Below are 144,179 nucleotides of genomic sequence, written 5' to 3'. Positions count from 1 at the left end.
TGGATTCCAGGCCTCGCTGGCACAACAGTCTGCTGCTCAAAATAGATGGCACTACTCCGTGTCACCCCTAGTGACTCACTAGCAAAGCTCTTGCTTCCTGGTTGTGTCCCTCTGCATATTTTGCCTAGAGGTTTTGGTTCTAGAGGGAGAAATGTTTTCACCCGGAACACAGCAATGGCAGTGACTCCCTTGAACTAGAAATTAAGACTAGCACTTTTTACATATATATTTAAACCATCCTACCTCACTGGTCCTTGGCAATCTCCCGCTTTTTTAATTTTATTTTTTGTTGTTTTTTGTTTTTTTTTCAAGTTAAAAAAATTTTTTAATGTTAGTATTTTTTGTTTTTGTTTTTTGTTTCTTGGTTGGTTTTCTGAGGTAGGGTTTCCTCTAGCTGTCCTGGACTCACTTCGTAGACCAGTCTGGCCTCGAACTCACAGAACATCTACCTGCCTCTGCCTCCTGAGTGCTGAGATTATAGGCATGTGTGGCCCGACTTCTCCTTCCTCCTCCTCCTCCTCCTCCTCCTCCTCTTCTTCTTCTTCTTCTTTTTCTTCTTCAAAGATTATCTATTTATTTATTTTTGAGTTTAATGTACATTGGTATTCTGTCTGCTTATATGTGTGAGGGTGTCAGATCCCCTGGAATTAAAGGTACAGACAGTTGTAAATTGTCATGTGGATGCTGGGAATTGAACCCAGGTCCTTTGGAAAAAACAACCAGTACTCTTAATTACTAAGCCATCTCTCCGGCTCCCCAGACTGCTAGTTTTCTAAGAGGCCCACTTTGGCTTCCTCATGCCTCTGAATGAACAGGCAAAGATGGGACTTTCGATGCTAGCCGGGGGAGTTGATCTGGGCACAAGGGAGAAAAATGGACCACAGCTCCAATCAAACTGACAATCAAATTAACCATCCTTGATATATTAAGAAGTCTTTCTAGTCTCTTGTTTTTCTCTTTTTTAAATTAACTTTCTCCCCCTGAGGCTGAGTCCATGTTCTTTGACTATCCTGCCAGAGATATTTTATGTCTGCTTAGCCAAACTGTAGCCTTGCCTTTTGCACGTAATATCTTTAAGATCATTCAGCATCAGGTTATGACAAATGGCTGTCCTCTTTTTAATGGCTTAATAGTACTGATTAGCCAGGATTGACAGTACCGGCATTTAGTAGACTACCTATATGTAGGCCGAGTTTGGATCTAAAGCAGCATCACACGATCAAATGATGTGGCCACGGACATCTTTGCGTATCTGGGTCTCCGGGAGTGGGGATCAAATCTGTAAGCTTCGTTCGTTGTCAGTTGTTGCTCACGGAGGCTGACCTAATTTTCCTTCTTACCGACAGGGTAGAGAGGAGTGTGGCTGTCCACAATCTCAGTAGACAGACAGCCTGTGAGTCGGCCAAAGCCATGGCCTGGCCCAGCAAATCCTCATCTCTGCTAATGAATCAGAGCTCTTATTTTACTTCCTAACTGGCCTCTCTTCCAGCCACCAAGGCAGAACTTGCCTCTTGCCAAGACCATTTTCTGACTTTTTTTTTTTTTGCTGCTTTTGCTGAGTCAGCTCATTAGCCTTAATTGTCTTTAAAATGATCCTCAGCTGTTTTCATTCTTTCTGGACCTGCAGTTATGGGAAACGTTGTCAAAGCCCAGCCCGTGTCTATAGCGATAGAATGAAGCTGGCAACTGGAGAATCAATTAAGATTTTTTTTTTTGTCTGAACTGAAAATAGGTCAAATATGTCATGACGGGAGGAGCCGGAAAACAACGTGCCAGGGCCACACCAGAGCCCAGACTCCCATCCTTTCCAACAGCCACAGCTACTTGTGAAGGCACAGGACATCTGGTGGAGCAGTTGGTCCGAGTGTCTGCCGCCTTGCCACCCTTCTCTCCCATCTCCAGAGATTATGTGCACGTGAGCGGGGAGGCGAGACTCTCCTCACACCTCCTCTGTCCACTGATGTTCTGAGGGTGGAAGGTTTTTTTAGGCATTTTGTGAGCTATGTGTGGTGTGTGCAAATGTAGATTTATAATCAAATAGTTTGGCAACAACTAAGGTAAAAAGGCTTGGGGGCAAAGTGCTGATTGTACAAGCATAAGAAGCTGCGTTTGGATCATTAACATCCACCTAAAAGGCTGAGTGTGGTAGCAAACGCCAGAGCTATGGAGGCGGAGACAGGAGAATCCTGGGGCTTGCCAGCCAATCTAGCTGTATCAGTGAATTCGGGTTCTTTGTTCTCTTTTTAAAAATTATATATATATATATATATATATATATATATATATATATATATATATTACACATGCATACATACATGAGATTATAATATAATTATATCATTTTCCCTCTCCTTTTCCTCCCTCCTACCCATCCTACATATACCCTTCCACTTTGCTGTCTTCAAATTCGTGGGCTCTTTTTTTGGCAGTGGTGGTGATTATTGTTGGTGTGTGTGTGTGTGTGTGTGTGTGTGTGTGTGTGTGTGTGTGTGTGTATTCCTAAATATATAAATACAACCCACTCAGTCTATGCACCACTACTTGTATATATTTTCAGGACTGATCATTTGATATTTCCAATGACTCATTGGAGAAAGACTATTTCTCCAACTCCAGGCACTCTTTAGTTGCCTGTAGGTCTTTGTCTAGGGTTGAGGCCTCTTGTGCTTTCCCCTTTCAACACTGGCATGCCTATTGGGGTCATTCTTGTTCAGTTTATGTTTAGGCAGCCATGCTGGTGAGATTTCATATGTGTGGCTTCGCTGTCACTTTTAGGAGACACAGTCTCACAGCGGGCTTCCTGTTCCTCTGGTTCTTACAGTCTCTCCTCCCCGTCTTCCACAGTGCTCCCCAAGCCTTAGGTGCAGGAGTTGTGTTGTAGATGAGTCAGTTGGCACTGGCCTCCATAAGTCTGCCTTTTGATCAGTCGCAATTTTCTGTAATGGCCTTTGCCTGTTGCAAAGAGAAGTTTCCTTGATAAGGGGTGAAGGATGTGGGTATGAGGACAAAGATTTGGAGTGTAGTCAGAGATTAGGATGGTTTAGTAAAATGATGGTTGAAGGTTCTTCTCCGAGATCCATGGCTTCATTAACACTGCGTAGTTGGCTAGGTCTCCAGTACTAGGCGTAGTTTCCCTCTTACGAGAAGGCCTTAAGTCTAATTAGAGAGCATCTGGTTACTGCCAAGGCATGTATGCCATTATTGGATCCTTAGATTATTCTGTCATGCTGATTATTGGTTGTGGTTCATAGGCATTATAGCATTATGTTTCATATACACCTTATACATGTAGTCTGAAGATAATTGTGCACAATGCCTGCTTAAAGCACTGAACACCTGTATTCTAACTGACCCTTCTATGCTGGTTAGATTTTTTTTTTTTAACCCACTGGACACCAGTTGGAGTCATTTGGGAAGAGGTAACCTCAGTTGAAGAATAGCTTCTATCAGATTGGCTTGTGGGAAATTTTGTGTGGCATTTCCTTAGATGTGGGAGGGTACAGCCTACCGTGGGTGGTCCCACTTCTGGGCAGGTGGTCCTGGATTGTATAAGAACGCAAGCTGAGCAAACTACCAGGGGAAGCCAGGGGACAGCATTCCTCTATTGTCTCTGTTCCGGTTCTGGCCTGCAGGTTCCTGCTTGTGTTCCTGTCCTGACTTCCTACAGTGATGGCTTCTAACCTATAGGATATAACCCTTCCCTCCCCAAGTGGCTTTGGTCATGGTGCTTATCACAGAACAGAGAGCAAACTAGGACACCTCACATGGGTCAGGTGTAACATTTCCTAGTCGCATCATGCCAGTGACAAAAGTTTTGACCTTGGGGACTTTTAGATTAGAAATGCCCAACCTGTAAACGTATTCACCCTCACAGTGTGGCGTCTGATTATTAAACATGTGCCAGCACCGTTACTGTCTCCAGCTTCAAGATCCTCTAAGTGTTGTGCAGCTATTTCCTTCAAATTGAAATTCCTTCCCGGAGGGAGGAGGGAGGTTTCGTAAGACAAAAAAGCCAAGGAAACGTACAAGGCTCTGGAACCTCGGAATGTTACCGAGATTCACTAAGCACCACTCCTCCAAGGTTATAGACTGGGTGAACGGAGGTTGGGGAGAAGCTAAGTTGGTAAAGAGCAAGCTGAGGGCTAGATCGTCAGGCCTCCCTTGAACAGTTCGGACATGGTGGTGTGAGCTTGTAATCCTGGTGCTGGGGAAGTGGAAGAAGTCAGATCCTCAGGGCGCACTTGGTGTGGTCTAAGTCAGTGAAAGAGCCTGTCTCAAAATAGAACACACAACCACCACCACCACCACCATCAGCAAACCCCAAGGTAGATGGCTTCTGAGAAACAGTAGTCTTGCATTCAACATGCACACACAGGTAACAAATAATTGCCAAGGCTAGGAAACGCCATTTGATGGAGTAGCCTGCAAGTTGCACAGGGTGCTCCAGGAGCACGGTTTTTATGCTACCCTTGCTGGGGTAGGCTATTCTGAGGGGCACCTCCCTCTGCACCATCCATATTCCTGTAAGTAGCCTCAGTAAACTCACTGGTTCATCAAACGAGACTTGGGTGGACTTGTTCCTTTGGTCTGTGATGGTGCCTAACCTGGTATGAATAGATAACTGTGACTTTTCAATTAGTCATTGATTTTATGACTCAAAAGAAAGCCTGCCACTTTCCTCAAGCCACACTCTGTGCAGTAGGGTTGAGAGGTGGCACAGATGCCATCTGTCCCCTATCTCAGGGAGGCTGACGCGGGGTAGGAGGTCACTGTTCACCTGAACCCTGGTGTGTCACCAGGGCTAGGATGGGGACCTGCATGACTTGCAGCCAGGGCTGCTTGCTGACCTTTTTGTCCAATGGCCAGAACATTTCAGCATCTTCCTAAGCCTGGTTGGTACCCTTCTGAATCAGCAAGCCAAGTCCTCATCAATCCATGGCAAGATGGTGTGTGCTAGAACACCTTCTGAAATCTGTCTACAAACATCCAGAGACACCATACATGGGAGTTATGTTATTAAAGTGAGAGGCATCAAAACCCTAATTCAAAAGTTTGTAATTTCCTCCCGTGTGGATGGATGTCCATCTTGCCCCATGTGACTTGAGCGGTTAGATTTCGTTCCTTTGCTTTAAGTTGATGCCTCAGTTAAAGATTTGGGCTGCTAATCAAAAGGCCAGAGGCATCCTGGAGCTGCAGGGACTGATCCAGATCCAGGGTGCTGCTTTGCCTGTGTGAGTCATTAGAACTCTTACATAAATGGTAAGGAAATTCATTTTCTTTCTAAAAATTTGTTATATATATATGAATATATATATATAAAATCTGTGATCATATTTCCCCCTGCCATTACCACCTCTTAACCCTACTTCCTGCTGAGTCATTTCTTATTCTGCAAAAGTCTACCTTCCTCTTTCAAGTTTCTTTGTGTGCACATGTGTACACGTGTGTGCAAGTGTCCCACTTGCATTTAATTAGAATTGCTTGGGTGAGCCGCCTGGCACACACGGAGTGGGGTGACATGGCGCCGGCTCCTCCGGTAGGGGATTATTTAATTGAATAAGGACAACTTACCAGTGGCTACACCACAGCAACCATCAACTGCCTACAGCTGCTCAGGGAGGGCGGGGCCCTAAGGAGTCCTCCCTATCAATGAAGCGGTATCGATGGGCCCACTGCTAGTCCTGAGTGCCGAGGGGTCGCAGCTATGTCATATGCAGGAGACAGTGCTTGCGACTTTCCATCCATCCTCCAGCTTTTACATCATTTCTGTCCCCTATTCCATGGTAGACTCTGAGACTTGGAGCGGCTGTAAGCGGACTTCACTTTCTTGATGCAGGATTAGGCAGTAAGTAAAAAAAAAAAAAAAAGAATCTTTAAGAAGGTATCATCTTAGACTACTAAGACAAAACAAAACAAAACAAACACACAAACAAAAAACACAAAAGCAACACAGATCCAACTGACTTGAATAGCAGACATTTCTTTCTCAGTTTTAGAGGCTGAGAAATTTAAGACTAAAGTGCGGGCAGGCCTGGCTCTTGGTGAAGGTTCTCTACCTGAGTGGATAGCTGCCTTCTCCCTGCTCCCTGGGAGTGTACCTGGAGTCTGCAAATATTTACTTTGATCCAGCTTTGGAAATTAGGCATGAACAAGAGATCCGTTAGGACCTTAACTCAAACCACATTCCAGAAAGAGCCCAGTGAGGAGTTCGCCATTGCTTCTGATGTCACCGAACACTAGGCCCCTCTGTTGGTACCACCTCTGCTTCTGGATCAGGTCATTGGGCATCCCAGACCTTAGAATCTAAGGATGTTGCCATGGCCACTGCTAGGGGATGCTCTTCCTTTTTTGTGTCATTCTTAAGGCCTGATTAAAGGTCTGCATCTATGGATCTCAGCTGTTTGTCTGGGTCTAGCTGCAAAGGATGCTCAAGAATGATAATTTGACCTTTGGAACCTTGTATCTATGCTTAGCAACACCAGGAAGTGTGCTGTGAACAAAGGAGGCAAGCTTTAATGGCTGGATAGCCGAAGAAGAAAACGCAGATGTCTGAAATGCTAGGGCACATGCTCTGTAGACTTAAGTGCTCTCCTGCGTGACAGGTCGCTGTTATATGGGGACCCTGTGGTCATCCTGGGTTCCAAAAGCTGCTTCTTATACTGCTCCTGACCTCCATGCAGGGTACGGTTAGAACGCCTTTTCTTTTCTGAGGATGAGCCTGAGAGAGGCTCTAGTTTGCCTTTCACATGTCACTTGCCCCTTTTCTCGGGTCAGCACCCCGGGTTCCTCAAAGGGTCTGCATCACAGAATTCTCTTGCTACCTCACTCGGACCTGCATCTGCTCAGCGGACTGTGGGAACATGCTCTCACCAATCACAGATGTCAAGGCTGGAAGGAGCTTCTTCCTGTGTCCTGTGGGGTCTGCTGCCACAACAGGCATCCTCTCAGGACAGCCTTGTGCGTCGTATGGGGGCCACCTCCTGTCTTGGTGGTTCGTGATGGAAAAGGTCTAGCTAGTCACTTTTGGTTAGCTAACTATGGAAACAGCATATGCTACACTTGCTTGAAGTCCCAGAGTTTCCAAACATTTCCTCAGTGACACATTCACCTCTTGAGGGCCCTCTGACGTAGCCAAGGTAGCCATTCCCACCAAGGTCCAAAGGCTGCTAGGGGACAAAGCTGCTCAGACCTACGTGTTCCTTCCATCTCACCTAGTTCACCACAGATGACACAACCAGAGGCTGCTTGTCACCCGCCCAAGAACCAGTGCCCCGTGTGGCAGAGTCTTTGGAGTTTGCAGTGTTCGCTTGTCTAGATCTCTGTCCCAGTTGAGGGCTCTTTCAGGTAGAAGAGAGCTCTCGGTGAAAAGAGCTCCTGGTCTGAAGCTCTCCCACCCATGACTCCCTTGTTCGTCTCCATCTCCGCCGCTCAAGGAATCTCTTGGTAAGCGGTGTGATGAAAATGCAGCTGACAACATGGTCCTAGCCCTGCCAGAAGAGGCCGGCAACAAGCCCAGGCCTGAGGTTTGGAGGAAAAACAACTTGTATTTCGGACCAATGGGAGTGTCAGGTTCCTCCAGCCTGATGGGATTACAGCCAGGGTATCACGAGGAATCAGCTCCCCCCAAAGGGGAAAGAAACACCTGCACCTGCTCTCACAGCTTTGGCAAGAGGTGACATCAGGCCACAGGTAAAAGGTTCTGATGAAAGCAGGCTCAGGGCAAGAGGAACCTGGGTCAAACAATAGCCAGGAGCCCAGGAAGGTTTGCAGACAGACCCATTAGTTGCAGGCAACTGTCCTCTACACAGACACACAGACATAACAGCAGAGAGAAAAGCCTAGAAGGGAATGTCAGAGCTGTCAGATGGTTAGCCATTAAGGAACCGGGACACGAATCTCAGACCCCAAACATGGTGGGGAGCCCTAAATCTCAGAACCCAAGAGAAAGAATATTTTAAGATAGTGTCTGTGAAACTCAGAATGAATTCACTTGTTTCGTGATGAACAAGGTGGCTGTGTTTCAGGGCCAGGCAGGATCAGCGACTATCGAGCCCCATGGAATCAGAGGCAAAAGGAAATCGATATAGCATTGACCCAGGTCTTTGTTTAAAATATTGGCATTTTTGTCCATGGAATTTTGTGGATGTGCTCACTTTGATTTTTAGAAGTATTCCCTCAGATTGTCATTCATCACGATGGCCAAGTTTTTATGAGGCAGGTCTCATTCCTGCACACAGCCACCCTACCCCCCCCCCCCCCCCGTTGTCCCCCGGGCCCACTCTGGCCACTGTGCAGAGTGGAACTAAAGGACTTTGTCGTGGTTTGAATAGGAGACATCTGCCTTGCCTCATCTCAGTCCCCAGATGGGACACAGATTGGGAGGGCAGTGGGACCTTCAGATGGGGCCTTGCTCATGAGTAGATCCTGGGGGTGGGTGTAGATGTTTTATAGCCTGGCCTGCTTCCTCTTTGCCTTCTTTTTCTAGCCTCCAGAAGCAATGCAGAGTGACCAGTCTCCTTGTACGCCTCCTGCCATAAAAGTCTGTATCAGCTCAAGCAGGAAGCTGAGCTTAACCTTTCCTCGGATTGCTTTTAATCAAGGATTTGGCTATAGCACCAAGAAAAGACTCTCTGGCTGGCTGGCACTCTGGTGTTTCACCTTATTTGGTTATGTTCTAGTGACAGAGCATCCCCTGTGGACAGCACAGTACCACCGCAGATCTGGGAAGGAGTTACAAGACCTGGGTTTGGGCTGAGGAGGAAGATAGCATCTTTCCATGGGAGAAAGCCACGTGTTCTGACCTGGGTCTGCATCCGCTGGACTCTTGACCCTGAATCCCGTGAGCAGCACCTAGTCCTCCGTGTTCCTTTTCCGCTTCATGTCAAGTGAGCTTCTTCCCCACAAAGCAAACCAACAAGACTTTTCTTACTTTCTCCTTTCTTTGCTTTTGTTTTGTTTTCATCATCAGTAAAAGGGAAAGGGGTCTTGGCCATGGAATAGACCACAGCCTACATTCTAACATAACAACTTTAACATTATGAGCTCATGAGAAAAAAAAAAGCTGTTCTTTTCCGTTTGTTGCTACTGATTCCCTCTGAGTGCTAAAGTTGCCTCTGAGGTCTGACGTGTGGCTCTTCAGATGGCCCATAGTATCCCTAGGTTTTGATTTCCCAGCTCTCCGTTGGAAAGTATGTCACAATCAGCAAAACTCTGTGTTCTTGTTCTGACACATCTACTAGGTCACAGGAACTTCCTGTTTACTTCCACTCACGGGGACTTCCTGCTTGCTTTCATCTCACCCACAGGAACTTCCTGTTGTCTTCTTAGTTGGTTCAATCTAGGGAGGGAACATAAAATGGCATTGCACTGTTGAATGAAAATAGACTAGTCACTGTGGGGGTTTGTACCTCAGTCTCTTTGATGGCTTAGCACTGACATCAGATGTCACAGGGTCTTTTTTTTTTTTCCGTTGAGAAGAGTGCTTTTAATATGGGGAAAAGAGGTGCTAGTTAAATGTAGGAGCGTGGCTGGAGGTAGCTGTTAATTTTATGGAGAATTGTGCGTTTCCTGTGATGTGCCTTAAACTATTGTAGGTAGAAGGGTTGGAAGTAGAAGGATCTTTAAAACTCCAGGTGCGGTTAAAGCCATACGTGGAGGAACTTGATGAATGTCTTTGCTTACCTCAGTTCCTGGTACAGCTCAACAGATGGCATGCACCAGCTCTGTCCTTTCATGCCTTCCTTCTACATCATCATCATCATCATCATCAATCATCCGGCACTGTGCTAGTTTGATGATACAAAGATGAAGAAGCTGTAGGCCAAATTAGATGAGCCAGCAGCAGTTAATGTTCATGAGAGAAAAGCTACCGTAGCCATCGGCAAATAACCTACAAGATGGGGATGTATGGGGGTGGTGCTGTTTACAACCCACAGATCACAAAGACTCATGGCAGGCACAGGACACATTCAGATGTAGAAGGCACAGAAGCAAAGTCCGTGCTCACCCTCAGGTGTTTGATCGCTGAAGCCAGGCACTTCTGTTCCATGGACGCGGGTGATGTTTGTCAGATAACTATTCCTAGGTGGGGCGCAGGGGGACTTTGGAACAGCAGCATGGGAGGCACGGAAACAAATCCAAAAATCTGAACTGAATTCTCTTGCAATCTGTGCATATGAGGCGGGGAGTTGGGGGGAGGAAAGAAAACAACAGAAGCTGTCTTCCCTGAATCACTTCAGGAGAGAAAGACAGGTGCAAAGATCCCAGACTTGGCAGAGCATTCAGCCGCCACACGATGATTTCAGGATTGACAGTTGAAGGGTGCTTCCCTCTTTAGGGGGGTGGATTTGAGTCTATTGTCCATGCTTTTACTATGTATCTTAAAGGACAGCTGCTTCTCCTTTGTTTTTAGATCAGGGAGCACATTAGGGTGAGTGGCAGAAAAGGGGAGGCAAGCAGGCAGCTGGGAGGAGAGGGAAGGCTGGCACTAACCTCCTCTTCTTAGGAGTGTTTGATAAAAGCTTTGTACCTTAAGTCTGTCAGTTCCACCCCAGACATTATAAAACACCTTAGCAAATCTCGAAGTGACAGATTCTTTTCCCCAAAGGAAAATTGCTTTTCAAAAATTATAAAAGTTATAGGTGTTCATTGAGGAAAAAGGCCAACAGTAAAGCATGAAAGCAAGCAAGCCCTTTCCCTCACTCCATCAGTGTGATGCTGGTGTGAATTGTCATGCTGACTTTGCCTCATTCTATCAGTGTGATGCTGGTGTGAATTGTCATGCTGACCTTTCCCTCACTCCATCAATGTGATGCTGGTGTGAATTGTCACACTGACCTTTGCCTAATTCTGTCAGTGTGATGCTGGTGTGAATTGTCACACTGACCTTTGCCTCACTCCATCAGTGTGATGCTGGTGTGAATTGTCATGCTGACAGGCTCTAGAGTCACCTGGGAGACAGGCCTCTGGGTGCACCTGTGAGGATTATGAAAGTTGAGGTGGGAAGACCTGCCCACTGTGGGTTACATCATTCCTTAGGTGGGAACATATGGAAAACAGAGAATGCAGATGGATCAGCAGTGTGCATTTGTCTCTTTCTACTTGTGGATTGGATGTGGCCAGCTGCTTCATTCTCTTGCCACCTTGACTACCCACCATTATGGAGTGTACTCTTGAACTGTGAGCCAGGATAAATCCTTTTTTCCTTTATGTTGTTTTTGTCAAGGTTTTCCCTCCTTCCCTCCCTCCCTCCCACAGCGACAGAAGAGAAACTAACACAGTAAACATGCAACACTTATACACCCACATATATCATATACAAAAATGGGTCACACTGGCAGTAGATACTTCTTAGGGATATATGTACAATTGTTATTTTCGCTCTGGAGACAGCCTAATCATTCAATATCAAATCTTCACAAACAAATTTATGTTATCTGGAAAAGCCAAAGATGACTGGTTTTAGTATAAAAATTGTATACAATTTAGGCCAATTCTCTGCCATACATCAGAAATTGGATTTTTTTTGAATGGGGTCTGTTCTGGTAAGTTTTTTTTTTTTGTCAAGTTTGATACAAATTCGAGTATCTGGGAAGATGGAGCCTCAACCAAGAAGATGCTTCCATCAGGTTGGCCTGTAGGCAAGTCAGTGGAGGCATTCATGACTGATGTTGGAGAGCCCAGTCCACTAAGGGCAGTGCCATCCCAGAGCAGGTGGTCCTGGGTTCTGTAGGAAAGCAGGCTGAGCAAGCCTGTAAGCAGCATCCCTTCCTCTGATCAAAAAAATAAGTATATGGTTGGGGGTCACCACAACATGAGGAACTGCACTGAAGGGTCTCAGCATTAGGAAGGTTGGGAACCATTGATCTAAGATGGTCCCCTCAGCTAGGATGAGGGTATTGTCTGGCTTGCCACTACACCTGTTGCTACCACTACATGGTTACTTCTTTGGCTAAAGAGTAATAGAGATGTTTATGGCTACAATGATTATAGAAAAATGAAAAATTATTTATAAAAGGCATAAAGGGAAATGAAGGTGGATTAGAACCTTCCAGGAGAAAGTGTAAGAGTTACATTTGCTGAATACAGCATGGGAGACAGTTTATCTGAGGAGGCATCCTGATGCCTGCATTCCTCATCTTGGGGAAATTTTATTGGAAGGAAAGGGAACATGGTAATTAATCTCCAATGTGAACTTGGGCGCTTTAGAATTACCCAGGGCGTAGATGATGCAAACCTGTGGGTGTGTCTGTAGGGGCATGTCCAGATGGGCCTAACTGATGAGAGTCCTTGAATGTGGATTCTCCAATAGACCTGACTTCCCAAATTCTCACAAAAAGCTCCCTTTTACTCAAGTGTTTCTTGATGCCCAATTGTCAGATTTCTCACCGAAGGAGCAGACTGGAAAATAACTCACAAAATGAGATTTCTCTATATAGCGTTAGATATGAGCTCTTCGAGAGGCATTTTCATTTTAAAGGACTGCTGTTTAATATGCTGGTAGATTTTCTAGGACATGTGAATCAGGCAAAGGACGAGTGGTAGGATGTGAGTGCCTTAGGAAGCCCATGCGATTTCAGGAGGCCTTCGCGGAACACAGTCTCAACCCTAAAAGAAAAGTCGATCCCGAGCCTACCCATTCTGTAGGGACCAGACTACCTCTGGGGCTTTTTCAGTGTGGCTTTGGACTCTGCTTAAAGAGCTGCCTAGCCATAGCGGGATGCACTGGGATTGGTGATTAATGAGGGACAGGTCCGGGGCCGGGGGTCGGAGGGGGGGGCGGGCAGTGATACCTTCTAGTCTCATCTTTCGGGAACCACGAGACCAGTCCCATGCCACGCGTGAGGAGGCAGAACAAGGACCAACTGCGCAGGGAGGTCTATTCCTCACTCTGAAGCTGTGGAGTGCCCCAGGGGTGCAATGCTGTCTGCAGGCAGCTCTTGTGGGGATCCCAGCTCAGGTGTGTCACATGACCCCACTGTGCTTCCCTGCACTTCCAGCCTTTTCCTTTAGGCACAGGACCTGAAAGATCAGCCTGCAAATGGGACCGAGCCTTCGGGCGGGAAGGGTTTCTTCTTGAGGATTTATATTCTGCTCCCCAATCAGCTGCAAGACTGAGCGTTGACAGGGTTGGTCACCTTCAGATGAGTGGGAAGAAGTGACTTCCGGGGGGAGGGGGGAGGCAAAGCTGTAGTTCTTCAGTCGTTTGACAGCAGCTGGGGGAAGCAGACGTGTCACTTATTTACTGTGGTGGTGACGTTCAGCAGGTTAAGAGTGCATAGAGCTAGAAATCATTTTTATTGTATCACCGTGAACTAAATACCCAGCAAGATGAGGCTGCATAGTGCCACGTCTGGATATACTGTTCAGGTGATGGGGTACATTTGAGTTTCGGAGGGAGGGTGTCAAGTCAATTTTTACTCCTGACCCCAGACAATCCTCTTGCAAAGAACTCTGAGTGGAAAGATTTATAGCTGGCGTTCAGAGACTATGCAAGTCTATTGCAAGCTTGCTTTCACATTATAGAGGGGCTTTGTTGTTGTTGTCTTTTTTTTTTTCTGAGACAGCGTCTCTCAGTGTAGCCTTGGTTGTCCTGGACTCGCTTTGTTGTAGACCAGGCTGGCCTCCAACTCACAGAGGCTGGCCTCTGCCTCCTGGGTGCTGGGATCAAAGGTGTGCGCCACATGCCCAGCTATCATGGGGCTTTAAGGGTTAAATGTTCCTTTTCAGCTCCATCTGGGACAGGAGCCTACCATAGAGGTCCTCTGAAAGACTCTACCCAGCAGGGGATAGAAGCTGCATCTCACAGCCAAACTTTGGGCAGAGGGCAAGGCGTCTATGGAAGAGTTGGGGGGGGGCAGGGATAGAAGAGGGGACAAGAGCGCCACAAGAAGACCAACAGAGCCAACAAATCTGGGACCAGGAGGGCCAGTGGAGACTGATGCACCAAACAAGGACCATGCATCGAGAGGACATAGCCCCCCTGCTCAGATGTAGCTGATAGGCAGCTCAGTCTCCATAGGGGTTCCCTAGGAAGGGGAGCAGGGGCTGTCTCTGCCATGGACTCTTTTGCCTACTCTTTGACCACCTCCCCCTGGCCACAGAGGAAGAGGATGCAGGCGGTCCTGATGAGACTTGGTGGGTTGGAGTCAGTTGATAGGGGAGAAGGGCTCCCCTTCTCTAAGGACTAGAGGAGGGGCATGGAAGGGGAGGAGGGAGGGAGGGTGGGACCAGGAGGAGATGAGGGAGGGGGCTATGAATAATAAAAAATAAATTTACATTTAAAAAAGTTAAAATTTCTGAAAGGGACCTGGGACAGCCAGAAGAAAGACACCAAGCACCTGCCACAGATGCCGCTATGATGGAGGAATGTGTGATTGAGACGTGGGAAAGATGGCCTGTGTGGTAGAAAGATTAGAAGAGAAAGCACAGCTGACGGGTTCATGTACTGTGGAGAAATGTGGAATTAGAGACTCAACAGCAGTGAGAAACAGGCAGATATGAGGAGGCCTTGGTGAAGTTCAGGCCCAGAGCTACTACTAAGAGCCATGTTTGGGTTCATAGTCCTGCTATAGTTGGCGTCTGAATTGATGTCTGTGGCTTGAGTCACCACCAAAGGCCAAGCACATATATGTGGTCTGGGCTGTCACCAGAGGCCATGTGGGTATCTGAGAGCTATTCTGTCACCAGGGAACATGTTGATCTGAGTGGCCTGCACAGTCACCTGAGGCTATGGGGAAGTATGGGCCCAGGATACTGCTGGGGGCCATGCCTGGGTCTGCAGTACTATAGCAGCTAGGGTCTGTGTTGATTGATGTCCCAGCTCTGAGTTACCACCAAAGGCTGGTTTGGAATGTTACCTGAGGCATTGTGCTGAGCTGGCCCCACCTCTCACCTAGCAGCACAGTTGACCTGACCTTGATAGGGGTGGTAGTGTGGTGTTATCAAGGTGGTAGGGTGGCATGGGAAAGGGAGAGATGCCCTCCTTGACTCAACTGTCACCACCTGCAGCAGGCCGGAGAGCTGTCTTCAAGGACAGGAGATTAAGAGAGCTGGTCCTGCCCTTCACTGCCACTTGGGAGAGCCATGGGTTTGTACCTTGCCTGAGCAAGTACTGCTGTACTTGTAGTGCTGACCTTGGTGGTAGGAGGTGGAGGTGAGCCAGCCCTGAGGGTGTGAGCAGGGAGAGCTGTCCCTACTCCTCATCTGTCACAGGGTGGCATGAGGGACAGAGAGATGACCCCGCCCTCCATGAGCTGGTCCCTCCCCTCACTTGGGAGAGCAGGTCCTGTACCTCTCCTGGGAAGCACAGTTGAGCTGGTCTTGGTGGCAGAGGGGCCAGGTGAGCTGCCCTGAGAAGATGGAAGCAGGAGATCAGCCTCTTGCCTGCTGAGGCACTGGGTGAGCTAGCAGGGGCAGTGCTGGTGAGGGTGCAGGAGAAATGTCAGGCTGACCAACTCACCTATCTTCCAGGCCCAGATCCAGTGCTTTGTGTTGGCCCCACCCCAACATCCACCCCATCTAATGATCTAGAGTGTGCGACGGGCTGGTCCTACAGATCCAAGGCTGCAGGATCTCCATGACACAGGGCAACAGCAGGCTATCTGAGAGGAGTTCCCATGAGGAACCAGTATAGAAATGTGTGCATCTATACTGCATGAGTAACAGAAGCCAGAGGCCTAGAAACAGACTAATGACTCATTGTCAGGAACATTTCAAGTAAATGTGTGGGGACAAAAGGTATATATACTGTGGCACACTGTGACACACTATGGTTTCTACAAGATTTAAGAAAATATTCTGATTTTCTTTTCATGGGGAGGCTGTAAGGGCAGAGGGTGGATATGAAGGGATTGGGAGATGAGTGGGATTGGGAGGCATGGTGTGAAATTCACAAAGAATCAATAAAAAGTAAAAAAAAAATAAAATAAAAGGTTAAACTTTCTATGAACTAGCAATATAAGAATAAAGTCATATTTACTAAGTATATTCTACTTTGGATCAGCTCAGAAAAACTAGCATTGCTTTATGAAAACATCTTATAAGCTCTGGGGCTCAAAATCCAGGCCGAGGTAAACATGGACAATAGGAAAAGATAGTCTCTATCTTCAGTGCCCTTTGCTTTGTCCTAATGTGCAAAACTGGCATCTAACCACAAAAGCAAATCAGCTAGCATTTTCTGTAAGCTCCAGTCAGTAAATTTGCTAAGCCATTGGGTCTCTATTCTTTTAAAAATCCCCAGTGTTAGTGGAGAGCCAAAGCAGCCATGGGCACTGTGTTAATTAGCCCTCTTTCTTCCTTCTTTGTTACAACGATGGCCTACCCAAGGAAGACAGACAGCTTTATATATTTAAAACACTTATTTAGTCACAGTCCATGAAGCTGAAAGTCCAAGACGGAGTTTGGTCTCTTGGGAGGCCTAGGGATTGATGTCATCATGACAAGAGTATATGCAGGCACAAGTTCACTTCCAAAGACTGAAACCAGAGCACAAGACTGGGATCGATCAGTTTTCTTCTTGTAAGAAATCATTCCCTTGGGAACTGACAGGGTGGGTGTCCCCTGTCGTTAATCTTTCTGTGGGCAAAGTTCTCAAAGATCTAAAGACGTCATTTCTCACATCACCACCCTGGGGACCATGTTGCTAGCCCACAGAGAACAAACCGGAAGGCATTCAAACTCTGGCAAACGGTGTAAACGAAGGACATGCTCTGCTCTGATAAAGCTTACTTCCATGCGTAGATGTTGGACTGACTTAGCCAGAGCTTTTTTTTACTTCTGTTTCAGAGTTTTATCCATTTGCTGCCATCTGCTGAGGGCATAGAAAATATGGGTTAGCCTTTAGGTAATGGTTCTCTGGGTTTCTAACATTTATAAAGCTCTTAAATCCATTTCCTGATGTTATTAAAAAAATGTCTGAAGCTAGATGACTTATGAGGGATAGAGATTTACTTAGCTTATGTTTCTGGAGGTTGGTGGTAGAGTAAATGGGAAAGGGATCAAGGTGGGTGGTAGGTTAGACCACGTTTGAAGAACCCATGAGATTCAGCACAGAGTGATAACTGTGGCCGAGATCCATTGCCCTAGTGTAATACCAGGACACACCCAACCAAATGAAATGAGGCAGGCAGACCTGGAGGAACCCCTTGTAGAATCGGGTCTACCTTCAGGTTGTCTTATTCTCTCCCTCCTGTGAGAGGCCACAAAGTCCACTCTTTTCCCATTAATGGGAAGCTGGCCATATGTGTGTGAAAGTTCTGCTCCAGAGGTTCCATTATTCAGAGCCCATGGCTTTTGTTGGCGGCTGGTTTCATGGGTGCCCATTGTGTAGTTCCTGTCAAAATGATGCATACCCAGTGTGGTACCAAGCCACCCTGTTTACAGAGTTAGCACACGCTAGAGCCACTGATACCGCTTAGGGAACCTATTGGCTCCCATTAAAAAAAAATAAAAGTGGCCATTCTTGCATTAAAAATCTTGAACTGATGAGCACCTATTTTATCAAGAAACTTGAGGTCATTCTATTTCACTGGTAATGTTACCTATGCCACCCCAACATTTCTTCTCTGACTCAGGGAATGAAGTATCCCTTTTGCTGATGGAGGCCCTGGCTCCCATCTTCTGCATCCCCCCCCCTTTCCATCACCCCATCACTTAATCTCTTTTCTCTTGTTTTCAACCTGCCTTAGCACAAACACTGCCAGGGTCTTATCATTAAAGACCTCATTGCACAGAATGTTCCGGTGCTCTCTTGATATCCTTTCTCCTTCTAGTCTCAGTCAAACTTCTTGCAAGAATTATGTTTATTAGCCATCCCTTCCCTTCCAATTCAGTCTTTGTTCTATTGCTTTTGACTTCTAGTCACACAGAAGGTGAGATGCTTATAAACGCCGAATGGCCAAACCCAATGGATCCATTCTTTTCCTTCATTTCCTTGACCCCTCTGCTGAACTGAGCTCCACAAATCACTTCTGTCCTTCCCCTTGGCTTCCATGACACAGAAAGATAAATGGCCTGGTTCCTATCATCCCCTTGGCGGGCTCTGCTTTCTTCATTCTTCATCTTTTTGTTGGTGTTCCTCAAGACCGGTTGTATCCTTTTCTTTTATTTGTACATATTCGACTCTGAGCAATCTAACCCCTGTGTGGTTCCCATCACCTCTCCAGCTCTCCCTCCAGCATGGATGTTTCTCCCAAGTCCCTCATCCATGTATTCACTCACCCCCTTGGGAGCTTCAGAGGGGCCTCTCTGGTTTATCACATCTATGCCCGCCTATCGTTTTCTCCTCTTAGGATTCCCTAACTCAGGCGTTGTCATTCACTGGTATCTATGTGGTCATTGTCATCATTCTCTCTATGTAAGATAGAAGCCATCCAGTCATTTTAACTTCACATATGCTGTCTCTTTCCAATCTCCATGCACTATTTTACTCCAAAGCATTTCTCTAACTCCGTGGCCAGTGTTCTATTGGTGGTGTCCCCTGTGCATTCTGGGAAGGTTTCCAGAGCATCTTGACGGTTCTCCCTGCACCCATCTTACCTCCAACAAACCCATTAAACCAACAACACTTATGGAACATTTATATGTTCTAGGGGGTGGGGATATAGTGATAAAAAAGAAAGCCTCTACCAACTGTAAAAAAAACTTCAGTGTTTCAAAGACAAGATAATAGGCTGAAGATGAAGGTGACTGACTGGAGACCTGAACTTGAGAAAAACAAACAAACAAACAAACAAACAAACAAAAAAACCAGCAGGAACATGAGAAAAAGCCAGGCCCTGGAAGGCTTGAAGAGTGTCCTGGGTAGGGAGAAGAGCAGCAGAGTGGCTCTGGGATGTCTGTGTCCAGTGTGTTGGGAGAATGACCAAGAGGCTGATACAGCTGGGAGGTGTCAGGAGAAGGGGAGCGAGCCAGGCTTCCGGTTCTCCAGGGTCAGGTTGGACTATACAGGTCATGGAATGGGCCTGGGATTTTACAGTGGGACGAAGAGTGAATGGAGGACTTTTGTGAGGCTATTCCCCCCCACGTGTATCTATAAACGCTGGAGTTGTGTAGATCCCATGCTGTTCATAATTTTATCTCCAGATTTTGTATCTGAGAATTTGCTAGACATATAGAATGTCTTGGCAACCTGTCACCGATCACATAGTGATCTGTGATACAATCTTGAAGCAAGACTTGTAAGAGAGCCATTTGTTCCTTATAACCCCAAAGATGGCAACCAGTAGGCACTCACTGAACACTGAATCCTATAGAACCAATCCTTGCTCCTTTGTTCTGTCTCTGTTTCTGTCTCTGTCTCTCTCTACTTCTTCTTCTCCTCCTCTCCCTCACTACACACACACACACACACACACACACACACACACACACACACACACACACACAGAGTTTGTATATTTTCTCAAACAAATCCAAGTGACAAAATCACTTTCACAAGGCTGTTTTGAAGGCGTCTCCCACCACATAACTGTGAGCACCTAATTAAGCGACATAGGCCACATTTACTTCAAACGTGGGAACTGAGGACACCAGTGGCTTCAGAACAGAATAGATCAAATGTACTTTTTGTAAGAATTCTCTCTTCATTTCTTGTAAAGTCACACATGCAATGTAACACCTAACTTTTCTTTGAATAGGCAATACTTTGTTTAATTAAGTATTAAGAACAAACTAAGAATCAAAGGCAGGTTCTCTGTTCAATGTGAGCTATTAGCAAGCAATGCACTCAAGCCCATGAGCTCATTATTGCCCCTCTGTTAGTTTTTGAGGTGTTTTCAATTTTTCCAGCAAGGATCCATTAGCCCCCAATTCCCCAGCATTGCTGTATCTCTCTCATAAATATGAACAAGCCAAGCTGCCACATACCACAAGATGAGGCCGAGTCCTTTACTTTCCCAGTTCCTGAGAGCTGGGGCATGATGGAGGTTTGGGGATCTCAGGTGCAGATATTGGGATGCCTTCCTAGTTATCGTGATGAGTGAGTGGCCCTCAGACATGGGGTTCCACACTAGAGCCGGAGGACACCCATGCCTGGACGTGTCTCTGTCAGCCTCTGCCATGCTCAGGGTACCTAGGCTGCTCGAATTCAGAACCGTTTCTTTGATTTTGATCTTTCGAGAGTGCAGATGTGTAATATGGCCCATCCTCCAGAGACAATGCTTCTATTGCTAGGGGCGGAGGACTTTCTCCTGAGCCCAGCTGCCCTTTCTTCCCCAGAAACCTCAAGCGATGTAAGAAGTTGCTCTTTTCAGTGAAGTGTTTGGACCTCCGTCTTCTCACAGTGGAGATGGAACCTAGGGTTTACCCGTGCTAGGCAAAGGTGCCACCTCAGAGCTGTATCTCCAGCCTGGATCTGGAAAATTCTCGAGGGACCTGCTTTTCAGTTTGAGGACATTTCAGCAAAGTGCAGACATTCACATTAGTGTGTTTGCTTCTTTCTTTCTTTCTTCTACATCCTGATTGCAGCTCCCTCATCCCTCATCTCTACCCAGGCCCACTCTCTTCCCTTGGGGTGGGAGGGGGGGGGTCCCCTTTTTCTGAGATAAAGGCAGATGCTCAGTTGTTAGCATGAGTAAACTCATCCCTGGGATGACGGAGTAATAGAGTTGTTCCCTCCGGCTGTTGCAGTTCTTGTGGCATCTGGATGGAGCATTGCAGAACAGTGGCCTGAACACAGGCAACCGAATCTCTCCCCCTTCTGTATCGGGCAGGGGGTCTCCACTCTTGGTCAAATATTTTCTCCAGGTGACTTTCTAGTGTCTGTTCTCCACAGTTTCAGACTCCCTGTTTCTGCCTTTCTTACTCTTTTATTGGGGAGGATTACAATGCACATGAGAGTTGGGGGTGATGGCTCATGCATGTACTTTCAATTTGAATAGGTGGCATAGAATATCCCAACTGTGGTCTGGGAAGATAGCTCCATGGTGGAGAACTTGCTGAGTGTGCAGCAGCTCTATGTTCAATTCCCAGCATGAGGCTAAGTGAAATTTCCTATTACTCTATGGAAAAGACCCACCTCCTGCACCCCTCCCGATTTCAAGGAAGGAGGAAGTGTTGTACTGAGCAGGACGCCTCTCAGCAAGATAGAATACCTACCTCTAGATGGTGGGCAGGTTTTGGAGTTTTAAGGGGCTAGTATGCAAATGACAGGTCTTAATTCAAGCTGCTAGGGTACCCTGAACATGGCAGACGTGCATGGGGACATGGCCCCAGTCATCGTTCTGTTACCAGCTGACCTGGCTGATCCTGTCCTCAAGCTCTGATATGGATCTCCATTGGCTGAGGGAGGGGGTGCTTGGAATGCTCAGGTCAGAGGGTTAAATGAATTTGAGGTCAGCCTCGGCTATGCAGTGTGTTCTGCTTAGCCTGGGCTACAGTGTGACATCGGTCTCAAAAAACAAAACAAGCAAATTGGCTCAAGTTATCTATAATACTCCAAGTATTCAGTAACAAATGGGGGTATGCTAGTAAACACTTAACAACCAACGCTGATGAGTAGCATCTGCCAGTTTCCATGGTGTAACTGATTGCGCCACAGCTAATTTCAAGTTCTCAACAAGATAGGATTTTCTTCCCCAAATTCCTGGAAATCTAGCGGCCAGCTTCCGGGAGCTGGCGTGAGCTAGCTTCAGAGGGCTTTGGGAGCAGGCACCCCTGTATGCTCTTGAGAGAGGAGCAAGACCAGCACAGCAAGGGCATGGATGCTCACTTGCCATCTTGGCTCTGTGCCTGGCTGTTGGGATGTCACTGCAAATATCAGACAAGTATTACAAGGTTGGCATTGGGATGTGCAGCCCAGTACCGAAAACAAGGATGATCCCATTTATCAGGATGTCTGACAACTCTTCGGGGCCTTTTGCCAGCAAAGTCATCACTCGTTTATGCTTATAGAAGGGCACACAATGACACTCGGAAATTGGATTGCCAATAGGAACTGTCACAAGTGGAGAAACAGACTCTTTTCCCACACAATGGATGGAGAACCCTTCAGGAGTGAACTGGGGCTTGATAATAATGTTCAGTGTAGTCTTGTGTTCATTTGCTGGAGCCGAGTTTTGATTCTGGATGGGTGCCTCTTTTCTCTAGGCAGATAGTCATCTCCTGTTGTTATTTCTGGGGTTCATACTTTAATTTTTGTGCTTTTGTAAAAGACAGAAAATCTTTTAGTTCCCAAGGCATGTTCAGAGATGAACTCGTATTTCATTCGTATTTAACCATAATTGAAAGCATAATGGAAGGCTGTGGGTTCCATTCTGCAGCAGCAAATGGGCTTCCCTGAGAATAAACTCACCCGCTGGCCATGGGCTGAGTGCTCCTTAACAACCAGACTTTCTCAGGTAGAAAGGGAGCCTTCAGCAAATCCTGTCTTCTAATGGGCACATGCATCTCCGATGGGGTGGTTGAGGTACCCCTCAACTCAGCTGATGCTGTGACAACACAGAGCTTGTTGTACAGGTCACAGGACCTACTATGAGGGCTTGGTGATGGGCAGGAGATCTGGCCAAACTCATAATCCAGCTGTAGTGAATGTAAACATTTTTTTTTTGTCTTGATCCCAAGTGTGGGATGTAAAATAGACTTGTGTAAGGGTATGCAGTGTTTTTCTGCTGAAAACAAACTTGTGAGGGAACAGGTGATGTTTGTCCCCTGGAAAAGAAACAGCCTCTTGTGGGGGCATAATTTTGCCAACTGATAAACAGAGGAGATGAGAAGATGGATGTATATATACCCAAAACAAGAGGTTGGGTTTTTGGTTTGGGCTGTTCACTCCACTCTTAGAGAGAACTGCTCCAGCGAAAGCTTCGAGGTTCTGGGTTCTGGCTGCTGTGGTCACAGTCACTTTTGTTGAGTTGGTGGCTTGCTGTTTAACGGGTCTGCTGGAATCCTCCTGACTATGCCAGTGAAATTGCTCCAATGAACTGAGTCTAAAAACGTCTACTTTGCCTGTTTCCATTAACCTCTTTTCTTTACTATCTCGGATAGATGGGTTGAAAGGGAGGTATATACATTAAAACAAACAAACAAACAAATAAGGTAGGTTTTAAAAAGTTCAAAGCCTATACCCAGCAGTTCCAGGAGAGCTTTGGGTAGACATTAGGTTCATGTTCAAGGCTTCCTGGAAACCTAGTGGATGACTAACCAGCCACATCTAGGCTGATTGGAAGGAAAGGGTTAGGGACCAAGTGCAACTGAGGGCAAATCTGAATTAAAGCTCAAGCTTCCTTTTGCTGTGAGTCACTTGCTTCTGTCCACAGCTTTGGAGGTCACCTTACTCAGTACACTCTGTTTCACTATTGATAACACCTCTGGTGAGCCAGTCATGGGAGGAGCAGCTGCTGTGATGTTTGGCAGGAACTTGGAGGATGCTTTTGTTTATCTCAAAACCAGCTGAAAATACTGACCTTTCACTTGGACATTGCCAGGTGCCTCTTGGGTGACCATTTGACCACAGAGGGCTGGAAACTCTACCCTCAGATCACATGAATGCCATCACTATTCTGAGCGTTTCCCTATGAAGAGCCATGAAGTTTGATTTCTCATGTTGAGGCCGTCAACTCCTTGACTTACTCCTGCCTGCAGTCACCTTGCTTCAAACTACCTTTATGCTTTGTCCCATAAATACCTCTAAAACCTCACTAGGGAGGCAGGTTTGAGACCCGGGGCTCCCACCTCCTCATATCTGGCTGCTTCACAAATAAACTTTCCTTTATGAAAACTCATCCCCCTTAGTGGCTTGTGTACTGTGCGCTGGTGTGGACTTCCCTCGGTAAATAAGACTTAAAAGTAGGAAATTGAACATAGCCTCAAGCATCAGTCTCACAGATGAATGCTGTTGAGCTCAGGGGAATTTACCAAGACAAGATGAACAAGGCTGGAGTATTTCATTTTCTTAGTGGATAGACACACAAGCCCTCCAGAGATTTAGAACAAGTATGATATATCATCTCTATCATCTATCTAAGTATGTTTCTGTACCCCCATCAGGGGACACACACACACACACACACACACACACACACTTTATTACCAAAAATAGTTCATGCAAATATTGAGATGGAGAAGTTCCATGATTTATTGCCTGCTGGCTGGACACTTGTGGAAGCCAATGGATAATTTAATCTAAGTCTGAACGCCTTGGGACCAGGGGAGATGAGAGTATAAATTCAAGATTAAGGGATAGAGGAGATGGAGTGAGATGCCCAGCTCAAGCAGTGAGGCAGGGGGGTGGGCAGCAAGAGATAAACTCCCTCTTTGCCTTTTGGTTTCTTTGGGCCCTCGATGGGTTTAATGACACTTACCAACACGATGGAGGACCATCTGCCTCATGTAGATCATGCATTCAAATGCCAGTCTCCTCTAGAAACATCTTCACAGACATGGCCCCAAATAATATGTAACCTGAGCACTCCATGACCTGGTCGAGTTGACATACCACTTTCACCCTTGCAAGTGAAACATATTCATCCTATTTCTGAAGCATAAGGAGAAATTATAGGAATAATCTGGGAGGAACTCACATTGATGGGGACCTTCCCAAAAGACGAAGATGATGGCTTATCTGTAAAGAAATGTTTTAGCGAGAAAGAGAGATATAACCAAGTGGAACCCAAGTTAGGATGCAGTTTATTATCACTATGTATACATGTGGTTAAAATTTGGAAGAGGATCTAGAGAAAGTATAAATAAAAGTAACCTGGTAGGCCTGTGAGTAAGTGTTCTACCAGCCTTTCTTTCCTGATTTTGTAGTATTGTGAAAAGACATTCATGGCAGGTATCTTTTTTATATAAGCTGGAATTACCCTGGAGAAATTGAAATCTGATTAAAAAAAAATGTCCAATGTGGGCCGATCAGCTGCCAGGGGTGTCAGGAGAGCTGGGAAACCACTATCAATAGAAGTTGAGTGCTCATGCACCCCAGAGCCGTTTGCTGACAGAGGATCGATGTGTGAGGGATCTTTATGTTATTCCCATCTTATAGACGGTTTCCTAGTTCATGGTGCTAGTTGGGATTGAAAGATGCCTGGTGGATGGCCAACAGAAGCAGAAACACACAGATTCATGAAGTTGGCCAACTTTAGTGACTGCCTCAGGTCTCCTCGGGGCATGTTTCTCCATTCCTGAAGCTGACCCCATAGCCTGCCAGTGGCCACATGATGCCACAAGGTACAGCAACTAGATCCACCCACCCCTACCCAGAGCCTCCTCCGGGGAGATAACCTTGCTGATCAAGGTCTACCTCCTTAGTGTACGGAGCACATTCGGAACAGTTCTGAGAATGGAAGGGGTTGGTGAAGCATGGTGGCGGCATCTCCTAGCTTCACCACCCAGGCATTCTTCCAAGGCCAGTTCAGTGCTCTTCATCCTATGCCCTCCTTTCCCAGATGGAGACATTGCTGTTGCCTCTGTGACGTAGATTGCACTGTGGGGATGCCCGATTTGACACACTTCTCTGAGGTAGGACCTTTTTCTAGAGTTTGAGGGCCTGGTCTCTTCCCACATGGCTTATCTGTGTAGTGGTGAATTCATGTCACCTCTTAGGAAAATAGGCTTAGACTGAGTAGAGTTGCCCCACTCACCAGCTCTCTGAGTAAACAAACTACCAGTATCCAATCATAGTGTTAGGGAGAGGATGGCTGCTGAAAGGCTTCTGGTCTGCCGCCTCACTAAATCTTGGTTTCCTCCTGTACTTGAAGCCATTAGTGAGAAGATAACCATTTGGTGTCCCTGTATTGCTTCCCACCTCTAGCCTCCATTTATTCTCACTGCTCAGTAGGGCACAGAGCTGCCAAGATGGACATTGCTCACCCCTGCCTGGGGAGCTGAGAGTGAGGGCTGGAGGGTAGGAGAGAATGGAAGATTGCTGTTCCTAAAGCTGAAGTTCTGCCATATTATCTTATGGGACTTAGAGGGATGAGTGAGTTTCTCTGACAAACTTTCTCAGGGACAGCCCAAGAAAGGAAGGGGGTCTAGCCATCCCTAGAGTAAGGTAAGTATTCCAAAGAGTAAGTTTCATTTTCCTAGAGCAGTGGTTGAAAGACGTTATTGACACAAAATAAACTCCAGAGTAGTACTTGACTTGGCTGTTTCTTAGATATGTGATGTTGGATAAAGTAAGTCACTGTCTCATGCTAAGCCCAGTTCCATCTATGCACAAGAGACCATCAGCAGTGGTGCGCACATCAGTGAGTGATTAACAGTACTGTGCTTTACTTAATGTCATTTATTCCCAGCCATGATGAGCAATCTTAGCTGTCAACTTTATTGGGATTCAGAGTCACTTAGGGGACACACTTCTGGGCGTGTCTGTGAGGACATTTCCAGAGATGTTTAACCGAAGAAGGAAGAGCCACCCTGAATGTAGCTGCACAATTCTACTGACTGCAGTCTCAGTTTGAATAGGGAGAAAGGATAAAGCCAGCTGAGCACCAGCATCCACATCTCTTGGAATCCTTACTGTTGACTCAGTATGATCAGCGGCCATCTCACACTCCTGCTACCACATCTTCCCCATCACAATGGACCGTATCCCCCTCAAACTGTAAGCCAAAACAAACTCTTCATCCCTAAGTTACTTCTTGTCACATATTTGGTCACAAGTAATGAGCACATCATCAGAATATAGAGAACACACAGTTTATTGTTCATGTCAATAATTTTATCTATTTAGTATGCTGCTTCCTTCTCTCCACTAAATCATGTCCATTTTCTACTTTAATGCTCATATCTATCTTCTGGAAAGTAGAGCTCATCAATCTTTGTATAATGCATGGCCAGAGTCAGTATTGTCTGGATACATGTGTATGTGCATAGCAAATACAAGTTCATGACTACAGAAAGCAATAGTAACAATACACTCATAAACAACATCTACAGAGGATTCTAGGTCTGTGTGATATGGCTGGAATACAAACACACCTTTAATCCAAGAGACAGAGGCAAATGGATCTGAGTTCAAGGCCAGCCTGGTATAGAGCAAGTATCAGGTAAAGAAAGGTGTAGGTCCAGGCACGGTGGTACACACCTTTAATCCCAAACAAAAGTAAAGTTAGTTTGTAGAAAGAAGCATCCATGTTTGAAAATAATATCTAATTGAGTGGCAGAAAAGGTGATGAATCAGAGATTTGACAGAATAGGATATGCCCAAGTCTCATGAGAAGAGAAAGGAAAGGGAAGCTACTTAAGATTCAACTTTACAGAGAAAGAAATTAATAGAGAGATGGATTGCCAGAAAAAGACATCAGGTGAAGATGCAACAAGCCAGAAAATGAGAAGAAGCCAGGAGATTAGAGCAGATTGCTGAGTTAGTTTGAGGCCAAGCAGAGAAACTCTAGGCTGAGAGAGAGAGAGAAACCAGATTAAGTCAGCTGGGAGAAGATTTTGAGCTAGAACAGCTGAGTTGAACCAGCCAGCCCAGAGCTCAGAAAGAACAAGTAAAGGTGAACTTATTAAGCAGTGAGTCTCAGAGGCTGAAAATATTCTAGGCCTAGATTAGATTGTTTGAGGCTAGAAGCTTCTGGGACTAGGCGTAGGCCAGCAGAAGGAGGTAGTAAGCTTCCCAGACAACAATTGAGCCAGGAGAATAAAAGACACTTTTACACAGTGTTTTCTACATAGAGGCATGGGACACCTCTTCATTCCTAAGACTTGCTAACATGTAGGACATGGTCTAGGTGTATTCTATCATTGAAGAGTTTCCAAGACAAGGAGATGATGGAGAGTGAAGGCCCCAGGCTGTAGGTGGTGTGCTGGGGTGGTGTTATATAAAGCTGACTCACACCAACAATTAGTCCTTTCAAGTCATTTTCAATCCTTTTTGATTACATCAAAAAGCATATCAGATTGTGCTGGTCTTTATCTCTGGTCTAGCCTCCAAGCTTTGAGATACCAGTAGAATTCAGTGAAACTTGGTATCATTGCTTTATTCATTGATTTTACTCTGTTTATCCCAGGTGATAGCTTATCTTTCACAATGATTTTTATTAGCAATTTAAAGATAAAAAGTGACTCAGTTTCATGTGGATATTAGCTTTCAACTCTTTGATAATTGGGCTACAATCTGTACAACCACAGACGATAGGCATAAAGTAAGGGACTGAGGTCTGTTTCTATGCCAAGACCATGCAGTTTTTATTACTATTGCTCTGTAGTACAGCTTGAAAAAAAATCAGAGATGGTGATACCTCCAGAAGTTCTTTTATTGTTTTAGCTATTCTGATGCTTTTAATTTTCCCATATGAAGTTGAGAATTGTTCTTTCAAGGTCTGTAAACAATTGTGTTGGAATACTGATGGGAATTGCATTGAATCTGTAGATTGTTTTTGGTAAGATGGCCATTTTTACTATGTTAATTCCACTGATCCATGAGCATGGGAGCTCTTTTCATCTTCTGATATCTTCTTCAATTTCTTTCTTCAGAGACTTGAAGTTTTTTTCATACAAGTCTTTTACTTGCTTGGTTAGAGTCACAACAAGATATTTTATATTGTTTGTGGCTGTTGTGAAGGGCATAGTTTTCCCAATTTCTTTCTTAGTCCATTTATCACTTGTACACAGAAGGAGTACTGATTTGAGTTACTTTTGTATCCAGCCACTTTGCTGAAGATGTTTATCAGCTGTAGGAGTTCTCTGGTAAAATTTCAGGGGTCATTTATGTATTCTATCATATAATCTGCAAAAAGTGATATTTTGACTTCCTTCTTTCCAGTTTGTGTCCCTTTGATCTCCTTTAGTTGTCTTATTATTCTAGCTAAGACTTCAAGTGCTATATTGAACAGATACGGAGTGGCCAGACTTGTCTCTGATTTCACTGGAATTTCTTTACGTTTCTCTACATTTAATTTGATGTTGGCTATTGGCTTGTGGCATATTTCCTTTATTGTGTTTAGGTATATGCCTTGTGTCCCTGATCTCTCGAAGACTTTTATCATGAAGGGGTGCTGGATCATGTCAAAGGCTTTTTAAACATCTAATGAGATGATCATGTGTTTTTTTTCTTTCCGTTTGTTTATAAGGTGGATTACGTTGATGGACTTCCATATATTGAACCATCCTTGCATGCCTGGGATGAAGCCTACTTGGTCATGGTGGATGATGTTTTTGATGTGTTCTTGGATTTGGTTTGCAAGTATTTTATTGAGTATTTTTGTATCAATGTTCATAATGGAAATAGAACTGAAATTCTCCTTATTGGGCCTTTGTGTGGTTTAGGTATAAGAGTGACTATGCCTTCACAGAATGAGTTTGGCAATGTCCTTTTTGTTTCTATGTTGTGGAATAGTTTGAGAAGTAGTGGAATTAGCTTTTCTTTGAAAGTATGGTAGAATTCTGTGCTGAGACCATCTGGCCCTGGGCTTTATTTGGATGAGAGACTTTTAATGACTACTTATATTTCCTTAGTGGTTATAGGACTATTTAACTTGTTTACCAAATCTTGATTTAACTTTGGTAAGTGGAATTTGGTAAGTAGTAAATTGTCCATTCCATTTAGATTTTCCAATTTTGTATAAGACCTAATGGTTCTTTGGATTTTCTCAGTGTCTGTTGCTACGTATCCTTCTTCATCTCTGGTTTTGTTAATTTGGATATTGTCTCTCTGCCTTTTAGTTAGTGTGGCTAAGGGTTTGTCTTATCTTGTTGATTATCACAAAGAATCAACTCTTGGTTTCCTTGATTCTTTGTATTGTTCTCTTTGTTTCTAAGTTTCTTTTTTTTTTTTAGCCCTGAGTTTGACTATTCTTTGATTATCTCAAAGAATTAGCTCTTGATTTCCTTGATTCTTTGTATTATTCTCTTTGTTTCTGAGTTCTTTATTTCAGCCCTGAGTTTGACTAGTCCCTGCCTTCTACTCCTCTCAGGTGTGTTTGCTTCTTTTCGTTCTAGAGCTTTCAGATGTGCTGTTAAGTTGCTAGTATGAGAACTTTTCAATTTCTTTCTGAAGACAGTGCTATGAACTTCCCTCTTAGCATTGCTTTCATCGTGTCCCATAAGTCTGGGTAAGTTGTACCTTCATTTTCTAGGAAGTCTTTATTTCTTCTCTGACCCGGTAGTCATTGAGTAGAGAGTTGTTCGGTTTCCATGTGTTTGTAAGCTTTCTGCTGTTTCTGTTGTTGTTGAAGTCCAGCTTTAATCCATGGTGGTCTGATAAGATAGAATGTGTTATTTCAATTTTCTTATATTGGTTGAGGCTTGCTTTGTGACCAACTATGTGGTCAATTTTGTAGAAGATTCTGTGAGGTTCTGAAAAGGTATATTCCATGGTGTTTTGGTGAACAGTTCTGTAGATCAAATGTAGTCCATTTGATCCATGACATCTGTTAGTTTTATCATTTCTCTCTGAGTTGTTGGCCAAAGATGCCCAATGGAGCTCCCCCCAAAACTCAGGCTATTGCCAAGGCTACTGGTTGCTCTCTATAAACTGACAGTAGATCCCTATTGCTGAAGACAAAAACCTACATGATTTACTGAATAAGGAGAAGTTGAGCTGCCTACCTAGAACCTTTATGCCCACTGACGAGTGTTCATGGTGCTGCACATTACTAAAGGAGAAAAGCAAACACCAACCAGCTATAAACCCCTCAATCTACAGTAGTGACCTGCCTTCATTATATGCTGGTGCAATAGTGGCAGGAAAGTTGTGGGAGTAACCAACCACAGTCTGATTAGATTTAAGGCTTACTTTATGAGATAGAACCCATGCTTGACATTCCTCAGGTGGCTAAGAACTTGAGACTAGATAGACCAGGGATGGAGAGAAAAACCAAACGCTACTGTCCTTTTAAAGGAATATAGCAATAAAATGACTCCTAATGACACTCTGTTACACTCTTGATCAGCTATGATAGGAGAAGCTTCTTTCTATAGTAGATAGGAACAAATATAGCGACCTATAATTGGATCATGTGTAGAGTGTGAGAGACTTTGGAACACTTAGTCCTAAATGGGATGTTACTATCAAACCCCTCTCCTTAGAGCTAGAGAAGAGAAGGTTGAAAGATTGTAAGAGCCAGTGGGGATGGAAGATACCAAAGAAACAAGACTTTCTAGGCACAACAGGGCTGACATACATATTTACTCACAGAGGCTGTGGCACCATGCATGGGGACTGCAGGGGTCTAAGCTCGATAGGTTCCCAGTGCTGAGAGGGGAAGTGGATCCATCCTAATCCAGAAGCTATATCTTCAACTGATGACTGATCAAAAAGGAAAAATTAATTTTCTCTCTTACTGGGCATACAAACAACAAAAGCAAACTCAATGGTATTTTTGTTGTTGTTTTGTGTTGTTGGTCTCATAATGCTTTGACTAAGCATTTTAAAAATCTTACAGGTGTTTTGTTTGTATGTGTTCCAATTTTTCTGTTATTATGGAACTTCTGTCTGTGCAAGTGTGTATATGTCTGTACGTATCTCTTGTGCTTTTTCTTTGGCTCTTTCCCGCCCCCTCTGTTTTGTCTTAAGTCCTATTCTGGATTTCCTTTTTCTTTTTAGTTGCCTGCTTGTTTTCTAATGATAGAGAAAAAGGAAGCATGTGGAGTTTGGGTGGGTGGGGAAGTGGGGAGGAATTGGGAGGAGTTGAGGGAGGGAAATGTGATCAGAATATATTATATGAGAACATTTTCAGTTATGAAATCTAACACCATGATTTTTGACAAGTGCATATGATGTATAACTTAATGAGTGTAAATGCGATAATTCTTTTTTCCTCTATACATTTATAGAAAAATTCAAAGTATTTCCACATCTTAAAAATTATAATAGATGTGAAAGACAATATTAGATATAGAAATGAGTGAGACAACTTTAGGGAGATTATTTTTCTTGTAGTTTTAGGGGAAAATGTTGGCTTGGCAAAAACATAAAATTCAGACTATTTTAGTATGATGTTAGAGAAAGTGACCATCAGTCAATCTGCTATTAAAGAGTATGTGAGTGTCTAATTTGCTGCTCACTATAATTGTTATTATTTCATTATTATTATTGTTGTTGTTGTTATTTTTGTTGGTGCTGTTTTCTCTCATATCTGTGGCACTTCATGTCCAGATGCTAGTTCTCTTTAGCTTCACTACTTTTCTTCACTATTTCTCACCTTGGTCTTCCTTTATATTTCCTGGGTGACCTTTTTCAACTTTTAGCATTTGTATGTATCTCTTGTACTGTTTACTTTGGTTTCTGTAAGATTATTTTCTATAGAGCTCATTTTTTTTTTATTCTTGGTATGTTTATTTTTCTGTTTGTTTTGAGAAAATTCTTACTTCATAGATGCAATACTTTATTTTTCTTAGGGCATACTTTTCTATTTATTTACTTATTTATTTTGGTTTTATCAAACTTTCCCGTTTTTGGATGGTCTTTGTTTCCTATGCAGTTTTCATCCTTTATTCTGCTTGTGTTTTGTCTTTCATTAAAAATTTATTTCTTGAGTGTCCGTTGAGCCCTGCTTTTTACTAGGGGATTTGTAAGGAATTAAAGAGTGATTAGAATATCCAATGGATTGAAGAGGGATTCAGAACCCTCATGCTATGGTGGGTAATCAGCCCTGTCAGCCTCTGGGAGTGTCTGCAGGGGCATTTCCAGAAAGGATTAAGTAGGCGGAAGGTCTATGCTGGATGTGACTGGATCTGCCTCTAGGCCTGTGGGCCCATGGCTGAATAGAAGAAAAAGGAAAAAGCCCCATGAGTGCCAGTCTTCCCTTTTCTCTGCTTCCTGTGCCTCTGGGAAGTCAGGCACCTCAGACTACTGCTCCTGCTGCCATGGAGCCAGTTGCTGCAGTGCCTTCTCCGTCAGGTGGACTTTATCTCCTTCAATCATAAGTCACAATACGCCTTTCTCTCTGACATGCACTGAGAAAAATTCACAATGGCCAGAAGTGGAAATGAGTCTGTCAACTGATGACTAGATAATAAAAATACAGTATCTATGTAAAATCTTTTGAAGTCATAAAAGGAATGAATTCTGATAGATGCTACAAGATGGATAGAATAGAGACATACTAAGCAAAATAACCCAGGTACAAAAGACAGGTATTTCATGACCCCAATTACCTTGTGTAGGAAGCGTCATAGCAAAAGAAAGCAGAGTAGGGATTATTGGGGCTATTTGCAGAGTTAGAGTTTCGGTTGAGGGTGACAAAGATAGTGGAAACAGGGAGTGGTAATAATGGTTGCAGAAATTCGCAAATGTAGTTCATGCCAGTGAAGCATACGCTTAAAAATGATCCAGATAACATATTTTATGCTGTATATCCACATAGGTAAAAACAAACACAATAAAAGACCAGGGAAGCCCTGAGCTTGTGCACAGGTCTATCAACTGTCAATTCTGTTTAGACTGTTTGCTATAGGAGCCCAGGCTGCAGAGTTTTGTACTGAGAGCGCCCACCCAGTGCAGGCTCCTCTAGGCTTGCCTGAAGCCCACAAGCTTGGGTGTATTTCCGAGTTTCTATGGAACCTGTCAGTCTCAGTAAGGCTAACACTCCTTGCCTGGTAGTCCCAGCTCGAGAGACTTCTGCTACTCTCTCCAGATTCACCTCCAGGCTGCCTCCAGGGAGGAGGAGGCTCCTCCAGGCTTTAGCTTTCTAAACTGACCTCCATCAACTCTTCTTAGCTTTGGACCATTTTCCACTTTACTGATTCCTACAGTGTTCTGATCTCTTGGGAGACATGAAGTGAAAAAAAAATGGCTACAGCTCTGAAATCAGGTCTTACGGATCTGTATCTTTATGTTTTTTTGTTTAATGAAATACTTTCTTTAGCTCCTGACTTATTTATGAGCACATTAAGCTCGAAACAAATTCTAGTTATCTTTTTAGAAGTTTTCTTTGTTACTTGTGTCATAGCCAAATATATCATCTTGTTATATATACCTCTTGAATTTCATAATCTTCACCCGCGGTCAATGGCATGTTCAACTGTGTAGTTGAAAAAGGCATGGTGAAATTATTATTCCCCTATTACATAAGCAGGTTATCAAAGGCAAGAGAAAAAAATTTAAATTACATAAGGTATACACAAATTACATAAATATACATACACATATACTTTCTCTTGGTTAAATTTGCTCTTTGAGGTATAATACACACACACACACACACACACACACACACACACATACACACACACACACACACACACATTTCTGTTTAGTCTGACTACCCTTACTATCTCCTTCCCACCACTCCCCACTTCTACAGGTCTCCTTTCCACATTCATGTCTTTTTTGTTTTGTTGTGAGATCCACAGATTGTCAACAGGACCTATTGAATGGTAATGGATTTAGCATTTATCAGAATCTCGTGGGCTCACAATCTGATACACAACCGAAGATAATGACTCTTCCTTCCCCAGTCTGTCATGAGTTGATCAGGCAAAGACAGAATCCCATGAACACTTCCTTGTCTATGATTGGGCGTTGATAGTTCCAATTGTGTGCAGGCCTTCTACAAGGCACTGCAGGTGCTAAGACTATGTTAACAATGGCTGTATCATACCCTGCTTCATCTTCTGCACGGTTCTCTGAGCATTAAAGGGGGTTGTATAATGTCTTTAGAACTGCGCCCTCACCTGTCACTCTCAGCATCCTGAACAGGCGTGAGTTTCTGTATTCACCTCTATGCACTGAAAAGAGAGGCTTCTCTGAATAAGTCTGGGTCATATATGGGTATAGACATAATCAGAAAGCAGTTTGGTACCATATCAGTTTAGCTAATCAACAATGAGTTCCCTTCTATGGCCTGCAAATTCCTCAGCCATGGGTTTTGACCACACTCACAGTACCAAGTGTGAACTCCCTCTTGTGGAGTTGGCCTGAAGTCCAACTAGAGTGACTGGTTAACCTCATAACACATGTGCCACTACTGCACCATTGGGTACTTGCCTGTCATGATAAAGGTCCTAGGATCCCCAGTGTCAATGTTTTTGTTCTTTGCTTTCAACTGTCATAATCTCTGAAATTGTTGTCTCCTAGAAACTTATGTGACAAGAAAAAAAGTCACCCAACTACATCCCAGCTATTATCTCAGAGATGGACTATTAGGTCTGGGAAGTTGTGTCTTCCTTGGATTCTATGACGTAACCACCCACAAGTGACAGAGGATCAGAGTGGCCACAGTTTAGCAGCCATGACTCAGAGGCCAAAAACGGACTTTGGAGAGGACGCAGATGGTCATCAGCAGCTGTTAGAGATTACACATTTCCTTAAAGCTGAGCCTGTCTTCCATCCCTTTTTACATTCCCAAGTACATTCCTCTGCCTTCACTTTTGGGAAGGCAAAGTGAATTGCGTATTTTGGGTCAGGAAGTTGTTAAGGACAGAATATTGGGGGAAAAATGCCCACGCTTAGTTTGAGCCACCACAGACCTCAAAATACTCTTGTAAAAATGTGTCTCTGTACACCATCCCTGATTTGACCCACTCCTATGATTTGTGCCACTTTTCTCCCTTGCTTTAATCACTTATTCATTTCCCTCTCCACCCATAGTGTGTGTGTGTGTGTGTGTGTGTGTGTGTGTGTGTGTGTGTGTGTGTGTATGCAAGCATGCACCAGAGCAGAGGATAACAACGATTCAGCTCTCCCCTTCACATGGGCTCAGGGGATTAAACTCAGGGTCACCAGGTTGGTGGCATGTACCTTTAACTGCAAAGCTATCTTACTGGCCCGTATTGACTATGTTCTCTTCTGACAATACCTATTACATCTCTTGGCTTTAAACAGTTGCTTTATTGTGTATTTTTTAAATGTAAATGTGCATGTGTGAGAATGTGCTGAGGTCTGAGGATAACTTGTGGGTGTTGGTCTCTCCTCCCATCATTTGGGTCCTGGGGATTGAACTCAGGCCCTCAGCCTTGGTGTTATTTTGCCACTCACTGAGCCATCTTGCTAGCCTTTCAGCTTCAAGCTTAGACTTTCCTATGCTTTACCTCTTCTTCCCCATCTCCTCTATTCAGTAAACGGTCAGAGTTGTCTCTTCAGGGTTAAGGCCAAAGAAATACCCGAGTGCTGAAGAATGCCAGGGAAGGCGGGTTAGGGGAAAAAAAAAAGGTATTGGAAAGGAGCTGGAAGAATAGCCATCTTCTGGGACCATTGCCGGCTTCGGTACACCAGTCATTGTGGGTGCCATAATCATGAACTTACCTGATGAACTAAAATCTTCTGCCCTGTTAAGGTAGAAGCTATTTAAAAAGCAACCTGCACAGCTGTCATATTTGAAGACTTGTCCTGTTTGATTCCATTGGTTCTTTGAATCATCGGGCACCTCTGTGAATAGGACCACGCTTCCTTAGTTGGCCTTTGCAGCAGCATATCATGTCTAGGAGAGGCTGGCAGAGTTTTCATCACTGACAACCTCCTGGGGTAATGAGAGAAGCTGACCATCATTTATTTATGCCTTCAAAGGACTCTGGAAGCCCAGGTAACAATGGGCGGAAGAAGGAGCCTGTCATGTATTAATAAACAGGAAGGCTGATCATGGGAGGTGGGTTCTCTTCCCAGAGGGATCACCAAGGACTAATGGGCTCCCTGGAGCTTCAGGCCAGGCCTCTTCTAATGACTTATTAGTAAGGTTACGAAGGAAGAAAACTGTATTTTCCCCTCTTTTGCTACTTTTGTGTGGGGAAACTAAAGGCATTTCACTAGTAACTTGTTTCAGAGAAGGCAGAGATACTGCCTACCTGGGATGGACCCAGCACACACACTTGGGTACTGGGTTCTTAAAGTAACTAGTATTTATTGAGCACCTATGAAATGCCAGACACCATGCTAGGCAGGGAGGACACACACACAAAAATGAGGGCAGGAACGTAAGTGCCGGAACCTGGGTGGATTAATACATAGGAATTTGTCTCCTGGTGCCGGAGGCTGGGAGTCAGAAATCAGGATATAGGCAGGGCTGGGTCCCTCCGAGACTCCAGCCTAGAATCCTTCCCTGGCTCTTCACTTGTGGTGCTGCCAATCCTTGACTTTGACCGACAGCTGTGTCACCTCAGTGTCTGCCTCCATCTTTACTTGCCAATAGTCTGTCTCCATGCCTTCACATTGTTTTAGAGTAAGCACACCCCCCCCCCCGGCTGTTTACAAATAGGGTCACATTCTGAGGTCTTGGAAACAGGGACTTCAATTTCTTTTCTTGAGGACCCAATTGAACTGTAATGGCTGAGCTGGTAAAAGCAGGGTGCTCGTGAGTCTGAATGGAAGATTTCTTGGAGCAGGAAAGACTTCCCACTGGGAGTTTGGGATAGTACCATGTCCTACACCAGGAGCAGCAGCATAAATGGAGCATTCAGCTTGACAGTGGTGGCTTTTTGTGGAAAATGACCAAAAAGGAACTATGACAGTAGTCAAGATGAAATACAGGTTTTAAATTTAGGTGGTTACAACAATAGCCAACATAAATTAAGCTAATGAGTACTTTATTTGAAAGAGAAGTGTTTAGTGTAGGTGGCTGGGTGGTGACGATTTCCCAGACATATAAAGCAGTTGGAGGTAAGGCCCAGAACTTGGGTGAGATGTGATCTAGGGGACCATCCCTGGAAATGGTGGAAGTACCTTAGGAGTCAGTCAGATGGTATAAAATCCTTGTTTCTGGGACACTTTTAGAGCTCTTATTTAAGCCTAAAAGCAAAATGCTTTTAGATTTCTGAAAAGCTAGTAAACTGCCTTCTCAAAACTGATCATTATAAATGGCATTTTAATAATTTTCTATTTCATGCTCCAAATGTGATTATCAAGGTTCTCAGAACTTTCTTCTGGCTCAAGGATAGGTACTCTTAGCATTTTTGATCCCCTTAATTAATAAATACAGTTGTAGCTGAATATCTCTCGAGCTGCTGTATTATCCATGGAAATGAAGAAGATCTAATTATACTTTCTTAGACTCACTGAGCATCACTGTGGGAAGGGAGCAGGGCTGAGCAAAGAGAACCTTGTAGGTTTCATTGGATGGATGTTTATGGATACAAGAACTTGGTACTGGTGCCAGAATTTCCTCTGAGTCTGATAACAGGAAGTGGTGCGCTATAGTTGTGGGCTTAGTTTGAAGGCACATGGTCCAGAATCCTGTACGTGAAATCTGCTTCCACAATTAGCTCAGAGGCTTATTAAGAAAACATACGCCCTCCTTCATAAGCAGGCAATTTCAAAGAGAAAGAGTGGAGCCAAAGCATAAATGCAATTTTTAGAAAAAAAAATCCTAAGGGTTGAATTCACAGCATGACAACGCTCTAAACAGTATATTAGGAAGCACCAGGCAAACTTTAACCCTGATAGCTCTGGCAAGAGAAAACTAGTAGCTATGGTTAACTTCCTTTTGTTCAATATTAACTTAGCAGGCATATAAAGACATACTTTTAACTTACTAGTAAAAATAGTGAGCATCTTGAGAGAATATGCCCCAGGAAATGAAGTTGTTCTGGATGAGGATTAGATTAAAATAAAAACATTCCAGTTTAAGCAGCTAGACTTCCTTTTAACTTGGTACTTGATATTTTGTTTTCTTTGCACTGTTGGATATGGAGGAATTTAAATATTTAAAAGATAATGTACTTGCATCAGAAACAGTTGTCCTGGGGAGGAACTGTTTCTCTCTGCACTGCTGAAGCACGACACTGTCCTGGTGAGCTGTTCTGTCGCCTGTGGTGGCTGTCCACATTTCCATTGGGATTTTTATTGATTATTGTTACTATGAGAAGAATTACTTACATGGGACATTTAAAGTTCTAGAAGATGAAATGAACGGCAGGATTTATTCAAAGGTACAGTCACAAGAGGGACAAAAAGATGAAAAGCAATTCTCCATGCCCTCTGTGTTTTGGGGAAGAAATACTGAAAAACACTGCCTCCTTGGCATTTCCGTTTTGCTAAGCAAGCACGGTCCTGCTCCCAAATCTAGTGAAGTAATGATGTCCCTAAAGAATGCTGTTACGTTTCTGTCTGATCCCATTAGGATAGTCTCTAGAGCAGAACTCACCAACCCCCCCTTCCCCCCAGGCTGAAGTTGGCGAGTAGGTCACTCCCCTGGAGGGTCTACTTGTCACATATTCCACTTTCAGTATGATTCAGGTCTGAGTACTACTTTCAAGTTTACTGACCAGCAAGTCACAAGCCACTGCAGCACTGACTCGGTGGCTTGCTGTGCAGATGAACGCCGACTGTTATCAGATACCTGACAGAGGACATGCAGTACACAACACGCCTTGAGATTTGTCAGTTCAAGAACTTGGAAATTCTTTAAAAAGTTACCTAGTAGCATCCTCAAAATCAACATCCATTAGCTAGAAGCTGTCTATGTGTTATTTTCCTTTGAACACTGTCCTTGCTGTTGCAGCAGCTGAGCCTGTAGTTGTTAAGGTGGATGGATGGGTCCCTTATTCTGCTGTGTCCTTCCCAGTTGTGCTTTAACATTCCACAACAGCACAGAGTGACCAGTATTTGACCTGGTAGTCAGTGTTTCAATGAAACAGCGTGACTGTGTTACTCGTGTATGTTTCATCTCCCCCATGTAGGTTTGTACTAGTTTTGGGCTCCTTGGTCAAAGGCCAGGGACACTGGCTCTCAGGTAGTTTCATGATTCAAGCAGCATGCCTTTTCTTCAAAACTCTCACAAGTTGTGGTGTAATGGTTTGACAGCTTTAACTGAGGACACGGTCAGTGTCTGCCATGGTCAAGCACTGTTAAAGTGCAGGCAAACTTTCTTCTTTATTAGCAATTGTACTTTAATCAAGTAAAAAAAGAACATGAAAACGGCTGATGTGTGCTAATCCGGGGAAGATCACTAGGTGAGAGTGATACTATCAAGTCAAAAGGAAGAGGCCATTCTGCAGTGCAGATGAAGGAAGACATTGCATCCTGGAGCGCCTGTTACCAAGGGGCTGAGCCAGAGGAGGTGCACCCACTGCAGGACTCAGCCTTGCGCTCTGCTGCTGGGCTGGTCTGCGGCTAGAGCAATCTCTCCTGGACCTGAGGGTAGGAAGTATGACAATGGTTCATGATCTTTCCCAAGCATTCCTGCATATTACCCATTTTGGGATTTGTGAAATTAAAAAAGGAAGGGGAGGGGCTTGGGTAAGGCGTTGATCTCAGGAATTCAACTGTACAGAGTAAAACTCTTGGCTGATCAGCTATAGCAATACTGTCCAGAACAACTAGTATGCCATACATTATTAAAAAAATAATTAAAAAACATGAAGGCTCACTCCCAGCAGTACTGTATCCTTAGGTTCACAGTTAAGCCTTACAGCCAAAGCGTGATGCTCAAGCTCATCCTAAGATTTTCTTGGGTCCAGAAATCGATTTTACAATGAACATCTATTCTGTTACCTCTGGGGGAACCATGTCTGATGATTATTCTATTTAATGATTTCTCTCTTTATGGCTATTTTCAAGGTTCTTTCCCTTCAGTGTACATCAAAATCCCCCAGAGGTATAGCCCAAAAGTTGGTTCAAGAGGTCCCACACTTCAAAGACCACAGGTCTTGCAGACAGATGGCCAAGTCAGAGCACTGTGCTTTAGTGTACAGTGGGAAAATTCTATGTGGCTACTCTCTAAAGACAAAAGAGATTAGGTGTTAAGTTTACTCTTCTTTGCAGGCTTGCCTTCCACCCACATCTGTTAGTTTGCTCTTCAAGTGTTATATAGAGGGGCTTTTTCCCTTTATAGTATATTTAATCAGACAGAAGCCTCTTCTTAATAGACTTTGATTCTTTTTTAAATTTATTTTTATTTTATATGCATTGGTGTTTTGCCTTTATGTCTATGTGAGGGTGTTGGGTCCTCTGGAACTGGAGTTACAGACAGTTGTGAGCCACCCTGTGGGTGGTGGGAATTGAACCCAGGTCCTCTGGAAGAGAGCAGCCAGTGCTCTTAACCGCTGTGCCATTCCTCCAGCCTCCTAGGCTTTGATTCTTAAAATGAGAATTTTATCTGAAAAAATTTCTGTGAACATGCACCTTCACCTAAAGCCACAGCAGCTAGCTACCTGTTTATACTTTAGCCAACAACAGGGTTTGCTGTATCTTAGCACTGGCATTTCTTTTTTTCCTGATTTTAATTAATGGATCCCTTAAAAAAGTTTTCTGGTATTAACAAGGTTACAGCAGAGTCAAACCAATTTCATATGTCATCTGGTTCAGTTCTGAGATTAAAAGATCATTCATCCAGAAAAGTACTCTAAAATCTAGGTCTCCAAGACCCAGGCAGCGATCGGGCACAGACCGCCCATGGGCCTATTCTCTTCAATGCCACTCACAACTCTGATGCAGTTAGGACAGTTCCTGGACCCACACACAGCCAACAATGTATCAGAAGACTAGTACTGAAGTTTTTAAAAAGCCTCTCCATGAATAGCACAATCTTTTTCCATTCTGTTTCTTTCTCCACTTATTTCTTCTAGAAGTGGGATAAAATCAGATTAAAAGCTCAAGTCAGCCAAGGTTTTCATATAGTTGAATAGAGTCTGGAAAGGAAGGAGACAGTGACTAGGGGATAAACATGTTGCTGACATGTTATCTATAGCACAATTCAAGTTTATTCCATTTGTTCTTGCAACACGAAACTTAAACACAGTATTAGTTAGCATTCGGATGTACATGAATTAGGATACTTATGAGAAACCCAACTGTGTCAAAGGGAATGACATTGTGGAAACATGAACTCAAATATACCAAAAATGCACAAAGCACTAGTCTTCCTCCATACTGCTTAGAAAGATTGATTGTTTCTCCATTTACAAAATAGAATCAGGACAAATTAATTTTTAGATTTTTGCATGCAAACACTGCAATTGCTTATTTATGTAGGAGGGCACTCTTACCAGCTTCTTCTATACACAACCAAGTATACAATATTACATGAGGAAAACAGCAGCTCAGCTGAAGGTAAAAAAATTAAGTACACATAAATTGAAGCTCCTTTATCTGGGGAAAGAAATAAATGACTAGAAGGCTGTTTGTTTGAGCTTCCACATGCAGCAGGCACTGCCTTTCTTCTGTGCTCAGCTGGTTCTACAAAGGTGAGCTGTGCACAGAACTACACAGGATATGCAAGTGCTGTGTTAGAACTCAAATTTACATATGCCGGCATGAAGCTGTGGGGCGGGGCTGATAGTACACTAACCATCAACAGGCAAGATGCCTGTTTTTACTTGATAGAGTGCATATGAAATGATACATTTAATATAAAACTATAGAACATGCAGGGTTTTGCTTTCTGAGATGTTCAGTGGAGAACAAAACTTAACCTTTATTAATGCGTGTAGTACCAAAAGCAGACATTTTAGCTTCATTTAGTAAAAAATATTAACATTAAGTGTCATGAATTTCTCTGCCAAGTGGTTCAGAAATACATTATAAATAACCTAGGCTTTTTGCTTGTTTGTTTGTTTTTTGTTTTTGTTTTTTTTCAAAGAAACTGTAAACCATCCTGGTCAGTCTATCCTAGTCTATGTTTATATGCTATTTTCTTATAAGCAATCACTTCATAGCTATGGTTACAAAATGGCCAACAAAGGGGGTGGGGAGGCAAAATAGCCTCTACTGCATTACAGGGAACACCAGGGTAAACTGTACAAGAATCTATGGTTTCGGTACCATAATGACTATAGAAAGCAGACTCTAGTTTCGGAATGATAACACAATATACTCTCTGCAATAGCCAACTGTAACAGAACACTTTGAAAGAAAACTGAAAATTGTGTAAAGGGCAAAATCCAAGCCTTTAAAATAGCAGTATGCCAAGAGGTGAAAACAAAGGTCTCAAAACACCCTGCTGCATTCTATTTATAGTTACAGACTGATCGAGCACCCTCCGCTTCCGATCAGGATGTACAACGCTATATAGCCTTTCGGCCTTTTGGCTAAAATCAAGTGTAGGATATCCAACTCTAGTAGGCTGCACTAAGACAGCAGAGTTAGCCAAATATATCAAAGTATTTAAATTACTGTTTTGTGATTGTTTTCTTGGACATAGAAAAATCACAGAGTCAGGGTAGTTGTAAGTGAAAAAGCCACAGGATAAAAAAGAGTTCAGGGGAGAACACACACACACACACACACACACACACACACACACACGCACACATGCGCACACACATACACACACACCAACCAATTATCAACTGATCAATTGTTATTAGCCAGGCTGACTGTTCTTGGTAATAGTTTGACCCTAGTATAGCTTGCTACATTGCCTTAAAAAATTCATTGTTAGTTTTATTATCCATATGTGAATAATATGTCCCTATCCCACCCACCTTTAAAAATTTGAGGTACATTCAATTATTGCATGACTGCCTAAGAACGATTGTAATAGTTTTTGTAAGCCTGTGCAGATGGCAAGTCAAAAGTCAAATAAATCTTTTTTTTTTCTCAAAGAAATCTTAATACTTTAAATGTAGGCTATCGCATTTAAGGTGGTATGTTTTAATTCATTTTATTGTTCATGAAAAAAAAATTAGAGATAAGTTGAGATTTTCTGCAGGCCCTAAGAACACCCACCATTTTAGGGCACTGTATTCTCAGAACACAGAATGTATTTTGATTCGCACATGTATGCAATGCATGACTGTTAAGAGAAATAAAAACACTATGCAGGTGGGGTGATGTTGGCCCAGCAAGAATCTATCAACAGCTCAGGAGAACCTGGTAGCAAGAACGTTTTTTAAGGGATGAGGTTCCACCTGTCCAAACAGTACACCTCACCCCAGTGATAGCTTTGGTGCACTACAAAATCAGCATCCATGGTGGGTCTTAGAGAGGCATTCCAAAGAATAGTCTTCATTCTCCAAACACAACTAAGGCCGACTCACTCAAACAGCAAATGAAGAAAATCCATAGTACTAAGATAACTGTTCTCTCCTTATAAGATACTACCACGCTTATGGCTATGATTTTATTTTTAAATCTCCTTTACTACCAGAAGGAGTCTCGAAAGTGTTTCAATGTTATATAAATGTCTGAGTCTAAAGGAGAAAAAAAAGAAGTAAGCATACTGGAATGGCTCCTCCTTTAGGCTCCTACAATTTAACATTTTATAAATAAAACTAGTCAGTTTTATCTAAAGAGACATGAAATTGATGTGAAAGGGGAGAGAAAATCCTAAGTTTAGTCATCCAGCAATTTAGGGGTGTGCCACTGCTTACCCTATCTGAGCTTTCACATAAAGATTAAAGTCATTCAATATAGATTTTGGTCACTAACCACAGGCAGAGCTCTTAACTAGCCAGGGACCTCCGGGAGAGTGCACTCTTAAGGCAGAAGGCTGTAGCTAATTGCTTATCTCAGCACCCTAAGTTGACATTACAGCAGCCACTATTGCTCACAGCTAGGGCTACCAAATAGAGTCGGCCTTGTATAGTCAGACCTTCAACACACTCATTAATAAATTAGCTAGGGAGCTGAGAAGGTCCAATCATTCCAGTACACTGTATTTTTTGCTCTCCTTTGGGTATACACTGTCTATTTTACTGGAAATGGAAAAGAGGCTGGTTTGATCAGGAATCCCAGTACAAACCCGATCACATTCCCTGCTGTTCCTCCAAAACATGTTTCCCCCCCGGCAGTCTGATTTGTTATGAATTTCTCTCTCCCCTCACCCCTCTTAGAGTATTTAGCTGAAGAAGCTGGCAGATAGAAAGTGACAGACAGACAGGCAGCAGTGTGAGGCCACAGGAGAGTCATTCTTCCCAAGTTATCAGTCCATCCATCCGTCACTGGAGAAGAGCTTTGATTGCCTGGTTGTCAGTGGCTTCCAGGGCGGTCAGTCCATCTGGGCCTTTCACAGTCTTATCAGCACCCTGGAAAAGAGAAGAGAGCCTTCACTAATTGACCTCGCACCAGGGAACAACAAGTGCCCGAAGGGGCTGTGTAACATAGGCCTCTTACACTCTGATCCCTGGAAACCAGGTACAAGGACTGAAACAAGTCTGCAAAGTTGTGCTGCCCTTCACACTGTGCTATGATATGCACATGCGCACACTCACATATACATAATAATAAGATTAAAACATTTTAAATATGGTATTATTTTTCAGGTATTACAAATAATAAGAGACAAAACAACTGTCTTAGTTACTGTTCTATTACTGTGAAGAAACACCATGACAAGGCAACTTAATTGGGGGCTCGCTCGCAGCCTTGGTCAGTGGCCATCACGGTGAGGAGCAGCGACAGCAGCATGGTGCTAGAGCAGTAGCCGAGAGCTCACATTAGATCCGTAAGCCCCAAGTGTAGACACTGGAAATGGTGTGGGCTTTGGAAACTTCAAAGCCCAACTGTAGTGACACATGGCCTCTAACAAGGCCACACCTCCTAACCCTTCCCAAAACAGTTCTACCAACCAGGGACACCAAGTATCAAATATGAATCTCCAGTGACACATCTCAAGCCCACATTTCCTCATTCTTCTCAGAACAGTTCCACTAGGCAGGAACCAAACATCAAATATGAGCCTGTGGGGCGAGCGTTCTAATTTAAACTACCACCACTGCCACCACAAAAACACTGAAAATAGTGGATCAACTTTTGCTTATCATATCTGTCCAATTAACAAAGTTTCAAAACAGTAATATTCCTTGGCTTCTGGGAGAGGGAAAGACTGTTTTTTAGGGTATGGTTCCTGGCAGGTCAGCTACTTCCCAGTGGATGGCCTCACATCTAGGAATATATAGTCAGCACAGTTAGGTTCTCTGGGATGAATGGACATGGACACACACTCTCTCTCTCTCTCTCACACACACACACACACACACACACACACACACACACACACACACACGGACACCCCCCACCACCCCACGAGTGGGGAGGAGCTCTAGGGAAGAGTGGGGTCACCGCAGGGATTAAGCAGCTGAAGGGCCCTGCTCATCAGAGCCCCGGCTGTGCAGCTCCACTTTTCAGGGTCTCCACCATTCTCTCACCAGCCCAACATCTTTTCAAAAAGTTTCTTTTAGAGTGAATTTCTGTTATGCCAACATTTAGCTGATGAAATACTTATAATTCTATAGGCTAGATACAACTAATGTTAGTATTTTAAATGAAATAAAAGATAATCCTATATAACATAATAAATAATGAATCAATTTGTCAACATGGGTGAGACTATTAAGGAAAGTGGCTTTTGATACCTATGAAGTTCCTGGAGAATTTGGGTATATCTGGCCCCATCCCTTTCTTAAGGAAGCAGGTCATTTTTGTGCACTCAGTTTTAGTTATGTGATAATTTCCATAGCTTTAGGTAATATATTCCTGTTACTATTTGAGTTACTAGCTTTGATTTCCTGATACAGAGATGAATCTTAGCTTACCAACATCCTCTCCCTCAGACCCCCACTTTCTTATACTTAGGGCATCATTTAGTGCACCTAATGACTACTATCCTGAGCTATCGTATTATTCCAATACTGCAGCTCTGTGCAGCCCTTACAGAGGGAACTGAGGTAGTCAAGTACAGTGATATACCTATGCTCACAGCCTGGGCCTTCCCAGTCTTATTCATCCATCTGCAAGCAACAAACTTTTGAATCTATTTGTTACTGTTAGGGTAAACTGGAAAAATAAAATGGCAGATGGATTTGTCCTGAAGGTTACAGGGTCTTTGTTCTGTCCTCCTCCCATGAGTACTTTTGTGTTCCTTTGGTCGAAAGGTGGTATGTATCTGCCTCCAGCTTGCTAGATTAGGAGTGAAGGTGGCAGTGGCCGGGGTGGGGCTTGGAGCAGCAGCAGCTCCGCAGGCCTACTTCAGGCGATGGCTTGGAAACGGCACACACACTCTGCGCACATTTCATTTAGAATAAAGTTAATAGGACATACAGCCATAGTGCCTGAAAGAGAAATGAATTATAAGGACTAGTTGTGTGATCATGTATAGGACTAAACCCTTAGGTTTTCTCTCAGAAAAAGGAAGAAAAGTAGACATAGCACACAACTGGCAACTGACGTAAGCTGCTCTAAAAATACTTTGGGTGTTAATGTATTTAACAGTGAGGACAGTCAGATTCCTAACTCAATACACCCGTTCTCAGGACAGGGCCTCCACGTTCTCTGCTATTTGGTCTGCCCCTCCTTCCTCTTTTTCCAACACCTTCCACCCTCTCTGGCTGTCCTGTGTATATTCCCCATTCTTTACAGATTGCCGCAGCACTTGCTCACATGCTTTTCATCCTTTATTCCGACACAGAACAGTTTTATCCTAAAACTCGCTTGTCATCGTTTTTTTTACAAGTTTACGCCTTTTCAGTGTTTTCTTTTATGGTGACGAACATAGCAGGAAATGTGAGCACACTATGAAGCCTTTCTTGTTGGCCTTCCATGTAACCAGTTACTAAGTCTGTACTAACTTAACACTGCCCACCCACCCTTGCTCCTCCATTGCAATCATTATTTCCATGCAATTCAGACTACACACACATCTATCTTTCTCAGACACAATCCTGACAACCTTCTTCACCATCCTAAGAAGATTGAGTGGCATCCTCAATACATGAGAATGACGACAAACAACAAAAAGCCACACGCAGTCTTTTTACTGCCTGCTTAATTTTCATCAACTTGACACACCTAGAGTCACCTAGGAAGAGGTGCCTTCTTGGATTTGAGTGCCTGTGGCTATGTCTATGAGAGATTATCTTGTGGGTGGCGCCATCCCTAGGCAGCTGGGGCCCTGAGTTGATACTGAGCACGAGCCAGAGACAGACAGAAAGCAATGTTCCTCCACAGTTTCTGCTTCTCAGCTCCTCCCTTTGAACCTGCCCGGACATCTCTCGGTGATGGACAGTGACCTGGACGTGTAAGCTGAATAAACCTTTCCTCCCTTATGCTGTGTTTGGTCATAGTGTTTATCACAGTAACAAAAATCAAACGAGAATATTACTTATACCTTCTTTCATGCTAAAGACTTTCTATGTCACATTATAGCTTCTAGAAAACCCAATGTACCCCCTGGTGTCGTCATCTTGTACCTGCAACTTCTTTCATTGATGCTTCTGCCTCAATTTCCTTTTATACTGTTTTAAATTAATTAATTTTTAATTTTATGTGCATTGGTGCTTTGCCGGAATATCTATCTGTGTGAGGGTGTCAGACCATTGTGAGCTGCCATATGGGTGCTGGGAATGTGAACCTGGGTCCTCTGGAAGAGCAGCAGTCAGTGCTCTTAACTGCTCAGCCATCTCTCCAGCCCTCCCTTTTGTACTGTTAAGAAGACACTCTCTAAGCTTCTGAGCTCCTGCTGACTGATTGTAGAGCTACGTTCGTGTTACATGGCTTTTAATGCTACCCTTTACTGAGCACACCATTCCTTGGACTACAAGAGTACTTGACTTCTTTTCTCAGTTCCTTCCTTTACAAATCAACTCTTGCCTAAGCAATCAATCAAAAAAAAAAAATCACAACACCTGCTGTTATGTTTTCCTTTCTCCTTCCCTGAATGTCTACCTTAAATTTTAAACCTCACTTTCCCTCCCTATCTATCTGCTTTGAAATTTATCTATGAAGTCTCACAAATCTTTCAAATTCAACATCTAAATAAAACTGACATCCATCCTTACAAACTTGCTCCTTTGCCACAGTAAATATGTTAGCAGGAGCCAATCCTATTACTCTTGCATTCTCCAGGCCTTGCAGAAGGCCCCCAACAGGATGATGCTGATGAATCTTCAAATTAATATTTAATCATGCTATGCTTATTCTGCTTATTACCCTAATAATGAAACGTTTTAACATCACAAAACCGTTTTCTTTCTGAAATACTTGTTACTATCTGGAATTAAAATGTCTGCCTTTATAAAATGAGGTCTCTGAAGCCAGAGAATGTACTATATTCCTGGTGTTTAAATGAAAATAAGTATATTTTCTTTTATTTGATATTAACCAACTGAAAATGCAAAGGGACAAGAAATCACTTGTCCTCCCACTCAAGTAACTCGTGTTTAGTTCCTACACCCTGTGAAGTCTCCCTCAGTCACCCAGGCAGCTGGCCCCTGCTTGTTTACTGATAGCGCTGTTCAGTGTACTGAGCCAAACACTGCATTCTGGCTCCCTTGAAGGCCAGTGGAGCTTCTTTATGTACGCTTTCCTTTACACACAGAGGCTGAAAAGAAATGGGGTTCTCAGGCTCCCTTGAAGCTCAAGGTGGCCATCTGGTACAGCTTCAGCCTCCCATATGCATCGCTTCTTTCTTCAGTCAAAACCCAGAACAGCAGGCTCAACCCTTTTCTCCATTTTCCTTTCCAAACACAGATAGTCCTTGCAGGTGCACTGCTCATTCTGCACCCATAAAGACCACGGGGTTGGCAGGGTGCACATGGTGGGCTGATGATTACACACACACACACACACACACGTACACACACACATATTCTGTGCCATATTTAGTTGAAAATTATCCGTGGCTTCTGTTGGAAAAATGTAAGGATGAAACAGTTTCCCTTTGCAACTTATCTGTGTGTCTTACAAGAAAATTCATAAAGGCAGGGTCTATCATCCCATGTGTTGAAGCCTGAGAAAACACACACACACACACACACACACACACACACACACACACAGTGTGTATGCTATGCCACTCACTGAGCATACTCAATCGTACTCATCAATACTCAAGAAACATTTCCAAGGCAATTCATAAGTTAACTCAACAAATATTGAACGACCTTCAACTAAGTGCCAGATAGAGCTTTGCTAATTAAAACTTCCAGCCACTCACTCATTTATAAGTAGATGATGGCTGTTTTGATGCCATGGTGGCAGAGATGAGTAGTTTAAAGACTATACAGCTGAAGAAGTCTAAAGTATTTACTCTCTAGCCCTTTCATAGAAAATATTTGCTATGTTGTAGGGCACTGAGGAGAGAGAAATGATTTCTCCTAGGTCAAAATCCAACTGACAACGAAAAGGATCAAATGTACAAATATATCAGGGGAGCAAATACTGTTCTAAAAACAGAACGATCAGTACTTTCTCTGATCCTCAGAGTATTCCACATCATGTAGACTACTAACTGGGTGCATCTGTTCACTAATTTCCTGGTATAATGCTGTGGATCCAGGTCTTCAATGTATGTCTCTGAACTTCCCAGCTAAGAGTGAGTCTCCATCTGCACTACACTGCCTGTAACAGTATACCCACTGTGTAATGGAGAATGGCACACACTAACTACAGTGCTGGCTGAAAGCTTTAATTTACCTGGTGGGCTAAGTGTTGCTGCTACTGTCTGTCTCAGCTGTTCTTTTTCTTCCTACCCAATCAACTCTAACAAACTCTTACCCTTTTAAATTTGGTGTGTGTGTGTGTGTGTGTGTGTGTGTGTGTGTGTGTGTGTGTGTGAATACACATGTGTGCAGATGCCAGAGGTCATTGTTGTATGTCTTCCTTAACTGTGTCCTACTTGTCTTTTATTTTTTGAGACATGATCTCTCACTAAACCTGGAGCTCACCAAATGGCTGGTATGGCTGGCTAGTGAGCTCCACAGATCCTCTTATGTCCATCTCCCCAGTAGCTGAGATGACAGTTGAGCGCTGGTATGGTTTTCGTGTGGGTACTGGGAATCTGAACTCAGGTCTTTATGTTTTTACTGACGTCTCCCCCTCCAGCTCCAACTTTACTTAGCTTTTAAGAGTCAAGTACTTCAAAAGCATTCCAAGCAGCTACCACAACTTATGCCTCTAAGAGCCCCCACCCCGAGCAATACACATTAGAGCAATGTTGTACAACCTTCCATTTTATATTCTTTCTTACTGGGATACAGTGACCAGCTGTAGATATAATGTAGCTATAATGATGTACATTTGTGTTCTGTTACTTCTTGATAAATTAGATGTTAATGTCTCTAATGCAAACTTTTTGTTAGAAGAACAAAAATATTTGAAGGTTTTACATAATATTTTCATGAAAATAAGATGGGATAAATACAAATGCACTTTTAAATTGTCTTCTCCAAGGACATTCAGAATTGAGCTCTCCTAGTAGCTGAAACATTGTAAGTTTTAGATGAAGGTGTGTTGACCCTTGAAACAAAGTTCTTTGATGAAGTACATTTGAGGAACCCTTCATTCCTGCAGCAGCAAGTCTTCTCTACTCTGATATTCTATCCATCCTGACTAGTCTTAGTACTTACTGACAATTTATAGTGCTAGGCACTGCAGCAAATAGCTTACACACACAGCACACTTATATAATGTAGTGATTAGAGGGCCACTGGAGACGGTTTCAATGTCTACACCCCTGTTATGGTTTGAATGTGTGGCCCTGTGATGATTAATATTGTCAATTTGACAAAGGATGATGTAGCACAATGGCTCTGGAAAGTTACTAGCACTATATGCTTATACTTTCCAGCCTTTAAAGCCAAGAGTCAAGTAAATCCTTATTCATTATAAATTGGACAGGCAGGGGATCCAAGATGGCGGTGCCAAACACACACCACTTCTGATGAGCAGGACAACCAGGACTGCACAGCAACCTTAAAGACCAAACTGAGTTCTACAAAACACCAGCGCTGCTGATTCCCAGGTGAGTGGGATCCACACTGTGTGGAGCATGGGTGAGTCCGACCCGACTACCCAGCTAACCTACAGAAAAATCCCGGGGGATAACCCACATTAGCTGCCATCTTGAGAAAGACTGTAAGACATCCTTGCAGCTTTGGGCTCTCTTGCCCATCTGCTGCTTACCAGATCTGGGAGAAAGAGGAGACAGGCAGAGAGAGTGCTAGCACCAGCCACAGTCCACATTAGCTGCCATCTTGAGAAAGAATGTGGGGTACTCCAGCAGCTTTGGACTCTGGTCCTCCTCAGCCACTCAGCTGCTTATCAGCCTGGCCCATCTGGGGTACAGAACAGATAGACAGAGCTGAGTCTGGTGTGGGCCAAGACTGATATTTGCTGCCATCTCAAGAAGGTCTGGGAGGGGAACCCAAGCACTTCAGGCTTGGATCTCTTGCAGGCCCCAAGCTGTATCTTGGCCTAGCCCATCTGGAACACAGAGCAGATAGGCAGAGCCCTGTCATCTCGGAAAGGACTGTAGGGAACTTGAGTGGCTTTGGGCTTGGAAATCTATCAACCCACTCCTCTTCTGCTTGACCCAACTGGGATACAGACAGGGGACCCAGCTGAGCTGAGCTGGGTGCAGGCTCTAACACCCACTGTCCACCATCTTGAGGAGGTGAAAACCTAAATGAAATGGACAATTTTCTTGATAGCTACCAACTATCAAATTGAATCAAGATTAGGTAAACAAATTGAGGCAGTCGTCAAAAGGGTGGCAAAAGCAGCAGCAGCAGTTGCCGCCACCCAGGACCAGATGGATTTAGCACAGAATTCTACCAGACCTTCAGAGAAGAGCTAATACCAATTCTCTTCAAACTATCCCACAAAATATAATCAGAAGAAACATTACTAAACTCATTCTATGAGGCCACAGTCACCTTGATACCTAAACTACAGAAGACTCAACAAAGAAAAGAATTTCAGATAAATTTCTCTTATGAACATTGCTGCAAAAATATTCAATAAAATACTCGCAACCTGAATTCAAGAATACACCAATCACCATCATTCACCATGACCAAGTAGGCTTCATCCCAGGCATACAGGCATGGTTCAACATACAGAAATTCATCAATGTAATTCATCATATAAATAAACTGAAAGAAAAAACCCCAACATGATCATCTCCGTAGATGCCGAAAAAGGATTTGACAAACTCCAATACCCATTCATGTTAAAAGTCATGGAGAGAGCAGGGATACAAAGCACATACCTAAACATAATAAAGACGATATACAGCAAACCTATAGCAACATCATACTAAATGGAGAGAAACTTAAATCAATTCTACTGAAATCAGAGACAAGACAAGGCTGTCCATTCTCTCCCATATCTCTTCAATATAGTACTTGAAGTCGTAGCTAGAGCTATAAGACAACTAAAGGAGATCAAATTGGAAAGGAAGAACTCAAAGTATCACTATTCATAGATGATACGATAGTATATATAAGCGACCCCAAAAATTCTATCAAGGAACTCCTACAGCCAATAAACACCTTCAGCAAAGTGCCTAAATACAAAATCAACTAAAAAAAGTCAGTAGCCCTTCTGTACACAAATTGCAAACAAGCTGAGAAAGAAGTCAGGGAAACTACACCCTTCACAATAGTCTCAAATAATATAAAGTATCTTGGTGTATTCTCTAACCAAGAAAATGAAAGACCTGTGTGAAAAAAAACCTTGAAATCTCTGAAGAAAGAATTTGAAGATTTCAGAAGATGGAAAGATCTCCCATGCTCATGGGTCAGGAGAATCAATATAGCAAAAATGGCATTCTTACCAAAAGCAATCTACACATTCAATGAAATTCCCATCAAAATACCCAAACAATTCTTTACTGACTTTGAAAGAGCAATTCTCAAACTTCATATGGAGAAACAAAAAACCCAGGATAGCTAAAACAATCCTGTACAATAAAAGATCTTTTGGAGGAATCTCCATTTCGGATCTCAAGCTGTACTATAGAGCAATAGTAATTAAAACTGCTGACATAGAAATAGGCTGGTTGATCAATGGAATTGCATCAAAGACTCAGAAATAAAGCCACATACCTATAGACACCTGATTTTTGACAAAGAAGCCATGTCTATAGAATGGAAAAAAGATAGCATCTCCAACAAATGGTGCTGGTCTAACTGCATGGCTATATACGTAGACAAATGCCAACAGATCCATATTTGTCACTCTGCACAAAACTGTAGTCCAAATGGATTAAAGGACCTCAACATAAAACCAGAGACACTAAATCTGTTAGAAGAAAAGGTGGGGAAGAACCTTGAGCTCATTGGCACAGAAGACAACTTCCTGAACAGAACACCACTAGCTCAAGCCCTAAGATCAACCATTAATAAATGGGACCTTATGAAACTGGAAAGCTTCTGTAAGGCGAAGAACACTGTCAACAGAACAAAACCACAGCCTACAGATTGGAAAAGATCTTTGCCAACCCTACATGCCACAAATGGCTAATATCTAAAATATATAATGAACTCAAGAAATTAACCACTACCAAACCAAATAACCCAATTAGAAAATGGGGTACAAAGCTAAACAGACAATTCTCAACAGAGGAATATCGAATGGCTAAGAAACACTTAAGGAAATGCTCAATATCCTTAGTTATTGGGGAAATGCAAATCAAAATGACTCAGATTCCATCTTACACTTATCCGAATGGCTGAGATCAAAAACTCAGGTGACAGCACATGCTGGCGAGGATGTAGAGAAAGGGGAACATTCCTCCATTGCTGGTGGGAGTGCAAACTTGTAAAACCACTTTGGAAATCAATCTGGTGCTTTCTATGGAAAGTGGAAATAATTCTACTTCAAGACCCAGCCATACCACTCCTGGGCATATACCCAGAATGATGCTCGACCACAGAAAAAGGACGTTTGCTCAACTATGTTCACAGCAGCTTTATTTGTAATAGCCAGGATCTGGAAACAACCTAGATGTCCCTCAACTGAAGAATGGATAAAGAAACTGTGGTACATTTACACAATGGAATACTATTCAGCTATTAAAAACAAAGAAATCTTGAAATCTGCAGGCAAATGGATGGAACTAGAAAACATTATCCTGAGTGAGGTAACCCAGACCCAGAAAAACATGCATGGTATATACTTACTCATTAGCAGATATTAGTCACATAATACAGGATAACCACAACACAATACAGAGACTGATGCACCAACCATGGACCATATATGATGTGGACCTAGACCCTCTTCTCAGAACAGTCTCCTTGTGGGTCCCACAATATGGAGAGTAGGGACTACTTCGGACATTGACTCTGGCCACCAAACTTTGATCATTTCCCCCTGGCAGGGCCATAGAGGAAGAGGCCACAGGTAGTACAGATGAGATTTGATACACTGAGGTCCGAAGTTAGGGGAGGAAGGCTCCTATTTCTGAGGACTAGGAGAGGGAGGGAAAGGAGATGAAGGAGGGAGGCAGGGGGGATAGGGATATGAAGAATTTAAACTGCAGAACAAGTAGGTAATTTATATTGCTAATCCTACTATATGGGAATTGCTCTGAGACTGGCTGAGACACGAATGTCTAGGCATAGACAATGGTTCTTGCTGGCTACAGAATCCATATGAATTATTATTAGATCCTATTCTTTGTATGGCATGTATGAAGATTTACAGATATATTTTTTCTTCTCATACAAAGAGCAGAGAACCAGCCTCAATTGTTCTGTGCATCATGCACACATTATACATTTAAAAATTTAAGACTATATAATGCTTGTGAAAAATATGTTTTCAGAACAAAAGAACTGGACACTGACACTGGATCAGACCTGACAGGATGCATTCCTCTCAGCATGCTGACACTGACATCCTGCATCCTTCATGTTCCAGCACCAAGTACTTCAGTTGCTGTTCCTCATCAGAACAAGACAGCTCCCAGGACAGCTTTGAAGAAAGCTTCTGATTTCAATTGGTCCAGCATTTCAGACCGTCTCACACATTGCTCTAATAAAGCCTGGAATTTCTCAACATTTAGAAACTGGACCACAAATGCTATTCCTAGATTGTTTAACCATTTTCCCCAAATTTATTTGGACCCCTACAAAGGTATGATTCATCCCAAATCAGCCAGAAGAAACCTTAAAGGAACGATGCCCCATTTTCTTTAAGGGAAGTTGGGTAGGTTTTTGGTTGCTTTCTTGGGCTATAGAGGGTTATTTTCAATGGGAATTAGTTATAAGTTATCATTAGTCTTATTTAGAGAGAAAACAAGGTTGGACTCAGGGATGTCTCTCTTTTCCTTTTCCTTCCATTCTTAGGTTTGGAGATTGGGTTGAAAAGAAAGAACGGGGCAATACAGAAATATATAGTCAGGATAGTACAAAAAGTAGAGTAGTGAATCTACTCCTTAACTTAATGCCTCAATTGTTACTCACAAGGTTATTTTTAATTCACTGGTATAAAATTTTGTATATAGATGCAAAATAAGTTTAATTTTATATACAGTGGTATAGAATGCAAGTATAAGATTATTCTTCACATACATTATATCTATTTCTACTCTAATATGTGGTATTCTACCCATACAACTCAATTATAAGACAAGGTTTACTTCCCATACTTTGAAAATGCTATTGCAGGCTGTTTAGGATAAATACGTTATACAAGTTAATTGTTAGTTGATCAAGTCATGGTCATATCAATCACTAGTCTATTTTTATCACAAGAATATACATCCTAGGTGTAACAGATAGATATGATTCTATAGAAAGATAAGGTCTTCAAAAACCTCAGAGACATACAGAATATGACATTTAAAGATGTCTTTTATTATTTCAAAGATACGTTTACAATCAGACAGGTTAACTCCTGGCAACACCGAGCCTACCTCAAAGATGATGATGAGCATCAAAGAATCTTCTTATGGAGATGGCTTCAAATGTGGCAAACCAACTATTAGACAAAATGTCCCCATTTCTGCCACAGACAGAATACTGCCTAAAAATGGACAAGCTTGGATGCAGGCAGAGTTGATGGCCAAACCCTGCCAAGACAGGGTAAGCAAGTCCTCAGTAGTTCCTACCTCACAAAAATGTCTGGGCCAGAAGGCTGAAGATGATGTTCCAACATTATAGAGAGTTTTGGGTGATCCTCAGGTAGCAAACTATCTCCGTCATCTTCTCATTTGGGAAGCTGCTAACTTGTACCCCCTGTATACTCAGGTAATTAATTTTACTCCTTCTCAAGTCTCTGATGGGGTTGAAGACCAGATAGTTTAGTTTTATAATTAAGTTTAGTTGTTTAGGGGTTAAGATGTTTTTAGGTCTAGATAGATGTTTTAAGTCGATAAAGATGAGATATGATATTGATTTACATTCAGAATTTTAGATGCACCAAAATAGAAAAGATGTTCTCTTCAAGGCTGCCAAAACACTAAGAATGTAACATCTGTAATAATTCCTGATTGTTTCATGGTTCTTCTTGCTATAAGTAGTTTATTGTATGTATGTGTAATACACATGAATATGTAAAAGATAAAAAACCATTTAATAAAAAAATTAGTTAAGACAGGCTTTGCCATTTTGCTATAAAACCAGCAGAAAGTGAACTAAGATACCTTCTTACCAGCTGTGTGAACTTGGGCAAGTTTCCTTACTCTTTTATGTAGTTTTCCCAACAGTAAAATATGCCCTTTCCATCATTCCTAGTTAGTAGGGCTGTTGGGATACATTAAGTGACCTCATCTATTTTATTTTATTTTATGTTTTGAGGCAGGGTTTTCTGTGTAGGCTTGGCTGGCCTTGTATACCAGGCTGGCTTTGAACTCAGAGATCCACCTCCCTTTTCCTCCCCCAGTGCTGAGATCATAGGCTTGTGCAACTGTGCCTGGAGACCTAATCTATTTTAAACACTCAAAACAGTATTTGCACATTGAGAATGTTACTTAGCTGTGAGTTATTTATCCTCTTATGGATAAATTACTCTTTTGGATAAACATTTATAATGGTACATTTGTATATAACATTTACAAACCTATCAGAACAGCTCCTCTTATGGAATGTATGAGGTGAGCCCTGGACCCAAACAGATCACTGTGAGTTCAAGGCCAGCCTGGTCTATAAGCAAGTCTAGGACCACCAAGGCTACACAGGGAAACCTTGTCTCAAAAAACCAAAACCAAAACCAAAACCAAAACAAACAAAACAAAAAAACAAAAACAAAAAATGAGACGTTAAGGAACTTGTTCAAAACCAGGAAGTGAAACTGAGAATAGGTGTTACAGTTCACAGTACATGCATGTCACCAGCAGAAACCATCTATCATAATACTGTACTCTAGTTTGAAAGAAATAAATGGATGAAAATAGTACATTTATAATGGTATATTTGTATATAACATTTACAAACCTATCAGAACAGCTCTTCGGTCCTTACAGGGTAGATTGGTTAACTAAAGGATGTTGCTAGTCTCTTTATGGTGCAATCTCTTCTTAAAATGAGGCAATTGAGAAGGGCATGTTGAATTCTTTGAGTAAGTAGCCCTAAAATTATTTGACACCAAACTTATGTACTGGGCTAAAGTTAGTGAATAATTTGAGTAAAAATGACCCTCCCTTTGAGCTCACCTTATTTGCTTGTCTACAAGGGCAGAGTTTTAGCCCTATCTTATATCTTATATATCTAATTTTCATTCCAAGTTACAAAATATACCAGATACTTTCCTGGTGACTCAACTGTGCAGGAACTTGAAATTGACTTACGTTTCATGCCCAAGGGGCTGCTTGCTCAAAAGAGAGAAAAAGAAGAAGAAAAAAGTAGAAAGCATGTTTATTTAAAACATCAATGGTTAGAACTGAAAAATCCTACACTAAGGTGACCAAGATTCAGAAAGACAAACAGGAAACATTTATTCTCTCTCCAATACAGATCCTAACTCATAATTTTGTTATATTTATGTGAGAGTGAGGATGTACAGCGGCCCAGAAACTAGAAAGGGACACAAGACAGAAAAAAGAGGCTTTAAATCACAAGGGTTGAGGGGAGTATGATAGTTGTGATGTGATAGTGGAAGCAGAGAACACTAGGGGTTCCAGGGTTTAAGGGGGGACAAGGCACATGGTGAGGAGGGGGGGGGTAGGGGAGATGCTTTACTAAATGAGTACATATGAAAATACCATAAGGAAACCTACTACATCTGTAAGCTCATTTTGAAAAAATCCAACCCTGTTAACAGAGAAGATGGTTTTGTTTATTTTCTTAGCAGAACAATTTAAAAAAATCTTAACAGATGAAACAGCTTATAGAGTGATCCAAAATAGTGGTGAACCACTGAAATTACAGCTGCAGAGTAATGGGTTGTTACTTCTCTCCCTGCCCCCTCCTTCCACGCTTATAAGTAGACTTCTTAAGAAGTTAAGTTCTTTGCCATAGTATGAGAAAGGAAAACAAAGTTTCTTTGGACTTCCTCTTGGAAGATAAAGCCTTCAAATTCAAAAAATAATTAGTAACAAAATGATAGTTTATAAAAACAAATTAAATACGCCATCTGTTTTTACAATCTAAAATACAGTAAGAATATAGTACTTTGAAATTTTAATTGAGTTTTCATTTCATGGCACTTTATTTTTTTATGCTAGGATGTAACATGTCCATTTAAAAGAATTCCTAGTCCTACTGTATTTATTTGATTTTGGCTGTTTGAGACAAAGGTCTTAACCTATAGCCCAAGCTGGCCTCAGATACATCTTCCTGTCCTAGCATCCTGAGTATTGGGATTACAGGGACGAGTCACCATGCCTAGCTCCTATTAACTTTAATAGCAGTGCATATCACATAAGCAATGCAGTGTGCTGACAAAGTAACACTTAAAAGTGATTGGTAAAAGAAGTTAATATTGGCACATGCTGTTAATCCCAGCAGAGGCAGGTGATCACTGTGAGTTCAAGGCCAGCCTGGTCTACAAAGTGAGTCCAGGACAGCCAAGGCTACACAGAGAAACCTTGTCTTGAAAAACAAAACAAAACAAAAACAAAAGAAGTAAACATTTAGGGTATTTTTTCAAAATATCATATACTAACATGGATTTAGAAATATTTTTCTTAGGGTTAAAGGTCAAGGATACTGGACTACTTTTAAATCCTTTATTATCACTTATATAAACTCTAAGAAATTACATAAATTACAAGGGGTTTTTAAAAAGTAATAATGAAGAAAATTTATTATCTCATAAATAATGTAAGAAATGTTCAACATGACAGTGTAAAAGTGTTACAAGCAAACTACTAAGTATTTCTCTTGGGGAATTTTTTTTTTATTACCTTGAAAGTAAACTAAAATGTCATACTACATGTAACTTGAGAATAAATGACTTTGAGGCTTATAAAAGCCCATTTGCTAAAAATATTATGAGTTCAAAAAATATGGTTTTACTATCAACCCTCTTCAAATAATGTGCTCATGCTATTATTTTGGTATTTGAAATAGGAACCAGAAGAGTTTAGTAATGAACCATGATGATCCCAGATAAATGTTTTATGAACTCTTTTGGCTACATTCAATCCTTTCAACAGTAAGTGCTGTGTCCAAGATGACACACATTCAACTTTGGAAGAAACATCTCGCCACTCAAAGTTAAAACTCGAAAATGGTACTCATTATAAAATCTAATATACTTGTGAGACATAGTAGGGGCTGATCAGTAAACTACGGTCTAACTACTTGTTTTTACTCCCCACTCACTGATGGAATACATGGAGCTGCTATTGCAAAATTATGACTAAGATCACATGATTTGCAAAGGCAACCATCCCCCATCCCTCAGAACAAACCCTGGCACACACGGCATGTATGCTTGTTAGGGCTTGTTAGTAGCGTGGACTGCTCTTGAACGCTATGTAGCCTAACTCCACTTTCCAAGTACAGAGATTACAGGAGCCTGGCCTGTATTTTTGCAGCACGGCTCATATTTCACAGAATTTCCTGGTAAAGATTTTTTAGGGCAAAAAGGAGAACTTTATTCAACTGAGATAATTACAATTCTAAATGACACATGATTACACCACAGTCTATTTTTGCTTTGATAAAAACAGGCAGAAGCATAGTGAGCTTGGCCCTTATACTTGATGCTGTGTTATTAGTCACCATTCTTTTCTCATGGGTGTCAGTATCACACACTCACTTACCAGTGCTCTGGAGTTAGCTAACATTCACTTTGTATTTTCAGATCTGCTTAGATTTACTCACATCCCAGTTTTTCTTCCTGATTCTTTCTTGCATTGTGCTTCTTCTTTAAGCACATTCAACGTCCATGACACTTGCTGATCAGGACACCAAGTATGTCTGGGCTTGCATCAGCCTCTACCTTCTGTAAAAATCCTGTCTTCTATAGAGTTGAAAATGTTCTCTTTGACTCTAGCTTGTTCTCTGTGTTTTAAGGGTTCACTATCATTTCTTGTCAATGAATCCCCTTTGTAATGTCTACTACAGACATTAATTAATTCATTAATTTAAAAATTACCTTTTCAGTCAGTGGGTGGGAACGAACACACACACACACACACACACACACACACACACACACACACACACACACACACACACACACACACCAAAACCAAAATCAAGCCCGCCCGCCAAAAAACCCCAAACAAACCAGGACGTGATGTCATGTGGGTAGACTTCAGTTTTGAAATAGAGGTCTGATATTATGAGCTTAGCAATTAAACATTAGTCTGCATGTCTATCTACAGGTATGTTCCATGCCTCACAACTGCTCTGATGACTCCCAAAGGTATTTTTCAGTAGTAGAGAGAACACAGGCTGTTGAGTCATATCTTGGAACAGATTTTGGATCTGTTAAATTCTGTTACACCTTCAGGCAGACAGATGTCCTCCAGAGAGTCTCCTTATCCATAAAAAGAGGTAATGCTTGTGCTATCTGACTTGAGAGAAATGATTACTTAGCAAATATAGTTTTGATTCTAGCATTTTCTTTGTTTCTGTGACCTATTAGTTGTGATCACACTGAGTGTTTCTAAGTTGTTGCTTATTATTGTACCCTTTTCTTACACTAACAGTATACTAGCTGCATAAGAAACAAGGAATGTGACTGATTCTGGAATCTATAAAGATTCTAGTGTTGGTGAAAGGCAGACTTAGACTGAAATACTGACTGTATCTTTTAAATATATTGGGATAGCACTATTTTAGCGATTAACAGTTTCTAAAGGAGCACCACTGATAAAAAAGAAAAGCTCATGCAATGAAAAAAAATCAAAGTAATTAATTTTGAGAAAGGAGAACTAAAATTTTTCCTATTGCTTTATAAAATGTTTAAAAAGTTCGCAAGACACCAGTCTCTACACAACTGTAACTAATCTGCCACCAATCAGAATTCTCTAATGTCAATTTCTTGACAACAAAACAAGGCATAGACCCAAATGAATATAAAATAACAAACTAGTTAAGGCAACTCGGAAATTTGGCAACATGGCACATATTTAAAAAGCAAATATTAGGACACCATAGTATAGCCTAATACAGCATTTTAAGAATTCTTTATTGTAGAGTATTCTTTACTAATGGACACCTACATATCTAAAGGAGTTGAAGAAGCATATTTCAAACTAAAGAATCTAGAACAGTGACTGGCTCTTCTCTAGGATAAGTATGTCTTGTTTTGTTTTCCTATGAAGAAAAACAAGTATACCAGAAGAAAAAAAAGTTCTACTTATAGTTCAAGAAATGGCTAAGAGGAAAGAATATGCTGAATTTAGTAAATTATCCTATCTAAAAGGATCCCAGGGGTTTTTATTTTCAGAGAACAAAACACTTCACTGAGCAGAGAAGGTCAGTGAAAGAATGACTCCCCCACTGTCCCCAGCCCCCATTCTTTAACTATTACACTTAGATAGAAGACAGGAGGCGGCCATGGACATTCAGTCAATGCTGAGGAAGAAAACATGAAAAAAAATCATGCTATGTGGTGTATAAACTGTGCCTCAACTACACAGTTACATGAGCCAGGAAGACTTTACTGAAGTCTGTCTAAACTGGGTTTAAGTATCCTTAATATAGACGGCCTTAATTACTATTGGAATAAATCTTTCATGAAATTTCAATCAATATCTGTAGCTTCTAGTGATAAGTCTTTGAAACAGAAAGGAAGGAAGGAAGGAAGGAAAAAAAAAGATTAAGAAAGAAATTCCCAGGGATGAAACGTGACGATAGTGTATGGAAATTTTTGAGATCACTTTATCACTGATACTAGAGCCACTATAACGGCTGAGAATATCATTTTCATTTATTTTGGTTTTTGAAGGTCTGTGTTATTTATAGAAATATATGGTAGTTTAAAATGTTAACATACATACAGAATACAAAAGGATGGAAACTACATTTACGTATACCTAGTTTTTGTTCTCTATGAAACTAGAATTCAACACCAATGTTATAGGCCATGCTATAGAGCTCTAAGAGGGTAGTGAGTAAGTTAAGATAAAAATGCTTTATCTTTGCCAATTCTCTGTTATATTAAAACTCAATCAACAACAATGTAAAGCCCATCTTTGGCCGTAGTTATTAATAAAAACGACTCTTTACTGATTATATAAATATTATGTCAGGCACTTGACAAACCTTTATACACATTTACCAATTTAGTTTCTTCTTTTTCCTTGATGCTTGCTTTTAGCAGACCATAATCAAAGATCCCAAGTAGAAATGAGGCTATCATTCTCTATTGTGTGGTCATGAAATACAAGCTTGGTTTCTATGGAGATTTCTTCCCTTACAGCACATAACACAGCTAGAATGGTTGCTACTAACTGGTTATCCTAAGGGTAAATTCTGCATCACACCTTATATTAACAAAGATCACTCATCATATCTCAATCACATAAACAAACTAGAGAGCCTGTTTAGTAAAGCATCTCTGATATCTTTCTCAGTACAGACAACAGAAAAAAAAGTGTAAAATTTCAAACCCGTGTCAAGTGTGGGCTATGACCCTGTGGCAGTGTGCAAATTGTACTACGCATCCACAATGATGGCATCACTAATGCTTGCTCACATAGCTGACTTCTTTTGCTTAACAAGATTTTCTTGTAAAAGAAACTAGGCCAAGATCTTCAACTATCACAAACTGGAAGCAAACAGTCTGTAGGCCGTGTTATAACTAACACTTGTGTAGATCTCGACTGTGGATACTGCCTCTAGTCTTCTGTCCCTGCAGCCACACTTAGCTTAAATAGTTACAAAGTAATGAGGGTTTTAAAATAAGGGGTAAAAATGAACCTTGGCCTTACCTTTGACAGAAGCAATTTCACACAGGAAACATGACCCTCATAGACAGCAGACAGGAGAGGGGTAATATGATGTTTATCTGGAGCCTATAGAACAAAGAGTAATTTTACCTACCTAAAAAACAAACAAACAAAACACCACACCCTCTTTCTACATTTAATTCGGGAATTCTTATGACTATTTAAAATTAATACCCATTTTCTTTTCTGAATAAAAATACTTCCAGAGAGAAATTTTTGGTTCCTTAAAAATTATCAAGAAGCCCAAGTCCACAAGTAATGCTTTTTCTGGGTAGTCAGTGTGGACCAGAAATCTGACCTAATCTCAAATCTTTTAATTGCTACGGATGTGATAAGTAGTTTCTCTGAATCTATCTTTCTCACTACTGTAGAAATGCCAGAGTGGTTCAGGAAGGAAGAAGAGGGGTACAAACGCCAATGAGGAGGCAGAGAAGACTGCCAGATTGGGCCAGCTGGCATGGTGAAGAGTTAGCGCTTTCACTATCATGACCACCAAAACAAGTCCCTACAATCCTAGAATTACAGAGGGCTCAAGTCAGGAGATGACAGCTCCTGCCTGATGACTTCCTCACACTGTCCCTTAGTCCAGGCTAGTGTAGCCTATCACTTCAGGGTCCTATGACTTTTTACATGGCAGCACCTACTACCTACAGTGTTAACTCGCTGAACTTTAGAACTTGAAAAGCAACAGCTAAGGGAGAGACAGCTAACAGTTCATTAGCAAAAAAAAAAAAAAAAAAAAAAAAAAGATGGTCTGTATAGAACTATATTATTTAAAGTAATTATTTCATTTACCTACAGTAAACAATTCCCTAAGCCATATGACAAATTCCTAGAATGGCATACATACATTAATATCTGCTCCTTTCAGCAACAGAAACTCCAGGATTTCAAGCTGTCCACAATCTGCTGCATAGTGAAGAGGCTTCCTCCCGCCTTCTAGTGTCCGGTTGACATCTTCTCCCTTTTAAGAGCAGCCAAACAAAAATTACCTTTATGTGGATAAGAGACTGAAGAGGGAAACAACAAGGCATCTAATATATTGTTAAACTTCTTAAAAACTTTAAGAGTTTCAAGAAAATTTTATGTTTTGCAAAGCCAAATGAAAATGTAAAGGAGTCACATTCTGCACAATAACATATGACACTCAAGTCATGACTAGAAAAGCTGAAAAGAATACACAGTAATGCTAAATGCAATGAAATATATCATTGTGTTCCATTATTTCTAATGAGTTCAGTCAGCAAGCTGTCAATATGTAACTAAAGTCTGTAAGTACTGAGAGTTTGTATTTACTACGATATGTACTATCAGAAATAACACTTGTATAAAATCCACTTCTTCTTTCAGTATTTACTAAAGTGCTGTGGTAATGCAGGCACTGGGAAGACAATGGTAAACAAAACCAGGCATGGCTTCCCATGTGCGTATTTTACCCACTAGTGTGTGGAGATGGTCTAATGTGAAAACATTAGTGTTCTGTAAACAACAACGAAGAAGCTCATGGTCACATGGATAGCAGAAGACTATGGCTTCATCTTGATAATAGGGGATATAGTGTTAAGACATTATCTAGTGTTGTACCATGCTATATAAATGATTTCTAATCTTCAAACTATCCTAGGAAAAGGGACTTTTTATACATCAAATGTAAAGCTAAAAGAGAATAAATTAAAAAAAAATAATTTGGCCTGTTTTTATTTTTTAGATAAATAAATAAATAAGTAGGGAAAAACCTCCAACCTATCAATCAGGAAGCTTATGATTATATTCTTATGGCAACTAACCATAATCAACATACACAAAGTAAATTGAAGACATGAAAAGCTTAGTCCCACTTTTCTACCATTCTCCCAATGAAAATATTGAAATATAGAAGTACTAGGAATCTAGAATGAAGTATGTTGGAAAACATTTTAGGCTTGTACTTAATTGAGAAATTTAGAATGTAGTTTAATTAGTGACAATATATGGTTCAATTAGCGACACTGTATATAGATTGAATGTTATTCATTTTCTACAGTGGCATGATGTTTTTAATTCAAACTTCCTTTTAAAAGGAATTCCTACAGAGTAGGAAAATGCCTAAACATATTTATTTTCTCAATAACTACACTATTCACTTAGCTTAGCTTAATCAATCCATCAAAACAAACTCTGGATAAAGATGCCCAAGTCTTACCACTCCACAGCCATCATCATCAGCTCGGTCAAGGCCCTCGGTTCTCATTGTTGTCAGTCCTTTCCTTCCTTCTCAGATTCCCAAGGTCAAGATTTCTTTTATCTATATCATCTTTTACAGTTAGGTATAGAGTGCTTTTGCTACTTTTTACATGTATATACCTTCTTTCTCAATAGGATGCAAATTCTGGGAGCAGAGATAATATTTTTTTTCTTTATCTCTTCCTTATATACAGTTCATCACCACTAAACACTAGGCAAATTACTTATGTTCGGTGTGTATGCGCTTTCATAATTTAAGATGGAGATCAAATTACCTAGCTATCACAGCACTGTTGTAGGGATTAAACTGGATAAGCCAAGCACTCACCCCAAATATACAATTCAAATATATTGTCTCTTTAGAAGACCGAGTTTCACCAGAAATTAAATTCCTCTTCTGAGTTAATGAATAAAACAATCTTTTGTTAAGACTACAGCTGAAAACAGTGACTTATAACAGGTTGTTTAAGTCAATACAGCCAAACATAGTTTATGATGAGGACATTCCCTGAAAAATGTGAGATTCAAGTGTTTTGTAGCTGGCTGATTTTGTTGAGCAAACATCATAGAATGTACTTTAAAATATGTAAGGAATGTACTTAAAAACTATGACAGCTATCAACCTCACTGGTGTTTGGTTACAGAACCACCATGTACATATGATCTGTTCTCAAATGGAACATGTGGCACGTGGCACCTGATGGTGACATGTTACAGCAGGGACTTAAAGTATATGCATATAAAGATATGAACATAATATCTTAAGAAAATGGGTAGGAAAATTAGTGTCCCAACTAATCAGTGTTCCAGAGACTACTCACTTCCTAAATCTTAGATTCCTTAATAGTAAGATAGAGTAAGAAAGCTTGTACCCTCCACAATGTTTAAAGTTCAGTATCTGTCTGTTAGTCCATCTGTTCATCCATCCTATCCATTAGTTTATCAGACAGGGTCTCAGGTAGCTCAGACAGTCCTTGAACTCACCATGACGCTAAGGATGATGGGACCATAGGCACACACACCTAGTTTTATGTGGCACTGAGGACAGAACCCAGGATTTTGTTGTATGAAGCAAGCACTCTATGATCCAGTCTGGGATCATACGTGAACTAAGACAGTTCAAAGCTGGGTTAGAACAAGTTTCTGCAGAGTGGTTGAAAATAATAAATATACAGCTTAACCTAATATACAATGTTTAGAAACAAATTTAAATAATAAAGGTGATTTGCTGTACCTTACATTCAGGTCCACTCACAAATGCAGAAACCAAAATCAACAAGGGACACTAATGAGATCAACCACTGATAAAAGTTAGTTTGCTCTATTATCATTACTTCCTTCTCATGTCAGTATTATCTGTATGGACTCATATGAAATACAGTAATAAATGCCCTTAGTACCCAGTAAGATGCCTTTCTTAAAAGATATTCCTCTGAATCATAATGTTGTATTCTTAATACAGTACTGTGAAATACCTAAGACACAGAGCGGTGTTTAAACTTTCTCCTTCATACTTGTATTACAAATCTTATTTTAGCTGACAAGTAACAACACTGCAAAGACCATGTGAGTGACCCAAAGAAAGGATTCTCTAGGTGGGCCCTTTGCAAAGCAACCCTGAGAAGATACAGCATTAAATGTATTAGGAAAAGTGAAAGGCTTTATGGTAATGTCCTTTCTACATTCACCAAATAAATTTGGGAAAAAAGCAACTTAAAGCAAGCAGGACAAAAGAATAAAGGCCAGGGCAGAAATCAAATTAATTGAAATCAGGACACCACAGAGAGAAATCAAAAGGTGGTTGATTCAGGACGATCAATGCAACTGATCAACCATTATGAAACATGAACAGGAACAGAAGGGTAAAGGCACAGATGCCAGTACCAGACTCTACAGATGACCTCACAAGGAAACTTCCAGCCTCATGACAGACACACTGCTAAATGTTACCAAATACTTAAGGAAGTCTTCAAACCTCTTCTACACACTTCCAGAAAACAGAATGGATAGGAAGCTATATCAAGTAATTCTGATATCGTCACTAGTTTTCCTAAGCAAGACAAAGACATTATAAGAAAAGAGCCTGCTTTGAGACTCACACCCTCTGAGAATTTAGGACCCCCTCCCCCAAGTTACTGAAGTCTTACTTACATTTTCATTATATGCCTACTTCCTATTTTCTATGAAGAGAGAGGTACTAAGCAGTGGAGAAGAGCTCTGTGCAGAAGCTTCAGGCTTCTAGTCAGGGAAGTGCTGCTATCTACCATATGTGCACCAATAAGCTTTTGGGCCTTAGTCGGTGGCACTGCACTGACACTCGAGTCATCTACAGCTACCTTTTTGCTTTCAAGGGTATAGGTTCTTGGCAATTATGACAGTCTCAACTTCTCTGTTTTCTCACCTCCTAGATCAAGAACTAGTGGCTATGAAAACAGTTCTTGAAAAATAAAGCGCTACAAATGGCCTTGGCCATATACTTAACATCTGACATAAACTGTTTTTACAAAACAGATTTAACACACCAAATATAATAATAATAACAACAATAATAACAATAATAACAACAACAACAACAACAACAATAATAATAAAATGACTTTCAAAGTAAGAATGTTGTTTTTAAAATGTATTGTTACTCTGATTTTTACTTATAAAATTAGGGAAAGGTTAGAAAAGATGAGAGTTGGTATCAGAAAGACATACTACCTAGACTGATTTAACTACACAAATATTCACTGTAAGTTAGGCATGGTTTTATTTGCTTGAGATGAAATAGGAAGTCCTGTCTTAGTCCAAAAAACTAGCTGCCTTTTGGGAAAGCAGGCATGTAAAAAATGAGTGCCAACCTTTTCCTTGTTTTGTAAAAAGTTAATTAATTGTTATATAAATAAAATGTGAATCACAACTAATTTAGAATAATGAATAGTAATTCCCACAACTATAATTTACTTAAAAGGCACAGGCTTAATTAATATGATATACAATAATGTAGCCTCTTAAATACTTCTAAGCATTTTGAAGGATAGTTCAAAATCATGCCCACAGTGATCACTTCTGACAGCTGAACAGGGCACTTATCTCAGATACCTTCCTAATTGGGGGGTGTTTTCACTGACAAATTACTTAAGGAAGGACTTCAATAGTGGGCGGTGATGGCTGTGGATCTTGCAGGAAAGAAAGTAACCACAGAATGAACAAACTATCACATTTAAGAATGAAGATTACAAAATTTGGTGAATGAGGACTTCTGGGATAATTATCCTAGTACCACTCAGTTCTGCAAGGAAATGTGTATGTATATGTATGTGTATATTATAGGTTTTTGTTATTTATGTATCAGTATCAATGGAGTAAAAAATAAAATGTGCTAGAAAAAATTTAAGTGTAAAGAAATTCAATGTTTACCTGTTATCAAGTATTTTAAGTTGATAAAAAGTTTTAAATATCTACCTTTCTGACCTACAATAAAAAAAAAAAAAGGTTTTTAAAGAAGAAATCATTAAGTTAAGACCCTGATAGTATTCCCCTACTTATGCATTTAGTTCAACTTAGGGTTTTTTGTTTGTTCAAAATAACCAATTAAATGATTCAAATTATGGAATACTTTAAAATTTTATACAGTCAGTTTGTTTGCCAACTGTTAATTTTTTTTCTTTAGAAGGTAGAAGGTCTAAAAGTAATGAGACATACATTTTGTAACTAAAATACTAAATTGCTTTTAAAGGAAATTTTTATTTGTGGTATAAAACTAAAAGTTTAATAGCTAAGGGCAAAGCTTACCAAATTACAAAATATATTCAAAATACTATGGTTCTATCTCAGTTTGAAAAAAAAAAAAAAAAAGAAGATAAAAACGTAGCTTCATTTATAAAATCCAAACCCAGTGATCCATAGTTGGAATTCTTTCTAAAAAGATTTGCAGCCTGGAATGTATGTGCTATCTAATGTAACACGTTAGAGATCTAAACAAGTGGAAAGGAAGTAGAAAGAAGACTTCCTCCTCCACCCCCATCATTTGTAGTTCTCAAATGTTCAGTGCATAAAGATGTGAAAGGAACAGGATGCTTTTTTGGGATGACTCAGATCTGAGCTGAAATCCTCCTGTCCTTACCTGTGAGAGCTAGGGAAAGTTACTCAGTTCCCACTCTAAGATGAGGGTAAGGCTTACCTGTGTAGTTAAATGATGTGTATCTGTATGTACATTGCTGTGTTGACTATACATATACAATACTCAAAAAATGCATTTTTCTCATAACTGAAATTCTGATTTGAATTTGTATTTTACAGTGTTGATTCTCTATTGGAACCAAATATACATTTTTCATGGATCTTACATTATCCACTTTTATAGTTGCTTTTTAGTAACAAAATGTAAAGCTACTTTCTAAGTTTTATCCACATTGCATGTATTTAAGAAAAACAATTTATTCAGAACCCACACAATCATCACATTTGCTGTTCTCTTGTACACTCAAATGAGCGACCCCCTGCCCCAAAGCACACACACCTTAGAAGCAGTAGCTCCTGCTGTGTCCATGCTTACCTAATACAATGGCTGGCACTGTAGGTGCTCAGCTGGTATTTGCTGAATTAATGATGAATGAACCAGTGAAAACTGTGCTAAGTAGTGTTCTCTTTCACTGCTGGAGTTAGAAACCAAACCATGTCACGGGACTGGCACCAGAGCTGGGGAGAGAATTCTAGAATATTTTCCTGAACATTTTAACATCAGAAAAGAGTCTCTAGAAATTCCTTTCAGTTTAAGAATTCAGGCTAATTTCTATTTGCACATTTGTAAATAAAGATTCTCAACGCTCAGTTGATAGAACAATCCCACTTCTTCTCTTGCCTAAGGTTCACTAGAGAATATGCTTTTTAGTTTAAAGAATTTTAGTTTAACTTCTATCTCTTCCCTTTACTCATACATGGCTTCTTATGCTTGTTTTCATCACACTCTTTCATCCAGTATCTGAAATGAATTTTTGAAAATACCCTCAAAATAAAATTTCTATTTTTATCATTATTTACTTTAAATGTCGAAATCTTGAAGATAAAGAAGAAATTTAATCTATTGGATGCATACATTTTTCCCACTTTAGTTTTATGTAAAGATGAACAATCTATGTATGGCTAAAGGGTCAAGTCAAGTCTGCTGCCTATTTTTGGTCAGTAAAGTTTTATTGGAACACAAACAACACATTTAACTCTTTGGTTGTTTACATATTATCTATGCCTGTTTCTTCACAACAGTAAAGATAGAGACCATATGGATGACAACTCCTAAAATATGTACTAACTGGTCATTTATGAGAACAAAGCCAAGTCTGCCAGCCTTTTGCCTTAGCTTCCTGTAAGCCTTCCTTTAGCCAACAATCTTCCCAGACAACATAAATAACAAATATTACTGCACAGCTGCAACGTGTGGAAGCTGCTCTGTTTAGACGCATTTACTGTCTCTTCAAAAACTGCATAAAATATGAGTTTACTACATCATGATCCTGTTTCAGATGAGAATGCTGAGGCTTCAACAGGTGCTTTTATGTTACTATTAAAAACAAAACAAAACAAAACAAAACAAAAAAACCAAAAGGGCAGAGGGTGGTAGCACAGGCCTTTTAATCCCAGCACTCAGGAGGCAGAGGCAGGTGGATTGCTGTGTGTTTGAGGCCAGCCTGGTCTTCAAAGCAAATCCAGGACAACCAAAGCTAACACAGACCCTGCCCCCAAAAACCATACAGACAGACAGACAGAAACAAACAAACAAACAAACAAACAAACACAAACACCAATGATTCTTATCTTTGATAAGGCATCAAGTGCAAACCTTTACTTCCAAGTCAGATGGATGGTTTTGAAAACACAACTAAAATTCCAAAATGATGGTCACAAGACAAAGTCAAAACTGGCAAGATACGTAAGCAACTACTGTCATTAAAATCATGGGGAAGTGCATAAAGTTCAACCGAGTTTAAAACAACCAAGAGTTTGAGCACTAAGGGCGATTTCTAAGCAAAGAAAGTATATCATTTACATTGAGAGGAGGTATATATAGTAAACCAACTATGAAGAAAAAGGGCGAGCTTCTCCAAAGACCAATAATCCAAGTCATATTTAACTAGGCTGTATGGGAATAAGAGAAATATGACAATAACTGGGAATACAAAGATAATTTCTCCTTTTAAACAAAGATAATTTCCATCTTCAGAAAAGTCAGTAAAACCAGGAAGAGCTGGCAACTAAAAATGAGCAACAGAAGCCCTTTCAGATTGACTAACAAGTGTAACACACTAAACAAGACACCAGTGCAGCTCTCAGAACTGCTGAGAAATGCTAAGACATAAGGCTTACAGTCAAGAAATCAAAGTTAAATCTGTCACAAGAACAACATGGCCAAGAGATGGCCACTGCTGTGGCTTTTTCTAAACCGAGTGTTTCTTGTGGCCACTACATCCTTTACTGCCCTCTGTTGTGCTTACATTTTTATATTCAGCTCTAGTCAGAAGCATCTAATTAGTCATATTTGGGTTTTGAGGCCATTTCCTGTGCAGGCAGGAGAAAGCAATTTGTTTCTTGGATTCTGTTGTGGTGTGGGCCAGGCTTCACATTTCATCGAGATTCATAAGGTACAGCAGGAAACTCCAGAAGATCAGGAAGGGGCATCAGCAGCTGGCAAGCCTCCAGTAGACACAGCAGCTCACACCAATATTGACAAATGCTTCTAGGAAAGGAGAGCTGGCTAGTTCTCAGAAGCACTATTTAAATATATAAAAAGTACCAACTACTCTACACCTATAAACGCACCTTTTGGCTTTCTTATTTTTTAAAGCAACCATTAAGGCAAAACTTGAACTCTCATTTTCTCTCCCACTTTCTCTTCTCTTATCTCTGGCTACTGCCTACTATGATTTATTTCTCAAAATTAGAATTTGTCTGTTAACTCTGGTTCCAAAAGTTAAAAAACAAAAAACAAAAAACAAAAAAAAACTCCATAGTGCTACTACAACAAGAAAATTCTGTATGAAATGCAGAGATGCCATACTGGTGTAACTGCACAAGTCAGGAGCTTTGTTTAATAAAAACACATGAACAAAAGCTTGACTATAAACAGTGATAGGACCTTGGTTTGCCATGTGGTGGGAGAGGTGATGAAATCTGGGTATGTGTGTGCTTGCTACGATAAGGCTAGCGCTCAGAGAAGACCACCACAACAGCCTGGGTCTGGCCTCCTTCAGCTCTCCAGCCTAACTTACCTGTCTGTTACGGCTGGTTCTTTACCTCTCCCCCACACTCAATCTTGCCATACACTGTGAGGTGACACAGCAAATACCTTACCACATCTGAGCCAGTGCCAGCTCCACATCCCTGAACCTTCAGGACTATGAAATTAAGCCTCTTTTCTTATGCCTTAGGGAGTTCATTTTAGCAATGTTAAGAAGCTGACTGACGCAACAGAAATTTACCATGCAGATGGAGTAGGACAAAACCCCCAACATTACAATACAAACCATAGCTAGTATAAAGCACTCCAATAGAAAACACAATAGTTAATGAAAAAAAATCACTCACTTCAGATTTAGGAAGTCTTAATTGAAGTCCCAATTCTACTAGCAAGGTCCTGGTGAAGGCCTTTAACGTCCAAGTTTTCCTTATATAAGATTGAACTAGATACTTTTTGTTGTTTTAAAACACTCTTAAAATGTAGCAAAGTAATGAACTTTATCATGGAATTTTCACATATATGTATCAATATACTTTGTTCTAATTGTTCCTTTTTCCACTGTACCCCATCATTGGTTCATTTCCTTTATCCGATTTACTCCCTTTGCATTCATGTCATACGGATCCTATTACCCTCTTTGTCTTAATGTTTCTTCCTTCTCACAGGATCTCCCTTCTGGTTTCATGGCCTATACACAATTTAAAATCTGTTACATATGAGAAAACAGTACTTGTCTTTCTAAAATTTGCTTAGTTCACTTAACATAATGACTTAGTCTCACCTATTTCTCTGCACATGTCATGATCTCACTTTTCCTTATGACTGTATAAATTCTATTCTGAATATATACATTTTCTTAATCCATTCATCTGTTAATGGATATCCACACTGATGCCACTTTCTACCTCTTGAGAATAGTGGGAAAACAAACATGGATGTTGAAGTGAACTAAGTATCTTTTAAATAGCTTTGCCTACAAACATACTTACAAATATTAACAACAGCTAATAAGCATTGAACATTACCATGTGTGCTGGCTAGTTTTATGTCAACCTGACACAGGCTAGAGTCAATTGAGAGGAGGGAACCTCAATTGAGAAAATGATTCAATAAGGTCAAGTTTAAGGGCATTTTCTTAGTGATTGATGGGGGAGGGCCCAACTCATTATGGGTGGTGCCACCCCTGAGCTGGTGGTCCTGGATTTTATAAGCACGCAGAGTAAGCCATAAGAAACAAGCCAGTAAACAGCACTTCTCCATGGCCTCTGCATCAGCTCCTGACTGCCTTTCCGTTCCTGCCTTGTCTGTTTGGCTTCTCTCAATGGACTGTGACTCTGGATATGAAAGGCATATAAACCTTTTCCTCAAATTGCCTTTGGTCATGGTCTTTCAACATAGTGATTACAACCCTAACTAAGACATGACAGGCACATTAGATAATTTAGCAAACTACACTCCTATTTTACTACTCCAAATAAGTAACAGAAAGGGACTAAGAGCCAAGTCACAAGTCTTTTGTAGACCAAATAGCTAAAATTAAGAGATACACTTGAGAATATTTACATGACAAAAGGTCTTAATTTGTAGAACTCACACAAATCTATAAATTGGCCAACTATATCATTTTAAAAAAAAAGAACAAAAGGTACATATAGGAAATGGGAGCTAGATGTGGAATACACCTTAACTGTAGGACCAGAAAGAGTGAGGCAGGAGGAACCTAAGCTAAAGGCCAGCCTAGGCTATGTACCAAGTTCCAAGATAGACTAAACTAAAGAATAACACCCAAATCCAAAGGTGAGAGAATAGCATGCCGGTTGGGGGTGAGGGGAAAAAAAGCAGGGAAAGAATACAAATGGCTAATAATGTTTTACAATGTTCAATCTTTATTGAAATGCAAATTAAGGCAACAGACTTCCAAAGGCATACTACCAATTTTCTAGCTACCCAATGGCAAAACCAAAAAAGTTTGATACTTAGGACTGCTTATGGTATGTTGTCTGTGTGTATACAAATCTATGAAACTCTTTAGGCTCAAAATATGGATCTATTCTAAAAGTAGTTAAAATATGAATGTGATCACTATAATATTGTTTAACTGCAACATTAAATTGGAAGTAAAAGACTTACCATAGATAATTCATTATATCCTAACCATACAATAGAATATTATGCATCATTTCAGAGTAATTCATTTCAATGTCTTTAAGAAAAGAATCTTTTCTTAAGATCTTTAAGAAAAATTAAGGAGTCAGGCTCTGTGGCACACACCTATAATCTCAGCCCTCAGGGAGGCAGAGGCAGGCAGATGTCTGTGAGTTCGAGGCCAGCCTGGTCTACAGCGTGAGTCCAGGACAGTCAAGGCTACACAGAGAAACCCTGTCTGGAGAGGGGTGGGGCAAGGAAGGAGACCCAAAACAAAAGAAAAGATAAATTAAGGAATTAAGGATAGCAAGTGCAGAGAGTTTAAAGAACTTTTAAATGGGGAAAATAGATAAGTGTGTGAATTTCCAATGTTTTTCTGATACTAACTACACAAATGTTTTTAGAATGGCTAATTCCGCTCACAGTGACTGGGAGGGGTCTTCACCTTTTAGTCCCAATTGCTGTGTTTCTGAATCTGTGTCTGAATTAATGTGACTTTGCCTTCCCCCAACATGTGTATGTTATACTATATGCAAATACATCTGTGGCTGCACATGCATGCACACAGGTGCTACTGCATGTTTGTGCATGAGTGTGTGAAGGCCAGAAATTGATGATAGGTATCTTCTTTGATAGTTCTCCACCTTACTGAAGCTGGGTTTCTTATTTAAACTCAGAACCTCCTGATGCAGGTAATCTAGCTAGGCAGTTTTTACAGAGATCCTGTCTTTGAATCCTGGGTGCTCAATTCTAGTCTTCAGGCTTGGGCAAACGGTGTTCTGTCTGCTGGGCTATCCCCTAAGCTCCTAATTTTACTTCTTAAAATTATTAGCAGAGTAGAGTTATGAACTAATTTTTGTCTCCTGTATATTTTTGTTGAAAGATCCTTTGTTTTATTCATCTGAGAAAAGACATGTTTTAATAGAAAGTTAAGTTTAATACTGTACTAAGTTTTCTGTGATTCCTGATAGCATCTCCAGTTCTCAGAAGCCTACAGAAGCTTTCTTACAGGCTCACCCAGCCACATTGTAGAAAGAACAACAAATTGATAAAAGTTTTAAAAGGCATGTTTTAAAAACAAGATGTGTTAAAAGGTATCCTGCTAGTTTAAAAACATTTTAAAAAGTAAACAAAATGACATAAAGCAATAGACAATAGACGTAAGATGACTGAATCTGGACCATTTTAAAATTGACTATTATTTTTTTAAAGGAAAGTGAAAAAAGATTCCAGTAAGTCTTGCCAATTCTAAAGATTAAACTTGATACCTTCCTTGGATTCGACGGAGCCTATCATTTCACATGGTACACAACTGTTGCTGTCCAAGCCTATTAATGTGTCAAAGGTAGATATAAGGAGAATGGGGGCTGGAGAGAAGCCACAGAGAAAGGGAAGTTAGAGACCTAATGTATAGTGTTTCCCAGCCAGTGAAACAGAAGTACACGTAAACAAGAGGCTCTAAGGGCTGCTCACCAGCCACTCACAAGCACTCCCCAGAAGGAAGCTTGGATCCTCAAAGGCTGATCTCTCATAGTCAAGGGAACCACTATCATCCGCCCCAACACATCCCCTGAGATTGTTCAGCAACGAAGGCCATGAGTATGTGAAGGGGTTAGTAGCAATTCTGAAAGCCCTACAAAGCCTGTGAAAGTGAGTTCAAATTTCAGTCCTACCATCTACTCAAGAACAAGACCTTGGACAAATTAATCTTTACCTATAAAGTATCTAAAATACACTCATGGGTTGATTCTATAAGTAAATGAAATAACATCTGTATATTACATCATAATGGCCAAATATATAAATATTAAAAACATTCTTTTCCAAAGTGTTTAATCACTTGTGAATAGAAATCTCAGTAACTTAGCTACCCATTTTTTCCTAAGGCCAGCAGACACCATATTGCCTTTTTGTGGATTGTTGTTCAGGATCACAGTCACAAACATAAATAAACAAACAAGAATATGATTATAAAAAATAATTTCCACAAGCTGCCAAATAATCATGTAACAGACAAGACATGTAACTGAACAAGACAGTTTGGTGAGAATTTAAGTTTATCAGATATTTCTAAACTGTTACACTTAACCAACCCCTCTTCTGTCTGTCTGTCTGCCCATCTTCATTCATAGTCATGACTAAGTTCTTTCAGCAAGCCTCCTGTTTTTTTAATGTGCTGACTCTAGGCCTCAGTAAGCTAAGAAAATGGAAAAAACACAACTGCTTTGAAGCATACTGATACAGCTTTTTAAAAATATGCATGCTTTAGATTCAGACAGTCTTTGGTTTAAATCCAAGTTGGGCTAGTCTGCAACCTTGTCAAATTATTTAACTCCTCCAAACCTTAATGTCCTTGATGTGAAGATGGAAATATTGAAATAGGATGGTAAAATTTTTTTTTGAAAATTAGTTTAAAAGTTTCAGAGTGCTATCCTTGCAACATAAACTAAAAAGTGAACGGTAATTACTATTACACAACTGTGAAGTTTATTAAAATCATAGCTAAGGGAAGGATTTCCTACTAGGAACATATGCTTTTAATGTGTGACACTCCTTAGGGTTATACAGGATATGGAAATGAAAAAGAATACAGCATCTACTGTCCAGAAGCTCGGGGCCTAATGAAGGACAGATATGAAGCAAAATCACTGTGACGGGGCAAAAGAAACAGCATAAGAAGCTAGAGCTCCCCTTCAAGTTGAAATGATTTTTGGAAGAAGTGATGATATTTAGGCTAAGAGGACAAACATAAATTCATCAGCGTGGAGGTTAATTTGTGAAGCTGACTCGGGCAATCAGGCTGTGAAAGCACAGGGACAAATCTCCTGCAAGAAATACAAGTCAGGGTCTGGAGTTTAGCTTTCAGACAGGTGAGAAAAACAATCCCTCAACACATCACCATGGCCCAGAAGACCGAAGGAAAGAGGAGTTGGAAGTAGAGGAGAGTCACAAGGTGTAGAATGCACCACCAAGCTGGAGAAGGAAGTTCATTGAGAAAAATAGCATGCTACGTAAATACAATCCCTTCAGCTAACTATCTAAGATAGCCAGCATGGGGAATGGGCAGGCCAAATCAAGAAAACAGTGTGGGCTGGAAAATGGCAGCAACTAACGTGAGGTGGTGCTAAGACTGGAGAGGGAAGCAAGGCAGTCTGGACAGGTAGGGCAGCGCCTTGATTTCCAGTTTGGACGAATATTTCAGTCATGAAGCTGTACAGTAAGAAGAAGACAATAGAAACAGTTGCATGCATGTTATTTTTGTAACTGTAAACTCAAGTGTTTATCAGGGTTGTGTATTTTAAATCACCGAAGTTTGAGCAGGACAGCAAAACCAAGAGTCGCTAACTTTCACTTGGAGGGAATAGTGTGGTATCCCACAGCTAGGTGATGTAGTCTTCTTTTACCCTACACTGGAAGAGGCGGCCATTCAGGGTTCTGTCTGCTACTAGCTAAGGCAGTCAGAAGGCAGCCTGCCTTAAACATCCACTGCAGACAACTGAACAAGGCAAACACACGCGCAAAGTCTGAATTATAAAGGCATTAGATGGAGAAAAACTAATCAGCATTGTACAATTTGTTTGTAGATGAAACAAAAACAAAGCTGCTCCTGCTTGCTTCCTAGCACAGGCCGGTGAGGCAGGACACCATTGCTCACACCTTTTGAGAAATGCAACTTGGAGTGCAGGTTCACACTTTTTTGGAAGAGGCCCAGAACGCTCACAGTTGTCTTAAAATTTTACTTTCAGAAAATAATTAAAAACAAAACAAAACACCAAACTAAGCTAAGCTCTTCTTATAATTAATTACAAGAAGGTACAGTTTTTAAGATCCAAAGGCGGTTGGTTAGCTTAGAACTTAAGTCCCTCACAAAGTAGGTTTTTATGAATCTGGGTTTCGCTTTGAATTTGGCTTTCTTAACTATATATATATTTTTTTACCCCAAATACTGCGTTATTAGACTGCAGTATTATTTACTACACACATACGGACTTCAGATAAAATCATGGGGTACCCAAAGTTGCGATGCTTTCTGAAAAACTATTCAGAGTCCCTGGCTACTCCAGATGCCAAATGATAAAGTTATCACTCGAAGGAAATCACACACACACACACACACTGTGTGGGGGAGGAGAGGGGAAAAAAAGGCCACACCCAAGTTAAGATTTCACAGTCAAGTGACACCAAGTTTCAGAAATGTAACTAAGGCTATTTGGGGCCCTTAATTTCCCGGTTAACGAATGCGTCTCAGTTCCGTCCATAGCCACCAGGGCCCCCACGTTCAAGAAATTGTTCCTGATTCTAAGTACTGGGGTTACCTCTCAGTAACCCGCAGGTCTAAGATGGAGAAATGCCTCATTCAGAGAAAAGGCTCCAGCCGCGGCTGGTGTAGAAGAAGAAGCCTCCAGCCATCGACAGGGACAACCAAGACGCGGGTCCCCCGAGGGGGGTCAGAAAGGCCACAGCCGCCTTAGCAACACAGCGGTCACCTGGCACCGAACGGCCACAGAGTTCCAGGCCCTTCCCCACCCAGCCGTGTCCCCCCTCCCCCTCCTTGCCCCCCCTCCCCCTCCCTGTCCCCCCCTCCCCCTGCCTGTCCCCCCCCCCCCGGCGGCCCAGCCCCTGGCGCCCCCACCCGGCGCATCCCCCGCTCACCTTGGCCACATAGTCCTTCACCTCATCCAAGTCTCCGTTCTTCAGGGCCCACATGAACTCCTTGTCGCACATCACTGCAGCGGGGTGGGCCGGCGGGCCGGGCAGAAGTGGGTTGGGTGTACGCCCGACGTGGGGACACGAGGAGAGGACGCTATCTCAGGCCGCCGCGCGGGGCGAGGCTGTGGGCCGCAGGAGACCGCTGGGGCGGGAGAAAGTTCCTTCGCAGCCGCCGGGCCCAGCAGAACGGGTTCCGCCTGGCTGAGAAGAAGTAGGACGTTTACACTTCCGGTTCACGCCCCGCTAGGACCCGCCTCCGACTTCCTCTTCCTCTTCCTCTCGCCAGAACGCTCAGCTCGGTAACCCCGCCCCGGCTGCTTACCTTGTGCGCAGGCGCATTGCCCCAGCCTGCCAACGCGGAGGAGAGGCGTGGTCCAATGTGTGGGGCAAGAGGCTGAGTGACTCTGATCTCGGAGGTCAGGAACTTCAAGTGCTTAAACCTGCGAAGGCTACAGGGTTTTGGGTAAGAGTATGACACCCCCGTGTCACCTCGGAGGGGAAAGTTAGTCTCGATGGCTCACTTTCTAATAATTCTAATAATTGATAATAATAAAATAATGGCAATAAATAAAAATGTGTTCGTTTTTAGATCGTTTCTGTCTCGCTTTTCCACTTTAAATCATTACAAAGGAAGAAAAAACCCACTCTCAAAAAACTTTTATTGAGAATGTTATCTATGCTAATAACATGTTTTGATCAAATAGAGTCCCTATGTGTATGCATGTTTTGCCAGAATGTATGTATTTATGTGCGCCACCTGTGTGCACGTGCTGGAGGAGGCAAGAAGAGGCATCAGATCTCAGGGAGCTAGGGTAACAACAGTTGTGAGCCTTCGTGTGGACCGTGCCCGGAACCAAACCGGGGTCCTCTGCAGGAGCAGCAAGTGTTTTTAACCTCTGAGTCATCTCTCCAGCACTTCTCTTTTTCTTTTTTGTTTTGAGCCCACTGAGTCCACTAGTGCTTCCTGTGTGTGCATGCATGCATGGAGGGCCTGACTTGTTTCGCCTTTAGGCCTCACACTGAATTCCTATTTTTAAGACATCTTTGACTGGGTAGGGCTGCATCCTCCCTTGCTCCTTTCTCCTTCCCCCTCCCCATCACTACTCCTGGCTTTTCTCCTTCTAAAATGAGTTTTGGAAGAAGTGATGATACTTAGGCTAAGAGGACAAACATAAATTCATCAGTGTGGAGGTTAATGGGAGATGCTCCCATTCGCCAGATGGAAAACAAAAACCAAAACCCACACAATGTTTGCCCAGAAGGAAATCTTCAACGAAAGTTAAGACGATGTCAATAAGTTTATTTTTTACTTGTATACTTGTGTGCATATGTACAGATGTATGTATGCATGTATGTGGGACAAATGTGCTACAGCATCCATGTGGAAGTCAGGACCACTTGTGGGGAGAGTTCTTTATTTCTACTGTGTGGGTCCTGGTGACTGGACTTAGGTCACCATCAGACTTTGCTGCAAGCCATTTTTACTGGTTGAACCGCCTTGCCAACTCAACAATGTGAATTTAGTACATTAGTACGCTGCATTAGGTTCCGTGGTGGGAAATACTTGAACATTGAGGGAAAAAAATTACAGGAACTATTATGCATATAGACTATTATTTAGTATTCAGTAAACAAAGAAACCAAACTAGTTTACTTTTGTACCACAAAGTACAGAGGTTGGAAGCACACGGTCCCAGTGGAAGGCCCAGAATTTTAAGTATAGAATGTATTCTGCCTGACTTTGTGTCATCTCCTGCAAGGTATTTAACAGTTTTGCAGCAGCAGAATGCTGTTTGGTGAGTATGTGTGCATTCGCTATCATTTAACGACAACTGATAAAGACTTGACATGACAGAGAAAACCTCTGAATAGTTCAGAGCAGCTTACGTTGTTACTGTCTTCATTTTAATCCTGATGGTTGAGAACGCAAATCTATAAGTCCAGCAATGACACCTTTCTGGAAGGAAACTTCAGTTAAAAAAAAAACAAAAAGTTGGGAGGTGAATTTCAGTTCCTCACAAACCTACCCCAGTGATGGCTGAGTTCTAGGACATGGCAGCTCCTGGGGCATCACTAGCCGAGACTTCTCCTGTGTCAGCTACTCTTACAGTCAGTTTTCATGTGGGTGTCTTAAGCTTAGTATATTTAAATTAGGATTTTGTCTCATAGATTCTAAACTAAATCTCCAGGCTTCCTGGTTCTACAAATGGCCTCCCCAACCACCCGATCGCCAAACCCAGAGTCATGAGTGTCACAGTAGCTGTAGCTGTTCCCAACGTCCCCCTACCCAACCTTTAAAGTCCCTCAGAACAGGTTGAAGCTGGTTGACTACTCGGAGGTTTCAATATTGATCCCTACATTCACCCAAGCAGAGAGAGAGAGAGAGAGAGAGAGAGAGAGAGAGAGAGGGAGGGAGGGAGGGAGGGAGGGAGGGAGGGAGGGAGGGAGAGGGAGAGGGAGAGGGAGAGGGAGGGAGAGGGAGAGGGAGAGGGAGAGGGAGAGGGAGAGGGAGAGGGAGGGAGGGAGGGAGGGAGAGGGAGAGAGAGAGAGAGAGAGAGAGAGAGAGAGAGAGAGAGAGAGAGAGAGAGAGAGAGAGAGCCCTTTAACTGATCTCATTTTTACTTTGATCCTGATTCCGGTAATTTTTCACAGAGAGTTACTATTTTAAAGCACAAAGCATTGACTCCTTGTTGTAAGCGGGCAGTAGTTTCCTAGTGTACAGCCTGTTTGTATATCCATCGGATCAGACCCTCTGTGATCTCCCCTGGAAAATCCTGTCCTATGACACTCCCTCCACCACTGATTCTCGTGTTTCCATATATCTTACCTTATGTCATTTTTTTTAGGAAAAGGCAGCCCCTGGCCTTCATGTATGGTATTTCCCATCTAGGATTCACTTTTGATTCTTTCTGCTTCTTTTCAAATCTTGGAAGATCTGCATGCAGATGCCACCTTTAGTGAGGCTCTAAAACTACTCACTTCAATCATAATAGCCTTTAAAAAATATATATGGTGTTAGCCCAAAGATTTTTTTAAAATTATTTTTTAAATTTACCTATTTTGGAAGATCTTTATGGTAATCAATAAATGCTTCTTTTTGTCTGTCAATAGCATTCTGGGCGCAAGAGAGAATTGCTTTTCCGGGATTCTTTGGAGTTGAGTAATTTCATATGACTAATTTTGGCCTGTTACTGTGAGCACAAGTAATATGAATCACTTCTAGGCTGGCTAGTTCAAGATTCTTTAGAACCCACTTTTCCCTCCTCCAGGAGCAATGTACAACATTCAAGACAGTGATGACATAGGCAGGGAGGGGCCCTGAAGGAGCATATGCACCGAGCTCTCCCCTCCTATGATGAGTATGTAGTATGGGTGAGATAATTTATTGTTTTAAACCACTAAGACTTGGATGTTTATTCCTGGAGCAGCATGGAGCCAATCTTGATTAATAAAGAAATCATTTCCAGTTTGGGGAAGGGGTGAATAAAACCAGTGAATAAATTACTTTGACTTAGGGACCAGGTAGTACACAGAAAAGGAAGTGATCTAAGTCACGAGGATGGTGACTTGTATTCACAGGAGCAAATGATTGGGAAAGACTCGCATGAGAACACGGTAAAGCCTGGAGGCAGATCAAGGGTGGAAACGGAAACAGTACAGGAAAAGGTGAGCTTAGAAAGTATCTGCCCAGTTTGCAAATGAAAATGCAAGTGACCTAAGCGATGCCTCAGCAGTTGAGAGTGTGTACTGCTCTCGGAGCAGGGAGCTCAGTTCCCAGCATCCAGGTAGGGCAGTTTGTAACTAACTGCCTGTAATTCCATCTCTAGGGAGTCTAGCGCCCACTTGTGTCCTTCACTGGCACTGGCACTCATGTATCTGGGGGGGCACCTCCCCCAGATATAGGCATATATGTAGTCAAAAATAAATATTGATAGGGAGTCTAAAAATGTGGAAATATGAACAACTAGAAGAGTCAAGTGATATCAGTGATGTTCACTGAGAGAGAGAGAGAGAGAGAGAGAGAGAGAGAGAGAGAGAGAGAGAGAGAGAGGCTGGTTAGAATGTAGACTTATGGGCAGGATCACATTGTAGATTAGAGCACTACTGCAGTGAAACCTTTTCAGTAGGTACAAAATAGTACATGTATTTCTAGCCTAATAGGCCGAAAGAAGCAAGAACGAACAAAGTAAGCAAGAAATGACAGTAGGATTAGGGCACATAAAGTGCACTTGGACCAACTGTAGAAATAGCTGACTGAAATTCTGAGAGCGAGGCCAGTTGCCTATCAGTCATCTGTATAGAAAACTGTGGATAGTCTTGAAATGGCTTGGGGCCTCTTCCTCTGAGTACAGGAAGTAGTTTGAGAAAGTTACTTGAATTCTTAGGTGCACACATTCTCCAATACTTACTCAAAGATGGCAAATAGGAACCCTCAGGAGAATTAGCTAAGAACTGCCAAAAAGCCAAGAACTGGAGGGGGAAGGTGCTATGGATTAGACCCGGGGCCTAATCAAAGGCCAGCCCCTCCCCCACGGGGCTCCTTGCAATGCTCAGGCAAGGTTGCAAAACTGCCATCGACTATGATTGGCGTCTCCATCTTATTCTTCCTCTTTCTGAATGGGAGTGGTTGTTGTGGTTATCACATTCCTACACACATCTGCCTGTTGAGTACAAGGGGAAGGATGATCTCCAGAGCAACAAAAGGTGGTCCAAGCCTTTTGTGAGACCCTGGACTTTGAGCTTCATACTCTGTTGCCCTGTACGCTTTGTATTGTTTGAATCTAAGGTCTTGCACATGCTAGGCAAGCACTCTACCACCGAGCTACAGCTACGCTCCCCAGCAAACCTGATACTCTAATAGCATAAAACTTCTTGGGTTATTTTTCTCAGAAGACAGCATACATTTATTTTGCATGTGGGAAAAAAATCATAACTCCAATATCTAAGGGACAGAAGGGTAAACTGATAATCAAGAGTTTTCACTCAAGCTTCTTCCTTTGGACTTTCCTCACCTTGGTCCCTAGGGCTTCAATGGAAACTTGTGACTAGTTCTGGGAAGTGAGATGGAAACAGAACATTTACCATTTAACAAAAGGCCTAAGCATTTGATTGCTGTTGTAGGATTTTTCTAGTAGTCCCCCCCTCCCCCCACCGCAAATATAGTGGCAACTATCAGCCTAGCTCTGGAGTAGCCATGTCAAGAAGATTTTCTCATTACCTATAGTAGATACATAACATTGTTGAGGAATGTTTCATATTTAATGCCACTAAAGTTTCAGGTATTGTAAGCTATAGTGAACTAATATATCCCATCATAATTAATATAACTACTTCTTGTCTATCTATTGCATTATAGTGTAAGATGTCATAATGCACTACAAGATGGATTAGTTAAAAAATACATTTATTTATCATGGTTTTTAAGGTCAAAAGCTGAACAACAGATGGTAGTATGGTTGAATTCTGGTGAGGGTCCATTTTCCAGTTTCTCCCGTTACAAGGGAGTTAATATCATATCAATTATGATATTCCCAGAATTTTGGACTTGCAGTTGATCTCTTCTTTATATTTGTACAAACCCCCTAGTCATTGTAAACAAATTAGAGTTTTATAGCTTTATATCGTAGAACATGTCCAATTAAGTTGAAGGATTTTACGATCATTATATTACGTTTATAAAGATTGAATAGAAAGAGGCAAGAAACAGGCCTAATTCTACTAGATCTTCAACATAATTTAGATCTAGAACAAATAATCTAAACATTTTTATTCAGTAACCAAAGCTGTTTTAGAAATCGAGAAGGAAGTGATGATTGAGAATAAGAGCTCCATGGCAGTTGGAAAAAGGATGGCATCTCTTAGTTCGGCTTATCGTCAGTGTGAGGAGGCACCATGACCGAAGCAACGTGGGCAGAAGAGAATTTATTCGACTTATGCTTCCTCATCACCTTCATTGATGATTGAAAGAAGTCAGAACAGGGACTCAAACAGGAGCCTGGAGACAGGAGATGATGTAGAGGCCACAGAAAAAAGTGCTGCTTACTGGCTTGGTCTCCCTGACTTGCTCAGCCTGCTCTTTTATAAAACCCAGGATCACCATTCCAAGGGTGGCACTACCCAGAGTGGACTAACACTTCCCTCATCAAGTAGTAATTAAAAAAAAAAACATGCCTTACAGACTTGTCTACAGGGGGATTAGAGAGGCATTTACCCAATTGTGGTTCATTCTGATGACTTTGGCTTATGGCAAGTTGACAGAAAACTAGCCAGTACAGCTCATATATTTGAATGCTTGGCTCCCAGTGGAGCTCTTTGGGAAGGATTAGGAGGTGTGGCCTTGTTGGAGGAGATGGTGTATCATTGGGAGTAGACTTTGAAAAGCCCATACCAAGGCCCCCTCCCTTACCTGCTGCCTGCATATTAGGATATAAAACCTCTCAGCTATTGCTCTAGCGCCTGACCTGCCTGCTTCCTGCCATGATGATTGTGACTACGCCCCTTAAGCCCCTCTTTTACAAGAGTTGCTTTGGTCACACATTCACAGTAATAGAACAGTAATTAAGACAAGGCCCCCCTCGCATGGAGGAGACAGGGAATTAGCAATAAATTAACAAGGTAACTCAGCTCAGGTTAAGTGTTATGATGAAGCTCAAGAGGGCGTGGTTATCAGCCAGACATTATATGGAGAATCTAAAATGGAGGTCTCCATCAAACCCCTCCCCTATGCAGAAGAGAAGGGGGAAAGATTGTAAGAGCCAGAGGAGACAGAAGACACCAGGAGAACAAGTCACTCTTAACTTAATTAACTAAGCCAGGTGCATATGAGCTCACAGAGACTGAAGCAGCAAGCAGAGGCCTACAGGGTTGACACCAGATCCTCGGCATGCATCATAGTTATTAGCTTAGTATTTTTATGGTACTCCTGACTGTGAGAACAAGTGAGTCTCTAACACTTGTGCCTGCTCTTGGGACTCTTTTCTTTCCTCCTGTTGGGTTGCTGTGTCCAACTTCAATATGTTAGCTTTGCTTCATCTTACTATATTTTATTTTGCCATGTTTGGTTGTTACCTCTTAGTAGCCTGTTCTTTTTTAATGCGAGGCAGAAAGAGTGGATCTGGAGGGAAGTGGATGTGGAGAGGACCTGGGAGGAGTAGGGGACAGAAAACTATAATCTGGATATATTGTATGAGAAAAGAATCTATCTTTAGTAAGAAAAAAAAAGAAATAAAAAAAAATACTGGATTCAATTAACCATAAAAAATGTTTCAGAAACAACAAGGATTTAACCAAATACATTAACAGTTTTTTCCTCATATGTTTCAAAGTCCGATAACAGATTTTCTTACTAGATATTTAGAAATTAAACATAAGATGTGGGACTCTGCTGGATAAGGTCGAAGTCTGGCAGACTTGTTTATACTTGGTCTATGATGGTGGACTCCCTTTTCTCAGTGGAGTTCTCACTCCACCTAATCTGCTTAACCCCAGATCTTCTAAGGATTGTCACATAGCCCCCAGGGAAGATTATAGGCCCAACTTTTTCCCCAATAAGAAACTGGTTTAGCAAATACCTGGAGATTCCTGAAGTACCCCAGCCTATGCTAAGGAAATCCTAACCTCCAGCAGATGACATTTATTTATTCATTTATTTATTTATTCATTTATTTATTTATTTATTTATTTATTTTCAGCCTTAATTTCTTTTATTTTTTCCTTTTTAAATTAATTTATTCTTGTTACATCTCAATGGTTATCCCATCCCTCGTATCCTCCCATTCTTCCCTCCCTCCCATTTTCCCCTTATTCCCCTCCCCTATGACTGTTCCTGAGGGGGATTACCTCCCCCTGTATATGGTCATTGGGTATCAAGTCTCTTCTTGGTAACCTACTGTCCTTCCTCTGAGTGCCACTAGGTCTCCCCCTCCAGTGGACATGGTCAAAGGTGAGGCACCAGAGTATGTGAGAAAGTCATATTCCACTCTCCACTCTACTGTGGAGAGTGTTCTGTCCATTGGCTAGATCTGGGTAGGGGTTTAAAGTTTTACGGCCTGTATTGTCCTTGGCTAGTGCCTTAGTTTGAGTGGGACCCCTGGGCCCAAATCTGCCTATCATAATGTTCTACTTGTAGGCTTCTAGGACCCTCTGGATCCTTCTACTTTGCCATTCTCCCATGATTCTCTCATCTAGCGTCCCAATAGAATGTCCTCCCTCTGTTTCAGTTTCCTGGTGAAGACTTTCGTGGCACATGCCCCTTGGGCTAATATGCAGATATAAGTGAGTATATACCATTTGAGTCTTTCTGCTTCTGGGTTAACTCACTCATTATGATCATTTCTAGTTCAATCCATTTATCCACAAAATTGGGGAATTCCTTGTTTTTAATAGCTGAATAGTATTCCATAGTGTATATGTACCACAGTTTCTTTATCCATTCTTCTACTGATGGACACTTAGGCTGTTTCCATGTTCTGGCTATTATGAATAAGGCTGCTATGAACATGGTTGAGCAAATTTTCTTGTTGTGTGCTGGAGCATCTTCTGGGTATATTCCAAGGAGTGGAATAGCTGGGTCTTGAGGAAGCCCTATTCCCAGTTTTCTGAGATAGCACCAGATAGATTTCCAAAGTGGCTGTACTAGTTTGCATTCCCACCAGCAATGAAGGAGTGTTCCTCTCTCCCCACATCCTCGCCAGTATGTGGTGTCACTTGAATTTTTGATCTTAGCCATTCTGATGGGTGTAAGATGGAATCTCAGAGTTGTTTTGATTTACACTTCCATGATGATTAAGGAGGTTGAGCATTTCTTTAAGTGTTTCTCAGCCATTTGATAATCCTCTGTTGAGAATTCTCTGTTTAGTTCCAAGCCCCATTTCTCAATTGGGCTTTTTGGTTTGGTGGTGTTTAATTTCTTGAGTTCTTTATATATTTTGGATATTAGACCTTTGTCAGATGTAGGGTTGGTGAAGATCTTTTCCCAGTCCGTAGGCTGTTGCTTTGTTCTCTTGACAGTGTCTCCTGCCTTACAGAAGCTTCTCAGCCTCATGAGGTCCCATTTATTAATTGTTGACATTAAAGCCTGGGCTGTTGGTGTTCTGTTCAGGAAGTTGTCTCCTGTGCCAATATGTTCCAGGCTCTTCCCCACTTTTTCTTCTAAGTGACTTAGTGTCTCTGGTTTTATGTTGAGGTCTTTAATCCACTTGGATTTGAGTTTTGTACAAGGTGACAAATATGGGTCCAGTTGCATTTTTTTACACATAGACATCCAATTAGACCAGCACCATTTGTTGAAGATGCTATCCTTTTTCCATCGAATGGATTTGGCTTCTTTGTCAAAAATCAAGTGACCATATGTGTGTGGATTCATATCTAGGTCTTCGATTCGATTCCACTGATCAACCAGCCTGTTGCTGTGCCAGTACCATGCTGTTTTAGTTACTATTGCTTTATAGTACAGTTTGAGATCAGGTATGGAGACTCCTCCGGAGCACCTTTTATTGTACAAGATTGTTTTAGCTATTCTGGGTTTTTTGTTTTTCCATATGAAGTTCAGAATTGAACTTTCAATGTCTTTAAAAAATTGTGTAGGTATTTTGATAGGGATTGCATTGAATCTGTAGATTGCTTTTGGTAGGATGGCCATTTTTACTATGTTAATTCTCCCAATCCATGAGCAAGGAAGATCATTCCATCTTCTCATGTCATCTTCAATCTCTTTCTTCAGAGTTTTGAATTTTTTTCAAACAAGTCCTTCACTTGATTAGTTAGAGTAACTCCTAAATAATTTATATTGCTTTTGGCTAATGTGAAGGGTGTGGTTTTCCTAATTTCTTCCTCTGCAAGCTTGTCATTTGTGTATAGGAAGGCTACAGACTTTTTTGAGTTAATTTTGTATCCAGCCAATTTGCTGAAGGTGTTTATCAGCTGTAGGAGTTCTCTGGTGGAATTTTGAGGGTCACTTATGTACACTATCATATCATCCAGCAGATGACCTTTAATCATACCTAGAAGTTATACCCTCACTCATAGGATAATTAAGTACTGTGCTTTCTTTCTTGTGATAGGACCCCATGCTACTGCATGTAAATGAGGTACTGCACCACTGTATGTAGATTAAGTACCCTGGCATCCCTAGCCCCAGCGAATCAGACACATTTGCCCACACACCCCTCCCCACTATCCAAGGTTTATAAATAAAGGCTGGCTGGTGTCCTCACTCTCTCATGCTTCCACCATTCCCCTACCATGACCATCTGAGACTCCATTTGTTCTTGGGGGGGAGAACCACCACTGGATACCAGGTAGTCAGGCAGCGATGGCAGAATTGTCTTGGCCTCTATCGGAGCCTGCTCCATCACTGCCTCTAGAAGCTAGACAAAGGGCTGTAATACCTGGTATCATCATGGGTTTGTGGAGCTCCTGAGTCTCTACTGCCATCTGATACCAGCAGTTTCATTCTAAAAGAACTAAGCTGTAACACCTCCTCTGGTAAAACCTGGAACCTGGCCTAGTGCCCTGGCCTTGGGCCTCACCCTGAGCACTCTAAGCCATCCCTTGATTGAGAAACAGGACCCTGGGACCTTTGATCTCAAGGTTCATCCATTCTCATCCAGAAGCAAGCAATGCCTGGACCAACCCACTGGACGTGGAACCCAGGCTATCCTGCCAGGCACTGAATGCCAAAAGAGAATTTTTAAGAAAGAGGATGTGGCTATCGTGAATGTTGTTTGTGGGAGGCCAACATTAGCCATATAGAACTGTCGAAGAAGGGTTTGTCAAAGAGGGAGACAAAGAGGAGCTCACTCATTCAGCAGAATGTTCCAGCAGATGGACCAGCCATTGCAAAGGTGAGCATAGGCCTGGTGGACTCAGGGAGTGGGCTGATTATCATAGTAGAAATGGGTAAGGTAAGAGTCCAGGCAAGTTATGATGGTGGCACAGAGCTGTTGAGCTGTTGTAAGAAGAAAAGCACACTTACAAAGGATTACCAACATGGTGAGAACAACCACAGTGATGAAGGAGCACTAAACCATGTAGAAAGTCTGTGTGATTGTAACATCCATTTCCCACTTATCTGAAATTCTCTATAAGTCATGTACATTACTACATAGATTTAGTGTCCTGATCATCTAGTAGTTGTATAATGTTATATCTTATGAAGCGCTACAGTGGGTTGGATGGGAAATGTCCCCTGTTGGCATGGGTATTCGAACAGCATCCACTTGGTGGCACTGTTAGTGGAGGTTAGGGGACGTTTAGGATGCAGAGACTGGAGGAAGTGCGTCGCTGGGACAGTTCTGAGAGTGTGCAGACTCATGGCTCCTCTGCTTTTTCTTCCCTTGTGACAAAATGCAGTCATCCAGCTTCCTGCTTCGGACACCTGCTGCCATGCTTTCCTTATCACTGTGGACTCTGCCTCTGGGTCCCTAAACCAAAATAAACTCTCCCATATGTTGCTTATGGTCAGGTATTTTATCACAGCAACAGAAAAGTAACTAATACAGGTCCAAGTGTATTGCTTTTGACAAAAAAAAAAAAAAAGAAAAAAGAAAAAAAGAAAAAGAAAAAGAAAGAAAGAAAGAAAAAAGAAAAGAAAAAGAAAAAAGAATAAATGTTAAAAACAAAACAAAAAGCCAAGCTGTTTTCCCTGTTATAAACCCACATCTGAGTGGAATCACATAGATGCTACTATTTACCCTTGCTGGTGCCTGAATTTTGGGTATAGTCTAGGTTGGGAAAAATTCTCTCTGAAATGTTAAATTTTCATTCCTAAACTTAGAACTAAAAAGCCAAATGTATAGCCGCTTTACACAGTTGACAACGATGGCTGAAATGGACCTTGAAGAACTACACTGGACTGATGAATTAAGGGTGTGAGGTGCAGCTGCCACAGTGTGTCGCACTGAATTGAGTCTACAGCACAACTAAAGGTCTCGTTAAAGCAGCTGGAGTATCAGGTGACTGTTCTTAAACAGCCCTCTCACTTCACGGTTCCACCATCACAGTAGCATGTAGAGACAGGTAAAGCTGCTCAGGTGAGTCAGGGATACCGTCCCAAAAGAAGTGTGCAGTTGGAGGAAAGTATATTCACCTTGCACGTATCAAATCAAATGCATCTATAAGTTTCTTGATCACAGTAGTTCTGCAATGTCTTGCTTTTTAAATTTATTTACTAAAGAATACACACGTGGCAGGGGAACCAGATTTTGTAAAACCGATATGTAGATAAATAGAGACTAATGTGTGTCGCTGGGCAGTTAGTACCCACAATTCCCCTTGCTCTGAGTAGCCTCATCTATGCTATAGTCTCCGAAGGTGTTTCTTGCAGTCTGTTCTGGTTGGGACCCCAGGGGAGCAGTATGAGGTGTAGAGAGAAGAGCTGCTGCCCATGATGCTTGGCGCTTTATGGTCAGCTCATTAATACCGTCCCGTGTTCAACAGCAGAGGCCTCTGACTCTTCTCTCCCCTGCCCCCTTCCATTCGTGACTGTATCATGGCTCTTCAGTGATTTATTTTTCTACTCAATGCTATAGGCCAATGACCATAGAGAAAATGAAGTTCCCCGGGGAATCTTCAAGTGTTAAGATCTGCAGTGAATTCTTAACGTGTTTGAGTTGCAGTGTTCCGTGGAAGAGTCTGGAGGCTTCTATGAGCTTTAAAGACAGTTATTAATGGAGAAACAAGATGACAATTCAAATTTCCATGAGCTTTGTTTTTTATGAAGTAAACTGTCCAAGTCACTAATAAAAAGTCTCAAAAATATTAAAATCAGAAAAGCATGCGTCAATGTGTGCAATACAGTTCTAGTGACTGTATACAGCCAGGAACATCATCTTTGTGTTTTAAATATTATAAAAATGTGTTCTTTTTGTTTATTCCTTCCTAGATCAATTTGTTGTAGAAATTTTGCTCATCCACAAACCATAATGTTTTTCCTGAGCAACTTATTTTATGATGATTCATTTTATTTTCGATTCCTGGGCACCATATAGAAAAGTTCTGAACAGACTATATTTTGTCCTGGTGTGTTTGAAGAAGGTCCAATTGTATGGCAACTAGTTCTCTGCTCTTTTAGAGATGACTGGTGGGATGTACTGCTCATAAGGTGGGCCAGGCGAAATAAGTAATGCGTGTTATACTACGTGGTTACAGTGCTATAAGCAAATGCTTGACTGGTGTGCTCTGTAATGTGTTTGTTGCTGACGCTTAGCTGTGTTAACCATGAGAGAGAAGAGTGTGGAAAGGAGCAGGGAAGGAAAAGAACAATGATAAAAAATATCCCACTGCTTTATAGACCGTCAAATGTTCTTACAGTGCTTTCCCTGAACACCAGACCTGTAGCGCCTGAGGTAGCCTGTGCTGCCATGTCATCTGTGGAGACGAAACAGGAAGCTCCTTCATTTTGCAAAGCTGCAGGTGGTGAGCGAATGTTCAGCTTGGCTTTAGGACTACAGTAGGAGAAAGTGGACCAGACAGGCACAGTGTGGTGACCACGAGTTGGTGTTTCAAGTCCTAGGGCGCTCAGAGGATACAGACACTTCAGAAGTTTTAGAAGAGAGCAGAGCACGCTTTCATCTCCCTCAGTGCAGGCTGGAGGATGAGGTTAGGGCGAGCACTCGGCATCAAGCTTGTCTCTTTATGGAGAGATGGAAGATAAGTCTTTTGGCCAAGCATGGGAGAAGTGGACTGAAGAGGGACCCTAGAGGCGTTACCAGCATTTTGAGGGGAGGGGCGAACACGCACACACACACATACACACACATACACACACACACACACACACACACACACACACACACACACACACACACATTTGCGAGGAGCTGCTGTCAACATTGTATGGTGTACCACGACATTGCTAGCTCACTTCCTAGCTGTGAGAGCATTGCTTCTTATCCTCAGTGTCACATCCCCAGACATCAGCCACTGTCCCCCAAGAGGCAGAATTACTGGCAGTTGAGAACCATTATTTAAAGCAAACCGAATTGAATTAAGTAACCGAGATAGTGTGCCCAGAGTTACCTGCTGACACATAGATTGTGTCTCAATATACCCCTCAAGTGTTAAAGTATGGTTATTTTGTAACTGCGGGCTATTGGTTTAAGACCTCCTGCAGAGAACAAAATCCATGCATGCTCCAGGGCTTATGTAAAAATGCCATGGTATTCACATTTTCCTAGGCATGTCCTCCCATGTTTGTCGTTCAAGGCATGCCTAAGCTTTTGACAATGAACTACGTGATTATCATCTACATGCTTGAGAGCAATGCATAAATGAGTTACAAAACATTGCAAAAAAAAAACCCACCCTTACCATATTTTAACTAAGTTTACAATTCTTGTGTTGGACCACATTTATAGTTACAGTTTTTGTGTATGTATGTGTGTGTAGCATGCTTGCATCTGTGTGTGTTTCCATGTGTGTGGGCAGGTGTATAAGCATACCCATGTGTGGAGACCCGAAGTTGACTTTGGGCATCTTTTTCCATTGCTCTCTTCTTTTAAAATATTGAGGTGAAGCCCTCATTGTTGTTGGAGCTATCTCTACAGCTTGTGCTATTTCTGTCTCTATCCCTTATGCTGGGACTACAGGCGGACCACCATGTCTGTCTGGCTTTTTTGTAGGTCTGATGACTACAGCTCTGGACCTTACACATACATGGCAAGTGTTTTACACACTGAGCTGTTTCTCTGTCCCCTCAGTACAGTCCCTTTTTAAAAATTACATTTTTGACAAGCGTTGGTTCAATCTGTGAATGTAGGACCCTTAGATATGGGCTGATTATATGGTTTTGTTTGCTTGGTTTTGGTTTTTCGAGACAGAGTTTCTCTATGTAGCCTTGGCTGTCCTGGACTTGCTTTGTAGACCAGGCTGGCCTCGAACTCACAGCAATCCGCCTGCCTCTGCCTCCCGAGTGCTGGGATTAAAGGTGTGTGCCACCACACCTGGCTGACTATGTTTTTTTAAATAATATTTTAATTATTTTACATATACATTTATATAATTACACATAAATAAAATAAACTACACACAGCAAGAAGAACCATGAAACAATCAGGAATTATATTAATGTTACATTCATAGTGGTTTGGCTATTTGTATTTGGCAACCTTGAAGAAAACATCTTTCCTATCTTGGTGAGTCTAAAATTCTGAATGTAAATCCGTATCTATTGTATCTCATCTCTATCAACTTAAACCATCTATCTAGACCTAGAAACATCTTAACCCCTAAACAACTAAGCTTAATTGTGAAACTAAACTATTTGGTCTTCAACCCCATCAGAGACTTGAGAAAGAATAAAATTAATTATCTGAGTAAAAAGGAAGTATAGGTTAGCAGCTTCCAAAGTGAAAAAAAATGACAGAGACAATTTGCTACCTGAACAGTCACCCAAAACTGTCTATAACATTGGAGCATCATTTTCAGCCTTCTGGCCCAGTTTTTTTTATTAATTTATTCTTGTTACATCTCAATGGTTATCCCATCCCTTGTATCCTCCCATTCCTCCCTCCCTCCCACTTTCCCCCTACTCCCCTCCCCTATGACTGTGCCTGAGGGGGATTTCCTCCCCCTTTATATGCTCATAAGGTATCAAGTCTCTTCTTGGTAGCCTGCTGTCCTTCCTCTGAGTGCCACCAGGTCTCCCCTTCCAGGGGACGTGGTCAAATATGAGGCATCAGAGTATGTGTGAAAGTCAGACCCCACTCTCCACTCAACTGTGGAGAATGTCCTGTCCATTGTCTAGATCTGGGTAGGGGTTTAAAGTTTACGGCCTGTATTGTCCTTGGCTGGTGTCTGGCCCAGTTTTTAAGGCAATGAGATCAAATTGCCAAACGTATGTTCATTGGGTGATCTTCCTCAGAAAAAAATATGAGGGGAAATTATGAGCTCCAGGAAACAGACTTTGGGGAAAAAATCCCAGATTGTTAAAATACTAGCAATAGAATAGTAATTGAAGCAGAAATTTCTCAGGTCCCCAGCCTTTATAAACATTGTAGTTGTCCCTAGGCATGTAAAATGTTGACACACACACACACACACACACACACACACACACACACACACACACACACAGTCTTTGGCTTGTGGCATCTGAAGTCACTTCTGTTGCATCCTGAGGAGATGAAGCTTGCTAAGATGCTCCCTGGGACCACCAACAAAGGCTGCGGCCACCCATTCTGAAGTGTCTGAAGAGAAAGCAAAGTGACACATAAAAGCGTCAGGATGATAAGACTGAACTTCCTCTGAGAAGGAGGCAACTTGGATATTTTGACATAACTGGAACAGGAGTTTCGGATGCTTCTACTACAATGAAGTAACAGGTATTTGAGGTGAACGGTATGCTGAATATTCTGATTATATCATCACACAATGTATGCACACATTAAAGAGTCACTATGTGTCCTACAAATATGTATAGTTAAAGCTTAAAAGAGCCTGTGGGTGATGAAAAGGAGGAGGCTTGGAGGGGAAATAGAGTGTCACAGAGATTTTCTGGTGAAAGAAAAGCCATCAGTAAAACAGTAAGTAAGTAAGTAAGTAAGTAAGGAAGGAAGGAAGGAAGGAAGAAATATAGACAGACAGACAGACAGATAGAAAGCACCAAGAAAATCAGTCAAACAACCTGTACTTTGATCATTCCTATCTTCCAGCTCCATAACTACCGTGTAGACCTAAGAAAAGTATGTAATGGTGGCTGTAAATCTTTGAGAGAACTCTGCAGGAATATCGTGAATTTTTAATACTTAGACTTAAAAAAAAAAAGACATGTTCATCGAGGAAAAGTCATTACTGGCCACTGGGGTGGACATTTACTATTTTATGTTTTGAAAATTTGAAATTAAAGGAGGCAAGCTTTACTGCAGCTGCAGAAGACAAAAAATGCCAAGGACTTGCTTACTCCAGCTTCTGTTTGGCATGTAGACCATGCAAGTCTGAGGGAACCAGTGACGTGGGGACTGTGGGAAGGGCGATGTGAGGCAGTGGCAGCCGGCTCTGTGCACCAAGCAGGACCAGGGTGTTGGCGGAAAAAGTGGGCGCTTCATACCTCTCCATCCAGCTCTCACAGGAGTTCTGAGAACTCCCTCCACTCTAAAAGACTTTTTTTTAAAATTTAAAGTGAAGTTAACTACGAACCCATAAGATCATGAACCCATAATGATATGATCATGTTCGGAAAAGTTACTTTAACATTAACAGAATCAGAAATTCTGTTTTAAGCACTAAATTCAGCCATAGCAGAGGTAATACTGATAGTAGTTAATGGTCCTTGAGGGCCTACTGTGTGCCCTGCATGGTTCTGTGTTTATCACATTGATTAACTCACTGAATACAGCTGAAAAAAAAAATGCATAGTTGGATCTGAGTATTTTGACATCAGGGACCATGCACCTAACAATTGCCAAGTAAAATTTCTGTCTGCTTTGCTCAGAAATGCTCCCCATACCCTAGTCTTTAGATTTTGCTGGTAAAGATCTTTTATCTTACCGATTCTGAATGCCTAGAGGGTTAAAGTGCTACCACCAGCCATGTAGGAATAGACATTAATGCATTTGTTTACTCACTCAACACATGTATTTTGGAATAGCCTGTGCTAAGCAGATTCCTAAAATGGACCCTCATGAGCTTAGCCTCCAGGTAGTCCTGCCTTTGAGTGGTTCTCTCATTCAAGATGGAGCTGGCCCAATGACACACAGTGCAGCAAAAGTGATGGGCTGCAGTCCCATAATTCATTTACATGAGGCTGTCATCTCTAGACTGTTAATAAACCATTTTCTTCCTCTCTTACACATGTTGATGAAGCAAGATGTGGTGAGACGAGCTTCCATGTTGGGGTAGCAAGGAGCTGAAGGCAGCTCCCAGCCAGCTAGGAGTAGGCGACCTCATGGAGACAGCCCCTGGAGAGCTGACCTCCGTCATCAACAGCCACGTGAGGTGGAAGTAGGGTCCTTATTCAGTCAAGCTTTCAAATGAAACCTCAGATCTGCCCAACTCTGAAGGCATGTGAGACATTCTGAAGTGACACCTAGGATTTCCGACCCGCAGAAGCTGCAAGGTGAAAGGTGTGCTGTTTTAAATTTCTGACTTTGTTGTAGTTTGTTATGAAAAATGAATAATCTATCTAATATCTTCGAAGTGTGTCCCACGTTTCCCAGGTAGGCCAGGTCCTCGTCTTCATGGGACTTAGGCTAGGTAGTGCTTTTTTTTTTTCTGGAGGAGACTAAACATGTGATGCTGTAGAACTGTTCTTCCACCACGTAGAGAAGAAAGGCCTCATGATGTGCTTGGGGGTGGGGGGTGGGGTCTCATGAGCCTTTGTGAGTCTTGTGAACTTTCCTTCTTACTCCACGAGGAAGTGCTGTGATAGGCCAGATCTTGTAGGGATTTCCTGCTGGTCACCACAGGTTCTCTGCTTTGAGAAATCAGTGGGGTCATGTACAACTTAGAGGAAACATATGCTAGACATTTAAGTAGCTGGGAGCATGAGATAAAGCTCTGTTGTATAATTGGATAGTAGACTCTAGAGGGCTTCTTTACCCCAGGTAGTTCCCAAGTAATCGAGATAGAGACCCTTTGGTTTTATAGAAGCTTTAAGGCACCACAACTGGACAGACGTGATCTCCCTAAGCTATTTAGCTATTTCCCAGTTACACACCCCCAATTTACTTGCCGTAAATGGCCCTGCCTGAGCTCCTTCTGTTCTACCAGGCCAGCCCTCATGGCCACGTGCTCATGGTCTTACTGCCCCATGACAACTCCCTTCTCTCCAGATTCCTCCTGCTATTCCTTCTGCTTCCTCTCCCTTTCTTCCAGCTTCATCATCTTTCTGAGACCCTCAAGCCCAGGAACCTAACCCCCACCTACTTCTCTTTTGCCCAGTTATAGGCTGTTAGCTACTTTATTTAGGCATCAGAGCATATTGGTGAGCAAAGTCACACAAAGTCACACCTGGCAACAACTGGACCTTGGAGGCAGGTAATTAGCATTAGGATACATAACACCAGACCAACTCCCAACAGAGCTCATTGGGGTCAGAGGTGGAAGTCACTGACGTATAAATACATCATGCAGCCATAGCACTGGAGGTCATCGCTAGGGACAGCACAGGGATGGGACTGGGCCTCAGGGTTACCTGTGCTGCAAGAGAAGGAAGAAAATTGAAGACCATCGTGTATTACATTTTCCTTCTCCTCTTTATTGCACAAGACAGTTACAATTAATTCCTAAATCAGAAAGCCATGAGATGTGTGTGTGTGTGTGTGTGTGTGTGTGTATGTGTGTGTGTATGTGTGCGTGTGTGTGTGTGTGTGTGTGTGTGTGTGTATGTGTGCGTGTGTGTGTGTGTGTGTGTGTGTGTGTGTGTGTGTGTGTGTGTGTGTGAAGTAGCAGCTCTCGGCATTCAAAACATAAAACCATGGTCTGGTAGTGATAGAAGAGAGAGGAAATCAAACTGGAAGGAATCTCCAAATCACTGACTCCGAAGGCCTAGAACGTCTCCTCTCCATCCTCACCTCCTCACGTTCTAGCCACCGGGAACTGTTAGGCCCTCAGGCATGTCAACCCTTCTCACATCAGGACCTTTGTAAACTCTCTTTTGTCTAGCTGCCTTCTTTTCTCTTTCTTCCATGACCACTCTACCTATAGTAAACCATTCTTAGCTTCCTTCCTCATCAATTTGTATTGTTTCTTGAATAGTTGTCATTGCAATTAGTAATTACTTTGTTGTTTTTCCCCTGTTTATGGTGGTTTGAATGAGAAATGTTTCCCATGGTCTCAGGCCTTGGTCGCTTGGTCCCCATTGCTGTTTTGGGGAGGTGATGCAGCCTTGCTGGAGGAGGTTACATGGCTAGGCGTGGGCTTTGAGAGTCTATGACCTTGCTCTACTTCCAGTTTGCTTTCTTTGTTTTATATCTGTGGTTGAAAAGATGAACTCTTAGCTTTCTGCTCCAGCCAACTGTGGTCATGCCTCCTCTGACAAAATGGACTCCCTCTGGAGCGATAGCCCACATAAAAATTTTCCCCTAAAGTTACCCTGGTCATGAGATATTAATTTCAGCAAAAGAAAAGTAGCTAATATGCTATAGGATATAAACCTTACAAATGAAGAAATAATTTGTCTTCTTTATCTTGTATATCCAGTGGTTGGAGATTTTCTTTTGCATAAATATCTTTAGTGTCTGGAAGTAAATATTATTAAATGAATGAGTGTATTATTGAGTGCTAAGGTTCAATAAGTTGTTTGAAAGAGCTAAGCCTATTTAAACTCCTGCATGCTATGATACAGATATTTTGATTTCCCATTTTACTGATGAGATGGCAAAGACTGAGAGAGGCTGTGTAACCAGGTAAAGCAGGCAGCATTGCAAGTAGCAGAGACTGCACTGGAAACACCAAAAGTAGATACAGGTGCTTAGAAGGACATATTGATGGTAAGCAAGAAAGAGAGACCTCAGGAGGCAACGGGTCATCAGAGGCCCAGGGCACAGACTGCTGGTTTGGAGCAGTTAGGGCAGAGACGGGACTATCCAGGGGCAGTGTTGTGATGCTATCTCAGGAAACGCAGACTGTTCAACAGAGCATTCAGAAGCAAGACAGCAGATGGCAGGAGCCAGGCCTTTGCTTGGGACTCAGGCACAAAGGTCTTGGGTGAGACTAGTTTATTAACTGGTCACAGAGCTAGCACCTTCCTTTGGCCTAGGAGAAACAGAACGACACTCATTCAGAAACCCGGTGGGTAGGCCCAAGATGTGTTTTTTTTTTCCCATGAGAATGGTCACCTTTAGGTATTTATATCATATCTGTACGTGCTTCTCTATCTTCCTACATCAATGAAATTATCTGCCTTCTGTAGATTCCATGAGGACTTTCTGTGTTTCTTTGCTCACTGCTGTTCTCATAATGCATGGTATCCCAACACTTTGCAGAGAGCAGGAAATATTCGGTGAATAATAAACCAAAGACAGCAGCAATAAAAACAAGAAACATACTGGGCACATACAATGTGCTAGACATAAAACACTTCATATATGTTAATCCAATAACTCCTTATAATGATCCTATAGAACCGATTCAGTGACTTTATATGTGTTGCCGATCTAGAAACACACAGACAGTAGCAAAGCTGGTGAGAGGCAGTTGGGAATAGAGTATGAATGAATGAATGAATGAATAAATGAATGAATGAATGAATGAATGACATACACATAGACGTTTGCTTACATCCACTTGGCATCTCTGCTTTTAGGCAATGAACATTGTAAGCCTATTTTTTTATGGCCAGAGTTTTCCTTTGAGGATGAAGATGGCTGATATCCTTTTTGCCTGACCTTTCCTGACAGTGATTTGACCTCAAATAATTGAATGTACAAAGCAAATAACTGAGATGCAGCTGGGATAGAACTGGACAGACAAATGAAAACACAGTAAGTAACAGCAGATTTTGGAGTCAAGGAAATCCCAAAATTATAGTTCAACACTAGGATAAGAGGAAAGAAGATGGGGTGGGATATGTGGGTCATATACAGGGCTGAGAGCATCAAATGTATACTTAAATAGTATTTCTTAAACATGGAATTTAAAAATATATGAAGATAAAAAGGCACATAGGTGAAAGAATTTAAAATTTAATTTAGCATCAATTGAGACGCATGTGTTTTATTTCTTGGCTATAAAAATGGAATTAAATCCTATATTAAAAATAATATAATAACAAAGTAGATCTAATTGAAGATATAACACTACGCAATATGACTGATAATCTTATCTCAATAATAGTCTTTGTCTTCATTGTGGTTTATAGAGAAATGATAGCATTTAAGGTCCAATGTTCCTAAAAATTCATTTCCCCTTTTCTATAACCGTGCTTCTATTACCTAATCTATTACTGATACTGAGAATTTTACCTGACTAAGGCCATTGAAAATAACATAATTTAGCGTTCTACATTACTCCAAAGTCTAAATTGAAAACAAATATTTCTTAAGAAGCAATTACATATATCCGTGCTTATTACCCGCTCTCCACATACACTATAAAAATTGAGTGCTTTATGCTAGTGAAGTTAATCAGAAGTCAGTCTGAGAAAGAGTCATTGTTTGCTGTGCTTGTTAGGACAAATAAAACAGGACGATAGGAGCAATATAGCTCAAGCAGTTACCGTGCATGCTTGCCAAGCCATGAAAATTTACATTTGGAAATTCCTTTACTCTGCTTACATCTGATTATTGCTTAGCCATAAACAGATGGACTATCAAGATCTTCCACTCAGCTACAACTTTACCACAAAAGTACAAGGCAGAATGAATAGAGTAGAACAGAATAGTGGTTTGGAAAGAATTTGAAAACATGTTCTATTCTCATTTGCCGCTTAGAACAAACTCGTGAATTTGATAACAGTATTATTTTTCATCTTAGCATTGATGGAGTGGACTTACAGAGGGCAGCATCCGCGGAGGTATAGCCAGTGAAACTGATACAGGATCCAATTTTCTGACTTATCATCCTATAGATAATGCTACCTCTGTGCAGGAGAGATAGTGGATCTCAATATTTAGAGGTGTTAGGATTTTTAAAAGTAAGTGTGTCTTCGTTACTTTTCTATTGCTGTGATAAGACACAAAGCAATTTATAAAAGAACATATTTAACTGGGGCGTCAGAGGGTGAGAGGCCGTGACCGTCATGGCGGGGAGCAGCAGGCAGGCAGAGGTGGGGTGCTGGAGCAGTGGCTAAGCAGCAGGCAGGCAGAGGTGTGGTGCTGGAGCAGTGGCTGAGAGCCAAGGTCTTGAGATGCAACCACAAGGTGGAGGAAGAGAAAGCACTAGAAATTGCATAAGTCTTTGGAACCTAAACTCTGCCACCAGTGACATACCAAGTACAACAAGGCCACACCTCCTAATACTTCTCAAACAATTTCACCACTGAGGACCAAGTATTCACGTTTATAAGCCTAAGAGAGCCATTCTCACTCAAAGAGCAAAAAGCATTTAGAAACTAGGTATCCATATTTGATTGAGGTTCAAGAAAATTGTCAAATTGACTATTACTGAGATAAGATTATCAATCACACTGCATAGTATTTTATTGCAATTAGATGTACTTTGTTATTACATTATTTTTAATATAGGATTTAATTCCATTTTATTTTTTATAGCCAAGAAGTAAACTACACGTGTCCAGATTGATGCTAACTTAAATTTTTTAAAACTGTATTCTGCTTTATTAAAGATACTTATCATAAACCATCATGGTATTTCAGGCAGGACGTGACATGGGCAGACAATCATTAACAGTATACAAGAACTTCCAAACTCCCTTCTTGCATAGACTTCTTGCATAGACTACCAAAATCAGAAAGCCACTATAAAACCCAATGAAATCTCCATTCAATGCTTTGAAAAGGGAGAAGTAGCTTACAGTAAGGGTTGACATTTCACATTAAGGATGTTGTTTAACAACTTTCCACAAGCCGACCCTGACTTTCAGGAAACGAAATGGAAATGGCAGAATTATCCATCTGAAGATCCACAGTCTTTTAGAAAAGGAACCACCGCTCTTCTGAGGACACTTAATGACATCACTGCAAAGTCCAGATTGCCCAATAGACTGGGAAAACAATTTTGAGGGTGAGGTTTCAACAGGTCTCTGGTTTTAAGGAGGTTAAGTCGGTGTTGATGGTAGAGGGAAAGAGGATAAAAAAATGAATTTCGTTTTCCCACATCACAAGGCATTTCGTGCCATGGTGGCCACATATGTCAACACCAATATGTCTCTTGGAAGCTGACAGGAGCCTTTCAAAAGGGAAAGATGTTTTCTATCATCAATCGAGCTTGGGAGACATTTTGTTAGTGACACACGTTCCTTCCCTGCCCCTCCCCCCAACAATGAAGTGTTCTGTGTGCTAACTTCATAGCTTAAAAAAAAAAAAAAGTAAAACAAAATTCTGGTTTTATAAAACTTGATAAAAAATACTATTTCAAATTGTACAGTCACCACAAGTACACAGTTATCAAAAATGCACACACGTCACTTGGCATGTCCAGCACCTTCGGCTTTCTGTTCAGGTCTGTTTTGCCCTCTCCATTTTCCGCGGGATTATTCGCATCCTTACCGGCATCAGCTTTCTCCTCCTTCCCCTTGGGTACCTTCCCTCCTTTCTTAGCCTCTGGCTCCGGCTCTGGGGGAGCAGGTTTAGCCGACAACCTTGCAGGTCTTCTCTGTGGCTCGCCCTTCACCTTTATCTCCTTTAGCATCCTCTTCGGCCTTTCATTTGTGCGTGGCGGCGGTGGCGGGACATCGGCGCTGAAGGCGCGCGGGATATAGCGAGTTTGGTCCATCCGTGTGTGTGTGTGTGTGTGTGTGTGTGTGTGTGTGTGTGTGTGTGTGTGTGTGTGTGTGTCTCGCTCTCGCTGCTTCTTCACACTGCTTCGCTAACTTAAAATTTAAACAGGAGGAGTTGCTTCCAGCCTGGGGTACTCTTCATCCCTTTCAGCTTAGAGATGCCTTCTTTCTAGTGATCAACACACTCTGTATAAGTACCTCATGTAAACATTAAAGACAGGCCTCGGTTCAAATTCCAGTTCTGCCATCTCCGAGCTAAGCGGCCTTGAACAAGTGATTCCTTTCTCTAACAACGAACTCCCTCATCTGCAGAGCAGAGAAGAACCAAATCCTTTTTGGAAAAGGTTTGGAGGATGAGAGTGAAAGGGAGTCATTCCAATCAAATAGGTATATTATTAGCAATTACCTTAGTGTCCCATGCCTTCAAAGAAAGTAAATGGAGTGTAATGAAAGAGTGTAACGTCTTCTGTATTAAGAAAGATCTCATTAAATTGAATATGCCCGGGGTGAAACTGGCATGAGTGTTAGTAATTTGACAAATTTTTTTTTCTAAAGATGCTAAAACCTATCAAGATGCTAAAACCTATCAGTTATTCTTGACTCTGCCGTCCTCCTCTGGTACTCTGACAGTAGGTAAGCATGCCGCTAGCTGGCTTCTGCTGAGAAGATGCGGGAGAACGTCAGATGAGTGGTGCTGGGGGCTGGTGTTTAATTCTGAACATCTTCCAGTCTTGACTTTGTGGCTTTTAACCCGCGGCTGTTTTTGAGTGATTGCTGAGCTTCTTGGAGTGTGTTAAAGCACACAGGCCTATCTGGTTAGCTAGATGGAGGATGGCTAATTAGCTAAAATTAGTTTTAGGAACCGGATGTTATTTGGAAATTGTTGCAGTGGGCCTTTAAAAGACATTTATTTGCATAAATGTATCCACATCCTGTTTGTCGATCAAAGTGTCTTGCATTGAGGACTCCTTGGTTATTTTCTTGGTGTGTTTATTGTTTGAATCTAAAGATCCCTTTTAGTTCTATCTTTCAACCTTGAAGTACACTTCCCTTCTGGTAATGATTAATCTCCAACCAAGCCCCAAACTACTTAGTATGTATTGATCTACTTGAACCCAATTAACTTGAGCCCAGCTTCCCCTTTGGGGCACGGTCGACATCTGAAACTCCCGAGTTGATTTCTGTTGCTATAATATAAACAAATGAGTTTTCTTTGCCTCCTTAGGTTTGCATTCTTTTAAAAAAAACATTAAAATGTTTTTAATTAGTGCGCGTGCTCACGTGTGTGTGTGTGTGTGTGTGTGTTGTGTGTGTGTGTGTGTTGTGTGTGTGTGTGTGTGTGCACGCGTGTGTGTGCATGGGTACACCAATGCCGTAGTACCCATTTGAAGGTCAAAGGATGACTTTTTGAGAGTCAGTTTCCCCCCCTGCACCCTGTTACCTCTGGTCTCTCTTTGTTTCTGCTGCTGCACTGCAAACCACAGTCTATCTGGCCTCTTCCAGATGAGTCTTTCGTATCCACATCCCATCTCGACCTAGGAGTGTTGAGGGTAAAAATGAATGGCATCGCATTTAGCTTCAACTGTAGGCTTGAACTGAGGTCTTCCGGCGGAGCCATCTCCTCAGTTCAGTTTATAGTCTCTAGTTTATGGAGCTAGCTAAACTGAAAAGTCTTCTCACAAGTTGAAATGGCACGAGCGGCAGTTCTCCTTTAAATTACTGAGGTGTAGAATAGTATTCTTTCTCATCCACAGTTAGTGGATTTGCTTTGTGAGAAGTGGAAGCAGATGTACAGCTCATTTTTGTAATCCTGGCACTTGGGAGACCGAGGCAGGAGGATTGCCACATTCCAGGACACCTAGCATACACTGTGAATTGAATTCAAGTCAGCCTGGGGTTCAGAATAAGACCCTGTCTCAGAAGACAAAAATATCAACCAAAACAAAAGGCACATGCTGGAGGTGGGGGGGGGCGGGGGAGGAGAGAAAGAGAGCGGGGGTAAAGGTAGAAATGGATGCACTTGATATTGTGTCTTTGTACAGCCCATCGAGCTCCATTCTTGCCAGATTAATCTGGAATAATTCCACATTTGGCACAAATTTAAGGTTGGGGTGGAATTCAGTGGGAGATGTCAAGCGCAACCACGAGGAGAAACCATTAGGAGAATGGGTGACAATGTGAGCACAGGGATTTTTAAAAATTTTTTTATGAATTTATTTTTGTTACATCTCAATGGTTATCCCATCCCTTGTATCCTCCCAGTCTTCTCTCCCTCCCATTTTCCCCTTATTCCCCTCCCCTATGACTGTGACTGAGGGGACTTCCTCCCCCTGTATATGCTCATAGGGTATCAAGTCTCTTCTTGGTAGCCTGCTATCCTTCCTCTGAGTGCCACCAGGTCTCCCCATCCAGGGGACGTGGTCAAATATGAGGCACCAGAGTTCATGTGAAAGTCATACCCCACTCTCCACTCAACTGTGGAGAATGGAAAACAGGGATTTATAGAACCAAGACACAGTTCTCTATAGCCTCAGGTGATAAATCTGGAAGCAGTGAGAAGTGACGTTTCTATAGATCCAAAGGAGACTTTTTAGAATGACTAGAACATCGTGTGGAAGAAGCAGGCACCTGCAGGATGAGAGCAGTTAGCTCAGCCGCTGCCTAGAGGACGTTCCTTCAAACGTGCTACTGACGTGGCCTTTTGTGGGCCGAAGTTTGGATTGGTGACTTCCCAAGATTCGGTTTGAATTTCACGATGCTTGGGTTTCATTTCTTTAAAAACTGAGCCTGAGAAACAGGTCTCGTGTACCCACTGGATGTGATGTGGACAAGCCATGGACACTTCCTGGGCTCTAAGAATCTGGCTTGTGAAATAGGGTGTTGCGTCTCCCTTGCATTTGAATGGTGCCTAGCCAGAAAGGTTAGTAAGAAAGACTGGACCTTTGAACACCATGTTTACCTCTTGAATCTATCCAAAAGCTAAGGTTTTAGTGACTTACAAAATGGCACCAATCTACTCACTGTCATTTTAAAGTTTAGGAAAGTAGATAATCCATATTGTAAGATGGATCCAATCCGTAAGTATCAGTGGAGCAATTTTCCTTTGGAAGAAAAAAATATATAATCTGGAAAATTTCAAATTTCTTGTGATTTCTTGCTATATCATGATTTCACTAGATGATGGTTTGAGTCTCTGCATCTTAGCACTGCTCCAGCTTCATGTATAACTCTTTGAATTACAGCTCCTGAACTTGTGATCCTAGGAATCTTCCATCTCTAGATCAGCTTCTTTTCAGAATCCAGTATTGGCTGGATCTCAGGAGAGGGCACCGAAGGAGCTGAGGCAATTGCATTTCTAGTTTCATGGATCAACACATCCCTCAGAGCACAGAGCACACGGCCAAATGTAATGTGTACTCAAAGCTCTTTCCAGCAACCCAATCCACCCTCTCTCCAAATGGATGTTCTTGTAATGACAGATTTTACTTTGAAAACAATGATTATTTGTGGTGGCGGTTTCCACGAGGACAAAGGCCTTTGTATTGTATCTCCAGAAAATAACAGAGTTTAGCAGTTAGTCAGAACTCAGTAATATTTTCGTGAGAGCTGTAAGATTTAAAACTTCTCTGATCTGTACTTCTAATGGTGAGAGAGCCCCCTGCTGGAAAAAACGGGTCTTTTCTGTGCTATTGGCAGTGTGCTGCATTCTGAAACTATTTCAGTGAATCAGTCAGCACTAGTTTAGATCACAACTTAGTGGTCACGTATGATAAGACGCTCTCAGGAATAACCTGACAGAGCAGGACTCAGTTGCCAGTAGTTGGATGTATTACAGACAAGCAATTGGTTCGAGCCTTTTAGAGAAAAAAATTCTTAATGTACGTCTAATACAATTATTATAAATATGTTGAACTATATAATACTCTTCATTGCTTCTTAAGGTGTTAGTAGATGACCATATTTTAACATTAAATTACTAATATGTCATATGATTAGTATAGGAATACCTACCAAGTGCAACTTATATATTAACTTGACACATTTAGTGATATATATGTATATATGTATATAAGTATACATGTACATTCATGGAACAGAGCAATCATCTTTGTGATATTAAGAAAGTGATTAATAATAATTATTTGGTACTATCTTTTACAGAATCAGAATAGAACATTAGTTCTTCTAATTCTTCAATGATGAAAATCATCATCACTTTTCATTCACCTGGTTTGACACAAGCATTACATACTTAGCTTAAAACTAATTACTAATTCCTCAAAATTATCTTTTTTCCTCCCTCCCTCCCTCCCTCTCTCCCTCCCTCCCTCTCTCCCTCCCTCCCTCCTCCCTGTTTCCCTCCCTCCTTCTCTCTCTCCCTATCTTCCTTCTTTTTAGACAGAGTTTTAGTTCAAAGGCCAGGCTGCCCTTGATGCCACAGAGAGAGTCCTCCCTCAGCCTCCCAAGTTCTGGGATTACAGCTATGAACTATTATACCCAGCTGAAACTCTTCAACTTTTATTGCCCTCTGTGCACCTACCGTCCTTCTGTGATTCACTTCTCATCCTCACCTGGAATGAAACCCTGGATGTGAGTTATAAATATCTGTATGCTTTTTCCTATGCCCTGTTTGGCTTCTGGAGAGCTGCTAAAGGAGACGGACGCTGGGCCAAGGAGATGACAAAGCCACACTTCAGGGATGATGGTGAGAGAGTGTCTCCCAGGAGGACGGGAGACTGATGGAGGAAACAAGGCCTTGGAGAGATGGAGTGGAGGAGGTGGTGGAAGGCGGGGGAGTGTCTGGAAGTAGGAGTCAGCCCCTCTGAAAAGCAGAAGAGCTCCAGATCCCGTCAACAAGGAGGAGGAGCACTTCCCATTTAAAAATAGTAAAACCACAGGAAGAGATCTTCAGCCATCATCAAGGTTACTCCAGGGGTTTCCAAGCAAGGAATTTCCTAGAGACCTTTGAAAGGACCTTGATCTTTAGAGTGTAGCTTGGTGGCAGAGTACTTGTCTGGTATGTGGGAGGTTCTGGATTTAATCCCAGAACCCCAGACAAACGTTGTTTGTGTCCTTTTTTCAGAAATGTGCATATGTATGTGGTTTGGGGTGTAGGGTAGGTGGTGGGCTGCTTACAAGCTTCCCCGGTGAGCAGTCATAATTTTGACCTCACACGAGGCACACTAGAGCCCCTGGCTCTCAGCTCCTCCTTCTCTCACTCCTTTCGTTTTCCTTCTTTATCATTGTGGGAGGCAGATGTGTCCGACTCCCTGGGGATGCTCCTAAGATATATGTGTCCTAATCTTTGGAATCACCTTTCTTTACAAAAGGAACTTAGATGATGTGACCAAGGCGTTTGATCTGGGTAAAGGAGAAACAAGATGTGATTTGTGCTTTAAAATGAGACTTTTGTCTACATACAAAGGACAAGAGTGAGTGTCGGGTGATACAACTGGCAATGAGGCAGGAGACATCTTAGGAGACTAGTAGAGTGGTCTGTGCTGGAGCTGATGAGGGTGGCTTTTCTATTATGAAAAAGAACAAGGCGAAGAATTATTTTTGAAACACAACCAAAAATGCTATACAATATATTGCGTCCAGGATGATGGAAAGCGAAGAATAAGCTTTTGACTTAGGCAATTGAGTGCTGGGTGTTGCCAAAAATAAAGAGAAATCATATGAAGTTATAACTAGGAAGGAAGAATGCAGAGTTCTATCTTGGAGTTAGTCATTTTGACATCTGACATGCAATGGCGACGCCAGTAAGACAACAGACATGAAAAGGGATCTGGGCAGCTGTTCTAATTTAGGATGATGCAAGTGGACCTGAAAAGACTACACACTCTGAGGGTCTAAGTGAACAGAGCTTCTGATGCGTCTTCTACTATTGAAAAGGAGCAGAAAAGACAGGGAAGGGTGATGGCAAAGGAGAGACAGGATTCAAATAGTGGCATAAAAGCTGTGAAAGGAGAAAAACAAGCAAAGAAAGGAGGAAAGAGAAAAAGAAAGAGAAGAAGGAAAATAGAAATAAGCTGGGTTGGTATCTTTTAAGAAGTTTAGCAACATAAGAACAATGAGGCGATGAGTTTATTTTCTATACCTATAGAAGGTATACCATATGTATGGTATATGGTGGGGGTCATCCAGGTGCCAGAATGATTGCTGGTGATGGGAAAAATTCAATTATAAGTCAAAAGAGAGACCATTATGGCAATCCCCACCTACCATTACTGCTTGATTTTGTTCTAAATGAGTGAACCAATAAAATTATATAAAAGGAAAAAGTTACAACTTTATAAGATTCTACAAGCTTTTTACTCTTAGTTATTATGGAGCTATTTGAATGAAACCAATATCCTTAGGCTTTTTGTTTAAGAATAATATTTTATTGAAAGTTAATTAAAGTCTTCTTTCCTGCTGCTGACATCCTGATTTGGCTGACATGCAACTGCTCATTTTTAGTTCAGGATTCCTAGATGCTAAAAATATATTTCTGTTTTTTTTAACTTTATGTGTACGTTTACTTAAAAAGTGATTTTAAAATATAGAACATGTACATTTATTTAATTGATTATGTACAGAAAGATTAAACTAGAAATGAGCAGCCTTCCTGAAGAAAATATTTTTCCTTCTATTCCCTCTCCCCTGCATGCTTTGAGTGCACTTGTGTATGTGTGCATGTGTGTGCACATGTATGTGCATGTGTATGTGTGTGCATGCATGTGTGTGTGCATGCGTGTGCATGTGTGTGTGTGTGTGTGTGTGTGTGTGTGTGTGTGTGTGTGCTGGTGTGTGTGTGTTTGTTCCTAACTTTTTAGAATATTTCTTGGTTGATTTCTTTACTCCTGCCAGGTGGGTGTGATTGGTTTATTTGTTTTTCAAATGTAAGATTTTACACAATTTTATCTCTGAATCCTCAATATTTGCCTGCTTATTTCTTCTATAGCAAGGAGGAGGAAGTGTCTGGGTACAGTTTGGATTCTGTGATGACACAGAAGTTACCTTAGCTCTCTGAGCTTTAGTGTCTCTGTTGTAATCTGGAAACGTTAATATTACTTATTCTATGGGACTTCTGGAGGCACCCAATAAGCTAATGCGTATAGCAGATTGGTAATAGTTCCCAGCAATAGGATTCAGCAAATATTAACTATCATTATGGTTATTTACAATATTGACTAGGAATCCTGGGAAATTTTTAGTAGTGAATCTAGCTAAAGCCCTGGCCTTTGGTAAAAGCACTCATATTTTAGAATCTGGCTTATGTTCTAGTTATATTTTGTTGTAGTTTTGCTTATCTCCATTTAATCTAAAATTTCAGACAGGTTAAGACATGAAATTTCAAATGTTTAACTACTCTGATCTATAGAACAATGATTGCATAGATTTCAACCTAATATTTTTACAAAATGGAATATTTTCTGTGCTGGTTGTGCAGACGGGCAGGCTGAGCAAGCCATGGAGAGCAAGCCAAGAAGCAGCACTCCTCCATGCTTCCTGCCTCTGCTCCTGCTTGGGTTGCTGCCCTGACTTTCCTCAGACTGACTGTGGCTGGACGTGTAAGGCAAACAGTCCCTGCCTCCCAAGTCCCAAGGTCCTTTGGGTAATGATGCTTATTTTATCACAGCACCAGAAAGCAAGCTAGATCATTATTCTGCAATTATTTTTAATTTCTTGTATTTGTGGTTATTTGTGGCTGTTTTCACACCATCCAGCTGTGTATGTTTGTGTTTTCTTTGTGTAGGTGCTAGAGATTCAAACCCAGTTCTTCATCTCTGTGTGGCAAACACTTTACAACTGAGCTAGTGTCGCAGACCCCCTTTTGTTTAATAACTATTTATAGTTATTATATTTTCTCTGCAAGTTGCCTTAATCACAGTATTTTCATTATGCTTTTTATTAGTCCAGTTGAAATGGTTGCCTTGATCTCTTGTTCACCAAATTATTCATGAGAATTTAAATATTCCTGAATCTTAAGAGCTTTTGCTTATTACTGTTATTTGTCACCAGTTTTATTACACTGTGATTTGAGACTGTTAGGTTTAGAGTTACTACTTTTTAGGTTAGTTGAGATGTTCTCTGTGACCAAATATGTGGTCTATGCTTTGTTTGTTTGTCTGTTTGTGGTTTTTTATTTCCCTTCCTTCCTTCTCCTCTTCCCATAAAGCTTTCGTTTTTTCCTTCTTTCATAGTTATAAAATTAGTTTTATTTATGAATCTAATTAGATATAGGGAACCAAAATACCGAGAAACTTTCCTGGCTGTTTCTTAGTATGCGTATACTCCTAAAGAGGTTTGAAGATGGTCCCCCTCATGAACCCAGGGACCTGATTGTGAGTGGGGAGAGCTCACAGTGGGCAGGAGAGGAAGGGTGTGAGCCTGATTGTGAGTGGGGAGAGCTCACAGTGGGCAGGAGAGGAAGGGTGTGAGCCTGATTGTGAGTGGGGAGAGCTCACAGTGGGCAGGAGAGGAAGGGTGTGGCCTGATTGTGAGTGGGGAGAGCTCACAGTGGGCAGGAGAGGAAGAGTATGGTCATCAGAGGGCTGTCAGATTCTTAGTCATTGTGAAAACTTGCATACGGGTCTTAATCCCATGAACTTCACTATAAAATTTCACTTGAGTTTAAAATTCCCTTTAAATTCCATTTCTTCCCTAACATCTCCTATTCTCTCTCATTTTGATAAAACCTCATTGCTAGAACAAATAAACTGCCAGAGCTCTTCAAACAATTCCCTCAAAAATCCTTTTGGGAAATGGTTTTTAATGAACATCAAAAAGTATAGTTCTTTTTTTGTTTTTACCCCAGGTGTCTGGACAGCTCCTGCGAGCTTTCTGCTGTCTGTTTAGCCTAATTCCAAACAAAAAAGGGAATCAATTATACAAATCCTTTCCTAAAAGAGTGCAAAACAGATGTTTGATTTAAAATACATGAAAACATGACCACATTTGTTAATATTTGAATATTTTAGTGCAGCCATAAGCAGCGTATTATAGCAGCCCTTCACATACATTTTGTCACGTTATATATTAATAGTAGAGTGGCTGCTCCGGCTGTATGCCCAAACCAATTACTACATTTGTTTCCAGTTATAAACAGTTGGATTAAATGTTTTCCTTTTCTGGGACTTTGGCTTAATAAGTTAATTCTCTGGGCGAGTGCATGTATAGGCTGGAGACAGGGTAAACAGCGCACGCTGTTCAATGATCAATAGCAAGTTTTAATATCTTTAGAGCAAGCTAGCTCATTAAACAGCAGAATTAATATATTGAGAATCTCAGTAACAATGGAATTTATGAATTGTGAGCACTGGAAAGTTTATACTCTAATTCAAACGGCTTATGGAAAAATAATTGAGAGACGAACCCATCTCTACTTGTCTGGATATAGACATTACGCTTTTATGATCAAGGGAGTAGATGCTTATCAAGAAGAGGCCGGCAAAGAAGTAGACACAGGACTCGGGACTGCAGACTAATAATCGAACTCTAATGAAGGAACGAAAACCGCAGATGTGCAGAGACTCTGTCCATCCTCCGTCTGGTTTCTTCTACTGTCTTACTTAACTCTTCCTGGTCTACATAGCTCAGGTGACCTCGACGAAAGCACCTGAGGATGGAAACCATGCTGCTAGATTCTGCGAGGAAACTGCCAGGAAAGGTTTTCAGGCCTGCAGGGATGATGTAATGCTGAGAACGCACGATTTGTCCACGTAGCTTGAGCTTAAGAAAAGTTTTTGCCATTTAGTTATTTTTATGCTTATGAAAATAAATTATACAGCAACTATGGTTAAAATAGACTTGCAGGCCAATCTTAAATGGTGTGGGAGGGGGCGGGTCTGGGGTAGGATGGGGAGGGAGGAAAGGATGTTTTGATATAAACAAAACAAATGCACTTTGGGTGTGTTTTGGTATTTTTCTGGACGTAGAGAAGTGGGTGTTGGGATGTCCCTGTAGGTTAATTTCAGAATGGGGTGTCTGTAAATACTGTAGTAAAAGGACATTAATAGTTGCTGCAGGTCCTGTTTGGAAACCCTGTGTATAATTCCCAGTTTTTTGTAAGTGTCAATGAGGGAGACCTTTGACTCTAGTGTTTGTATCTCCTTTTTATGACTGCTGTACCGACCCAAGTCTTTTTGGCAAGGGATGAAAAGAGATTTGAAATAAAATTGTTTAGAAATGTAGAAATGAAAACAAAAAAAGTTTCGCTTCCAGGGATTCGCTCATCAATTTCATGAATCGGCGAGGAGCGCTCGGCACGCATGGGTGACTCTGTACGCTCACGACCACGGAAGGAGAGCCAGCGCCAAGTGCAGTTTGCCGTATTGAAATTCCCACACAGGCTTTCTCCTACCCAGGAGTTCAGAATTCTACTCAGACGATAGCTGCAACTGCACAACAAAAACTTATGTTCGCCGTGTGCGACCTCTTAGTGCTTGCCAAGATCAAACGAAATATGCTTGTCTTATAAGAGTTGCTAACCTGGGTTTGGGTGGCACCTAGAACTCACCAATAACTATGTCCCATGATGTCATTACAAACAATGGTGAAATTTTAGGTGTTCCTAGGTCAAAAAGTGGGCACTGGACATGGGGTTTGTGGTCATTTTCCCTCAGATCTAGAATTTCCCTTTGTGCTCGGTCCCAGCTTCCGGTGCTCCTCTGAGCAGTCCTCGTCAGGTGGGATCTAGTTGGTGGACGTGGGCCTTTGAAGGCCTCGCTCGCTCCTGGTTCTCTCTAGCCCTCTCTGCTTTCCGCTCTACTGCTCAGTGAGGGGCTGTTTCTCACACGCCAGCAACCAGACAAAGCCGCTCCATCGGCCACACCTTGCCAGCCATGAAGGGCTGCCGTCTCTCAGAGACTCGGAGCCCAAATAACGTTTAGTTCCTTTAAAGTGTTTCTGCCAGGTATTTCCTCCTCCTCCTCCTCCTCCTCCTCCTCCTCCTCCTCCTCCTCCTCCTTTTCTCTCTCTCTCTCTCTCTCTCTCTCTCTCTCTCTCTCTCTCTCTCTCTCTCTCTCTCTCTCTCGGCTTTTCAAGACAGGGTTTGTCTGTGTAGCTGGCCTCGAACTCACAGAGACTTGCCTGCCTCCCAAGTGCTGGGAGTAAAGGTGTGCACCACCACCACCTGAAATGTTTATGAACTAAATCTATCTATCTTTCTTTCTTTCTTTCTTTCTTTCTTTCTTTCTTTCTTTCTTTCTTTCTTTCTTTCTTTCTTTCTTTCTTTCTTTCTTTCACCCACCAACCAAAGAACATGCATGGGCTGGACTTAGACCCACTACACAAATGTAGCAGATGTGCAGCTTGGTCATCACGTGGGAGCATAAGCTGTCTCTGACTCTGTTGCCTGCCTTTGGATGCCTTTCCCCTAGCTGGGTCCCCTCAGTGGGAGGGGAAGCCCTTAGTCCTGCTTTGACTTGAGGTGCCAGGGTGGGTTCACCTTGGGGGCCTCCCATTCTATGAGAAGAAGGACAGAGGGGAATGTGTGTGTGTGTGTGTGTGTGTGTGTGTGTGTGTGTGTGTGTGTGTGTGTGTGTGAGACTGGAAGAGAGGAGGGAGGGGGGCTGGGATCAGGCTGTAAAGTGATTAAATAAATAAATAAATAAATGAAAAAAACAAGAACCAAAGAAACAGTAGTTGTCATAGACATGACATATTTATTTTGGCAACATGCAGATGATAAAGTTATTAAATAAGATCATTTATAAAATAAAAAAATGGAGAGTAACACTAAACATGAAGATGTGGATTCTCTGGTCATTGGATGCATCATGCAGATGAACAAAGCACCCAGGCCACACTGCCTTTCTACAGAGCTTGTGGTTGGGTGAATGCTCACAGATGCTTCCCCTGCAGAGTTGAGATGATCTTCATTGAAAAGAAACAAAGCACTCCAAAACCAGAAGAGGATGTTTTACCAGAAGAAAAAAAGGACATAACCTCGAGGAGACTGAAGAAACAGACCGCTTATCTGGAAATAAATTCAGCATGAAATAAATGTAAAGAAAAGTAAAATAAAACTGCTTTACCCATAGTCTCTATTCCTTTTTTGATGTGAGGTACAAATTGAAGAACCCAAAGAAAAGCATCACCTTACAATATGAAATGAGGACAGAGGACTTACAGAATTTCTAACGGCTTGGTTCATTCTGATGAAATACGTGCGTGTGGGAGACTAGGCATGGAAATGGATGGGCTTTCTACATGATAAAATGTAGGCTTATTTTCCGTGCTTGTAATTGAGAATTGCATCTTTGCTAGTGATGTATGAGTCAGAGCAAGGTACAATTCTTTTCTAAAGCTATATTAAATGTGTAGTGCTGACATTAGAGAAAAAGGCTTTGTCAGTAAATAAATTCAAAGAAGACACAAAGAGCTCATAGATACAGTAATAATTGAACTATTACTCTTGACAAGTCATCTGGTCTACCCATACTTGAAAAAAATATATAACTAAATAGCCCTGGAAAAGAATGAATCAGTTGATAAGTTGCCTTTCAAATTTTAGAAATTTGAAAATTTCAACTGTTTCCTATAGATTAGAAGTTGCCCAAGCACTTAAGACTAAAAAGTACCTAACAAGAAAAGAAAATAAGTCTAATATATGTAGCATTTAGGCAAATGCAAAGGTTGCTCTTATTTTTCTTTTTACTTAACAGCCTATTGGTTTCTTTTTATTTTATATGCATGAGTGTTTTTTCTAACGCTTGTCTATGCCATGTGTGTGCAGTGCTGATGGAGACTAGAAGAGGTGGAACAGGAGTTCTGGATGATTGTTAGATGATACGTGGGCGCCAGGAATTGAACCCAGGTCCTCTGGAAAAGCAGCCAATGCTCTTTACCACTGAGCCAGTTCTCCAGCCCCATACGTTGAATTTACATACTATTAAATTTGTGAGTTTGTTTTCAGAGTATGGAGACTCTTCAATCTCTGGGTGCTAGCACCTGCAGTTGAAAACACTCCTTGCATCTTAATCTTTCTAAGATTTAAAAAAATATCTTCAAAATATTAGCACTAGTAATAGTTATATCTCAGGGCTGTTGTCCTATTTCAATGAGATAATAAGGATTAAAGGTATTTGGTGTTTGAAAACACAGCAAACCTATTGTGTACCCAGTACATGAGTTAATGCTCTAGTGGACTTGAACATTTGCCACCAACCAACCAACCAACCAACCAACCAAACCAACCAACCAACCAAACAAACAAAACACACAAAAAACCCAAACAAACCAAAAACAAAAACAACAAACAAACAAACAAGACCAAAAACAAAACCCCAAGATGGTTCAGTAAAGAAGCAATTTGAGTAGAAAGGGAGAGAATATCGTGTAGTGTTAGAAGGAAACTAGATTAGGAGTCTTGTCATCCAGAGCCACAGAGAAGAGCTTCCTTAGCAGGGAGTGATGCTGGGAAGAAGAGCCAGGAGCCGTGCAAGGAGAAGAAAGGCAGGTGGTCCACACAGTGTTCAGGCCAGCAGAAGGAGGTTATCAAGAAAGTGATGGCTCTGGGATATACTTCTGACAGCATCCCCCTAAAACCACCATGTAGGTTCACAGATTCTTAGTAGAAGAGTTATATTATTTGGCAAAAATAGCTTCCATGCCAATCTCCATTCATTCAAATCACCTCCAACCTTTTCTTACTTGCGTGTTTTTGAGCAACCCTATGTGCCTCATTTTAAAAATAGGAAAAAAAAATCTCATTTTCTTTGTATTTCTTTGTCAAGAGTTTATAAGCTTAGGGAGGTGTGCTCCCTGTGAGTTTTGCTTCTCGTGTGTTCTTAGACTATCTAGCACAGTGTATCTATGTAGTTGGTATGGAATAGATAGGCAATGAGATATTAAAAGAAATACATGAAGAAAAAAAAAAGGGATGGAGCTAGAGAGATGGCTCAGCAGTCAAGAAAACTTGTTTTTGCAGAAGACCTAGGTTTAGCTTCTTAGCACTCCCATGGTGGTTTACAACCATCAGTCGTTCTAGGATCCAATGCATATAGCACATATACATATACAGACAAAACACTCTACGCATAAAAAAATATATATCCTAAGAGGGGGTATGCATTGGAGAATTGGTATTTATTGATTCTCACTGATGTGGCTTTACTTACACTAACCAACAACAAATCTGATCCTTTGGACAAGTCTTTGAGATAAGTGTGCTTGTCCCATTTACTCAACGACCAAACGCAGACATGGAGAACTTTAAAAAAAAAACTTGTTTTCAGACCCACATCTAATATACAGAAGAGAATTTGGATGACATGACCAGTGTTCAAATGTACAACCCTCTAATTGTTGATGTTCCCGAGGATGACAGGGGTGATGACAGAGAGAGAAGCAGATCTAGACTCCATCCTTAAATGCCCAAAGGGGACCTGAGCAACTTAGTGGATTTCTGAGAATAGAACTGAATTTTCTGTTTGTTCTTAAATAAAAGTAATGCCTGTCTGAAGTGCCTTCAATGTTCCCTGGGAGCTAATAACAAAGATAAATATACTTAGCAGGACTTGGGATATAGTAAGCGTTCGATAAATGTCTGTGATGCAAGTGGACAGAAAACATAAATGGGAGAAAGAAAAGGCTAAATCAACTAGAGTGTGCTAATTTTTAAGAGAAGATGTGCAGATGAGCATGACCAGCACCAGGGAAGGGGGAATTAAATCAATGCAGATGAAACCGTGAAGATGGGGAAATTGGAGATTGGAACAATGTTGGGTCTGAAAGCAATAGAAGGAAATGAGAAACAAGGCAAACACATTTAAACCCACACATAGAGGCTTTCACGTCTTCTGTTTAGTTCTCTGAACAATAATAATGGGTTTCTTCTTCAGTTCATTAAATAATCTATTAGAGAAAACCACAGCCACAGTCTTTGGAAAGTCAATGAGGCTTTTAGGGCGGGTTCCCCAGCATCAAGGGACCAAATGCTATGAGCCTCCTGGTGCCCAGGGTGAATAGCCACACCAGAGACCAAATGCTCTTCCTGCTGGGTTCAGGGCATGAATTGGGAGACTTATTAATTTACTGTTACTCAACAGGCAAGAAGTTTGTTCTCCACACAATGGGACAACTCCGGACCACAGTGGGGAGTAGCTGGTGCTGTCTGGCTCTATGCCACCTTTTATGTGCCCACAGTGATAGCAAGTGTAAGGAGGCAAAGAGCCACCTCCATCCTCTTAGGGTTCCCCACTGGGCCAAAGAATTAATTGAATATAGGAGAGCTTACCAGGAGAAAAGTAGACAAATTTATTTAGCTCAAAATTCAGATAGTGTCCTCATAAGAAAATGAAGACTTGGAGAAGCAGGACCAATTACTTACATGCAAAAGTTGACAAAAAATAGTGGAGTATACAAATGAGATAAGGCCAAGAGGCCTAGCCTATTTCAGGTGACTGGGTAGAGAGGTGCCAGGGAAGACAGGGTTAGCATAGGCAGGCTTGTTGGTGCAGTTTCCTTCAGCCTCCAGTCCTGTTCTTGGTGATAAGAGCACAATGTCTTTCAAGAATTATATGGGAAGATCAGTGTGACCTTCTTGTAGTTCTTTATGTATTGGTTTTATTTGGGGGTGGCATAGTCTTACCTTTGTCACTGTATCAGCCAAGGTTCTCTGGGGTAACAGAATTTATAGAATGAATCTCTCTCTCTCTCTCTTTCTCCCTGTATATATACACACACACACACACACACACACACATATATATACATGCACACATATACATATATATAGATACACACACACATATATACACATACACACATATATGTATATACACACACATATATATATATACATACATTTATACATATATATACATATATGTATATATGTATATATATATATATATATATATATGAGGGTATTTATAGAATGACTTATAGGTTGCCATTCAGCTGCTCCAACAATGGCAGGCTGTGACTTAGAATTCCAAGAATCCAGTAGTTGCCCAGTTCACAAGGCTGGGTGTCCCAGATAGTCTTCAGTATATGCCAGAATCCCAAAGAAGTAGGCTTTAGTGCCAGTGAAGCGGTGGGCTTGCTGGCAAGGTGAAGGCAAACAGGCAAAGAGCAAAAGCTTCCTTCTTCCACGTCCTTGTAGAGGCTCCCGGCAGAAGGTGTGGCTCAGATTAAAGGCCTGTGTCTTTTTGCCTTAAGGTCAGGATTAAAGTCATATCTTTTCAGCTCAAAAGATGTGGATTAAAAGCTTATCTTCCTTCCTCAAAGATCTTGATTAGAAGTGGTTCTTCCTTACTTCTAATTAAGCAAAAATCCCTCACAGGTGTGCTCTCCGTTTTTGGAATTTAGTTAATTCTAGATGTAGTAAAAATGACAACCAAGAATAGCCATCAGGGTCACCAAACCCTGGCAAATGAGGAGCAGCAAGTTCCACTCTTTCCCGACAAAGGGACTCCTGGTGTCCCAATGCCACCCAATGAAACCCCTCAAAGAGGCAGAATCCTACACTGGATGGTGCCTGGACCTAATGTTTTAGGATATTTTTTAACATTCTTTTCCCTGTCTCTTCCTGGAGAGAGAGACAATGACTGTGGTGCATGCTGTGTGGACCAGGAAACTATTGAACAGTTCTCTGCTGGGCCATCTGGGTGAGGGGACAATGGCTTCATCTTGACCTGTGTCATAGGCTGAGATTAGCTTATAAGTCCCTGACAGCAGGTTGTTATTTTTTTTTCCTCATTGATATAACTAACTCTTTGAAATGGTTGCATGCACTTAAAGATTCAAATTGTTAAGTACATGAGGACACCACCTATCTAAATTGTGCCGGAAGTGATGTCAGCTTGTACAATGGTTATGCTAGTAGCTGTGATGGTTTGAATAATAATGGCCACCATTGGCTCATAGATTTGAAAGCTTGATCACCAGGGAGTCGCTCTGTTATGGGGTGCAGCCTTGGTGGAAGTGCGTCACTGGGGGTGGATTTTGAGGTTTCAAATGCTTAAGCCAGACCAACTGCCTCTCTCTTCCTGCTGCCTGAAGATTCAGATGTAGCACTCCCAGCTACCTCTACAGCTCCATGTCTGCCTTGATGCTGCCAGGCTTCCCATCAGGATGACAATGGGCCAAACCTCTGAACCTGCAAGCCAGCCCTAATTTAACGCTTTCCTTCATTAAGAGTTGCCATGGTCACAGTGTTTCTTCACAGTAATAGATCACTGACTAAGAAAACCAGCCTAGCTAGTTTAGTTGATAGCAGCAAAAAAGTAGTAAGTAAAAAAAAAAAAACTATAAGATACTAGTAATATAAATCAATCTTATTATGTTTCTGAGTGACTCTTGTGACTATGATGCAATTACGGGACAAGTATTTGGAAATACTGGGTTGGAGACATGATTATTGTCATTTAGGCTGAGCTTAGGCCTGCTAAAACTGGGTGCTACTTAATCTTTTCTTTTCTTTTTTTTTTTTTTTTTTTACTTTTCTTTCTTTCTTTCTTTTTTATTATTTTTTATTTTTTACATACACATTTATATTATTGCACATATATACAATAACTACCTATAACAAGAAGAATCTTGACACAATCAGGAATTATATAAATGTTACATTCTTACATTTTGGCTATTTGTATTTGATAGCCTTGAAGAAAACATCTTTCCTACCTTGGCACATCTAAATTTCTGAATGTAAATCAATCTCCATCACATCTTGTCATTATCAACTTAAAACACCTACCTAGACCTAGAAACATCTTAACCCCTAAACAACTAAGGTTTATTGTAAAACTAAGCTAGCTGGTCTTCAACTCCATCAGTCTTGAGAAGGAGTAAACGTGATTACCTGAGTATGTCGGGAGCGCAGGTTAGTAGATTTCCAAATGAGAAGATGATAGAGACAGTTTGCTACCTCAATAGTCACCCAAGACTCTCTATAATGTTGGAGCATCATCTTCAGCTTTCTGGCCCAATATATCTGACAGACATATTTGTGAGGCAGGAACTATTGAGGACTTGCTTACCCTGACTTGTCAGAGTTTGGCCATCGACTCTGCCTGCATCCAAGCTTGCCCTTTTTTAGGCAGAATTCTGTCTGTGGTAGAAATGAGGACATTTTGCCCAGTGCTTGTTTGCCACATTTGAATCCATCTCCATAAGGAGGTTCTTCGATGTCCATCATCCTCTTTGAGGTAGGCTGGGTGTTGCCAGGAGTCAACCTGTCTCATTGTCAGTGAATCTTTAAAATAATAAAAACGTTTTAAAATGCCATATTCTGCATGTATCTGAGGTTTTTGAAGACCTTATCTGACTATCCTACCTTATCTTTCTATAGAATCGTACTATCTGTTGCACCTAAGATGTATATTCTTGTGATACAAGCCGACTAGCAATTGACATGACCATGATTTGATCAACTAACAGTTAACTTGTATAATTTATTTATCCTAGACAGCTTGCAATAGCACTTTCAAAGCATTGAACATAAACCTTGCATTATAATTTAGTTATATCGACACAGTACTTCATATTAGAGTGTATATATATGTGTGTGTGTGTGTGTGTGTGTATAAAATGTATGTGAAGAATAATATTACATTTGAATTCTATACCACTGTATCTAGAATTAAACTTATTTCGCATCTATATACCAAATTCTATACCAGTGAACTAAAAATAACCTTGTGGGTGACAACTGAAGCATTAAATTGAGAAGTAGATTCACTAATCTCCTTTTTGTTCTACCCTATATTTTCTATATTCCCCCTTCTCTCTTTCAACTTACCCTTTATTAATTAACTTATTTAATCACTTTACAGCCTGATTCCAGCCCCCTCCATTCGATCCTCCCAGTCTCACCTCAAGCCCCTCCCCCTTCTCCTTAGAGAAGGGAAGCCCCTCCCCCAATGGGTACCAACTCACTCTGGAACATCAAGTAACAGCAGGACTAAGCATGTACTTTCCCACTAAGGTGAGACAAGACAGCCCAGCTGTGGGAAAGGGATCTAAAGGCAGGCAACAGAGTCAGAGACAACCCCTGCTCCAATTGCTAGGAGACTTACGTGAAGAACAAGCTGCACATCTGCTACATATGTGTAGGGGGCCTAGGTCCAGCCTGTGCATGCTCTTTGGTTGACGGTTCAGTCTCTGTGAGGCCCCATGGGCCCAGGTTAGTTCACTCTGTAGGTATCTTGTGGTGTCCTTGACCCTTCTGGCTTCCTCATTCCTTCCTCCCACTCTTCTACAAGACTCGTTCCAACTATTGTTTGTCTGTTGGCCTCTGCATCTGTTTCCATCAGCTGCTGGATGAGATTCTACTTAATTTTAAAATTGCAGTTTCTTCATTTATAAAATGCATAAATGGGCCATGGGTTTTATCTATCTATCTATCTATCTATCTATCTATCTATCTATCTATCTTGTTAAGGTGTATGGAATTTAATTGTATTCTGCCTGCATGATTGTCTGTGAACCACTTGGATGCCTAGTGCCTGAGGAGCCCAGAAGAGGACATCAGAGAATTAGAGTTATAGACAGTTGTGAACCACCATGTGGGTGCTGGGAGTTGCACCTGGGCCCTCAGGAAGGGCACTCAGTACTCTTAACTGCAGAACCATCTATCCAGCCCTGAGCCATGTGTTCTAAATTATCGTGAGTATTAAATGAAGGCCTGCCATGTACTACATCCCATCCAAAGAATGGATACAACATATTTACTTAATTGCAGATGCCAGTTCTGACACATTGGCATTTCTGAGACCGGCCTGTGTTTTATTGTTTTCCCAGAGCATCACAGGATAGCTAGAGAGCCTGATGGCATTTACATTGCTTTTCCATGTCTATTAGCCAACCAGCCAGGCATAGATAGTAGGTGTCCTCTGTTAGTGTTGTTGTTGGTGCTACGCAGCATGCTACCTAATGAAATTTAGTGTCATTGTGAGGCAATAAAAATGGCTTTAAACACACTTGCATCACAGTGTAGCTGTGAAACAAAGAATTAATATAACACATGCCAAAACTGCCCAGCATACATCAGGCAACTCACTTGAAGCACCAGGGCATGCTCAGATTCCTAGAACACATTATGGAAAATTCAAAGCTGAAAGAGGTGAGGAGAGCCAGTCTTGTGAAGGTCTACCACTCTGGCTCAGAAAACCAGATACAAGCTGCTAGCTGACTTTCCAAAGAAACAGTCTAAATATCAGTGATAATTTTTCACTCAAAATCCTGAAAGTACAACCAGAAAAGCATCAATAAGTTTAAGATCCATTAATTTACTTTTTAAATTTTATCATCAATTCCAAAATTGCTGTGCCTATTAGATGATGGACATAGGTAATAAAAAAAAGTAGAGTATCATTATGATCCAAATCGATGAGAATTCTGATGGCAATGGTTTCCTTTTTGCGGTGGTGAGGATTAAAACCAGGGCCTTGATTATGTTAAGTGGTCACTTTGTCACTGAGCTGTCTCCAGGCAGAACTGTCCTTATCCTTCGTAAGGAAGGCTCTGACTCCAATTTTGGTGGTCATTTTGCCATGGAGAAGAAAGAGGTATGCATCTGGTTGTGAAGAGACAAAAACTTGTGTTAATTCTTCAAATATTCAACCTCGAGCAATAGGAGTTGGTACAACCACCTCCTACATAGTCAAAACTCTGTGAATAAGTTTTGGTTCCCTAAAATCTTAACTACCAACAACCCACAGCTGACTACAGGTCTTGCTCGTAATATGAGCAGCCAATTAACAGGAATATGGCCTTTTTTTCTTTCCACGCAGCGTTTCTCTGTTGTAGCCTTGGCTGTCCTGGACTCGCTTTCTAGACCAGGCTGGCTTTGAACTCACAGCAATCTGCCTGCCTCTGCCTCCTCAAGTGCTTGGATTACAGGTGTGGGCCCCTGCCCTGGGCTTGGGTTCTGGTTTCCTAAACTTTATTTCCTCCTTATCTTCATTTCCTTCTTAAATTGAAATAATCTGATGCCTGCCTACCATCATCACTGAAATTACTGCTACAGAAATCCAACCTGATTTCCCCTTTTTGGCACCATCTTGTTCACGTAGCCACTCTTTTTTCTTGGCGCATGCTCCCCTGGTAGGGCTCCTTGCTTCCCTGGCTTCCACCTTCCTTCAGTAGCTTCCTTCCTCAGCTGGTCCTGTAATTATTATTTCTCAACTTTCTTCCCTTCTCCGGTGATTCCTGAGTGGACCTCATCTGCCGTGTAGATTTTAATACCTGTGTAACGCCGAAGGATGCCTAACAGATTTACACATCCAGCATGGACCCAACCGCCTACTTGATATCTGCACTGAACATCTCACAGGCATGACAAGACGTACAGGTTTAAAACGGACATGGAGCATCTATAAATAAAGTTTAATCTCAGCAAATGGGCTTCAATCCTGCTGGCTAATCCAAAAATCCAAGGGGTAGTACTTGATTCCTCGCATCCTTTCACATTTCTAGTTCATCAGAAAATTCTGTTTATTTATTAAATATGGTATACTTATCACTTATTGTGTGTAGGTCAGAATGGCTTTGTCTTTCCGTGCTAATTCTTTACACGTGGCATTATACATCGGGTTAGGCTTTGCCCTCCCCCTTTCTTCTGAGGAGATGGGGATCTAATTCAGATCCTTGCGCAGGGCCAGGCAAGTGTTTGCCACTGAGCTCTGGCTCCAGGCAAACTTGAGTATCCTGAAATAGAAATTGCACAGGTGATGTCCTTGCTCTAAACCCTTGGCTTGGGAAAGGGGAGTCATTTTCTTCAGTGGTGTAGGCACTGGTACAGGCCCCTACTCCAGTTAATAGCCACACCTGTGCTCATGCACGCAAGCCCAGTTACACCCTGTGCATCACTAAAGACAGAAAATTCAAACAAGCAGGCAATGAAAGAAGGTGGAGGGAGATTTGGGTGATAATGGGAGGAAGAAGAGAGAGTGATGGAAGGGCGAGAGTGTCCCTAATCCCTAATATATGTGTGTGTGTGTGTGTGTGTGTGTAACTGCTACAGAACAACACAACTGAAAGCAAAGCAAAAGCCTCACAATAAGCAACGGCTTAGACTCTTTGACTGACTTGATTCCCTCCCTCCCATCAATTTCTTCTTTAGATTGCGGATGTCAGAGGGAACACCCACCTCAGTACTTTTCCTACGTCTGCCTTCTATTTTGGTACCTAGCTTCATTTGCCTTAGGAACGAATATGACATTTGAAGAAGCTAGTTCCTAAAAACCCAGCAGGTCAGCAATCCTTTCCTTTCTGTGTCGGGACTGTTTTAATCATTCAGAAGGCAAGGAGAGCGGCCGTGAGCTTTTAGTGGAGCCGGCCGGGGTGGCTCCGTGGATGTGCTTTCTCAGGAGCCCCTGACACCAGATGGCTGAAGTCAGACTTCTGGGGGTGGTGTTATGAAACACTATTCTAGATTTGCCACTGAATTTCCCTCATATTATCTCCTGGCTGCTGGCAGTTTCATGAAGGGAGAAACACATTTTTTCCTTGGAATTTATTGCAGTACTAACAACACTCTGCTTTCTGAGTTTTGCAATTACCAGCTCCTATTTATTTTTCCTCCCAATGAGTATGGGCAGGAGGGGCAGGTTATTAACTGTGGTGACATTCATTCCTAATGCATTTGGAGCCCAGGTGGTTCGGCAAGCCTGTGCTGCGTTTTAATCACTAGAACTCGTTTGTCGCGTTGGGCACATTGTTGTCCTGTGCCTCTGCGTACAGACGGATTCTTTTTCCTCCTCAGTTCTGTTTTCTATTTTTTCTCATTAGTTCTTGGCTTTTATGAAAGGTGACACTTGCCCCAGGTGCAAAGCTATTCCTACATTCTTTAATCATATAAAGTTCTTTCTCTCTAGTGAATTTTAAGGAAAAGTATCACTTAGGCTAAGACTATTCTATAGCAGGGGTTGCCTAATTTTATTTTGGACTGCAGAGCATCTAATCTAAGCATTAAAAATTTCACCTGTAAGATACAAACATGACCGGACACATGTTTAGGGATTACCGGATGGCCAAGACTTAGTTCATAATGCTAATCTGAAAAATAAACCCTTTGGGCTTCCTTTTTCAATCATTAGCTCAGTTAACTTTTAAGCCTTACATGTAAAATGCCTCTCACAGATGCATTTATCTGAAAACTTGGTCCATAGCTAGTGGCATTGTTTAAAGAGATTATGAAATCTTTGGGAGGTGGAGCCCAGCTAGAGGTAATAGTCCAGTATGGGTAGAGAGGCCTGTCTTAAGAGTTACAGCTCAGCTCGGCTTCTGGCTTCCAGTTTCTTGAGTCTCTGAAATACCAGCAAGCTCCATGCCTCTGCTTCTGCAGCTATGGGCCTCCAGGAATGCAGTGTGTGTCCTGTTGCTTCATGTCAGATCCAGAAAAAGTAACTAAAGCACAAACCAAGCATTGTTAGTACATAGGTCCCCTTCTCAGTTACATAAAGTTCACGATGACTGGAGCAGTTGCTGCGTGCCAGAAACTCTACAGAGCCTTCCAGAGAATTTCAGCAAAGACCTGCAAAGGAGAACGACGCCTGTTTGCAAGCGCTGCAGTGCTAAATGCTAAACAAAGGGTCGGTTACATCTCCGCCACGTGGGCTTTGCGGCATGATTCGGACAAATGCTGGCAGATGCTGGAATGCTTCTGTGTGGCCTGGGCCTCTGCTCACAGGGCAGAACCCAACTCATTGTGAGAAAGCTGCGGAAAGGAGAACCTCTGATTAGTTTATTTTTGTTGAGATGGCTGTGTTTTGTTTTATTGCTCTCCTATTTGGTCCACAATTATTGGATGGACAATCATCTGAAAAATGCTGTAAATTACTGGTATAAATTACTTCTCTAGACATAACCCATCTTTTATTATAATGTGGAGAAGCAACATTTGCATAGCTATTTCTGCTTGTATTTATTCTTTGCCACATTTCTAGTAAATTTTTTCATTATTGGCAGTGCTTACATAATCACATACTAACACCTACAGGAATGAATCACAGCTCATCTTGCAGATTTATGGCATGCCTACAGAAAAAGCGCCTCATGATGCAAACGTTAAGGCTTAAATTATCTCCTAAAAGCCCCACAACAGGCAAGTAAACAGCGTGATCTAGAGATCACAACTAAAAATGAATCTATTCAAGCTCACTTCTCCTTTATTTAAACACCACGATGAGAAGAGTCAGGAAACGCTATTAATAACGGATACGTCGTTTGTTCATTCGCGACACAGCTGAGGCTGAATGAGTCCACGTAGGCAGGGCTCAGGGCTGCTGGCATCTCTCTCCCTCTTGTATTCCGACTAACAGTCAGAACGTTGGTTCTGGATTCCAGACAGAGTTTTCCCAGAGCCAACACTTGTGCTTCTCAATCATTTCCATCGGCCACTGTCTCTGGTTGTGCTGCCCTTTGCCTTGCCTTTCCTAGCCATCTGTAGCATTCATTAACTCATTAACACCTTGATGTGTCTGTCCTTTTGTTTTCCTGTTTTTATTTGTCCTGCTACCCTCCCCCCCTCCACCTTTGTTCTGGTGTCTCCCTTTCTGTCTCCTGTCTGGCTGTTTGTATCTACTTTTCTCTACAGTTCTGTCTCTTTTGTTCTTACATCTACCAGTCTCCCTCACACTTGGTGCATTACTGTATGGCCAGCACTGAGTTAAGGGTTGGGGATTGTAAAGATGATGAACTAGCTAAATATGCTGTCCAGGGTTTTCAGTCTAATGGGATAGAGAGTTGAGGGAAGGGAAGAGGCATGGAAACATAAGGATAGAAATTTGATGGGAGGACAGTAGACCATATGGCCAGTGTTCAGCCATCTTGTCAGAGCTTGCACCTTTAGGCTTCTATGTTCCAGCAGTGGAATGGACCCCACCCTGTATTAATATGGGGTGGAGGCTCTGTTTGTGTTTTCTTACAGGAACATGATGCTGCACGCTGGCTGCCTGAGAGGCTTGTGTGTCAAGTGGATGCTGGCATGGATGAGTTTGCCAATGATCTTGAGGACAGAGGAGAAGTGCTATTTCTATACTAGCAAGTCTGGGATTGTTCAAGATAAGATTAAAAAGCTACAAAAGACCTGGAAAAGCAGCGAAAAGAGCTGCTCCATATCCCCTTTGGAATGAGTTCTATGGGCTCCTCCCATATCTTTTCCCCCTTTAGGTCCCTTGCTTTGCTTATTAATATTACTATTGCTAGGATCCTTTCTCTTTAACAAACTCATAGCCTTTGTCAAACAGCAAGTTGGTGCCATATGGGCAAAACCTATACAGGTCCATTTTCGCAGGCTGGAGCTTGTGGATTAAGGCTATTCAGATGAATAGCAGGCCACACCTTGGGCTTTTAGACACTTTGCCGGCTTTGTAAAACAATAGCTAGATGCTCGAGATGCTCGAGCAATACAGGTGCATTATCATAGACTTGACTTGGCAGACCAAGGCCATGATGAGCTTGAACACTAATGTGCCTCCGCTCCCCCTTCCTTGACATGGTGAGAATGGCCTATACTCAGATATTGCCTGCCATAAGGCATGGACACCTGCAAGGAATGTGGGACAAGGTACCGCAGGGTGAGGACCCAATCATCTGACTCTGAGTCCCCTGAGAAGTAAACCTCATTGCATAGAGGTTGATATAGAAAACTATCTTGTTCACTGTATGTTGGGGATGCCCACAGACAGCAGATCAGGACCTCCCTCTCCTCCTCAAAAAGACATCTTGGCAGGCTGATCTGGCCCTAGGAGGATCAGGTCAATGCTGCCCACCTCTGGCTAGTGCCTGCTCCCTCATGGGACCAATGCTCACCTATATATAATGGATCCATCTACCTCCTCTTTTAATAAAGAAAAGGGGGAGATGTTGGGGACAGTAGCCCATATGGCCAGTGTTCAGCTGTCTTGTCAGAGCCTGCACTTTTAGGCTTCTATTTCTCCAGCAGTCTGTCATTTACCAGAAACCAGCTGACCCTGTCGTGGTTCAGCAGTTAGATTAAAGATAAGATTAAGATGGATCCACCCTGTTGTGGTTTATTGTGGGGGACGGTCATTCTAAGACCCCCAAGCTCATAGTAAGAGCTACTCCTTTCTGGCTATCAACTAGTTTTTCCAGTAAGACTACTGGTAAAATCAGATTAAAGGCCAGCTGCCCACGAGCAGCAGTTCCGGGAACTTTTTCCTGACTAACCAGATCTTTTACAACTTCCCTCTTTCTCTGGGATTTCTCCCCCTTTTATGATTATAGCAGCTGTAAAGGTAGACACCTGCTGGAGCATTCCAGAGTTAGGTATCCACAGCAACCCTCACTTACGCAAATACCCATGCCCCTGTGCCTCTAAAAACCCTGTGAATTTTTCAATAAACAGGGCTTGATCAGAATCCAGACTTGCCCTCATTTCTTCGTGTCTCCTGTTCCCCCCCCCCCCCACCTTGTCTGCCCCCTCCACAGGTACCAGTTGAACACCTCTCCAGGACAGAAATTGAGAGAAGAAAAAAAATTGTATGCTGAAGTTGCACGAAGAAGTATATAGTGACCCACAGCCAAGCATTAGGTGGAACTCAGGGAATCCTGTAGAAGTGGTGAGGATTGTAGAAGCCAGATGGGTCAAGGATACACCAAGAACTCAGAGAATCAACTCACCTGGCCTCACAGGGGCTCACAGAGACTGCACCAACAACCAAGGAGCTTGCATGGGACTCACTTACATATGTAAGAGTTGTGTATTTGGTCATCTTGTGGGACTCCTAATAGTGGGAGCAGAGTCCATCTCTGCCTTCTTTGCCTGCTTTAGGGATCCTTTTCTCCAACTGGGTTGCCTTGCTCAGCCTCAATACAAGGGAAGGTGCATAGTTTTTTTTTTTAAATAACTCTTTTTAAAAAAGATTTATTTATTATTTATACAGTATTCTACCCACACGCGTGCCTGCCCACCACAAAAAGGCGCCAGATCTCATTACAGGTTGTTGTAAGTCACCATGTGGTTGCTAGGAATTGAACTCAGACACACACACACACACACACACACACACACACACACACACACACAGAGTATTAAACTGCTTGGCCTGGAGTTCTAGCAGAGGTTGAGAACATGTACTGCTCTTCTGAGAGGACTGGAGTTTGATTCCCAGCAGCCACGTCAGGTGGCTTACCTTGTCTAGAACTTTGGCTCCAGAACTTCCAGCTCTGGAGCCTCCACACCCTCTCCTGGCCTCCAAGAGCACAACATCCATGTGCACACACCCTTACCCCACACAACATAAGGTAAAAAGCAAAACTAACTAACTAAATTTACAAAATGAAAAGCACTTATCTGTGTCCGAAAAGATCAGGACTGTGCGATAAGATTTAAATCGTAAAGGCTAAACAGGTTTCTTCCAGATGAATAGTGAGGAACCCCTGAGGTGTGTGTGTGTGTGTGTGTGTGTGTGTGTGTCTGTGTGTGTGTGTGTGTATGTGTGTGCGCAAACCTATGGAGGTCACAAAACATGAGCACTGCGGAAGTGGCCCTCAAGAGTGCTTACCCTCAGCCCACTCACAGCTGAAGCCAGCAGGATGTTGCCTTCTACCCAGTGTCGCTCCCTGAAGTCCACGAAGTTGGTGCGCCTTTTGCTTCCCTCCTGTTTCTAGTAGCGGCCACTCCAAAGTGACTCCAAAGTGGATTTGACACAGTCATGCCGTGAAGCTTTTCGCCCTCTTAGTCTTAATCAGGGTCTACGAAGAGTTCCCGATGTCTCCGACCAGAGGGCTTCATGCTATTTTCTTCTTAACCTGAACATGGAAACCCAATGTTAGCATTTCAGAGGCTGCTTTCTATAGCTCTGGACCAAGGAAGACAGAGATAAAGAGAAAGGCTGACCAAATTCCAAATATCTTCTTTCAATAATAATACTGGCCAGGTGAACGCAGCTTAGGCCAAGGGTCTGCCAACACTGAGCTTTGCGGCTGATTTCCCACAGTTCCCTACCTCATCACAGACAGGGAGAGAAAAACACTGGGCTGTGCAGAACCGTAATGGGGTGGGCACTCTGAGCGGAGTTCTCTGGAAGCAGCCAGAGACATCGGGTTGGTGACTCCTAAGGTCCTTCCCTCCCTCCGATGCGGAGTCTGTTTCCTTGCTGTGTGTGTTCGAGATTAAGAGAGTCGTCCCAATCTTTAAGATGCCTGCAATGTAACGTCCTTGATTTTTTTTTAATAGTTGAAAGAAGATTTACAATTTAATTAGCAAAGACTTGTAACCAGTCAGACTATCTCACTTTTAATAGCTAAAGAGGCATGTCGATAGGAGAGAGGGTGACTAGCTCCTCAGTGGAGGTTCTGGCCAGGAAATATAGTCAAGCCTCATGTTCCCACTATGGCTGCTGCGGTGGCGTTTGTCTTGGCTTTATATTCTTGGCTCCTGCTTGGCTAGACATTCTTGGCCGCCTGAGTGCAATCCCTTCAACCCCCCCCCCACCCCGCCCCAATTTCCTTTGCTTCTATGTCACTGCATCTTTAGTGTCGCTGAGCACACTAAGGACTCGAGGGGAGAGGGTAGGGGAAGTTTAGTTAGTCAAAGTGCAGATTCTGGGGTCACACCTCAGGCTGCCACCAGGTTTGCGACCTGCTCCAGAGATGTGACTGACCTAGAACCCCCAGAGAGTGTGAGAAAGGAAGCCCACAGACCCTACTGTGAAAGACACACATGAGTAGGTTGCTGTGTGCCGCGTTTACGCTTCCTGCCGTGTGCGACCTTGACCCACCTCCGTTCAGTCCTCACCACTCTCCTCTGGGTCCTGAAAGCTTTAAGCGCCTTGCAGTCTATAGCCTGAGATAAATCGTATTCTAGGATGTGTGTTGAGAAATAATTAAACCGGCAGCGTGGTTTGAGATGAAAGGGACATCCTAATGATACTGTTCGCAAGCACTTTGCACAAAGCTGGGGATTTCTCTCTGCTCAGTGGCTAATTACTCTCAGGCACCCCTGCCTCCTGCTGGGAACCGGCTCCCTAGAAGCTAGGAGTTTTAGGCAGGTCACTCTCGATTTTGACTCCCAACCAGTCTACCATGAGGCTCCTTGGCTTTAGAGATATGTCCTGTCTACAATGTGAATATTTCGGTATTTACTGACTTGTTGTTAGGAACATGGTCTGACAACCTCAAGGTAAGTAGCCCTGAGAATCACCTACAAATGCTTATTGATGTGGCAATGTTGAGGCTCATTTATCCCTAAGAGCCATGCCCCAACACCTCAAAGTGGGGCCGCAGAAACCCAGGATGATGCTGACTGTACACAGTGCATTTTGTCCGGATTCCAACAATCTTGGCCTTTTGTCTCCTTTCCTAAGAAAGTCAACAAATTTCTTTCACCTCTGCACTTAAACTCCCTGAGCTTTCTGTTCGACATATGTCATTTGATAGCCAGTATCTTTGCACTGAGGCTTTGGGGTGTGGGGGGTCATTCTCAATTAAAAGGACACAAGCATTGCAATCTGATAGCCAAGTCAGCTTCTAGATAACTGCCAGGATGGCAGTGTATACACAGTGGATACACTGGCAGGCAGGAAGGATGACGTCCGTCTCAGAGGCTGAGTAGTGGGCATCATCTCATGGTATTCAGTATGATGTGCCATTTGAACTTATGGATTGTTTGTTTCTGGGATGTTTCCACTTAATATTTTTCTGACCATGTGTCTTAGTTACTTTTCTTTTGCTGTGATGCGACACTGTGACCAAAGCAACTTATAGGAAAAAAAGAGTTCATTAGGGCTTACAGTTTCAGAAGGTTCGAGTCCATGAATACCGTGATGGGGAACATGGCAGCAGGCAGGCAGTGGAACAAGTAGTTAAAAGCTTATATTTGGTAATAAGGAGAGAGAGAGAGGGGGGGGGGAGAGAGAGAGAGAGAGAGAGAGAGAGAGAGAGAGAGAGAGAGATAGAGATAGAGAGAGAGAGAGACTTGGCTTGGTATGGGCTTTTGAAACCTCATAGGCCACGCCCAGTGACATACTTTCTACAACAAGGCCATACCTACTAATCCTTCCAACACACTTCCACCAAGTGGGGACCATGTTTGACTGTAAGCAACTGAGGTTACAGAAAGGGAGACGTCAATAAAGATGGATAATTGTCAGGGATAGTAAGCCCCACAAAACTGTCACTGGAACCTTTAGCTTGGAGGGAACAATCATTAGACATCTCACTGCAAGAAACGTTATTTACATTTTAATGGGATATGAATCATGGAACTTTTGAATTTCTCATACTACTTTTAACTGTATTTTCCCCCTGACATTCTTTTCATTTGATTTTTATTTGCTTCTAACTACAGGAATGCCTAATTTTTTTTTATCACACTTGGATTTATTATACTTTATAAGACCTTATTTTCATGCTATTCCCTTAGAATATTTTCTCACCTAATATTGTCAATTTTCATCATTTTTAAGACTCTTAGTTTACCTTTTAGTTAAATGTTCCATTTAATCATGACTCATTTTATACCACTGTGTATTTCTATTCACTGTTTGATGTGTAATTTTATCTATCTGCTTTGGTCATTTCATAGCTGTGATGTTTTGTAAACAGTGAAATTGAATTTGGAGTGGTCCCTTCGCATTCTTGTTTGGTATAGGAACATGGCTTTCGGCTCCAAAGGCTCTACTTGTTTTTGTGATATGCTTTCCCATCATCTAAACTTCTGATTTACATTTTCTTAGTAAGAAATATATTTCACTTCAGGGCTGTCCGAAATCCACACTGCTCACTGTCACTTCCATTTGAAAATTTTGTGACAAACTTTCTCTGTTGATGTGGCATTGGCAAGCTGCTGGTCTGTGCACACTTTTCAATATGGACTGGGGTGACAGAGTGAAGTGACCAGTGGGCCCATAGCTTAAAATCTAAGAAACAACCATTCTTATTAAATAATATGTGCCTTATTAAAAAACAGCCTGTGCCTGGTATTAAATTATTGCTGTTATCTATGGGCAGCCAGGAAGGTTGCTTATCTTCTTAGCCACACCCAACATGGTGGCTCACATCAAACCTCCGTGCTCCCCAAGAGCAATAAGTGCTCCTACCTGCTGAACCAACCCCCAGCTCCTGGGTTAAGATTTAAGGATATTTTACTTAGACTAGGCTGGGTACTGTCTAAAGAGCTGAGAAAAATCTGTCTCCATGGTACCCAAAAACATTGATACTGTTCTTCTACTTGTAAGGATGCTGGGCAAGGTTTGCTACAAGAATCCAGCTTTTTAAGCAAAGGAAGCTTCATCAGAGAGTGAGGACAGGTGAAAGTTTGCCAAAGACGATGACATTGCTCACTAAGTGAGAGTCCTGAAAAAAAAAAAAAAAAGAGGCAGTTGGTCTTAGGAGTTACCACTTAGCTCTCAGCCACGGCTGGGAACCCCACCAGTGACATCAGCTTTCACAAGCTCCCAGCTGTTGTCTGCTATTTATAGGCCTTTGGTTGCCGTGAGTCACCTTTTAGTTCACTTCAGTCCATTTTCTGGTCTGGTGAAGTCTGTAAAGAGACTTTATCTTCTATGTCTATTTGAAAAAAAAAAAAAAGAAAATTACATTTCACGGATGACTGCTTATTTAATCACTTCCAATGACTCATGCCTTTACCCTTCCATAGGCGTTTGTTACTGAGAATTCCAGAGTTTCAGTGTCCCCTCAGCTGATAAAAATCTCCTATTTATTCTTGAAGGATTTCACACGGGTATGTGACATACCTTGAGCATATCAAACCCAACTTCCCTCTTCCATTCCCCCAGAGTCCCCATAACATGTGCCCCTTCACTGGGTCCAGCTAGTGCTGCGTGTGGGGATACTGTCTGCTTTGGATGGCTTGCTCTCATGCAGGTCTTCTGCAGGTAACCGGAGCGGGCTGCAAGTTCATGAACACACCAGTGATGTAATATCCAGCAGACAGCACGCTATGGCACTTGTCCCCAGCTCACAGCTCCCTCTTCCATGTCGTCCCCTGAACCATGGGGGAGAGGGTATAAATGTCACAATTTGGGCTGAGTGCTTACCGGCCACTTAGTCTCAGTATTTTGACCAGTTATGAGTCTGCGTTAATTTTTTTGTGTCCACTGCACACAGAAGTCCCTCTGGCCCAGGTTGAGGCCAATACTAATCTATGGGTAGAAACACTGTTATTTAGAAAGTAGTTTGACAATATAGCTCTCGAATAAGTACTGTAGCCTTCCCCTCCCTCAGCCTGTCTGTGACCTCCCAAGCCACATACTTTTGGCTGAGTTTATGGTACAAGGCATGACTTCCCCCCTGCGGAGTGAGCAGGCCTCAAATCCAATCAGAAAGTGGTTGGTTACCTCCAGTCATGTCGCTACTGCACCATGAGCACATCGTGCCAGGCAGGCCAATGCTGTGGCATTCAGGCATCACTGCTGAGGAACAGCATTGATGGCTTTCACTCCCCCTGGTCTGCGCAGCACCCTCTGGCACTGTGGAAGCTAGCCACCAGGGAGGAGGCGTGCAGATCCTCCCGGCTTGTCTTCCTTATGTCCTTCAACCGAAGTCTTCTGTGTTTTGAACAACAAGAGTGTTACCATCTGGTTCTGGAGATTTTCACTCACCGACTCACTTATTCTGGAGGAATCATTGTTCACCCATTCAAGGTACCTATGTTCAAACTCCCTTTCAAAAAAATTAAAAATTAGCTTATAAAGTAGTAGAAAGTTTCTGTAAGAATTTTTCCTACATCTTTATATCAGTTAATCCACACCCACCACTGCTCTTTAACCACAGTGATTTTTAATATTTATATACCATAGCTATGAACCTATCCATGCACAATCTACCTAACCTATCAATCAGTCTATCTATCTATCTATCTATCTATCTATCTATCTATCTATCTATCTATCTATCTATCATCTATCTATCTATCTATCTATCTATCTATCTATCTATCATCTATCACCCATATTTCCACCATAAAGACATCTATTTACTATCCATCTTTCTATCAAAGAACTGGCTCATGTTGCTATGGAGAGATATGTCCCAAAATCTTCAGAGTAAGTTGCATGTTGAAGGTCTGGGAAGGAGTTGACATTGCAGACTTCTGCCCTCTGAAGGTGGACTACAGAGAGAGTCCCTCCTTTTCTTTTTACATGTATGTATGTATGTATTTGTATGTGTACCTGTTTTTGTGTGTGTCTACATACATATGCATGTTTCAGGTGTTCCTTGTGGAGAGGTCAGAGGGCAACCTGAGAGACTTGATTCTTTCCTTCCATCATATGGGTTTTGGGAATCCAGCTCAGGTCATCAGGCTTGATGGCAAGTGCCTTTATCTGCTAGGTCATTTTGTTAGACCTAAAATCCTTGTTTCTTGGAGACAAGACTTTCATCTGATTTGATGAGGATTACATGCATTATAGAGAATAATATGTTTTATCAAAACATACTGATTTTAAATTTCCATCTCATTTAATAAGAGTTTATAAATTATATTTATATTTTGTTTTACTTTTATGCGTTTGGGTGTTTTGCCTGCATGTATGTCTGTGCACCATTTGCAAGCTTGGTTGTAGTGGGGTCCAGAAGAAGGCATTGGATCCCCCAAAGTTGGAGTTACAGATGGTTGTGAACCAGGCTTGACTAGTCATAGTCTCAAATTCCCCTAGCCAAGAAGACTGTTTTAAGGATGGGAACAAAATTGTTAAGGTTTGAATGTGGAATGTCCCCCATGGGCTGGTGTGTTTATACCCTTTCTGTCCAGCAGGTGGTGCTAATTTGGAGGCCTGTGCAGCATTTTGGATGTGGAGCCTAGCTAGAGGAAGTGGGGGGGGGGGCCCTAGGGGCAGGCATTTGAATGCCTGTATTTATTTCTGGTTCTGGCCTGATTTTTCTGCCTCCTGGTCGGTCCATGCTTGTCCTTCCACATTGGGCAGAGCCAGACCTGTGGATCCACCCTCCCTGCCAAGATGAACCCCACTGCTTCTGGAAGGCTCCAAGACAAGGTAAGTCTTTCTTTCTTTATGTTGTATTTGCCATGTATTTCATTAATTTATAAACACTATGGGAAGGGAAATCAGTGGGTGTGGGTGGCACCAGCTTCGCCTGACATTTTGGCTGGAACTGCCAGGGCTGAGGCTTCGTCTCATCTTTAGAGCCTGGATGCAAAGGGCTCCTCCTCAGCCTGCAGCCACCTCTGGTCCTGTATGGGAAAGCTGCCTTGAAAATTCAGCCAGGTCCCAGGGAAAGAGCATAGGGCTGAGAGCCAGAGTCAGTTCCTTGTAGACGTTGGAAGGACATTCTTTGAAGAGCTAGATCCAGCTAGTGTGATGTACGTTTTGTTAAGCTGTATAAACAAATACATTCACTTCCCTGCTTGCATTGCTTTGAGTTTCTGTCACTTGCACCTGAAATAATTCTGATTAATACACAACGTGCTGGGCGCTGTTGACAGTGGTTCCTGGAGGCAGCCACTTTTTTAATAATGTTTACTTGATCCTATTGATATTTTTCTTCAGGTATCTGAGCAACATGTCTTTGTTGCTGTTTTGTGATTGATTTTAGTCAGCAGTCACTGACTTCCTGTTACAGTGATTGAGGGTCCCCCGCCCACCCCATGCCACACTCCCAGCTCCTACTCTTTGTAAGTATATTAGCGTACGTGGCTAAATCAGTAGTTATGGTCGACAGCATGATGAACTTATAAACCTTATTTATAGTAGAACCGAACGCTGCTCCTCGATTAGGCTTTTTCTTTGTATAATTTTGGTATTTCTCCTTATGAATAGTGAGTTAGTTTATGTCTTTTAATTTTCTATATATGAATCGTCATGTATGTACACACATGCTGATATCTGTATCTATATATGTTTTTTTCTAAATGGGTCAATGCATCTGTCAACCACCCAGAAAAGAATGTTCTATATTTTACAAATCATGTCGCTCTTTGTCACCCATGCCTTTTTTCCTACAGTTACTGTTTTCTGTGTTGCTTTGGGCTTACCTGCTCTACAAACCAAGTGCACTGTTTTTGTCAGTGACTTCCTCTGACTGATGGCTTGAGAAGGAAAACACATTTTCTAATAATGTGCACATTTTGAATTCAAAACCTTTTTTTTTTTTTGGTTTTCTTAAGTTTCCTTAAAAGTTATTTACTGGAAATACTTTTTTAGGCTTGCATCATTATATATATTACTGTATTTTATTTGAGTATGCCCAGTTGCTTTTCTGCGGGGAGGAAGAATTACAGGTAGAAAATAGTTTTCGGGGGCTGGGATGTAATCATATTGGTAGAGTACTTGCATAGCACGTATAAGGCCCTGAGGTTGGTCCCCAGTACTGCAAAACTAACCAACCAACCAACCAACCAACCAACCAACCAACCACCCAGATCCCCTAAAACAGGGAGAATTGTGCTAGCGTCTCATTTCCTCTCCTATAGCCAGTGGCTGCATTAGACGACCGTCTCCAGATTTTCTGATGAATGTGATCATGTTCCTCTCTTCACACCTGCTGTTCCCTAACTCCAAGATAATGTGATTTGAAGGTTTTAATAAACCTTGCTGGAGTTTTGATAGTCATTGTGAATGTTGAGACTTAACCAGACATTTTAATATTATTTCTAGCATAGCTGCCACCGCTTAGTTCTCTGTTCTGTTGGAGCATTCCAGGAGTCAGGAACAGGCCTCCCTTTTAAGTTCTCTGATTTCCTGTTCTCTCTTCTGCTTCCTATTACTTAGGAGACTTCCCTGCCATTATTTTCCACTCCCTTTATGAATCAATTGCCTGGGCTGCCCTACTTTTAAGTTCTACCAGCTTCTGCTTGGTGCGTCATTAAAACATCACCATGCTGTTCCTTACAGATGCATCACTGATGCCCTTCATCATAGTGATTGCAATTTTTCCCCGAATATTATCCAACTGTCCACATTTTAAAAATAAACTCTTTTGAGGGGAAGGGGTTATGAGTTTTAAACAGTTACCTTTTAATACGCATAGTACTTTCTTTTAAATCACATAGTACACAAAGTTGCAATGGTGGTTTGAATAAATATGGCCCCCATAGGCCACAGGGAGCAGCACTATTAGGAGGTGTGGCCTTATTGGAGTAGGCGTGGCTTTGTTGGCGGAGTTACATCACTAGGGGTTTGGCTTTGAGGTCTCAGAAGCACAAGCCTGGCTACTGTGTCACTGTCGCTTTCTGCTGTCTGTGGATCCAGATGTCGAGCTCTCAGTTTCCTCTCTAACACCATGTCTGCCTCCATGCCGCCTTGCTTCCTGCTGTAATGATAAATGATAAATACCTGAACTGTAAGGCAGCTCCAACTAAATGTTTCCTTTTATAGGAGCTGCCACAGTCATGGTGTCTCTTCACAGCAATGAAACCTTAACTAAGACAGTTCCTATTTTATATGCTCAGGTGAGGCCTGGGCTCGAAAGCTGATTGGATGGTGGAGGGATGACAGTCCATTTTCCTGCTCAGCTGATTATCTGACCTTTTTCTCAGCCCCAAGGGAGGTGAAGGCGGGTAAGGAAGCATGCTTTGGGGTGTCACCAGGCAAGTAGATTTTTTTCTTTATCTCATGGATCTCCTATGCAGCCTGTTTTGTACTTGAACTCACTCTTTGGGCAAGCCACTACTGCATGTTTGGAGCCTATAGCTGCAGAGGTGAGTATGTCAGTCTCTCCTCTGTGCTGGCACTCAACTTGTAACTGATTAGATGAGACCCAAGGTGACAAACAGGTGGCGAATCACCACTCCTTCCACTTCTCCTCAAAACTTCTATTGGAAACGCTCTGAATAATAATGATGATAATAGTATTCTTACTATAATTTGAGCTGTTTAAAAATAAAGGAAACAGGGGCTGGAGAGATGGCTCAGCAGTTAGGAACACTGACTGCTCTTCTAGAGGACTAGGGTTAAATTCTCTGTGCCCACATGGCAGCTCACAACTGTCTGTATTCCAGTTCCAGGGAATCTGACACCTTCATACATGCAGGCGAAACATGAATCAATGCTCATAAAATAAATACATAAGTTAATTAATAAAAATATACAGAAAAAGAAATACAAATTTCCGTTCAATATCTGCAGTTTATGTATTGATATTTATATACAAATATGGATATATCTCAGGATGACATTGAACATTCAATCCTCCTGTCTTAGCCTCTTATGTACTGGGATGGCATTAACTGCAGCTTGATGTCACTTTTTTTTTCAAGACAGGGCTTCTCTGTGTTAGCCTTGGCTGTCCTGGACTCGCTTTGTAGACCAGGCTGGCCTTGAACTCACAGCGATCGGCCTGCCTCTGTCTCCTGAGTGCTGAGATTAAAGGTGTGTGCCACCACCGCCTGGCTGTTTGATGTCACTTTTGTAATCAAGCCACCACTATAAATACTGCGTACAAGAATCTTTACAACCTACTGCAGTGGAAGCCAAAAGTCTGAGATGGTACATCCTGGACGTAGCCTATATAGCCATTCAGCAGATTAATGTTCAAAAAGAGGCTTTGTTCTGACATCAAAAGATTAATATTGCATATGAACATGCTTCGGGCTAAAATGTTGGGGAGAATACACATATCTTTTGCCAGACCTTTCTGTTTCACCACCCAACTGCTGTCCTGAATTATGATAGTCACAAGGTTTATACTGTTATCCTAAGGTAGTCATTAATCCCCCCAATCAGAGTAGGTAGACTCGACCTTTTCTTCACTTAGATCTTCATGCCTGCATCAGCCTCTGGCTTACACAGCAGGTACTCTATATGTGTTTAGTGAATGGATGACATTTTATACTTTAGCAGCTATGTGTCATGGTATGTTATTGATCCCATTTTATCAATGAGGGGATTGAAGCTCATAGCCATTAAAGGGAACTGTTAAGTCTGTATTGGCTGAGCATGTATGGAAAGTGGGAGGCAGATTGGATGTTAAGTTGTGATAGTAGACATCTGTTACTTTCTTGAGTGTGACTGGGGGAATAGAGACTACCTTTTAGGAGATCCATGCTGAAATGTTTTTGGAGGAAATATTGTTACTCCTGTACCTTCTTTTAGAATTAAAAAAAAAGGAGGGGGGGCTAGTGCAATGGCTCAGTGGATAAAGGTGATTGCCACCAACCCTGAGATCCTGAGTTTGATCCCCAGGGTCCTCGCAGTGGGAGAAGAGAACCAAGTCTCGTAAGTTGTCCTCTAACTTTGACAATGATGCCATGGCATTTGTTCCCCCTTCCCAGTAAGTACATAAGCATAGCTGAAAATGGAGTTTCTTTTTCTTTTTCTTTTTTTTTCTGGATATGTAAACTTTATTTTTTTTCATATTGTTATTTTTATTTTTTAATATATTTTATTGATTTATTCATATTACATCTCAATTGTTATCCCATCCCTTGTATCCTTCCATCCCTCCCTCCCTCCCATTTTCCCCTTAGTCCCTTCCCCTATGTGGAGTTTCTGCTGAAGTCAGGCCCTTGTATAGAGTAGGCAAATGACCTAGCCTCAGTTTTGTGTCTGTATAGGTGAACATATAGAAATAAATCAGTTAAAGACAATAGCATATTAATAAACAATGAATCTAGGAAGAAAGTATATAAAGTTCATCATTCTTTCAAAGTTTCTGAATTTTGAAAAAAAAATGCCACAAACTCAAAAACAAAAAGAAGAAAGAGAATATGATATCAGATTGAAGTTTTTGCAACTCTTAAAAATACCAGAAAGTAAATTAAAGTCCAGAAATGGTCAGAAAATCTGTGATGGCCAAACAATACTTACCTTAAGAATTGAGAACTAAGCAATCTGGAAAGTTCAACTAAGATATAGACACAGCCTTGTCGAGGACCAAGGCTCAGACTCATGGAACGTTGGCAAAGCCTTTATCCCAGGTCAGCTAAGAAAGGCAAAACCTCCTCTGCTCTGAGTACAAGGGACCAGTAAATGCAAAAACTAGCAACTGCCACTTCTCCTCCTAGAGGCTTACACCCTGAGACTGCTTAGGTACAGACACTTCCTAGGAAGACTGACGAACTCCTCCCCCTGTGCTGTGTGGGCTCCTGGTTCTTGTGGTAGTTGGTGCCACTCCATTGGAGTGTGCACAGCCAACTCGATCCTACCTTTGCCCTGGTTGTAGTAGGGTGCTCCACTTGCGATCAGAAGATTTATTGTTCCTTGAATCTATTCTCTGAGGTAGGTGTGTGTGTGTGTGTGTGTGTGTGTGTGTGTGTGTGTGTGTGTGAGATCACACCATCTTTTAAACATTCTTCCTAATACCTAGTCCAAATAGTTATAACCATTTGTTTCTACAAGTAGAACAAAGAGTGGATGCCGTGGCATGGAAGACAGAGGTAAGTAGAGAAAGTTCCTGAACTCAGCTTTTCGTGAGACAGTGGCAAAGCAGGACCTGCACTGTCTTATGACTCCTGGGCTGTTTCTCCTCAGATCCTGCTCTCAATACTTGCCAGCTAACAGACTCACATTGCTTGGCCTCTAAGATTGCTTGCTCCTGTTTGCGAGGTCAAGCTCTTGCTTGCAAAAATTGAAAGAACAAGGTAGCGACACTTTGGGGGAATTTACTTTCTAAGGCACACTCTGCTGCCTGCCCACTTCTTTTCAATTTCTTTTTACTTTTAATTGGTACATAATAACTATATGTGTTAATGGGTGACTGGTGATGCCTGTGTACAATGCAGAATGATCCAGAAGGGGCAATTATCATACCTGTCATCCCAAACAGCATTTTGTGCGTGTGTTGGGCATGTTCAAATGAAATGTAGCAACTTTGAAATACATAATCAATTATTAAC

At 41.8% G+C, this 144,179-nt stretch overlaps 1 protein-coding gene, 1 long non-coding RNA gene and 1 pseudogene across 3 annotated transcripts; 1 reads left to right on the top strand and 2 right to left on the bottom strand.

Annotated features, from left to right (window-relative positions):
• Window positions 1–41,480: 41,480 nt before the first annotated feature.
• On the bottom strand, window positions 41,481–80,334 carry MTPN (myotrophin). The gene is made up of 4 exons (XM_084788112.1): window positions 80,068–80,334; window positions 64,678–64,791; window positions 63,810–63,893; window positions 41,481–44,778 (listed from the first exon to the last, which is right to left on the bottom strand). Exons 1-4 carry the CDS (start codon window positions 80,137–80,139, stop codon window positions 44,692–44,694), a joined length of 357 nt encoding a protein of 118 aa, XP_084644238.1. The 5' UTR covers window positions 80,140–80,334; the 3' UTR covers window positions 41,481–44,691.
• A 162-nt stretch (window positions 80,335–80,496) lies between these two features.
• On the top strand, window positions 80,497–92,820 carry LOC311600943. Its single transcript, XR_014780417.1, has 3 exons — window positions 80,497–80,587; window positions 91,936–92,078; window positions 92,655–92,820. It is a non-coding gene; the product is annotated as an uncharacterized lncRNA (long non-coding RNA).
• An 11,326-nt stretch (window positions 92,821–104,146) lies between these two features.
• Window positions 104,147–106,079, bottom strand: LOC311599666 (non-histone chromosomal protein HMG-17-like; annotated as a pseudogene). The gene is made up of 2 exons: window positions 105,903–106,079; window positions 104,147–104,383 (listed from the first exon to the last, which is right to left on the bottom strand). The product of its transcript is annotated as a non-histone chromosomal protein HMG-17-like (transcript).
• Window positions 106,080–144,179: the final 38,100 nt, after the last annotated feature.

Source organism: Acomys minous, assembly GCF_964271855.1.
Source record: "Acomys minous genome assembly, chromosome: 6".
NCBI classification, from domain to species: domain Eukaryota; kingdom Metazoa; phylum Chordata; class Mammalia; order Rodentia; family Muridae; genus Acomys; species Acomys minous.
This window is presented reverse-complemented; position numbering and strand designations above follow the sequence as displayed.

Bases quoted from the DNA above. Each gene is read 5' to 3' on its own strand.
- MTPN (XM_084788112.1), bottom strand. From the start codon at position 80,139: ATGTGCGACAAGGAGTTCATGTGGGCCCTGAAGAACGGAGACTTGGAT. The intron at 64,792-80,067 runs GTGAGCGGGGGA...TGCTCTTAAAAG, and splicing joins TGAAGGACTATGTGGCCAAG to GGAGAAGATGTCAACCGGAC. The intron at 44,779-63,809 runs GTAAGGCCAAGG...TCTCTTTTCCAG, and splicing joins TGAAATTGCTTCTGTCAAAG to GGTGCTGATAAGACTGTGAA.